The sequence below is a fragment of the Homalodisca vitripennis genome, chromosome 4 (genome assembly GCF_021130785.1).
Source record: "Homalodisca vitripennis isolate AUS2020 chromosome 4, UT_GWSS_2.1, whole genome shotgun sequence".
Taxonomy (NCBI): domain Eukaryota; kingdom Metazoa; phylum Arthropoda; class Insecta; order Hemiptera; family Cicadellidae; genus Homalodisca; species Homalodisca vitripennis.
The window spans coordinates 93586189-93730367 of NC_060210.1; the positions used below are offsets into that span (position 1 = coordinate 93586189).

The 144179-nt window shown below is 32.5% G+C and overlaps 4 protein-coding genes across 4 annotated transcripts; 3 read left to right on the forward strand and 1 right to left on the reverse strand.

The window, feature by feature from the left end:
• Positions 1-2844: 2844 nt before the first annotated feature.
• LOC124359774 (V-type proton ATPase subunit B) lies at positions 2845-27672 on the forward strand. The gene is made up of 10 exons (XM_046812795.1): positions 2845-2995; positions 11516-11670; positions 15135-15306; positions 16834-16973; positions 17905-18051; positions 18155-18485; positions 21302-21489; positions 21604-21733; positions 26855-27010; positions 27101-27672. The coding sequence occupies exons 1-9, from the start codon at positions 2905-2907 to the stop codon at positions 27001-27003; spliced, it is 1503 nt and encodes a 500-aa protein (XP_046668751.1). The 5' UTR covers positions 2845-2904; the 3' UTR covers positions 27004-27010; positions 27101-27672.
• Positions 27673-34314: 6642 nt separating this feature from the next.
• Positions 34315-109184, forward strand: LOC124359775 (4-hydroxybutyrate coenzyme A transferase). The gene is made up of 9 exons (XM_046812796.1): positions 34315-34816; positions 73941-74093; positions 78899-79047; positions 98852-98942; positions 101131-101325; positions 102162-102377; positions 104969-105106; positions 106734-106865; positions 108343-109184. The coding sequence occupies exons 1-9, from the start codon at positions 34615-34617 to the stop codon at positions 108525-108527; spliced, it is 1461 nt and encodes a 486-aa protein (XP_046668752.1). The 5' UTR covers positions 34315-34614; the 3' UTR covers positions 108528-109184.
• Positions 109185-124993: 15809 nt separating this feature from the next.
• On the reverse strand, positions 124994-137470 carry LOC124359776 (P protein-like). Its single transcript, XM_046812797.1, has 5 exons — positions 137414-137470; positions 135695-135925; positions 133293-133551; positions 128123-128216; positions 124994-125292 (listed from the first exon to the last, which is right to left on the reverse strand). Exons 1-5 carry the CDS (start codon positions 137453-137455, stop codon positions 125214-125216), a joined length of 705 nt encoding a protein of 234 aa, XP_046668753.1. The 5' UTR covers positions 137456-137470; the 3' UTR covers positions 124994-125213.
• Positions 137471-137887: 417 nt separating this feature from the next.
• On the forward strand, positions 137888-143618 carry LOC124359777 (4-hydroxybutyrate coenzyme A transferase-like). Its single transcript, XM_046812798.1, has 4 exons — positions 137888-137908; positions 140457-140594; positions 141172-141303; positions 142777-143618. The coding sequence occupies exons 2-4, from the start codon at positions 140459-140461 to the stop codon at positions 142959-142961; spliced, it is 453 nt and encodes a 150-aa protein (XP_046668754.1). The 5' UTR covers positions 137888-137908; positions 140457-140458; the 3' UTR covers positions 142962-143618.
• Positions 143619-144179: the final 561 nt, after the last annotated feature.

Sequence of the window (144179 nt, forward strand, 5' to 3'; positions counted from 1 at the left end):
GTTAGTGAAATACTTAAAATTAAAATGTTTGTCTTTTCTAGCAACATAAACAGAAAATAAGTGGGTCTAAAAAAAGTAGAGAAGAGTAGGGACTGATAGGATTTGCGTAAATATCTACAACATTAACACTTGCTTAATTCACTTGATTCTCACACTCTACTAATTCTTCTTTAATTCAAATGCTAGCTCAATGAATCCTAGGGATAGTTTTTCAGCCAGTCAACATATTAACCTGAAACTATTCAAGTAGCATTCTATTTTCTATGACGAACAGATCTACCAAGTGAAGTTACAACGAGAAGAAACTTTTGGTGGCTCTACCTTAGACTTCCAATACAGTGCACTAAATTACTAATTATTTCAATACATGGTTAGCTGCATATCAAGGAAACCATTCACACAGGTACTCCCACTTATCATTCTGTCAAAATGAATACGATATATCATTTTTTATTAAACAATCACAGATCTTAAGGTTTACCCCTAAAGTCTCATCGTCACTTTTCACTATATGCTAAAGACCTTCTTAGTAAGTATATTTGGCCAATATTAGTAAATATGCTTAACTCTTTTCCAATGTAATATCTATTGACACTATTTTTCATCTCCCACCTGACCCCCTCCCTTATACGGGGATGGTGGATCGGTCCACTTTTTCCTATACGTGCACATCACCGCAACGTCACCGTGTTCTCTCTTTATTCATAAATTAAAATAATAATCAACATCCTGATTTCTGTTTTTATCGTACTAGTATTTCCTCTTCAGTCTTATGGAAAGCTCTATTTCATATACACCTTATTTATAAGTCACCCTCTCATCTTAATACTTAGTTCGTTGAAACTTATTTTATGAATTAACTAAGTCTAAAACAAAATACTCTTTTCCCTCTCATTAAACGTTTGTCAACTTTTTCACTTTGATATAAAAATAAATTTCACCCATACAAAAAACCAATAAGTGCTTGTTGCTTCTTTAATCTATACAAAATATTTACTTAATAAGCTTAGTGTCTACTTTCGGCTCTTGTAATCTTTTTCCTGCCTAAGTTATTCCCGGTGCTCTAGTAGCGTTTGCATTGTTGTCCTAATCAAGACAATATATACACATATTGGTCTGAAAAGTCTGTTTAGAAAAAAAAGCTACTACTTTCGGCCAATATAATCTTCTTCCATTATAAGTTATTTCCAATACCACAGTAGTCCTTTGAAAACTATACCTTTGTTACTCCAAAAGGGACCCTTCGAAACTGGTAGAGCTGCTCACATGCCTCAAAGCTGTGTAAGCATGTTCGTATTCTTTAATTTGCTACTGGTGACAGGCACTCTGGAAATAATGGAGCTGAATGTACTATACAGTACTTAGAAACCCAATTTACAATAACCTCCACTCATGGCAGTGAATTTGCGCCTAGCACAGTCAAATGGTTTTTAGTTTGTACATAGTCAATACATAATCGTTTCTTTCTTCTCTCTCCACTAACAACAAGCACCTGGACTCACCAAGGTGAAGACCTCTGTTCAAATAACTCTAGAAAGGAGCCACTCCGTTTATCTTTGTATGACCTTCAAATAATCCTCAGATTAACGACGTGATTGAACCGCAATCGGATTAAAGTCTGTAGTTAAATTTTCAAGTAAAAATATCGGTAGTACTTTGGTCAAAGAAAGGTTGCAGACTTCCAATGGAGATCTGCCACCTCCAAAAGGTACTTCAGCACTATCCTGTTCTTTGAAAATGTCATCCCCTTAGACCATATAGGCACAAAGTCCATCTAGCACAAGTAACTTAACTCTAGTATAAACCAGCCCCTGAATAGCTAAGTTAACGATAAAATACTTTGTAGATGTTGGTTCATAGGAAGTAAATGTTATTGCAATACTAAACTGTGGGGTTTTAATACTACTAGTTACAATACCATCAATTTTTTTTACTAGTAAGCATTATTTGAGGAAAGTTTTGAAGGACTAGGTTTTTTAGAAATCAAATTATATTTTCCAAATCCATACACTTTACTAAAATGCTCTTTTTTGTCACACAACCTATAGGTAGCTTCAAAATCAGCACATTTCTTTCAGGAATGACGTTTCTTTGAACCACAAAAGTAACATTGGTAAGACTCACCTGAGAGAAAAGCATCCATTACTAAAAATATGTTTTAGTTACAACAAGCTCACTGTTAAAATCACGCACGCAGTTGTAGTTCATATGTAATGTAAATACTCCATAAAACCGGTATAACTAATTATTCTAAATTCCAAATTGTTAAAAGGGGTTTCAATGCTAGTACACGTCACACTCATAGAAACGGGGCTCTCATAAATGAAATACCCATGAACTCTATGCCTATATTTTACGTCACTTTTCACTATTATGCCAAAGACCTTCTTAATATTTGACCAATATTAGTAAATAGGGTTAACTCTTTTACAATGTAATGAAAAGAGTTAACTATACAACGGTACATCAACTAATCAGAACCCTACAGAAAAATATTAAGTCTATATTTTGCAGAATGACTTCACAAAACAGCCCCGAAAAGGTGCTATCAATCTCGTATGATTTAGAAATTATTTATACACGTATAATATAAATAATTATAAATAACGAATCCCATTATTTCTTGTTTATGTGTAAATGTTACATCCGTATTGATTTTATTTTTTAACTTAAAACCATGACAATTTTAATAAATAAATGTGTATTCATGACTCTGAGAATATATATGTTTAAAAGTACTCTGTATGCACATGTTTCTATACAGTTTTATACATAAAGTACTCGTTTAGGTGTTGGCTATATATTTAATCGCAGCAGAATAGTTAGATAAAGTGGTGTCACGTGAACTCACGTGAATTGTCAGCTGCTTCTTCTGGGTGTTCTGCCGTTCTGCGAGCTGTGAAGATGTCGTACAAGGGTGGAATTGGTGCTAAACAAGCTCTAAAAGAGCATGTTTTAGTAGTTTCAAGAGATTTCATCTCTCAGCCCCGCTTAAGTAAGTATAATCAACGTATTCAAGTATCAGACGTTTTTATTTTGAGCTCCAGTTTTGCTTAACTTAGTTGTGGGTGGGTCGCCCTATTCCTTCACTATCAGTTTATAATATTTTGTTTTATCCGTCTGTATTCATAATAATTAGTTTACTGGAAAAGTAATGAGTATCAATTAGAGTACAGAAATTACTAAGTTAGACTAATTTTTGACTGATACTAATGTTTCTAAATAAAAAAAGCCTGCAGGGTGGTACAGCTTCTTGAAATTTCTATAGCAAGCCTCTAATATGTCATTTCTACCTCAGTTATCGAGAATAAAACCAGGCTTTGAAACGGATTAAGAATGTATCACAAATATGTACTGTTCAGGTCTGGCATAATAAAGAGTTGGCAGATAAACTAAACCCATTCTACCTAAGTCTAGAACAGTTCCATTTTCCTTGTTTTGTAAGCTACTGTTAAAATTTAATAAAGTATTTTTTCTATTAAAAAAACGCATCTTTATTTTCGTCATTAATGTAGGTGCTATATATATTAATGTAAGAACACAAAAAATGTACATAACAACCCATTGACTGCCCTTAATATTTTTCTTTATCGCCGTCTTTCTCAGTTTTGCAACCTTTTTTTCTAAAATCTGTAAAAAATAGTTTTTTGCTGCAAACCTAACTGTAGGCCTATTTGGTATCAATTTGTTCACAATGAACAGTATAATACAATTATAATAAGTAACTAGAGTAAATATTTTAATTTGAAATTTTTATGGTATCCTAAGTTGAGGAACTTTTTCGTTTTTTGCATGTAGAAAAGGGGGAGGAGTGTCCCTGAAAAATATAGTTTAGTGTATAAATTTCAAATTCCAAGATAGCCTAAGGGCCACAATTTAGTATATTTTTGTACTACTATTTGGGTAAATAAAATAGTTTTAGCGCAAAAACTGAAAGTAGTAGGCTACGAGAAACGTGGGTTTTGGAAAAAAACACATAAATTTGTAAAATTGTTATAAACTGTACACATACATATTCGGTATTAATTTATTTACAATAAACGATAAAATACTATAATAATAAATATTGTGAGAAAACCTAAGGTTTTTTACTTATTATGGTTAGTAGAAACCAAAACTTTTCTAATACGTTTCTAAAAAAGGGATGATTACCAGTTAAAAACAGTTATTCTAATAATGTTTTGGGGTTTTGTAAAATATTATAATAACCTGAAAGTCATAAATTTGGTATAGTTTTACATAGCCTATATGGTTACTACTAGTACCAACGTAACTTTACAAGCGCTTAAGTGATCTGAGCTTGAATTTGGCTACTATCTTGAGGAATGTGTTTCCTTCTTCACCAGCAAGCCCGCACTGATGGCCAGAAGCATTTTTGATTGGTACTTTCCCAATCTTACCTCACGTCCTAAATCGTATAACGTGATCTGACATCGGAGAAGTTGCACAATCTGCGACGTGATCTGAGGTTTGGAAAATAACGATCAGAAACGCCCCTGGCCATCTGTGCAGACTTTGGTGGCACCTTCGGCACTACCCCGCATTTCTGGTGAAATAGAAAAACACCCCTAGAGATAGGCTAGTATCCACATTCAAACTTAGATCACGTGGGTGCTTTTTGAGATTATGTGTAACTTTTTATATTTATAATAAGTACATGTGTATAGTCTAATAACAAATAGTTGATAAAGATTTTGTAGGACCCAATAATTGTGTTGTATACTCAAATTTGAGTTAGCCATGATTAATTGTGAATATCAGACAGAAAATACATCCCACAAGCTGTGAAATCAGCAAAAGTACCAATTAGAAGAACGATTGCTAAGTACACTGAAGGAATGGTGGTGGAAGCCTGGAGAGATACCAGAACAGTTACATATATATCAACAGAGCATGAAAACAACTTTGGTAGCATGGTAAACAAAAGAGGTCAGGAAAAAGAGAAACCAATTCCAATAATCAAGTACAATGCCTTTATGAAAGGAGTTGATCGTTCTGATCAAATGCAGTCATGTTACCCGCTAGAAAGGAAAACTATGCGATGGTACAAGAAAATGTTCATCCATATCCTGCAAATGATCATGGTAAACTCCCATTACCTATATACTGAAGAAAATGCAAATCAGAGAAGGAAATTGCCATTGCTCAATTTCACTGAGTCCATTGTTAACTCTTTACTACCAGATGTGCCAAATCCTGCAAGGGAATTGTTCGACTTATGGTGCACAGTATCTCTAAAATTGCAAAAAAGAAACCTAAATCAATCAAAATCACACAAAAGAGATGCCGACAGTGTTACAGTCAAGGTAGAACAAAGTAGGTCATCTATGAATGTTCAACCTGTCCTGATCAACCAGGACTTTGTGCCGAGTGTTTCGACCGATTTCATCAAGGAAACTATGTGCTAACAGGACATTTGGGTGGCTGGTAGGGATGTATATATATTTGTAAATACCTATTTATGCATATATTTCAGCTGTCTCACAATATTTCTAGACATAAGAAACAAAATGTGTTTTTCGCGCAAATGATAGTGACAAATCAGGTGCTATGTACGTGTGAGGTCCCGGGATCTCAAGTTTTATAAATGACCTAAATGAACTTTTCCAGGCTACAATTGAATATATTTTACCTTTCTGACAATAATTCTATACATAAGAAACAAAATGTGTTTCCTTTGCGCAAGTGAAAGTAATAAGTCGGGTGCTGTGTGCGCATGAGGTCCCGGGACCTCAAGTTTTCAAAATGGCCAAAATAAATTTTTCCAAGCTACAATCGCCAAAATACCATCCCTAGTCTACAAGAAAACATCTAATGGTAATTTTAAACCAAAAATATATTTTAGCATATTGGGTACGTACTGTAGTAGGCTGAAATTCAGCAGTGAACATGTTAAACCGTAACCAAGCGAACAAGTATGGGGTTTTCCGATAGGTATTTCCTGAAGGCATACCCACTCTAAAAAAATAATATGGTAGGCCTATCAAGATTTAAAATAAGTAACTTCTTTTAACTTTACTAATGTTCTTATGGTACTGTATCATACGGAGGCCACTTTGTCCACTACTTGTTATTATGCGATATAAGTAGGTTTAGATTAGGTTATAATAAATATGTTACTAGTAGTACCAAGGTTAGGTTCAAGTTTATCCTTACGAGTGCTCACGTAATCTGAGCTTGTATTAGGGATCAATCGTGAGGCATGTTTTTTTTTGCCAGAAATGTGGGATGATTGCCTTCAGCGTTTGTACTGATGGCCAGGGGCACTTCCCATAGGTACTTTCCTCAGATCACGTGAGCGCTCGTAAAGGTTAACTTTATTTTTTTCTATTTATAATATGTATTTACCTACTTATATCGCATAATAACAAGTAGTAGATAGAGATAGAGTGGCTCCCATATAATACCAAAATATCTTTTTTACTAATAAGCTAAACGCAGAGCTTACTATATTGTGTAAATATTTTTTGCCAAATTATTTTCAACGATTTTGAATTTCACGTGTTGAGTTAAGTACTTAAAATTGTTAAAGTTAAATAGTAAACGTAACTTGTTTGGTGTTAAAATATACTGTTTGTTTTTTGTTACAACCTTGTTTGCGGAAAAATAAGGAAATTTACACAATTGGGAAGCAAACACTGGGGTAAAGGCTTACCTCAAATATAACATTATAATTTCTAAAATGTGTAGTGACGACAAATTACATAAGACGACTTTCAATTTTACAGAGAACACTAAGAAGAAAAACAACTTACTTTTCACAGCTGAATAGTCATAGAGTATAAAATCAATGTAAATTCCTTGTCTTACCAGAATGTGCGAGAACCATGGACTTGTCACTTCAAATTGCATGTGGACGCATTTGTAGTGTATGTCATTTTTCTGTCCCATTTCATCTATCAAAGTTGCCCGTGAACATTTATGTATGTCAATATAAATGGTTCCATTATAATACATTCAAATTAATTTTACGGACAAATTACTGACAGCTTATGACATAAAAAACGATTCTTAACCCCCGAGAATACGTATAGTGCTGACAGACACACCCCAGGCATTTCTTGCATAGAATTCTGATGCCAATGATCAACACTATAGCATTTTGCACATATAATTTTCTTACTGACAGTCGTCAATTTAACTCTCGATGAGTTAAAGATTACATAATTTGTACACTTTGTTATATGACACTATACCAATCTATATATATAAAAAATGAATGTTTGTATGTTTGTCCTTTATGGAATCGTGAACTATTGGACCGATCATGATGAAAATTTGTACGTATATGTATTTTTCCACGGAGAAGGTTTATAAGCTATGCCCATCCCTTTCCCGATTCAGGATTCCGCCCCACTGGTTACAGAAATACCCATAAGAAATGCATTGCAGCAAACATATGTTAACGTCTTTTCAAATTTTTAATCAGCTGTTCTTTGTAAACATATATTACACTTATAGTTTTTAAAGCATAGAGTAAGCTTAAGAGAAACGACAAATTTTGTTTAAATAAACTGTTTTTGCAATCACTGTTAAACATAGACTTTACTATCCAGATAATACAATTCAAATTTGACGTAAAAATTCACCTTTAACTGCAATATTTATTTAATATAAACCATGCTCATGCTTGATCAGAAGAGTAATGCAGATATCATAATTACTATCTTACGTTGGCTACAAATATAAAGAATGTTATAAAATCAACCTTAGTTGTTTTTTTTGACAGAAGTATGGTTCTCAAAACTCCGTGTGTACATATTCTCTCGATCGAGACAACAAAGCAAGCTCAATCGTGGCATCGGAGATATAACTAATTTAATCTAAAATTTATTATAGTAAAAAAAAAATTTACTAAGTAATATAAGGACTTCGGTTCTTAAGATTTGCGTGCGAAGCCGTGGGTAACAGCTAGATAGAGGCAGGAATATGGTACATACCTTCATAATACGCCCAAGAGGCTCACGATGGAACGACTATCAATTATCTCAGCAATGTTTAGAATGTGATAGAAAAAGAATAAGTGAATATAGTGTACTGTTTTCAACGGGAAATTGCGTGCGAAGCCGCGGGCAACTTTTGCAAAAAATTATTGAAATGCGCAGCAAAGCGCGCCGGGCCCGCTAGTTTAGAATAAATAAGCTTTATTTATTAGCTCTTTATTGAAAAGTGATGTAAATTGAACAATTCTTAGCTATAGTAAGATACATTAAAAAAAGGGTTATAATCATCTTAGTCAATCGCCACTACAGCAACAAACCTTTCTTTATTGTCTGAAAAAGACTATTGCCAATTTGGAGTTAAAAACTTGATTTTGTTAATCTCTATATACTTTTTATTCTTGATTTGACATTTGCGATACACTATTGTACGTTGTCTATAGAAAAAAAAGAATTATTATTTTTATTATAGATTGAAAGCGATCTCAAGGTTTCTTAGCAACATTTTCCCTTTTTGCACTGGGAATTGTTAGCTTACCAAGCTACCAATAGATTACTAGCGAATAGGTTTCTTGGAATTAACCCTTAGCGAGCCACAAATAAATAACCAAAACTACTCCTAAGAGCCATACACCTTAAAAATAAAAAAATGCCCAGATACCAAAACCAATTTTCTTTTAATAATTCTTAAAACATAAGAGGTAAGAAAAACGACAAAATATTTTTTTTTCTCTTTATTGTTAATTTACAGCCAAGAAATGGTAAAATCATAATTTCACTGAAAAAATTTAATTTTGACATTCTATGTGCTCATATATAAAATTAACAATAGTTGAACACAATTGTTCTAATATTTTACAAAAAACAAGCATATAGTAATTTTTATTTAGAGAAAATATAAAGAATATAGTAAAAATGTATATATACAAATTAAATAAAAGCAATGAAACTACAAAAAATTTCAATTTTCCAAGTATAAAATAAAGAACACACTACATTTTACAATATTATAACATGAGAAAACTTATAAATGACACTTATTGAAAATGAGCTACATATATGTGATCCTTAGGCGTAGGTTTGTTGTGTGTGATACAGCTCAAAACACAGGTCAGGATGCAAGGCAGGCTTCAACGCGCACGTCTCGATAAAGCCCTACATCACGACAATAATACATAACTACGCTGTACATTGGTTAAAAATATTGATTAACATCAAAATTGAAAAGATAAATACGCGGATCGAAAATAGAAGGGCGAATAAACATCTACCTCACGGAAGGCTACAGGCAGACTGAGCGCGCGTCAATAGACGTCGTTGGCTCTGCGGGAGACTATGAACATCCGGCCGCCCGCCATTTTGTCGCTTGAAAAAGAGTCGTGACCTTCAAAATAGACACAAAAGGTTGTCCCTTGTTTAAATAAACCTTGTTTAACATTTTTTACTAATTTTGTTACCCAGAAAATTTTTTTTAAATAATATATATTTTTTTTAATTGATTTTGCGTCAGTGGACGTCGTTGGCTTTTAGCGCTAGTTTAGGCATGACGTCTAGTAACGTCATTGGCTCGGAAAGGGTTAACAGCGTGTGGACTGTCAATCAACCTGAAACAAATTGCACATGTGCACTGTTTCTCATTTATCACTTTTCATCTCCCAATGTCCTAATTATACGATTAAATTTATTTCTATTACAAAGCCAGCTAGCTTTTCAACTAGAAGCTTATTTCTTTCCTTAGCATTTATATTATCTATCTAAAGTACCACTGCAGCAATAACATCCTCGTCAGTAAAATTTGTAGCTAAACTACTTATCATAGTACAGAACAATTAGGCTAATTCCAAGACTAATTTTAACATCTAGGGTTGCCTAACTGGTTAAACAAGGTTGAAAGTTTCGAAAGATGCAGCATGTTCGAGATAGCATATTGACAAGTAAATTTGCATTGTATGTACTTGACTAATGTTCTACCCATTTGATTTAGGTCTTGACATATAAGATTAATATTACAGAATTAGATCTGAATAGTATTGGTAACAATGCATTGATGATTTATTAAGTTTCAACAGTTCTGAGACTGCCAGTCTACATATCTGTGCATCTCAAATTGATTTCTTACTTAGGATGTCACATAACACAGAAACTTCACTTGCCCTTTATGTGTCAGTAACATGTGGGCAGTCATATTAGTTGTGGTTAGATTATATTTGGCTTACAGTGTTCTATATTGATATAAACAAAACACCATACACTGTATCATTTAGATTGAAGGAAAAAATTAGTTTTCAGCACAACAAATACAAATCTAAACGCAACTAATAATTTTTAGAACTATAAATTTTGCCAGTTGAATTTTTGCTATGCTTATATTATTATTTGTGTTTAAAAATGAACAACTCCAAAATGTTTCTTTTCAAATTCTGAAGTTCTGGGAATACGTATATACAGTACCAGAATTTTAATTCTGATGGATTAATCTTTCATTGAGATTGAGTTTATTTCAAACGTATCATGTGAGACAAATACCATTGCTTTTTCATAATAATTTAGCTTATGTAAGCAATAATTTACACTGGATAATTTTTTAAGTAATAGTGTTATTATTGAGCTACATTAAATATTAGTAATATATTTCATTATCCTGTCTTCAGTTTCATGACAGGAACCGTTTTTACATGTTCCTTCAACTCAAATATTAAGGTGTTTTATTCATCTAAAATAAAGTGTGTTTATAGTTTTAAAGCTAATTTTTTTAAAATATTTATCAATTGTAAAAATTTAGTTAAATTGAAGAATACTGGTATTTTGTATTAAAAAATCTTAACTTTGCTATACTATCTCAATTTACATCGTGACGTATAAGGCACACTTGAGGTGAACATTTTTATGTTTCACTTGAGGTAGAGATATCATTATCTAATAGATTAGCAGTATGTACCAGCCATTGTGTATCAAACAAACATGTATTTTCTCAAACACTTGATAACAAGGGCATTAGGGCAACTGTTTAAGAAAACTTTTAATGGAAAATGTTGTGCTTTCCTTCGTGATAAGAAATGTTTTATTTCTCTTGACTGCAAGTAAATAATAAGATTTTGTTAGCAAAGTCGTTGATAGTAATTAAGTTTAAATCATATTTTGGAACATAACGCTCTTTTTATCAGATATTAATTTGAATTCTTTCTCGTGTATCATAAATATCCAACTCACCCTTGATAGCCTATGTCAAGTTGCATAGCCATCGCATAACCAACTACTACAAAGAGATGTGAAGTTTGTGTAATATACAAAAAAACCTCTCTCTCTCTCCCCCCCTCCCTCCCTCCGATAATAATCATAAAACACTATGGTCCACTTTGTATATTGAATAATGTACTATGATTGTTGTTGAAATTTAGAAAACAGCTCCTTTGTAATAAATAACTAATGTATGGTTTGAGCAGGAAGTCGCTTAATGTTCCGCTTAATAGTCCGTATAAGGTAAAAGATTCATTAAATCCTGTAAATAATTTAAAAACCACTAAAAAGTACATTAATCAGATTTCTCTTGTAAGAAAAGTAAAATCTTGTTACAGCATACAAGACAGTATCCGGTGTAAATGGTCCTCTGGTTATCCTTGATGAAGTCAAGTTCCCCAAGTTTGCTGAGATTGTACAACTCCGTCTCGCAGATGGAACCATCCGCTCTGGTCAGGTTCTGGAAGTCAGTGGCTCCAAGGCTGTTGTACAGGTTTGTGTAACATTTCACTATTGTATATCTTTGATAAGAAGTTCTCCGCTGCAAACAACCGCTCTGGACAGGTGCTAAGAAATCAATGGCTGCAAGGTAGTTGTACAGGTTTGTGTAACATTTCACTATTGTATATCTTTGATAAGAAGTTCTCCACTGCAAACAACCGCTCTGGACAGGTGCTAAGAAATCAATGGCTGCAAGGTAGTTGTACAGGTTTGTGTAACATTTCACTGTTGTAAACCTTTTTATAAGGTCAAGTTAAGTTTGGTGAAATTGTACAACTCTGTCTCGCAGATGGAACAGATTTGTGTAACTGTTGACTATTGTATATCTAAACACTTTATATCAATAGTTACATTCTTATTACATATGATTAATGTACAAATAAAATACTTATGTAACATATTCGAGTAAATTAACATAGTGAAATTAAAATTTGAATTTTTATGGAAATAACCAAATTTTAAACTGTACTAAAAGTAATTGGAGTTCCATGGAAAGTGATGTGTGATCTACTTACATCTGGGTTAATTATGATGTTATAAAAATACAAAATTATTATGATGAATAAAAAGTACAACAACAAATAACAAAGATTCATCATAATAGTATTTGCCTAAAAACTGTTATTAATATTCAATAGAGGATTTAAAGGTAATATTTAGTCTTTGATTCTACACTTTACTGAGTTGCAGTTGTTGCCATTTTGTTCTTAAATTTTTATATCAATTAAGGTATAGATAATAAAAATCAATCAATTACATTACTTTATGAAAAATAGTAATGTATCCGTCGATATCTGCATGTCAAATTTAGTTATTCCCAGTCCAATTGTTTGGTTACAATCAATTTGCTCATAAGGACAGACATTTTTCAAAATTTACATTTTAGATTGAGTAGCTCCAAATGTAACCCCACAACTTGTTTTTTGGCATATTCATGCCTAATGTCTCTTGTTGTTATCAAAGAATAGTGACTATTGTATTCACTCAAGCCCATTTACCATTTTACAGAACACTTGGTTATAAACTAGATGAAGAGATAATAGAGGAACAATAAAAACGACATTATGGCACAGTGTAGCTGAATGTGATCCAGCATTGAGATATTTGCCTGCAAGCCAAACTGTGTCAATACAAGCCAATCAATACACTTTAAATACAACCTTTTTGTTAAAACCGCTTGGCCGAAAATTCGCCTCTCTAAAGACATTTTCTATTATATTTGGTTTTTTCTTTGTTTTAAACATTTATTTATGTACTATGGTGAATTTAATTTAATATTGACTGTTACTATTTTCTTTCAACACTCTGAATATCTAATTAATATTTCTATAAATAACAAATTATGAATTTATAGAGAATTCATAATTCACAGGACCAATTATGTTTGACTTGTTCTTCACAGTTAATATTGCTACTTTTTTATCAGGTATTTCTAAAAACTGAAATTATAAAAGTATACGCCATTAAGTAATAAAAACAAATAGATATCTAAATCATGTTTTAAAAGAACAAGTATAGGACATATCTACTCAATGGCCTGTCACCACCTATACATTACAACTTGTAACAGTATAACTTGTAGTTCTTTCAAAAAACTAGAATAAATTGGTATAAACAAATATATTAAATATGCCAGTTTCCTATCCTATCCTATCACTTCCTATCCTACTATTGTATATAGAGTTAATGTGTTAATTGCACATTGTATATTTGGTCCACCTAGGCCAAAAAGTGTTTGGATTTTTGTACAATTTTTTTCGTAAAGTATTAAAGTTAAATCTATCTTGTGTAAATTACTGTGAAAATCTGAGATTAGCTTAATATGTAGCTAACCAATATCCTAATGGTTTGATATATAAGAGTATTATACTCAAGGATTGCTCTTTCTTTGGCCTGAGGCATTCCAGAAAAGAATCAAGCCCTCAAAAATTATATTTAATTGATTAATACAACTTAGTTTTGTTTACCATCCTTTCGGTTACAGCTTCATTTCAAGTATAAGAATTAATGTGTTACCCAAGATTCAAATCTATATATATAAAAATGAATGTTTGTATGTTTGTCCTTTATGGAATCGTGAACTATTGGACCGATCATGATGAAAATTTGTACGTATATGTATTTTTCCACGGAGAAGGTTTATAAGCTATGCCCATCCCTTTCCCGATTCAGGATTCCGCCCCACTGGTTACAGAAATACCCATAAGAAATGCATTGCAGCAAACATATGTTAACGTCTTTTCAAATTTTTAATCAGCTGTTCTTTGTAAACATATATTACACTTATAGTTTTAAAGCATAGAGTAAGCTTAAGAGAAACGACAAATTTTGTTTAAACTGTTTTTGCAATCACTGTTAAACATAGACTTTACTATCCAGATAATACAATTCAAATTTGACGTAAAAATTCACCTTTAACTGCAATATTTATTTAATATAAACCATGCTCATGCTTGATCAGAAGAGTAATGCAGATATCATAATTACTATCTTACGTTGGCTACAAATATAAAGAATGTTATAAAAATCAACCTTAGTTGTTTTTTTTGACAGAAGTATGGTTCTCAAAACTCCGTGTGTACATATTCTCTCGATCGAGACAACAAAGCAAGCTCAATCGTGGCATCGGAGATATAACTAATTTAATCTAAAATTTATTATAGTAAAAAAAAAAAATTGACTAAGTAATATAAGGACTTCGGTTCTTAAGATTTGCGTGCGAAGCCGTGGGTAACAGCTAGATAGAGGCAGGAATATGGTACATACCTTCATAATACACCCAAGAGGCTCACGATGGAACGACTATCAATTATCTCAGCAATGTTTAGAATGTGATAGAAAAAGAATAAGTGAATATAGTGTACTGTTTTCAACGGGAAATTGCGTGCGAAGCCGCGGGCAACTTTTGCAAAAAATTATTGAAATGCGCAGCAAAGCGCGCTGGGCCCGCTAGTAGCATATATTTTTCATTTATTATTTACAGTAATAGTAATTGAAAAATTAACCAGTAATTTTTTAACAAATCTTATAACAGAGAAGACACTAAGGAAGTTACAATATCCAAGGTTTGAATAAATCTTTGAAAATAGTAACTCTTCACCTTTTATAATTGAGAACCCCTCTGAGTTGGTAGATCACCGAATGAGAACGAAATATTCCATTGCTTATGCATTTTTCTCACAATTTGACCTACTTACGCTCCAGATTAGAAAAGTTAAGTCTGACTTTCATATCCAATCCCTAGGTTGAAATATGGATTTTCCCCCATCCAAATTAAAGAAATTATTTTATTTTGTATTGAAATTATGCAATTTATGGAGAGCAATTCTATAATTGTTTAACCCCTCAAAAGTCTTCTGTAATATCTCAAGATATTCATGTTAGATATTGTTATTTTTGTAAAAGAGAGCTTATTTCCAGATTTGTTGATAGTTAATTGTTTTTCTACAAACATAGGTGTTTGAGGGCACCTCTGGAATTGATGCCAAGAACACACTTTGCGAGTTCACTGGTGACATCCTGAGGACTCCAGTGTCTGAAGACATGTTGGGGCGTGTATTCAACGGCAGCGGCAAGCCCATTGACAAGGGACCTCCCATTCTTGCCGAAGACTACCTGGACATCCAAGGTCAGCCAATACTTTAAATCTTGTATTACAATATTAAACACAAAGTACGAAATTAATTTTTATTTTGACTATATCTCTATTTTAAATATATAATGAAGTCAGAGTTGAAAGTAAAACCTAATAAGTTTGAAAGTTATCATTTTTCACTAATTATTTTTATATAATATTTAGTATAATGCAATTTTAAATTAGATGAAAGTTTTTCATAAAAATGTCCAAATACCATTTGTATGGTGAAAATAGCTTGAAGTCTATTTTTTCTGGTTGCAACTGCCAATAATAAAATCCAAACTTGTCTTTAGTAATAAAGATAAACAAGATATAATGTAGCTAAACAAACATTTCATACCTGAAATAGTAACTCAGGAAAGAGAGTATCCAAAAGTAAAGTCTTATAAAAAATAGAAATCTCTTTTTAATCAAAATAAACAAAATATCTTAAAAACTGTTTTTTTATGTAAAACTTCAAAACAATTCCACTTCTCTGTACATTTTTACAATTTTTTTTGTAAATAGTGAAATGTATTTTTGAAAAAATTACATATTGACATTCTAACATTTTTTAGATATTTTCTGCTTTTATATATACTTTTATATTTTTAGACCTCCTTTACGTTGTAGAACGTAAATTATAGGTTTATATGTTAATATGTTTGTTACAAATCTTAAGAAGTGTTTTTACATGATGTAAAAGTTGATAAAAACACAAAATATTTTCAGAAAATGCTTCAAATGAAGTAAATTTATTATAATAAAAACTCATTGTCTAATAATAATTGTCTACGTTCACCTGTCATTTACTAGTTCACTCATAGTGCTCAATAAATAAAAAATCTGAAATAAACAGAATTTTAACTAGGCCTAGGACTAGGTATAACGATTTTTATATCACAAATTTAGCCTACAGACCTATGAATGTTACTAAATTATTGTGCAATAAATGAATCACAAATAAAACCATTGTTCATATTGTAGTTTATATTTGAAGCATGTGATCTCGTTGATAAAGAAATTCTGAACGCAGTAATATAGCTAAACTCATTCCTAACTAAATTTCCCACAGCAAAAGTATAGCCAAAAATCGGTGAAACATCCCGATTAATTTGATATAATATTTGTCCAACTGATTAATATTTGTCTTATTTTCGATAGCAAACGTTTGATTAAAAAATTACTGCAAAATCGACTAGTGACTAGTTGTTCAACATTGGAAAAAAATATTTAGTGATTAGTCACTAGTTGTCTTAACAGATGGAGGGTTAATACGGTCTCTCTGCCACAGAAGAACTCATAATAAATATTTTCTAATATAACCATTTAAATTTTTGTGATTTATAAAGAGTGGCAACATTGGCACAAACAAACTTGCTGCTCTAGAGTACTGCTACAATTTATTCAGTTAAAACTCAATTAACGTAGAAATTTGTGTAATAAAGTAGGAAAGTTTTTTGTTGTATGTTTGTAATAACGTTAATATACAATAAATATTTAAATGATATTTAAGTAGTTTATTCTTGTTTTACACAGGTCAGCCCATTAACCCCTGGTCTCGAATCTATCCTGAGGAAATGATCCAGACTGGTATTTCTGCCATAGACGTGATGAACTCCATTGCTAGAGGTCAGAAGATCCCCATCTTTTCGGCTGCTGGTCTGCCACACAATGAAGTAATCTTTTTCTTCAGTTTTATTAGGCCACTCCATATTAGTAGTTAAATGTATTGTGCAACTACGTATGTCAAGTTTCATTATCCTATTTAAAATGATTTGTCATCACAATTCTCAAGAAAAAAAGTGGTTTTAACATCTTAAGGCGTGCATCAAAACTTAAAAAAATAAATAGAATTGGTCTAAAAGAAGAAGGGTGTCATAACGTTTTATTATTGTGTTTTCATGAAAACATTGTCTTAAAGACTCACCAATCAGCAAATTAGTCTTCAAAATGGTTCAATCTCGTAGTGGCCAAGTTGCCTCGTAAGGCAAATTCTAGAGATGCACTCCAGTTAAAGTACCTGAATATCCCACCCAAAACTGACTGCTACTTCAGCAGGTGATAAGTACCTACTAAGATACAGGTAGTCATTTATGCATCTCCTGTCCCAAAGTGAAGGATGAAACAGGAATGTCCAAAGTAAATGCAATATTTGCCTGCACACTCAGAAGAGACCAATAAGCGGAATGACACCTTGTATGAGTGCTGCAACCTTTGGTGTTGCTCTTTGCATTCATCCTTGTTTTCAGGAATTTTACACAATGAAAACTTATTTAAAATTTAAGTCTTTAAAACCTGTAATTTCCTTGACTTATGTTTTAAAATGTAAATAAACACGTTTTGAGAGATTTGTAACTTTATTAATTTTTAACCATATGGTAATTTTTGGAAATGCATTCTTTACTCATTTTAAATGTGCAAATACGAATATCATACATGTCCATACTGCTGAAAGGGTTAATAACCGTTGGTGTAAACTAAAATTATGGATACAATTCTTGCTTAGAAATATGGGGAAAGCAGTAACTGAATGTAAGTTTTTTCTCGTATATAAGGAAAAATAATGAATTTTGATTGAAATAAAAACAAATTGTGTATTGTTGACAGATTGCCGCCCAAATCTGTAGACAGGCTGGGTTGGTAAAGCTGCCAGGTAAATCAGTCTTGGACGATCATGAGGACAACTTCGCCATCGTGTTTGCTGCTATGGGTGTCAACATGGAGACAGCCCGATTCTTCAAGCAAGATTTCGAGGCATGTACATAATTTGGACAAAATAATTTGATTTCACCATTACAGTTTATGTAGCTACTGTTTTAAAACTGTACATGAAAGTAACGTCAGTTTCATCTCTCAGGAAAATGGATCCATGGAGAACGTGTGCCTTTTCTTGAACTTGGCTAATGATCCAACCATCGAGCGTATCATCACACCTCGACTGGCCCTGACAGCCGCAGAGTTCTTGGCATATCAATGTGAGAAGCACGTGTTGGTCATCCTGACCGATATGAGCTCCTACGCTGAGGCTCTGCGAGAGGTATCAGCTGCCCGAGAGGAGGTGCCCGGCCGACGAGGATTCCCCGGTTACATGTACACTGACTTGGCCACCATCTACGAGCGTGCGGGACGAGTTGAGGGCAGGAACGGATCCATCACCCAGATCCCCATCCTAACTATGCCTAACGATGGTTTGTATCTTCTGTCAATACAATCATAATTAGTGATACTCAGTAGATTTGTAGTAGCAGAGATTGGCAAAGTGACTTAAATATGTATCATTTCATTATGAAGGGAATTTATAAAACTGTAACTTTTATGATAGCAATAATCTGATTTACAAGTTAAAGGTGTAGACTTTTAAAATCAAAACTAACTTGAGAGATGGTTGAAATTGAATTTTTTTTTTATTGTAATATGATTGGGTGAATCAGCTTTTTCTTCAAAAAGACTCAGAAAACTCAGAAAGAAATGGGCAGACATTTTTCCACTTTCCAAGTTTTAATTTTTGTTTTCCTAATGGGAAAGAGAAAAAATTACAAATGTTTACCACATTTACAGTTTTCACTTAAATACTTTTTAAGAGTCATTAATCCTCCTATTTGGCCATCGAATCATTTTGAGTTCGTCTAGATTAACACTGTAATGACAAGCAACTCATATTAAGTCGTTGTGTTATCTCCGTATCTATGATGTATTTAACCATCAAATGGGGTTTTAACTCTGGCAAATATCATATCTACACGTTGAAATGAAATGTCCAAAATAGGTAGGTATTGAAATTTCCGATAAACCTCATCACTTGACTTGGCAAGTTGTAAAGTAGTAGAATATTTAACGCCAGATGCAAAGTTGTGAGAAGAGTAAAAAAACTTTCTAAGTTCCAATTATCGTACTGAAGGTGTTTTTGTTTTTTATTAATATGAATACAAAGCTTAGATTGTTAACTATTTAAAAAAATTGATGGAATTTGCAAAAACTTTACCAGCATGATTATAACAAATTCTGTATCAAACTTTTTATGTTTTTGTTGTACCGTATTCTTTTAATTTTGTTTTTGTCAATATCTTTAAATTTACATTTACCACGAGGAATATAAATTTGGAGTTACTAACAAATTTATAACATTTGTTGTGTTTGCATGTAAAACAATATTTTACATCTACTTAACAGAAAACCATTGCATTTTTAGTAAATTAGCTACTTTTTTAAATATTCTAGTATAATAAATGTACATTATATATATATATATATATATATATATATATATATTTGCACATTGTAGTGGTTCATATTTTCGTATTGAGTAATCTACACTAGCTACTGATTAAGGAACTATGTCTGTCTAAATACAGTAACAATTCATTGAAATGGAGAACGGGTGTGCTCATCATTGGAACTTGTGTTTTTCATGATTTCTTGAGCTTTAGGGCTAAAAGGATTTTCAAATTGTATCAAGAATTAATAATTACCATTCATTTTATTGGTACTATTAGGCAGGTTATGATTATTTGTGTAGTGGTTGTTGACCATATTTTTGAACATTATTTAATAATAGACTATTTGATTTTGAAGACATTTAAAATTAATAATTTTAATACTTTTGAGAAGTTTTAATTTTTGTTACCAATACTACTTGCCACTTAACATATTGACATACTAACACATTAATGTGTCAGTATTAAGAACACCACTCATGATCATTGTGTACGAGGTGTGTCCTAAAAGTATCCGACCTTGACATCTGGCATGAACTGAAATTACTCAGCGGCAACGGCAATCTGGTCTCCTTCAAAGTACTACCTTATTCCAACGCTCCTCCCACTTCTGGAAACACTCCTTAAATTCATTTTGTGGAGTGGCTAACAGGACCTTCGTCGTATTTTGTTTTATTTGTTCAACATCGTCAAATCTTTTTCCTTTCAAAGGAATTTTTAATTTCGGAAATAGCCAGAAGTTACAAGGAGCTATTTCAGGACTGTATGGAGGCTGTCGTAGTTGGTTGATGTTGTGTTTGACCAAAAAACGCTGAATAAGATTTGAGGAATGAGCTGGCGCGTTGTCGTGGTGCAGGATCCAGTCACGGCTTGTCCACAATTCAGGTCGTTTCCTTCGCACTGCATCTCGTAGCCGCCTTAGGACCTCAAGCTAATACTCCTTATTCACTGTCTGGCCTCTTGGAGCATATTCGTGATGAACAACACCGTCCTGGTCAAAAAAAAAACTCTCAGCATTGTCTTGACATTGCTTCGACTTTGTCTTGCTTTTTTCGGCCGATTTGTGTATCGCCCATAGAGACGTCACCATAAACTTTCCGTATCATAGTAATCATCTCTGATGCTGAATGGCCAAGTTTTTGGCAAATTTAATGCAAATGCGCTGCTCAACACGTTCAGTCATATTGAAATGTGACGCACACACACGGCAGTACTGTACGGAACAGAGCGCTGTGACTCACTGAGTGACCGGATCGTATTCAATGCCTAATATGGGAAGGAGTAGGCTCGCCCCTCCCCTCCAATAACCGGTTCGAGCCAGTCGGTTACGCTGCAGCCGCCTACTGGTCGGCGGTCGGATACTTTTTGGACAGACCTCGTATACAACAACAATAAAGTTATTAATCCAAATGCATTACAAGAAGTTTTTTATTAAAACATTAGAGCCATTTCAAACAACTGAAAGTTTATCAAGGAACAATAATATACTTTTACCATTATTAGACTATAGTCATCTTTATTCTTTATTGCCGTCATTTACTTCCAGCATTCATATATTTGTCATAGTGATGATCTGCTCAAATGCAGCAAGCAAAAGCTGCCTGTATAGTGTGAATTGTTAAAAGGCATTTTGTGAACACATACAAATTTGTAACATAAGTATAGAGCAGAGGATTTAAAGTGTTTCTCTTTGAATAAAATTAAAAATAAGCTTAGCTGTGTTGTGTTGTGTTAAGATAAGTTGAATTGTATATAGCTAGATTGATTGTAACCTTAATTTCTGTCAACAGACATCACTCACCCTATTCCCGATCTGACTGGGTACATCACAGAGGGACAAATCTACGTTGACCGTCAGCTGCACAACAGGCAAATCTACCCACCCATCAATGTACTGCCCTCCCTCAGCCGTCTTATGAAGTCTGCTATCGGCGAGGGAATGACTCGCAAGGATCACTCTGACGTATCCAACCAACTGGTGAGCTTTTTTCTGATAATGAGCAATGTTTGAACTAAACGTAAATGTTTTCTGTGTACATTAAAATATAGCTTTAGTGGAATCTCAGTATTAACTCATGTTCTGTACATGCAGTATGCTTGCTACGCCATCGGTAAGGATGTACAAGCCATGAAGGCCGTCGTTGGTGAGGAAGCCTTGACACCTGATGATCTGCTGTACCTCGAATTCCTCACCAAATTTGAGAAGAACTTCATCTCTCAAGGTAAAATTTTTTTCTGTATTCTACTACATTACTTAAATTAGTATCATTTATGAGGTATGTCCACAAAGTAAATTCCGTTTGGTTATATAAAACAAATTTGTACAGATATAGATAAATATTTATAGTACAAAAATCTACAACTCTTCAACTACTTTTTTTCTACATAGCTTTGGAAATTTGTAAGCACATTTCCACACACACACAAGCACAAGCTTTTGTGTGTCTTCTTCCTAGAAGGTTGCAGACTGTGTTTTCAATCATATGGTAACATGTTCTTGCAGCTCATCATTGTCATTAAAGTGTTGATCACGAAGGAAATATTTCAGGTAGAAGAAGAGATGAAAGTCGCTAGAAGCGAGGGGCGGGTTGTACGGAGAATGGCCAAATAGGTGCCAGCCAAATTCCTGTAATGTGGGCAATGTAAGGTTGGGACTTATCGTAGAACAAACCAACACTTTTTGACAGTAATCCTTCTAGCTCGTTCTGTATTGCATAGCACAATTTATTAAGGGTCACGCAATAAACATCTACATTGATTTTTTTGCCTCTAGGTAAGAAATCAATCATCTAAATGCCTTTTATGTTCCAAAAACAGGCGCACAATACTTTTCGAGGTGACTAAGATTTGCTTAGTCTTAACCTTCCCTGGGGAAGTGTGCCTTTCTTTCGATTGATTGCTATTTAGTTTCAGGGGTGTCATGATACACCCAAGTTTCATCCTCCTTGACTATGAGAAAAAGAAAATGATTACCGTCTTCATCATATCGTGTCAAAAACTGAGGTGCACTGTCCATCTGTTGTTTTTTGTGTTATTCAGTAAGAATTTTGGGTACCCAACGTGAGCAAAGTTTTTGAAATTTCAGTTTTTCGGTAACAATCTCACGAATTAGTGGTTGTGAGAATTCCATAGCAAGAGTACTATGTAAACTTCCGGTTTTCGTTAAGTCTCTTCAATTGTGTGAACCAGTTCATCAGTAACAATCAAAGATAGCATCCACTTTGTTCTTCATCGCGCACTTTATCACGCCTTTCATTGAACAGTCTGACCCACCTTCTAATCATTGATGAAGATTTCAATTTAACATCTATTGACTGTATATGATAAATTGAAACTGCCAATAATCAGCAGTCATCTGTATAGTCTAAGGCAGGGGTGCCCAACCTTTTTTACCCAAGGGCCACATTGTAAAGCCTTTATGGCCAGGCGGGCCAACATCCCAGGGGATTTGGAACCCCAAACAAAACGTATTGCCCGGGGTTTGTTCCAGAAATCTTGTGCAAAATATGAGTTTTAAGGTTATTTGGCCCTTGTTTCCTGATTATTGTAATTTCTTATTATTTATTAGTTGTTAGGTAAAGGTTTATAATATGTTATGTTTTTAGGTTATTTTAGTAGAAATAAATATAAACCCAGACTTTTGGATGTTTGCTCTAATTCTGAGGGAACAATAAAAAAGTCACCAATAAATTAAATACATTGATTTTAATTAATCCTACTAGGATACTAGGACATACAAATTACGTGGCGAGTGGTGACCTTGAATTGGGTAGGGGTTACGTCGCCGCACCGCGCACTGTGCCGTGCTTTACGCCCGCTCTATTCGCCAGCCGGCAGCCACCACCGTAGTCAGTGAAATCTGTCTGCAACTACTTCTTTCAACACTCATACTCCACCAAATGAATAAGGCTCGTTCTACGTGAAATCGACTGGACTGCTTGGTTCTCAAAATTTGTATTTATTTAATATTTCAAATGCTTGTAAACAAATTTGGTTGTTTTGGCAACAAGGCGGGCCACATAAAACTGACTCGCGGGCCGGATTCGGCCCGCGGGCCGTAGGTTGGGCAGCCCTGGTCTAAGGTGCAAAGCGTTCTTGATTGGCCAAAGCTTAACCCTAGTTATGATCAATATCTCAAAAATTTAATTGTGTAAGCAATGTTTCGATGTAGTGTGAGCTAGAAGACTTTGATGTTATATAAGTATACTGTTTAATTTGACTACCGCCTCAATCCCGTTGGTTAAAACAGTACAATGAGAAGAAAGGTAAAGTAATCCCACATTGAAGCAAACTTACATTTTATGTACTTTGTATGGTATGCTACACGAATATATTAATAAAACAGATTATATTCAATTCAATTCAAAATATATGTGTTCCATCTTTGTATACAAAACATTGCTCAGGAATAGAGTCAAAAAATAGAGTCCTTACAACTCAATTACATAAAAAAAATTCAAATACAGTATAACTAAATACTAACAATACTAAATACTAAATAAAAACATATACAGTATTACGAAACTATCTAATCTTTATTTACATCAGCCTGAACATTGCTAAATTTGAATGAATAATAAGATAATCAAACCAGTATATATATTACATGATTTCACTAGGGATATTGTCTGTATCTGACCCATCACTAGATTAACTCTAAGACCTGCTCCACCATTTCCCTCAAATAATGTTCCATCACTGACACTTAGCCAACAATAAATCACTATTTTATCCATCAATATTTTAGAAAAGTTTATTTCCGATTACTGAAATCTAACCAAGCCTAAGTTTTTATTCCACGTTTCTCAAATAGTCATATATACATAACAAAACCATGATCCAAACAGTTATCATGTATAACAAAAGTAATAACGGTAAATACATATTTGGGTGTGAAAACTATCTACCAAGACGCAATTGTTACTTCAGAACTAAGGTAGTGCCGAAAATAATGTTTAGTACGTTAAAAACGATAAACTATGTAAAATAAATGTTACCCAGGTGATTTTCCAGTATCGTACTCGGAGCCTATAATTTATCAAACCCATTTAAATAAATATATGTTCCTTTATTTTAAAATACAGTATATTTATTTGCGTTATTGCAATGTCCAATAACACACTACACATTTAATACAACACTAAAACACTACTAAAATTTAAAATTATATGCCACTCGGCACAGATTTAAATGTAAACAATGCTGACAAGATGGCGTTCACAACAGACTACGTTTTTTTATGGTTGAAATAATCAACATGCTACGTCACAACTACAATAAATTATAAAGAGGAATAAAACCTTAAGTTTTCATTAGCATTTTCCTTCCCGAATCCATTGGTGCATGAATAAAATCGATACTCTACCAGGGTATATTGTAAAAAGTGATTGTGTGAGAGAATGTTTATCAACAAAATTTGGTTGATTAACAGTACAGAAATGTCCAAAGGTGACATAATTATGGTGATTAACACTACGAGGGTTAAATTGGGTATTTTAATTATGACTATTGTTAATTACTGAAGATCTAGTACGTTGCTTAGCATATTTTATACGTTCAAATATTTGCAAACTATGTACATCTGTAACTAATAGAAACCAGAACTAATTTATGGTTACTAGTTCTAACTATTGATAATAATAATAAATTCGTTTATTTGTCATAAAACATCATAAAATTATATGCCACTCGGCACAGATTTAAATGTAAACAATGCTGACAAGATGGCGTTCACAACAGACTACGTTTTTTTATGGTTGAAATAATCAACATGCTACGTCACAACTACAATAAATTATAAAGAGGAATAAAACCTTAAGTTTTCATTAGCATTTTCCTTCCCGAATCCATTGGTGCATGAATAAAATCGATACTCTACCAGGGTATATTGTAAAAAGTGATTGTGTGAGAGAATGTTTATCAACAAAATTTGGTTGATTAACAGTACAGAAATGTCCAAAGGTGACATAATTATGGTGATTAACACTACGAGGGTTAAATTGGGTATTTTAATTATGACTATTGTTAGTTACTGAAGATCTAGTACGTTGCTTAGCATATTTTATACATTCAAATATTTGCAAACTATGTACATCTGTAACTAATAGAAACCAGAACATTTATGGTTACTAGTTCTAACTATTGTAAAACATCATTACAGATTTAAATGTAAACAATGCTAGATGGCGTTCACAACAGACTACGTTTTTTTATGGTTGAAATAATCAACATGCTACGTCACAACTACAATAAATTATGAATAAAACCTTAAGTTTTCATTAGCATTTTCCTTCCCGAATCCATTGGTACATGAATTCGATACTCTACTATGTTTATCAACAAAATTTGGTTGATTAACAGTAAATGTACAAAGGTGACATAATTATGGTGATTAACACTACATGACTATTGTTAATTACTGAAGATCTAGTATAGCATATTTTATACGTTCAAATATGCAAACTATGTACATCTGTAACTAATAGAAACTAATTTATGGTTACTAGTTCTAACATTCGTTTATTTGTATGCCACTCGGCACAGATTTAAATGTAAACAATGCTGACAAGATGGCGTTCACAACAGACTACGTTTTTTTATGGTTGAAATAATCAACATGCTACGTCACAACTACAATAAATTATAAAGAGGAATAAAACCTTAAGTTTTCATTAGCATTTTCCTTCCCGAATCCATTGGTACATGAATAAAATCGATACTCTACCAGGGTATATTGTAAAAAGTGATTGTGTGAGAGAATGTTTATCAACAAAATTTGGTTGATTAACAGTACAGAAATGTCCAAAGGTGACATAATTATGGTGATTAACACTACGAGGGTTAAATTGGGTATTTTAATTATGACTATTGTTAATTACTGAAGATCTAGTACGTTGCTTAGCATATTTTATACGTTCAAATATTTGCAAACTATGTACATCTGTAACTAATAGAAACCAGAACTAATTTATGGTTACTAGTTCTAACTATTGATAATAATAATAAATTCGTTTATTTGTCATAAAACATGTTACATGCATTGACAAAGTCTAATTCAGTTACAGACTAAATAGCATTGTCTCTAAATAATATTTAATAAGTATAATACAAAAATATTATATATATAATAATATAAGACATTAATTGTCTAGTTGAGAATTATACTTATCATATCATGAACAATTATTAAAAGTCTATTTTGTTAATAATTGTTTAATAACAAACAATAGAAAGGTTGTCGTCTTGTCCCCCTCTCCAGTAAAATTTAGACCTGACTAGAATTTGATGTTGGTAAAACTGGTGAGTAATGAATGTATAAAAAACTTATCTGATGTGTGTAACAGGTAACTATGAGAACCGTACAGTATTCGAGTCACTGGACATCGGTTGGCAGCTGCTCCGTATCTTCCCCAAGGAGATGCTCAAGCGTATTCCTGCCACTACACTGGCAGAATTCTATCCCAGAGATTCCCGCCACACTCAGCCTAAGTAGATTAAAGGTATGTATGGGGTAATTTACATTACTTATTCTTACATTACTTCTTAACAAAGAAAAATGTATTATATTTTACTTTCATTTGATGTTACAGATATTCATGGTGCGCACACACGCTCAATGAAGCCACATTCCATCAAAAACTCTTAGTACTTTTGTGAATAGTACTTATCATTGGATCATGTATATATTATTTGAAAACATTGAAAATGTGTTAAACGCAGTCCCCTTGCTAGTGAATTGTCAGACTTTATGTGCTTAAAATCACTATTCTTTCAGATATAACTTTGCTTTGCATTAAAGTTACATTGATTGTTACTATTGTATTAAATAATTTTATTGTTAGTTTATTGAGTACGGATTATTTTATTTTTTTACTATACTATAAAAGGATTGTTAATGGAAATTAATATTTTATGAATTTTAATAGTGTTACTAGAAATGTTTTTCGGTAATACTTAATTTTTAAAGATTCCCTATTAAAATGACAATACAGAAAGAGAGTTTATGGGTTGAAACAATGTCAGTATTCTTGTGTCGTAGTTTTGGTGTCTGGGTAAAACAGTCCATTGTGTCATTGTATTTATAGCTTCCATTGTTTTAAGTTCATTGTACTCATGTATTTAAGACAAATATTGTATCATAAAATATAAAATGTTAAATGTTTGTTTGTTTTTCTTTACACCCCGCAGAATTACATTTGTGTAAGAAATTATATTTATAAATCGAGTTTGTGCATAATTAAATATTGTGGAACCTAACCCCCCACAAAACAGCAAAAATCAAAGAAAAAAACACCTCTACATGATATGAATGATTATAGATCAGTACATTATGTAGCAGCATTTATGATTGGATTTTGTTTCAGTTCTATTATTTCAAAATGTTGTGAAGGGGGAATTTGTTTAGTCTTTTGAAATCGTTTATTAATTTATGTATTAACTACTGTTTTATGTACCAAGGCATTGGTTCTGTATTCATTATTATATATTTTGTAATTCAGTATTATAACTGTAAATTGTTTCTGTTTTCATTCCATTTGGAAAATTAAGGTTTTTAAAATGATATAACTACTCCAGGTAGAGAACACAATCAAGATTTTGATAGATGAACACTCAGCAAACTGTAAACTATATGTTACCACTCACAGAACTCTGAAAAGTCTGTTGTGATTCTACCCCAAAATATATGTAATGTGGTATCCAAAGATATTCTTAACTTTTTTGTTTGTAAAATGAAAAATAAAATACAAGAATGTTTTAGATATAACTACAAACAATAAATATATTTGTAAACTAGAAGGTGTTTGGATGCATTAAGTATATTATGAAATTAAACATTAACAACCAAAATAAGGGCATTAACGTCTAACATTGTACAGCTGAATAGTAGAAAGTATTAAGTTTTATTAAATAAAATTATAAGTAAACTCATTTACTATCCGTCTATAAGACATTAAATAAAAAAATTTATGAACGTTATGACTACAAGCATTAGAAACTAGAAATCAGTACTGAATATGTAAAAGCATGAATTGATGATCTTTTTTTTAGTACATTCCCTTGGAACATTCATTTATGGTTTATTATTAATTATTACAGTTTATACATAGTTTTAAAACTTATAGAGGGGCTTAAGAAAGTTATTTACTTTAGTATAAAAACATACTTTATTTTATCGGAATAATTGAGAGAAATTAGTACATAATTTATTCTTCATGCATTATACAAATTAGAAGTAATTAATTAAAGAGAAATAATATTTAGCACAAGTAATATTTATTTTAAGAATGTTATATATCATTTATATAAACAAGTAAAGTTATATTATTGTGTATATAAAATTGCATGAAATAAAAAAATTAGGCTGTGTCAAAACAAAGAATCAGAATAGGTGCAAAGATATCCCACTACACATAACACATATGGTATGAAAAGAAGGGTTGATTGAATTTAAATTGGTTCATATTTTTTTATTACAGCGTCTAGTATCTGATGCTGTCTCTTACTTGACTCCTGGAATCTGGAGCCATGTTCGTATGAAGAGATCTAAAAAAGTCGGTGACAAAAAAGCCCAAAATGAACCTTTACATCGTTTTGATATGAATAAGTGAAGTGGCTGTCTCATTGTCTCATCTGGTGCACTAGGACGTTTCTGACACGATTTCTAAGCACAGTGGAGCAACCGAGTTTTAAAAAGCTAAAATCAACAATAAAAAAATACTTGTACTAGATAGCAGCTTGATCACAATGAAATTAATAAAGTAAACTCTGCATTACAGACCCATTTGGTAGCTCAGAAATGAGGTGGGTTAAGCACAGCTAACAGTTTTTGGGAGAGGATTGTTAGAAGCAATGAAAACCAATGAACGTATTAGTTATAGTCAGAATGTTTAGGAGATATAAGAACAACGTATTTTAGATCTAAACTGATGTAAAAAAACAACAAGAATAGTTTGTTTAGATTTGTGTGTGCACAAACTAACCATGTACCTTACAGACTGGTGTTGTTTCAACTGTAAACATCAGATTAAGCAATCTCCAAAACTGTTATGGTTATAAATGCAAGGACAACTTCAGACATAAGTAGTGAGTGATTGGCTGATCTAGCTGTGTTTTCTCATAATACTTTAGTATTAAAGATAAAATTTAGTACTGAAGTTTGTTGCCAATATTTTGCATATTATTTTCATAAGGATTGGTAAACTATCATTTTACTACCTTGTGGTACTTCACATTTGTTTGTGTAATTTTAAATGAAGTCAATTTCACTAGTATTATGTTTCTTTTTTTACTGTAGAATCAAATATAATATTAGAACACAGAATTTACGCATAATAGAAAACATGCTTTACAATGTCATTGTTATGTGACAATTTTCCATTATCTATATGGAATTGTAACAGACTTTTTATATAATCGACAGTTATCTTCACATGAATGTCAAAACATTTTAATGAGGTGCACAAATCAAATGTTTAAGCAGCACATTTAATTTCCTTGCATGGAACCTTAATATAAATGATTTTTGTATATATCAAACATGGGTTGTTTACATAATACTATAATTGAAGCAGCAATACATAGAATGGCAAGATTCCACGTAACAAAAAAATAAGTTCAAACAAACAATTTTCAGTTTTTATAATCGTGTACTGTGGCACAATAAACTCAGGAACTTTATTTCAATACCTTAAAAAATATAACTATAACTGTAATCCAGTACACAAAGCATGATGGATCATTTTGCTCCATAACAATTTCCTTCCACTTGCAGCTCATTAAGCTCAAAATTTCATTGCATTGTTTGTTTAGATACAACTGATAATCCTCAGAGATAAAGAGATTAAAAGACACCATTTTTAGCCAAATAGTCTGTCTTTACCTAATTGGACTACTGAGCTCATCAACTTTTTACTTATTCAATATCCTTCCATTTTGTCCCCCACCTAAGCCAGTGAGTCTAGCAATCAATTTCTTTTTGGAGAAAATTCCTCTGTAAATTTCAATAAAACCAGCTTATGTGTAAACAAGGAAAATATGCTCTTAGATCATATAATGCCATAAAAGATAATACTATAGTTGATAGCATACCCATTAATAGAATTATAACTCATATTTCAATTATTTATCAAAGATTGGCTTAATCAATTGAAAAGTGTAATATTACTTGAATAGTCTTCAAAAGAGACGTCTTATTTAGCTTGAATCTATTTTATTCTGTTAACAAATTATGGATAACACTCCCTATGGAACACATTTGATAATGCCTCCAGATTAGACTCTTGGCACTGTGTTAGTTCTAAATTGAAGATGTTTGATATGAGCACATGAATTGTGTGTAATGTATTAAAATTGTTTAATGATTTTAAGCATAACCCCATTATATGCCTTTGTGTTAAGGATATTCTCCCATGTGATTTTAAAGGATACAGCTATACACAGATACATTTAAATTGATTCAGAAGGCACAAATTATAGCAATTGAAGAGAGCTCTATTGATTTTCTCAAAAATATTAGCAAGAATTTCATCAATGTCACTGAAGCAGAGAAACCTAACAACAAATTTAACTGATAAAACACAATAAAGTTGTATTTTAAGATCATTATTATTGTATTTTAAGAGAATAATTGTTATTATCAATTACACTATGTATATATATATATATAATGTATATATATATATATATATATATATATATATATATATATATACATCCAAGTAGTTTAACTTATAAATAAAACACAAAATCCAGTGTTCATGTTTTAATTTTCGTGTTCCCAGAACCCTTCACTATGAATTAATAAAACATAGAAACAGAACCCAAACCAAGAATTTATTAAAACAACCAAAGAAATAATTTTAACAAACAAATACTATAAACAACATAATTTCAATCAGCTGTAGGTAGAATATTTGTAAATCTTACATAGAACTAAATATTTGTACAAGAATGAAAAGAGAATCGTCTTAGGTTCAACCTATCTGGTTGCCTTGATTTTTAAATTATTTGCTGTGCTATTTCAACATTTCTAAATTGATCAGATTAGTATTTTGATTGGGATTTGGCTCTAAATGGTAAATTCCTTTTAGGCCGAAGCAATTTTCTAATTTATTTTGATTGCGTATATATATATATATATAAAATAAAAATTATATGCGATTATATATATATATATATATATATATATATATATATATACATTATATATATGTCTGGATAGTCATGCACCATCATAGAACTCATTCATCTTGTCTATGAAGAAATGAAGTTTCATGCAAAATTTAAACTATAACAAATTTACTTATTGTGTTCTTTGTTGTCAACATGATTAAGACCAATGTAAAATTTTCACTAACGTTCAGCCAAGTTCTGTGGAGTGCATACTTGCCATGATTCGCTGTTGCCTATATAGAAATAATTCTTTATGAAAATTTCAAGTTCATCGGTCAGTAAATTCTTGAGATATCGCGGGGACAGAAAGAGGAAAATTAAATTTGTCCAGTCCCTTGAGTGATAAGCTTTGATGACATTCAGCCCATAATTAGCTTAGTTCCAAGGCCCTGATATAGACTAAAAATATATGTTCAAAAGGTTATATTTTACCTTATGTTTGTCATTTCTCTGAGGAATGTCCTGTGCTCCCTCCTTTACGTGGCAGGGAGCGATGGTTGTTTCATACTCAGGGACCAAAGATCAGACAACACTTATGGTGCCATGAGTGTAACTTACTCTCGGTATATTTACAGACAGACTACATATATTAACATTTTTTAAATCTGTAAACAATTGCTTTAACGTCCAAATCATTCATTAAAAGTGAATTGTGTGAATTTTTTATTCTCTTTGACGAAGTTATGATCAACAGACCTTTATTGACGTTTAACGGTGTCACGCTGTCACTTGCAAGCATGGAAGAAACAAATCGTCAATTGAGTCAAAACTATTCTAAATTCAAAGTGCCTTTAATCCACTCTAGACTTCTTTGTGTCTAGTAAATATGTTTTATTTTAGATTTTCAAAAACTGTATAAAAATGCTTATATCCCAAATTTAGACTTACTTTCAGGTCTAGATTCATTTCTTTATTCTGTTTGATATTCAAAGCAGATTCTGAATTCAAATAAGCATGGGACTATAAAACCACTTACTATTTTATCCAGACTGCCTTTTTCACTGATTTGAACGCTTTAATATAATTCTTCCACAGTTAAGTAACTATTGACAAATATTTCACTGTTGACAATATATTGGTTTTATCTTCAGGGCTTTGACTGGGAGGTAAATCTCATTAGCAACAAAATTCTGTTATTACCTATGTGTAGGTAACACGTTGCTCAAATGTGCAAGCAAGCATGCAATACTTCACATCACATCTACATGCTTCTTTTAATTGTTCTCAAATATTCTACCACTGTAAGCAAGATCTCTACATTGTTTTTCCTTGAAATATCCTGAAATGTGAAGAGAGTGTCCAATTTTCAGCCATAAGCAGTTCCTCCCCAATCTATTAATTATTAACCTTAAAAGGGACTCAAAAATGGAAAAGTAGGTTATTCTAACTGTATATGTGCCAGTTATATTCTTTATATTTTCAATTACATATAATTCTGTGCTATAATAAAGTTCATCTACATAGATGTTTCAAGATAGTTCCGTCATCAAGTTTAAGTCCTAGGAAATTAGGTTTATTTGCTAGTAAAACTTGAGGAACCGCAGGAGTTATTTCACTTCTTCCTCCAAAAATCAGCTGTTTACTTTTTAACACATTTACAGTAAAGTAATTTATATGGCAGTATTGGTATGAGATGTTCGGGGCTATAAAAGTGTTTATGCTGAGCTTTTCAGGTGAGGTATGTTTTTAGCATTAAAGTTGAGTCGTCATCATACATAAGCGTAATTTCTTATATAGCTTGGGAAGAATGTAAACAATACAAGACCTGAGACCGAACCTAAAGGTACATACCGCGTCATATATTATAGTTTTGATCTTACAGCCTTGGCAACTCCAGTGCCTGTTGTCCTCATTTTGGGTTCTGCCTTCCAGATAAGTACGAACACTCCTTTGTTTTTGTCCAGCACCTTGAAAGTCCAGTTTTTGCAGTATATGGTCATGGCCCAGGTAGTAAAATACCTTGTTGTGATTTAGGAAAACTGCTGTAGCAATGGTACCTGCTCTCTGTACCGTTTCCGTGTACAGTACTGATTGTACATTCAAAGATTAGATTTTTCAGTGTAAAGTCACAAGTTTCAATAAAATTCATAGTACATTTGAAGGATATGACTAAAATAACATTTTATTCTGTATAATGTTCATTGGTTAAGGCGTGCCCCAGTGTTATTCTATTTATTACAATTAATTCAGTGATAAACAGCCCATTGCAAGTTTTAAACCAAGGCTTTCTGTGAAATAATGTTTTATTTTCACATCTATTTGCCTTTAAAACTTAAAAATTAGTATAGATATACATTTTCAGTAATAATACTAAATTACTGTAATATGACAGTCATACGATAGTAATATTACCTTGGTTTTATTTCAAAAATATCAATTTCAAATACTGAAATATTACTGATTTCACAATATAGGGTTATCCTTATAATTATTTTGTAAAGGAAACAACCCCTTGATGAATAAGGAACATTGAGTATAGTACTATTCTTCCAAATACAGAAAAAGTCTCTGTTTCTCCCCTGCCGTTAGTCGGTCATGTGACTGTCAGCTGGTTTAATTTTTTCTGTTCCGTTCTGATTTTTCTGTCGGTAGGCTAATTTATGATCAAGATGGTCTTGGCTGTCATTTGCATTTGAACGTAGAATTTTTTCGACATTAGTTTCGTCTGCCGAGTGTCGTTGGCGTCGAGCTTCATTGGGTGGACTTGTGCAGTGGTGCTGTCGTGTTATCATTTGATTGGGATTGGCCTTCCTTGGTTCAATTGTTAATTGTTTGTAGTTTTTCGATTTGAAGTGCATACTTTCTATTTGGTTTATTTGTTAGAAAATTGATAGGTTGTTGGTACTTTAATTGAGTAGTATAGGTAAATCTAATTATCGTAATATTTTTAAGCAACATTTTATTCCACATTAACAAAATCATATATCTAATCATGGCTGCACCAGTCCAGAGGTTGTCTTCGCGGTTTAATAGTGTATTAAATAAAACAAACTGGGGAGCGGCCGCAATTTCGTCAACAAAATACAATAACAAGCCAAGAACTTATTTCACGTACAGTCCCGAAATAGCACAACCTCTTCAAAGAGAACCTAAGTGGACAACTGCAGAGGAAGCGGTAAAATGTATCAAGTCTGGTAAGTTAAAAAGTTTCATTAAAAGGTTCAATTATGATATTTCAACTGTAAATTTTCATTGTGACTGAAACACAACCAGCCTAGTAACGAGTTTGGATCCTTTCAAAGTGTTGTAGAATCCAAACACATTCCTTCCTCATGGGTGGGTAATCCTTTGGGTAGGGTATAAATTTCAAATAATGGGTGATTGGAGTCACGAAAATCTTTCAAAGCAATGTCGTGTAGTTGTATAAAACTGACTGCCATTTTTAATAATCAAATATTACTTATATAAAATTGAAATATTACATTACAGTACGTGTATTATTTGAAAGTGTTTACAGCTGTTGATATAGATTATTTAAGTTAATTGTTCAAAATAATTAATCAGTATCGATTGATTATATCGATGGTTGTGATTAAGTAATATCGTTTGCCAATTTCGATATAAAAAACCGGGTCCACTTATCATTCCATGTCAAATCACCTAATGGTCTGGACTGTGACCTGTCAGATTTTGATGATTTTTTGTATGTACCTACTAAGACTAGTTTTGGCATTTCATTTTGGAATGGAATTTCACATTTTCTGCCTTTTGGTTTTTGAGTGACAGGCTTTTTAAAAACCCATAAAAAGGCAGATTTTGGTCATGTCTCAGTATTTTCTAAACGCTCTATTTTAAAAACTACTGTATTAAAGCTAAAGAACTCAAATGTGTGACATTATTCTCCATTTGAAATGTTCTTTAATTTGGTATGTCACATGACTAATGTTTTGTATGTTTTAACTGTTTTTATCCTCCCAAAAACGGTTTTTGGAAAACCCACAATATGTCCCCTTCAATTTTTTAGAAAAATATATGTTATTTAGACTATAACTGACTACATATATGCCAAATTTCAGAATGGGACATAAAGGAGTTATTATTTTAAAACATTTTTTTGTTACTGGAGTACACACCGGTTTGGTGTGAGCAGCCATCACTAGGTAGTACATTTACTTTTTTAGGACCGGACCAAATTTTAGAATTTTAAGGGTGACCCTTTAAAAAAAAGTGACCTATCTAAAAAGACCAATTATGCAAAATTGGGACCTGTAAGCTTTTATAAAAAATCATAATCTTTACCTAAATATAAAGATATTGACAAGATCTTAGACTTGTTTTAATGGCGTATAACTTGGCAATCAGAAAGAAAATTATAATTGTCATGTCCAATTTATATACTCAATTTAGCTCTCCTCCCCCACCAAAAAAACTAAACAAATAATGTTTTTGTATGTTGTGTAGCATCAGAACTATAAATATTTTACTTGTGGGGAAACAACTGGATCTGTCTATAATATAATACTATAGTACAGTACAAAATTTCATTATTCAAATTTTGAAAAAAAAAGTAAATGAATTAAAAATAGGAAATGTTTTACCAGTACGCGTTTTCCTTATATCATGCTTATTTATGAAAATAAAGCTAACGTGCTGAAAAAATAATGAAGTTTACGGTAATTCTAAGCAATATATGGGTCATCCTCGATTTTTCTCATATTACAATATAATGTTCCAATAGTCAATTAGAAGAGGAAATGACTAGAATTTCTTGCCGGAAAGCAGTTATAGAGAGCAGGCAACCGCCAGACGGTCATATATTGCTTAGAGTTACCTATTAGTGATCAGGGGCACTGACGTGATCTGGGCTTCAAATTTGGAACTACTCGAGTTAATTTTTTTTTGTAAAAGAGCAAGCAGCGCGAAGCGCTGCGCAGCGGGCAGGCATCGTGCGTGATTTTATTAAAAATTTCTGATAAATTGTTATTACATATTACAATATAATGTAGGTAATGTATGTAAAACAATTTTAAACACATAATTACATGCTGGAAAGCAAAGTAAACCAATATAATCCGCCCAATACAAAATCTCCGTAAAAATTTGGTAAAGGAATCTGTGTCATTCCTTTGGCCTGAATCAATTCAGTATAGACGAAGATCACGCACGATGCTTGCCCGCTGCGCAGCGCTTCGCGCTGCTTGCTCTTTTAGAAAAAAAAATTAACTCGAGTAGTTCCAAATTTGAAGCCCAGATCACGTCAGTGCCCCTAATCACTAATAGGTAATTCTCGCGGTTGCCTGCTCCCTATAACTGCTTTCCAGCAAGAAATTCTAGTCATTTCCTTTTCTAATTGACTATTGGAACATTATATTGCAATATGAGTTGCCTGCTCCCTATAACTGCTTTCCGGCAAGAAATTCTAGTCATTTCCTTTTCTAATTGACTATTGGAACATTATATTGTAATATGAGAAAAAATCGAGGTTGACCCATACATTGCTTAGAATTACCAAGTTTACTTACTTTGCCTTACAGTTAAGATCAGTCTAAGAAACTGAATAGGTAAGACCAAACTTTTTTATTTCCTCCCTATCTTTATTAGATTTAGCTCCCTTATAGCAAAAACTGTATGTTCCAACGATGGTGGTGTTTCTTGTGGAAATTTTTGGCAAGGATTATATTTAGGGTGACCATGTTTGGGTAATTGTCCACCATATTAAAAAATGTAAGACTGTTTCAAATCTACTGTGGGAAAACATATTACTAAACCAAGGGATGTATTGTGAATTGTTTTTACTCCAGTATGACATGATTGTTGGTTTAATGGCCCAATATTTTCATGCAAATCAAAACTGTGGAAAAATTATGTGAGGCATTCTCAGACACATCCTCCAAGTCACTGTCATTAGAATTGGCTGCTTCATCAGTCATAATCACTAATTACTTGTCGGTTTACTGCACGTCTTCTTAGCCTAGGGTGATTTGTGTTTGAGGATAATCTAACCTTTTTTTCGCTATCTGATTTGTTTATGCTTAGTCTTAGGCTAGTCTGATTACCTTGGATACCAGATGTAGGTGGGATGTCAGGATCATAATCAGGGTCACTATCAGTGTCATCACCAAAAAGAACTAAAGTAATCAGCATTAGACACATCAGAGATCGATAATGCAAGCTCCCAATCTATTTCACTGATTCATTCAAGATTTTGGGATCCATAATAGTTGTATAAACATAAAAAAACTATTAAATCAATAGAGTTCGAAATTTATAAAAAGACAACTACCATAAAATCAATGTACAATCAAACGATTAGACCACAACCAAAACATAAACATAGACAAGCTGGTCTTTCATTATAAAATTTTGTACTGGATGATGAAATATCTTTGAAACCCGATCATTCCTCCTTTCTGGTCAAGATAATGTACATTCCACCTTCTCAGCACTGTTCCATCAATGTGTGTACAGAATACCCAAGTGGTAGTGAATTAAAAGACTTACTGTATAACGTATTTGATAATGAAGTAATAGTTGAAAATACTTACAAAATGTGGGTAACTGTAGATAGGTGATCAATGTAAACGGTAGTCAAAGGCACCAGTAATTTTATTGTTTTTATATATTTAGGCTTAAAATACACATACATTTATAACCAAGCAGCAAAAGAGACACTATAATTAAATAAACGAAAACTTAACAGAAGACCATTTATTCATTAATTGTGATTTGGCCAAAAATTATAACCTTCATCATATGAGATGAGATACAATCTTTTTTCTGGACAATCAGCCAAGCTACCCTTACCCCCCTTTAGTGTTTATTACAAATTCAAGGGAAATTTTAAAATCTTGTAAACAAATATGTTTATTAACGGTTTCTCTGGAACACAACATTGTTGCCTTTTACACTTCCCAGAAAAAATCTTTTAGAAATTTTGAAGCTGGCTGTGCCTTATCCTCTTAAAAAGATAACTTTTTCTCTGTTGTCAACACTACTCAGTACAAGAATAAAACAATTTTATAATCATGTTTGGATAAAAGTACTTTTTTCAAGTGGCAGTTATTTGCAACATCTTATTTCAGCCAGGATGAATTCCTTGAATGTATAATGTCAGTTTACCAAGTAACACCAACTGGTTTGGAATGTATCACTTCTGGTTTTATGACAGTAGCAAATGAAAATTCTTAGTGGCTGTGATATAGCCTATTGGACACAGTACCTTATGTAATGTACCAAATACATAACATACCAGTTTGGTATTGCTGCTCACACCAAACTGGTATGTACTCCAGTAGCAAAATATATATCTTTTAATAATCGCTTTATGTCCCATTCTGAAATTTGGCATATATGTAGTCAGTTATAATCTAAATAACACATATTTTTTCAAAATAATTAAAAGGGTATTTTGGGTTTTTCAAAAACCCTTTTTGGAGGAAAAAAAATTAAATATTCAAAAAACAGTCATGTGACATCAAATTACAGAATATTTCAAATGGAAAATAATGTCACACATTTGAGCTCTTCATCTGTATTTAGTGTTAAAGATATAGCGTTTAGAAAATACAGAGACATGACCAAAAACTGCACTTTGTGTGGGTTTTTAAAGCCTATCAATCACTCAAAAACCAAAATGCAAAAAATGAAAAATTTTACATTTTAACCAGTCTTGGTAGGTACAACTTCCATACAAAAAAATCATCAAAATTTGAGAGGTCAAGGTCCAAAATTATTTTTTTAGTGGTTGATTTGGAATGACCCTATAGTTATTTCAAATTATAGAATAGTTAAGCTCTATTCTTATAGCTAAAAAAGTAAATTTTAATCATTAATTATTACTGTCTATGTGTGTTTTTTAAATGTATCAAACAAAGCAGTGTAAAACTTACTAAAGCTTCTTACTATTTTGGAGGATAAACGTATCTGTTAGATAGTGACTGAAATAATACATGTTCATTGCCATTGTACTTGTATTATACCATTTGTAACATATAACAATGGTAAATGTCTGAAATCCTTCAAATAGAAATAATAAAATTTGGAAAGAGACACATTTTTTTTATCTCTTAAAAGAAACTAGTAGTTGAACAGGCTGATTGAGTTGCTTCCAGCCATGGCGATGAATGAAAAACATTCCTCGAGATAGAACTGAGCAGTAAAATATAAAATTTCAAAAGGCTTATTACTAATGCTTGAGAACTAAAAGTATTACAAACTCACCTAACTATAATATTCTACATAGCAGGGCAATAGCCACAATGGCTGGTAACCACTACCGTAGAAGTACACAAAGAATTGAAATTCATAGTACGAAACCAAGAAAACAAAACAATGTCTTTTCTGTTTATTATAGTAATAACTTAATTAAGTTGGTATAGTTCAAAGCGCACTCCGAACACTGCCACATTGAATATGCAGAAAACGTCACTTCACTACACACAAATGGAGAATAACAGTGATTATTTCTGTAAATAACTACACAACCAAATCTAACCAACTAGGAGAAGACATGTGCCGAGATGCCTAAAGAAGTTGTAAATTTTAAACATCACTGAAATAGCAATGGAAAAATGATGAATAAATCTTCACCATCAATGTAAAAAACTGTGGCCAAAATGAAAAAAAAAAAAACATAAAAAGTACAAAAATACTCTTATATTATCTTCAAATACAGTTGGTAGACCTAATTTTCTAGCTCAAATTTGTGTGTGAATGTTGACAACCCTGTTATCCTCTCCTCTTATACCTACCTCCTTAGCCTTTTATCCTCCCCTACCCAGAAACCCTGATTCCTAACAGTCCCCTAGGTGGGGATATAGCCTAATCTAAAATAAACACTAATAATATTTTTGTACACTATGTATGGTTGGTGACAACCTACAAATTGTTGAAATAAAAAGTATACTAGGCTATTTTAAGATATTGTTAAAAGTGGTTTTAGATCTCATTAGGTAATGTGGCTAAAGTAAACATTATCCCTGTATGAGTATATATAGTTATTTCATAAAATAAAAACCACTAGCAATAATACATATGTGTTCTAATCAAACTATAAATAGAGTACACTATAGCCTACTGTAATTGTTATGATGGATGCTTATTTTGCAACTAAAAACAACCTTAAGTAATAGGATTAATAGAAACGGTATTAGAACGTTCTACATTGCAACTTAAAAAATTGAAAATACAATTTTTACCTGTTTGTTGGTATTTTGCTTTAGTTTCACTTTAAAAAGCAATGAAAATCCAACTCAATATTTTTTCCACAGTAATTATTTCATAAACACAGTATATTTCGGAACCAATTCTGAAAAAGATTATAAAGACAACTTATAAACATTCTTGTGAGCGTTCTTTATGAAGTATTGCAAATTATTTAATTTATTAATACAAATACAGAACTTACATAAACATAACAAATATGTTTAAAAAGACAATTCAGTCTGTGCAATTAAAAACGGAGATTTATTAAAAATTGTAAACATTTTTACAAGTAGGCCTAAGCATTCTAAACATTTAACATGATTGAAGAGGGTAGCACTTAGTGTGAACTCTCTATATTTGCACACTGATGCCAGATATTTTTATGTAAAAGGATTTGTTGTGTTTAATTCAAATCCTGGTGCCCACTTCAAATAATGTCTAATGTCGCTTTAAATATATTTTGCAATTATTTTTTACAAAAATCTGGAAACCAGGACATAGGCATGGAAAGGTTTTTAATAGGATCATTTAACCTAACTGCAGATTGACTGGTCCTTATGCAATTTCTTACTTATACTAATTACTTAATGCTTTATAATTAAACCAACTTGCATAGATAAACCATAAAATCAACTAGGCTATATAAAAAGCAATTTAGTTCATAAATATTTTATTTCATTTATGTGTTCATTTAATGTAGAGTATCCACCATAGTATTTTATAAACATTAATAGGACCATATATCTCTAGTAATTAAATGAATACTGCTTTTATTAAAGAAGTGGAGTCTGGGCTGTCTCTCTATAACTCAATCTAATGTTTATTGTCTGTAATTTACTAACTAATCAATAACAATTTTCATGTCACAACGATAATGATCCAATTTCTAGGATTAATTAACAACAATAAATTGAGTACACTATAGTCTAATGTCAGTATGTTATTGATAGCAGAACGATGATAATAACACTTCTTCATTATTTTTATTACCTGTTTCCAAGAAAGAGAGACAAGACATAATCAGGTCCCTTAAACTAAAGACTTCTTCAGGTTATGATAAAATTTAATATCTAAATTGCTGAAATTATATTGGGAATACCTCATTGATCCACTTGTTCACTTAATTCTTTTGAAAGTGGAATCTTCCCAAATAGGTACATTAAAACTGTCTTTCATAAAACTCTTACATAAAAAAAGGAACAATGGATGTCCTTGACAACTTTATACCAATCTCTATTACATCAACATTTTCTTAAGTTTTTGAAAAGCAATTCCTATTAGGTTTTTGGCCTTTATTACTCAAAACAATGTTTTGTTCAAAAGTCAGTTTGAATTTGTTAAAGGTGGATCAACTATTATTGTGATGATCACACTTTTATGGATAAGTTGGTTAATGCTCTTGATAAAGGAAAAATCTGCTGTTTTGATGTATCTACGTGGGCATTTGATATGGCTTTGGAGAATAAAACATGTGATAAAACATGTACGGAATCTAATATGATCGTCCAGTGGCTTAGAGAAAATTCCACTAATATTATAAATTTATGCGAAAGTTTGAATGTTTGGATGTTTGGAGGTTTGTCCTCGAATCACGCTGAAACTGCTATACGGATTAAGTGCTGAAATTTGGAACAGGTATAGCTTTTGGCCTGAATTAACATTTAGAGTACTTTTTACCACCCATAAAACATTTATTTCACCAAATAAAGTCGAATTCAAATTGAAAAATTAGTTTGTTTACATTCGAATGTTATGATAAGAACGAAACGTAATAACGTTTCATAATTCAAATTAAACTGGCACTAAACAGCTGTTGACAGCTATAATTCGACAAACTTTCTGAAACATCTGTTTACATTTAAATTTAATCAATATACCGGAAGTACATAAGAAGTAGGTAGGACTTCCCCCTAGGTCGTAATAGGATTTTCAGTCCTAGCAAACTCAACTATGCCAACACGATTTTGACCAAAATATATTTCCGAGAACTATATAATCGAACGTATATAGTATTTTAATCGAGGCAATATGGCAAGCTTACCTGTGACATAGTAGGTAAGTGAGTTTAAATGGTCTTAAGTAGGCACTTTTTAACCGAAGTAGGCATCTCGGTCCTATGTAAGTATATATATTTTTTCCTCGTCAGAACAACAAGGCAAACTCTACTATGGTACTGGAAATATCTTAGACCTGAAAAATATGACAAGGACTGGAAATATACGCTTTTTGACTAAAGTAAGTTTCCGAGACCTATGTGATCCGAGATTTGTGTTTTCTTGATCGGGATTACAAGGCAGATTCAGCTGTGACGTTATGTATATAATTAATTAGAACCAGAAATGCTCCTACACGTGCCAAACATGATATAATAATTAAGTTAAACTCTGATAGTATTTACCATGAACTTAATAATATCTACCTGATGTATGCCTACTTACGTTTTAAAATGTTTTTAGGACTCCCATCATATTACATCATAATTGCTTTTTATAAGGACTTCAGTTCTAAAAATTGCGTGCGAAGCCGCAGGTAACAGCTAGTGGTAAATAAACCTATCTATCTTTGACCTGATAAAATATATTTTTCAAAATTGACATCTAATACATCCTATTAGCGAAAAAGTGAAATTTGTCTTATGACACTAGAAATAGAGACTTTGCAGTTATTCCTCAGAGTAGATTAAGTAAGACCCCTAGCGACCAATCTGTAACTACACCCAGGGTATACAATCACCTATTACCTCTAGTGCAGGTGTATGGCAGGAAAAGGTTTCTTAATAAATATTATTCATGGCTTTTGAACAACCCATTTTAGTCACTAGGGAATTTTTTCACGTAGAACATAATTTATTTTGATATTGCAATTTTGTTTATAGTTCCATCTACTGTATTTTTCAATTATGACATTTATTCATACTTTGACTCACATTTTAGTTGACCTAAGACTTGGCCTAAGTCAATGGTCCTTAATTTTATGGTAGTAAAATGATTTTGACTTTGACTATAAACACTGGTAAGACCAAATTACTAGATTTCACAATCATAGGAAAACGCTATGATGATCTTGGTGTTTGGGTTGATGACATGGGGATTGTTTCTGAACACAATGTTAAGTTCCTGGGTCTGTCTGTTGACAGGAATTTTAAGTTTTCCTCACAATAAACAATATAGCATGTAATATGTGTTCTTGAATTTTTGTGCACACTTCACAAACATTTCTGTCCTTCCTGCAGCATACTATGCTCAGATTTTCCCATACTTACGCTGTGGCAATCTGGGGATCAGAAAGAACTCATTCTTACTGTATTTTTATCTTATAAAAGAAGGCGTTGTGAAGTATTGCTGGAATTTGTCAATGAGAGCCTAGCAAACCTATTTTAAGACGTTTAAAATCCTAACTTTCCCTTACATTTATATATTTTACACAATTTTTTCAACAGAACCATAGCATTTTTAGTTTCTTATCCCACAATGTAAATACAGTCCTAGAAACAAAAATAAATTAATAAATATCCTTTTCAACACTAATCTTTTTTGAAAAATCACACTTATTATAATGCCATAGTATATTCAACACTACCTGAATTGTTAAGAACAGAGTTAGATTTAGATAGTTTGTAAAAGGAAGCTTTAGTTATTTTATTTTGTATGGGACTATTTCATGTACCGCGTTAGTTACCATCAAATTAAATATTATGTTTGAATGGTCATTTTGACACAAGCCAATGTATATATTTATGCTTCATAGCAATAAAGAATATTTTACTTTGACTTTGAAATATAAAAAAAGTAATGATTCATTGTATGTGTTCATTTAAATAACTTTTTAAAATTGAAGTAATGAGTGGTTATGTATTAATTTATATATCAACCGCTTTATTAGGTGTAAGAGCATTTTCACTTCCACGTTCTTGTTTTTGTAAACCAGCTAACATATATTATGTGCTCCTTATAAATATCAGCTGTAGTTATAAAAATCTAGGTGGTAATTATTTAGGAAATCGTTTAACATACATTTAAGTTATTTATGATTATGTTAATATGAATAGAAAATCACTGGATCGGCTGAAAATAAATCTATCAAACCATGACTGGAGAAGGGTTTACACTTTAGAGATAGTGGACGAATCCTACAATGTTTTTTTACACATCCTGACAATGAAACTTAACGCAGCATGTCCTGTGAAGAAAATTAAGCAAAGAAGAACAAACAGAGTGCAACAGTTCACAGACAAAATTGATACAGTTAAAACAAGACTATCTCAACTCTCTTCATAGGTATGAGCTAACTGGGTGGACAGAGGATAAAACCATCATGGCTGAGAGGAAGAAGTGTTATGACATCAACCTGAAGCAAGCTAAACAAGCAGAAGCAACCCAAAAAATTCTCCAATCGGACAAGTCTAAAGCAGTCTGGCAGATAATAAACCAGGAAAGAACAGCAAACCGAGGCAAAAAAGAAGCCCAGCCTATGAAACTTGTTACTGCAGGTAAAGTATTATACAAACCTAATGAAATTGCAGAGGAATGTAATAAATACTTTGCTAGTATAGCATTTAAAGCTAGGGGAGTCCCTCAGGGATCTGTACTCGGCCCTGTCTTGTTTATACTCTTGATCAATGACTTCCCTGACTCCGTAAAAGACTTGGTAGTTATGTTTGCAGATGACACAACCCTCCTGCTCCAAAGTGAAACCACCGAAGACCTCAGCATAAAAGCCTATATAGTTTTAAATATGACCTATGATTACTGCTCTTCAAATTACCTAGCTGCAAATCCATCCTAGGCGAAGCAGATTAACTTTGGAGGAAGGGGGGGGGACATGTTCCTGACATAAGTAATGAAGAGGAAACCAAGCTTCTGGGTCTAACCTTGGACGCTAAAAACCTTGAATCCACATATTGATAGCCTCTGCTAGAAGCTAAACATCGCCACCTATTTTATAAAAAGAATAAAAAGTGTAAGCAGTTGGGAAACGGCGAAAATCGCATACCATGCACTTATGGAAACTCACTTGAGGTACAGAGTCATTGTATGGGGCAGCACTTCAGCAGCAAACCTGAAGCGAGTGCTGAAAATACAAAAATCGGCTGTAAGATCTCTAGCCAATCTGGATTTTAAGGATAGCTGTAGACCAGCATTCAAACAGCAATATATATATATCAAAGAACTCATTCTACATATGAACAAGCTTGGACTTCCCAAGGTAACACAACCAAATTGTGATCCCGGAATGCGTCTCTGATACCGCCAGTCACATCAAACTGCCCTTCAAGAAACCTTCAACAATGGGAGCAAGACTTTACAATCAGCTCCCAGCTTCCTTCAAACAACTACCTGGAAAGGCAATGAAGAGGAAACTCGATTCATGGTTATTGGAACATCCTATATACACTGTTCAAGAATTCACCGACCAGATCAGCCAGACTTTACACTGAAACTCGGATCAACCATAAATGACAATCATGTATTATTATCATGTATCATGTTTATATTGTGACGCATAACTGTTCTCAATGTTCATGTTAATAAAGAGATTCTGATTATAATAATAATAATTCATTTAAGAATTATTTCTGGAATATCAATCAACCACAAGACAGCTATAATGAAAATGGTAAACAACAGTGGTACCAATAACTTATAAGACCAAATTACAAGATATTCCACAGCCAGAAACCAAGTTGCTTACAGTGTTACAATATGTGCTAGCTGGACTAATATAAAGAGAAATGTTTTGTGGTGTGAGAGCAAAGGTGTTTAACAGGTATTTCTCTACATGTTTCAGTTTCCATTGTTTGATGTTGCAAGATTTACAATTTATTGATGACGTTTAATAAAGAAATATGATCCCAGTTATTAGAGTATTTATTAAAATATGCTAGTATAAGCTATCGAAATATGAGTTATAATTTGTAAACTCTTATTTTTAGATTTACGTTATCTAAAAATAAACGTTTGTACGAGGGCAATCCAGAAAGTAGGTTACATTTTGATATGAACAAAAAACAAAGTAAAAGAAAAAAATAGTACTAAATACCTTTGAAAGTGGCACTAAATACTATTTTTCAACATAGTCACCAAACAAATTTAGATACTTATCATAGCGGTGAACTAGTTTGGAAATTCCAGTGTTATAAAATTCTGCCGCCTGAGACTTTTACCAGGTAGTCATACCCCCCAGCAGTTCATAAAGCGCTGTCACAAGCCAGGTTTTTATTGTTTGTAACAGGTGGTAATTGCTGGGTGCAAGGTCCGGACTGTAAGGCAGATGTGAAAACACCTCCCACTTAAAAGTATTCAGGACTTTTTGAGTCCAATTTGGCGTGTGTGATCAAGCATTGTCGTGCAAAAACAAAATTTTCAAACTTAACTTTCCTCTGTGCTTGTTTTGTACTGCTCTTCTTAACTTTTGCAAGGTTTCACTATACCTTGCAGAATTTATAGTTGTGCCACGTTCTAAGAAATCAACAAGAAGAACTCCTTTCCTTTCCCAAAAAACAGATGCCATAATCTTCTGTACCGACAATGTTTGCATCCATTTCCTTAGTTTTTGGGTGAGTGTGTGTGCCTCCACTCCATAGACTGTAATTTGGTTTCTCAATCCACATATTTTACCCAAGTCTCATCTCCTATAATGATTTGATCGAGCAGCAAGTCACCATCTTTTTTGTAAGTGTCCAAAAATGTCAATAAAGTAGACATACACTGATTTTTATGGATTTCTGTTAAGATTTTCGGTACTCATATTGCACCAAATTTATGGTAACCTAACTTCTGTGTAACATTTCCTTTAACAAACTTCTTGATATTTGAGAAAAACTAATTAAAAGTTCTGTTATTGTGAATCGGTGGTCTTCTTCAATCTTCTCATCAATTTTAGAGACAATTTCATTGGTCACACTGCTTGGCCGTCCACTTCGTTCGTCATTATGGACATTAGTTCGACCATTTTCAAACCTAATACACCACTGACACACTCCAGCATCAGTAATCATATTGTTACCATTAACTCCACAGAGTTGGTGATAAATCTGAATTGGTTTATTTTGCTTAGCCAACAAAAACCGTATTACCTACCGCACTTCACAACTCATGGAATTTTCAATTACGTCACACTTTTTAAACTGTTATTTGTAAAACAATAAGGAGCGACAGTAACTTCTCACTAGCACGGCTGGATATCCACTGAATGGAGAAACGCCCTGACATCTCAAAGTGGCGATAATCCCACCTCTAGTGGCTATAAAACGAAACGTAATCTACTTTCTGGATAGCCCTCATACAATGTGTACAAAATTGTATAAAATAATAATTTATGATATAAATTATAAAGCAGTTAGCAGTGAGAAGTTTTGGTAATACAAAATTTTCTAATTCGTCATTGTATTAAATTTATTACAGTTTTAGTTTAAAAGATTGTATTTTATGTTGTGAACTTATAACACTTTTTCACATTTTCTATAATTTAACAATACAGTAAGTTATCTATTAATAGATACACTACAATTTGGTATGTGTTTGAAGTGTGTTGCAAAGTTATGACTTTGTTTATATTGGCTTACAACACTCTGTGGAACTGATTAGTCCTGTCTGTTACAGCAATAGTTTGCATTGGCAATGTTTGCAGACGGTACCATAATGTGGTTGAGTTTTTGAAACCCAACGGTCACTGCACTTTAAATCAAGCCGTAGCATCATTAATTTATTTTGACTTTGTTAGAGATATATTCATCAAATATGTTTATTTATAGTTTCTTTAATTGCACAACAAAATTATACTATGAGAAGGAAATGTATGTGACAGTGTTTAAATACAACAATTAGTAATTTTTGTTTGTGATAGTAAAATTTCAAGTGGCTCTTGTATAATGCTAATGTTAATAAGCTACTGATTAAAATTAGTTGACACATTTACAAGCTCTATGTACGAGCAGACCAGCCACTCTTTGGAAATAGGCTGTTTGATAATTAAGAATTTCATTGTATAACTTACTGTCATAGCTTGAGAGATTTTGCTATATGAGATGTCACTACCATTAGTATGAGAAGCCAAGGACGCATCCAGAATACATATAAAATGGGAAGAATGAAATGGCCTCCTGATTCTTACTTTCTTATTAAAAGTGATGACAAGTGGCATCAGCTGCTGATTTCTCATTCCAGGATTCTCTGGACAGTTAAGAAGTCCTCAGTTACTTGGTTTTGACACTGCCATTTTTCCATTTGGTTCTTGTTTCAGTTTGACTTTTACTTTCAGTCCAGTTTTATTGTTATATAAATGAAACAGTGATCCAAGTTGCCGATTTCAAATGCCAGGGCCACTCAAAAGCTTAAGAAGTTCTGAGTTACTTAGTTATGAGACTGCATCTTTTCCTAACTTAGACTCTGTTTCACACCAATAAGATTTCCAGATATTCAGCTGGAGAACATAGACTCCATCAACCTCTCAAACTCGCTGTGCTACTTGTCATAACTCATCGTCTTAAGGCAGGTGTTAATCGTTGATGATTTCCAATTAATAGTGAAGAACATGGTATTGTACCAATAATTACAATCATACAACATATAATATATAAAATAAAATATAATATAATGTATGTATTATGCCAAATTAAAAAAGTTTTGATATATATCTCGATTTACTTTAATTACTTTTTTTAGCTATTTTTGAATCTTTGTGCAAAATCTACTACCATTTTATTTTCACCCTTTTTGTACAATTGCTTTATAATACTGGAAATTCAACCTATATACAACCTATTATATATTATTTTCAAGAAAATTCAAGGGATAATATACTTGTTAAGTATTTATACTATGTTTTTAGTTAGGAATTTGCAGAACTGTTATGTTTGTCTTTACTAGACACTAGTTCCTGTTCACAGCTAATAGTTCTCTCCAATCACTTGATTTGTCCCTAAAATTGAATGTATCTTCATCAGCCATATTACTAATAAGAAATAAAACAAACTAAAAATAAATCAAATACGCAAGCATCAAAACACAACAGCAGATGTAAATAATAAACATAAGCTGGCCAAACATGTCACAGATGACAGATATCAGTTGTTTGTTGCTCCTGCCTTGTGTAAGCGTATCTTTTAAAGTAGTTGTGATCGCTTAGACATTGACTGATCTCGTTAAAACAAGTACTGTTGGAATTGTAATGAAATTGCTCAAAGAGTTGGCATCTGGAACATTTTTTATAACTATACAGGTTTTTTTGTTATTTGAAAGAAAATAACATAATTATATTTTTTATTTTCCCCTCATGTATTGAAACTTATGTGCAAAATATGGTTTCCTTACTTTAAATAATTCTAGAGATATTAATTTTTTAGTACAAACTACAAAATGGCGGATATGGGCTAAATGACACATTTCTTGACAAGTATTTTTTCTTTGTCAGGCCTATTTTTACGACTGAGACTTCACATATCATCTCAATAATGTGCTCTTCTAGTCCCAGACTTTTTGTTTTATGAGCCAAACATAAGGTCCTGACATTGTCCTGAGGTTTAACTTGTTGGACAGATTAAACTGAGGGGTTGATGGGTAGAGATTATGATTGTCGATTTATAAGTTTTAATTTTTAATTTTCTGTGACATGAAAACTGGTTTTATATTCGAACAAAGGTTTGTTTTAGCTTTGCAAACTTGTAGGGAGACACTAAACTTATCCCTTGTCCCTTGAATAAGTTTTTGTATTGCTTCTCCTTAGTTTTGAAGGGGGGGGGGTGTTTTGTAATTGGTTGGGGTTCTCTGTCACTAGTTTCTTTGGCTCTGTTGACATAGGACAGTCGTAATTGAAAGTTCTACTTAGTTCTTGGACAGTAGCCAATATTTCAACTTGCTGGGACTTTTGGGACAGTTGGGTGAGCAATAATGTTGGGTGCCCAATATGTAGGGGTTATCATTATCCATTGTTTGAATTCCTGTGCTGACGTTATTGTTGCCCTTGAGTCAGTAATGTTGTCAGTCTGAGATGTAATATCATGTATATACTGTAATAACAGTTTATCATGTATCTTTGTTTGGTGATTGTAATAAGACGTGTAAAAAAAGAATATTTATACACTCTTATTAATTGTTTATTAAACAAGTAAGAAAAGCAGAAAAAATACTTGTCCTAAGAGTTTTTAGAGTATATTTGGAATAAAACTTAAACATTTTAAATAAATTAATATAGTTATTAAAAATACAATTTAATGACGAGATGGCAGATAAGGTTAGTTAAGTGTTCTCACTCACTTATTACACAATTTTTACCAACAACTACACCGAATTATAATGTAGTTATTAGACTTTTCTTTTATCACAACACTAAATAAACATTGTCAAATAAACACTAAATTTTTATAAAACAATCTTTTCTACTTTAATTTTGCTGTTACGTGCATATAGACACGAGAAATGTGGAGATATTGCACGCATTTTTTAGTGTTTTAGACTAACATAACCAACAACATGGAACAAGATTATACTATATTTTACTAGTTTAAAGTTACATTCCAAAGCAATCGTAAAATAATATCTAGTCATGTGTGTTTAGTAAGATGTTCTGTAGCATCCTATGTAAATTAGGAAGCCACTTTGCCTCATGGCAATCAAGTGAATACATAATTAATGTCAAGGTCACCTCTTGAGCTAATCTTCTGGATTTTTGTTTTTAAAAAGACTTGCAAATTCTAGTAAAGATTTAAACTTAAGTCTAATTCAAAATAAGAATTTTCATGTCAGAATTACTAACAAGTTATTTTTTTGTTATTTTCATATTCAAACATCAAGAATAATACTAAACAAACTACTTTTTATGTCTCAATAAATAATATTGAAAGAATATGAAGATAAAAAATTAACAAAAGTTTATTAAACATGCAAAGTATATTATGACAGCCTAAGAATAAATATTAAGTTATTTCGGTGTCATTTAGCTCATAAAGCAGATTCTATTTCAAGTAAAATTAAATTTAAATTGGCAACTTTTGTGACTTACAGCTGATTATATATAATGTGTGTGTGAGATTTACAGGTTACTCTAATATTTCCTGTATTACAACATGTGACCATCACACACACACACACACACACACACACACACACACACACACACACACACACACACAAAAATCAAAGGAGCTACGATTTTTTGAAATCCTCTGAAAACTCCGTTTTTTACAGTTTCCTATAACTCCGCGGTCTGTTCAAACTCAGTATAGCCAGATTTTAAAAACCGATTATCATATCAACAACGAGAAATTATCGTACTTTCATATAAAATAATCCTACCAAACACATTTAATGAAAAAGTATGTTATGTTCATATAATAAATTATGTTATAATTAACTTTTGGTTTCTTACTTGTATAAATTTGTCAAAAATCTTTCATGGTACGATAATAACTACCCATCGTGTATCTTACCGGCGCAAAAAAATCAATGAAATTATCGTACCTTTACGATAATTATCGTACCTCTGGCAACACTATCCATATTTGACAATTTGGTATTACTCCGCGCCTTCTCAAATAAAGAAGGAACGCCATTTTGAACTACTGTTGCCTCCACGTCTATTCTTAACCTCATAGTTCAGTAGTGGTAATGGCATACCTTTGTGTTGGATGTTCGGTATCTCACGTGGAAGCAATTCGTAAAGACGAGTATGGAGTTTTACGATGCCTGCCTGCTGCGCACTGCTTGCTCTTTTAGAAAAAAAAATTAACTCGAGCTTGCAAAAGTTGAATCCCAGATCACGTGATGCCCCTGCTCCTTAACGCAATAATGTCCTAAAGGCATCAATATAATGCAATAATATACTTTCCCCCCAGTTCATATGCACCTGTGATAATAATAATTGGCTATAAATGCCCAACCCATGAAAAAAAGTCCATTTCCATGGTCACGCTAATGTAAATAAATACCTCATAAATTCATATGCCAATACTCAATAATATAATATAAGCTTACTTCTGGCTGGTTATAAAATTCCTTATTAAAAAGAAACATTTCCCTTAAATGCTGAATGCTGATTCTTTCTCTAAACCAAAAATTACAGGCCAATTATTAATCAGTTTCGTACTTGTTATTATTTATGTTCAAGAATGGCCTAGTGTGTGTAATCTCTTAGTGTCATAGTGTAATCTCTGAAAAATCTTTTGTGAAATTCTTTTTCACCACATTTGTTATTTATTATAGGGGCTAAACGACACATTTCTTGATCTATATTTTTATAGGACACATTTTTCTTGAAATGATGACACTATCACCCATAGAAGTTTGTGACACTCTTTGTTAAAGTCCCTCCGGGCTACATCCCACTGGTCATTAAAGCAGTTAAAAATGCTATCTTTGTCTCTAAGCTGTGAAATATTGATTGAAAGAGTCTGTCAGATGTAATCAACTGTTGTGTGTAAACATTATTACGAGGGTAGGCTGAAAAGTAGTGCACACATGCTTGTAGAACGCTAACAAAAAGAAATAGCAAGATCGGGTAGAAAGTAAAGTAAAGTGCAATTCTTAAGATTCGTAATCATTCACTTATTTTTCAACATAGTCACCATTAAGACTTAACACATTTCTCCCAACATGTAACAAGGTTTTTTATTCTGTCGCTGAAAAATACTTCAGATTTTTCTCAAATTCAGGACGCAATAGCTGCTTTCACTACATTGTCTGAAGTGTAATGAGTACCCGACTTAACACATTTCTCCCAACATGTAACAAGGTTTTTTATTCTGTCGCTGAAAAATACTTCAGATTTTTCTCAAATTCAGGACGCAATAGCTGCTTTCACTACATTGTCTGAAGTGTAATGAGTACCCTTGAGATCTCTCTTGAGTAGAGTGATAAAATAAAAATTGCAGGGTGCTAGATTGGAGGAATAAGGAGGGTGTGGAATTGGTTCAAACTTCAATTTTCTCATTGCCTCTTCTGTTTCGTGTGAAGTGTACCGACGAGCATTGTCGATTTGCAAGATTATTGGCTTGAGCTGCCTCTAACACGACAAACTCGACTTCTGAGGTGTTTAAGAGTTTCTATGTATTGAGACTAAAAGTAGTCTCAATACAAGGCACCAGAATATTGTTCTCAATATGTAGGTGGCATTTTAGAGGTGGGTAAATACCATCGCGCCTTTTTTTCAGATAGTCTGTCACATAAACTCAATGAGCATTCCAAAACACAGTCAATAGGATTTTTCCCAAAATACAGATTTCTTGTTTGTGGATGGTTACATTTTTAAATTTTTCTTTGCAGGAGAACCCAAATGTCAATATTCAGTTCTTTGTCTTTTCTCTTCTGGATCATAATGGTGCACCCATGACTCGTCCCCCGTCACGATATTCAAAAGAAAGTCATCTTCTTTGTTATGGTATGCTGCAAAAGTTGCTGACAGCATTCCATTCAACACTGTTTGTTTTCGTCTGTTAAACGGCGTGGCACCCATCGTGGCTAGATTTTCCGGTATCCCAATAGTTGAATAATGAAACCAACACGTTCCTTAGATATTCCAACATGGTTTTGATACGCTGTTGGGTGATTTGCCGATTACTTTGAATCAAATCATCAATGATGATGCTAGTCGTCTTTGGCAGTGATTGAATGTCCACTGTGTATTCCATCAACAATTATGGCTTTTTCAGACTCACAACCACGAAATTTTATCACCCATCGATTGACAGTCGATCTATTAACAGCATTGTCACCGTAAACACTCTTTAAACAATGATAGATTTTTGTAGGCTTCACTTTTTCAGCAGTTAAAAATTCAATAACTGCACGTTGTTTACATCTAATTGGCATAGCATTTGAATCTGTCTGCATGGATATACTGCTAACAATACAATGAATTGGCGCAAGGTTTTAAAACTGCACGTGCATGTAGAGGAGGAATGGTACTTAAGAATGCCATCAGGCGCGGTTCTATAGCTCATTTCAATCGTGTTTTACAAGCATTTGTGCGTTACTTTTCAGCCTACCCTCGTATAAGACAGCACAACCATATTTTTAATAAGTTAACCATCATTTAACATGTTTTATGTTTATAGTGTGTAAATTCTCTAAGGATTAACGATTATTTTATGTACCGTTTTTAGATTTTAACGATTAGGTGTACTGATCTATCTTAGAAAATCTCATAAAATATAAGATGGTCAGAATTTGACTGCCTTTGAAGTAGTCAGGAAGAACTATGCTACATAAAATTTCACTGGATTGTTTTTTTTTTTTTAACTAATATACCAATTCCAGCTATAAATGTTCTAAAATATTTTTCTGTTTATCAAGAAACAAACACATAAATAAGGTCATTGTTAATCTACTTTTATCTATACACTTTTAGCAAATATTTAATACTAGAATAATATTTAATATAAAAGATAAAAGTATCTAAATTTTACTATATATTTAAAAACTGTTATATAACCTATCTTAGTTTTAGAAGTAGGCTTCTCAGAGATGTGTAAGTATATATGTTCTTGATCGGGAAACAAGGCAAAAACAACTATGTAACACAAAATAGTGATAAAAAAGTAAATTACAGTGGCTATAAATATACACTTTTTGATGTATATTATTTACCATGATTATTTCCTTGATCATGGTAACTAGGTAAGCTCAACATTGACATCAAAAACATGTCACTCGAATTAGAAGTGCTCATAAAGATGCAATACCTACGGAATTGTGTGCAAAGCCACAGGTAACTAACTGTTAGGGATAGTATAAGCCAAATTCTAGTAAACCAACTCCAGAGAAGAACACTGAAAAATAGATGAATATTATTTTGAAAGATTGGTTTTTACAGTTATGGCTACATTTAATTGTTTAAACAGTAAACCAGAGAGCTCTAGGGATAAAAAATGATCAATATGAAAATGTATTAAGGAGTATTGTGGTGATATTTTTATAAATGAAACAAAAAATTGAATGCAGTATTTGGGTACTCTACAGAATATAGAAGTATTGGTAGTCTGTGGCATTATTCAGAAATCAGTCATAGACTTGTAGTTGGTTTGAGTACGGGAATACTAGTTTTTACAAGTACATTAATAATTTAATACTGAATCAAAAAGTGCATTTTCTTCAATGAGTAACCAAAAACTAAAACTCAACTCAAATGAATGAACACACTAATAAAAGACTTAGTTATCTATATTAAATTAGTTTTTATAAATAGTAATACAACCTAGAAAATTGTAAATTAGTTGTATTTACTTTAATCAAAAACACAAACAAATATTTAATTCATTAACAAAAGGGGTAGTAACTGTTGATACTGGTTTTATGAATAATAATTATATGGTACAAAAGAGAATCAACAAAATTACTTGACAGCGGTAAAGGATTTATAGTTTTAATTATCTTAGATAATCAATTTGAATATCACTTAGGTTTAATTAATGAGTGTTCTCAAAAAAATATAAGGTTTTATCTTTAAGTTTTAATAATGTTTTCAAAATTTCCAATGTTACTATCATAAAACAAGGTTACCAGCAATATTTAAAATAGGCTAGATTTTTATTGTTTCAATGTACATTAAAAATATTTTCATCTGTCTTATAAGGTAAAACTGTAATATTATTGTGAGTTTTATTCTTGTTAAGTAATTTATCAGTAATTTATTGAAGTTTTTAACCTAGTGTTAAAGGTTAGTATACAAAGACGCAAAATAAACAAGATGCAAATTCCAAAGATTTCTCATTGGATGGAATGCCCCTTGATCTGGGAGTGGCAGCTAAATATAACTCCACATCATTCTATTTCTGAAAGAGTAAATACACCCAAATATAAAAATAGCATCTTTCATAATACTCCACTTTGTTTATAATAATACGATATTTTGTAAAATTAATTTTATTATAGCCATTATAAATAAAATAAAAATTATATCTCTAAAAATTAATTAAAGATTGGTGAAAATAAATTATTTAGTTACATTTATATAAATATTATTATTTGCTTTCTCAAATTACATAATGGAATAATATATAATATTAAGTTAAACTCAGATGTTAACTGTACACTAAACCTCTTACTTTCAAGTAGCTATGTGAAAAATATCATTATTTTTCATATAATGAGAAGTTTAATTACTAAACTATTGAGTTCTATAATGTTGTGGTTGACTTTGCGTCATGTCTACTTTGTGAAGATTTAATTTATAGGCAATTATTCTCATTAGTTTTTACTCTTTTTCTTATTCACTAAAGGTAATTTTTAGCCATAAAAAAGGACATGGTCAGACTGATTAGTTTACAAACATAGGGGACACTGAATTCAATAAAAATCTTCTCGCTATAAAGCTGTTGGTCACTTGTCTTTAGAGCATGTCTACTTCTGTACAGAAATCTCATTTTATTGCCATATACCTTATATTATAATTAATTTCTAACTTTTCTGACCAAGGACACAATATTGTAACTTAAGTTTCAATCAGGGATATAGCTTGCATATAATTTTTATTAATTTTAGAAGATGAATTAGTAAAAACTCAGTCATGAAGTGTGACTGAGCAATAGATAGAGAGCGAATGACAATGAAGCTTAAATAAATAGAAAAGAAAGGAATTGTAGTGGTGGGTATAAAATAAGTACTGAATCTTGAAATTGATTATGTTCTGTACATCGTACTGTGTTTTCAATGTAATAAAAGCAAGAATTTATTCACATTATATTCTGAAAATCTTTGACCTTATGTGAGTCTGTTTGTTCTGTTAGAAAAGTACAACCTCCATGGGGTTTTCCATAAAAAATATTCAAAATCAATAGTATATAATATACAAGAACAGTGACTAGGCTAATTTATTATGATTTAATATATATACAAGAAAATTGATTTAATAAATTATATATAAGAACAGTAACTAGGATAATTTATTATGATTACATATAATATGGTATATAAGAACACTAATTGGGATAATTTACTATGAAACTCATAATGCTCTTTACTAAGAATGGTGTTATAGGTTGAGCACATAAGTAATTGAAGAAGCAATATTTCAGAAAAACATTAGAATTGAATTTTGGGAGAGAGTAAAGTTAATACTTACACTAATCAAATCAAATCAACATTTATTCCTTTTAACAAATGCACACTTTAAAAAATACAAATTGAAATACAGGAATAATCCCTGCAAAGACTGTAGGTCTGTGAGCGGGGAGAGCTCAACGGAACAGTTGCACACATTAATCTAAAAATACAAAATCAAACATTTCTTACACATGGTACTTAATAATATACATTGTAGGTTTTTAATTTAAAAAAAGTTTAACTAGTATAATTATAGTCTAAAGTATATAATAACTTTATACAATTTAGAATAATTAGATTAACAAGTGTGGAGTATCCATCAGAATATGCGATGCTGGCATGTTACTAGTAATTATACTAAAAGAAACTAAAATTGTGTTAAAAATAAGGAGAACGCAACAGCCCCTCAGCAGCCTCCCAGCCAATGCGGTACAACCATCGACTCACCCTCTGTTTGTAGACAGCCACACTGTCACTCTCCATTTTTAATTCCTCTGGCAAGTTTCTAAAGATGATTTGAGCAAGATAAAAAAAGTTAATAAATTCTGAACCATGATTTAATATAGGGGTGATGAATCTGTAATTAGTCCTGTGCCTTGTTGTATAGCCATGCTGTATTTCTGATAAAATTTCAATCTTATTGATATTAATGTATAATAATACATTTTTTATATATAACAGCCTCACATTTAATACAATTGTATATAAATTAAATTTTTAGTTTGTACTGTTATCTACGCAAAGTATACACCAGCAATTGTTACGGTTGATAATAACACACATATCCTACATTTTGCTCTCGTTCATCTTCAGATTAGTTAAATTTCATAGGAGGGATCATCAACAAAACTCCCACTCAACTGAATGTTTTCACATTGAAAAATAAACTCCAGTGTACATGTAGTGACGGAGCAGTGTATGGTTACTGTTCACCACATTCTTGTAGCTGTTTAGAGTGCTTTACAGTGTACTTATCTCTGTGCTGCGTTAATTATTTTGTACTGTATCATATTCAACATTAAATGTCGTTTTGAGATAACTTTATCTCAATTTAAACCGATCTTTAAATTTTAGTGGCACTAATCATTTATGACTCTCCTTGAAAAAGCCAAATGTATTAGAATTAGTAAACTAAAATATTATAAAAATCTTTTGGTAATTTTTGGAATACATGTTTTAAGAAGGTGAAAATTGTCTCAAACTACCAAAGGATATTACGATTATGGATGGCATCTTATAGTGAGGGTATTTTATTCAGTTAAGTTTATTCATGGTAATGGAACATTTTTAAAAACACAAAACGTGAATAAACTATGTTTGGTGAAGATTAATATTATGAACTTATTTATGAGGAGGCACAACTAAGTAGTTTGTGTCTGCACAGCCAGTGGAGCATTTTATCAAAGTGAGTCAGTTCGTTTCTCACTGGAGACAGAAGATATCTTATGAAAATCAAAAACATTGTGTGTATCATTCATTTTCTAGCAACCAAAATTACTTAAGTCAAACATTGATACAATTCTTTGTGTAAGGTTTGTTATTTATGGTAAATGATTTGAAATGCTAATAAGATTTAGGATACTACATTTTCAGGATTGAAATTCACCCTTTTCTTCTGTTGTCAAAATGCAAATACATAAAGTTAAACATGAACAAAAACTTAAAACTAAAAAGTGAGGAATGAACTTGCCACACACTAAACAAATTGAACAACAATATTATGTTGTACATCTAAAAACCTGACCTGTTGTAACATGCTTTGAAAAACAAGGAAAGTTATGATTTTAAAATATGTGAATATGCATTAAAAATACATCATGAAATTGAATTAGAAGTAATTATTGTTCAATGAGGACAGTTGGAGGAAACAATAAGTAGAAGCTTATTTGTTGTTGGAATATCTAATGCTGTACATTAAGGTATTGTGGATCCAATTCACTTGGATATTATGACGAATTATAATATAAAACAATACAGAAGCAGTTTGGTTATAAAAGAAATATATAACAGAATTTTGCTGCCTTATCCACAACCTCCCCCATTACTCTAAAAATTAATAATATTCAAGGGAATACCAACACCGGCTAAGTATTATTTTTTTCAAAGATTCTCATTTGAGCCTATATTAACTAGAATTATATTTTTACAGTAGGCTTTGTAATTTTATTGAGGCTTATTTTTAATCCATCCAAACTCAGTATTCTTTTTTATTTTCTGTTATCTATTAAACCATATTGTGTTGTATTGTTGATTGATACTTTTTCAATATTGGTAATACAAGTCCCTAAATATTCACTGTTAGGCCATCTTGCTATCTTTTTAGTCTCTAGCTGATTCAATCAAATAGGAGACTAGGTTCACAGACAAGTGTAGCACTGTTGTCTGCTTGAGAAAGTTGAAGCCATAGATGTATTGCAAGAGCATTTTCAGACTATGAATTGTATGCAATTTTATAGTCGGATTGCACCAACATCTGAATCTTGGTTTCAAATTGTGTGAAAAGTACCTTTGACAGGTACTGAATTTTCAAGAGATTATAGTTTGTTACAGAAAATGCTGTCGCTTTTCATTATAACTGAAATTGATAATCCAATTCATTAGAAAAAAATTAAATTCATTAGATTTTAATTACATTGTTGGTTGATTTCAACACTTGGAAAACGTACGGAAGTGAAAATATAGTTGATGGAGGAAATAGTTCAAATTCAAATACAAATATTTTATTATGTTAGAGATGTAGCCTTGAAAAGTGTTTTATAAATATGTATAACACAAAATAAATAAACCTTTTAACACTTTTTTGTAAACTTTTATTTTTGTTACAATGTACATTTCGAAATCTGTGATTTCATCTTCAGGTACTCTTGATTTCGAAATGTACATTGTAACAAAAATAAAAGTTTACAAAAAAAGTGTTAAAAGGTTTATTTATATTGTGTTATAAATATTTTATTGTCATATTATTTACATAGACATTGACAAAGTCATAATGCAGCTCATTAGCCAAGTCAAAATACTTATAACTAATTAATTAAATTATTCCTTACTTAGATTAAAAGAATAAATAAATAAATATTACATATAGACAAATAATACAAAATGGAGTTAAAACAAATCCAGAATTCCAACAAAAAAATATGGCAAATTTAAACATTGTTAAAGAAAAGTAGCTGCATGATTGTATCAATGTTTGAAAATAACAAACCATTCAACTAACTAGTTACTTATACTAATATTCAATGACAAAGTGTTAACATGATAACAAATAAATAAAGTAATAAATAAATAATAGCATGCAATTGATAAATTAAATTTGAACAAATTGTAAAACAGAACAGTAATAAAAGAGACTATGGACTACAAACTAAATAACAACAACATTACCCTGAAATAATAAAAATATAATTTTCTACCGATGTTCAAACACTTGTTGTAGCGTGTGATCAATTTGTTTGTACCCTCTTCGTAGAAGGTTCCCGCCAACGAATGTAGTTATGACACCACAGCAGTTTTCACTTCATTATTGGTTTCAAAGCGTTGGCCGCTTAGCTTGCGCTTCATGTGCAGGAACAAGTGGTAGTCAGACGGTGCCATGTCCGGGCTGTAGGCTGTGATCGAACTGCTCCCAACAAAACTGTCAAACCGACGTTTGACTGTCACCAGCGATATGGGGCTGAGCATTGTCATGGAGCAACACAATTCTGTTACTAAGCATTTCTCTCCGTTTGTTTTGAATTTCCCGCCTTAGTTTTCACAATAACTTGCCATATTAAATAATGGTTTTACCTCATGGGAGAAAATCGATCAGCAAAACACCTTTCTGATACCAAAAGACAGTGCACATGATTTTTTGTGCAGACATTGTTGTCTTTAATTTTTGTTTCTTCGGCGATTGCGTGTGTCACCATTCCATTGACTGCTGTTTGGATTCCAATGTGACATGACGGACCCAAGTTTCATCACCTGTCACAATTTAGTTTTAAAAATCCTCACTATCATCACTGTACCGTGTGAGAAAAGTCAAAGCACTTCTGAGTCTCTTGGTTTTTGTGCACGTCAGTGAGCATTTTTGGAACTCATCTGGAACACAGCTTGCAATAACCTAAGAAGTCTGTATCAATTTCGTACAGAAGAGTGCGTGAAATCTGTTGGACATCGTCAGATAATGAAGCGACTGTTCTCTTGGATTTTTTCATCAACTGCCCTTACCAGATCATGTTTGACGAAAGAAGGGCGACCACTCCGATTCTCATAATGGGAAGTTGACATTGACGATAAAGTTCAGCCGGATTCACATTCCTTGCGTTCAAAAATCTAATTACAGAACGAATCTCACAATCAGTAGGAACACTAATTGTCTTAAACATTTTAAACGTTCAGATAAAACTCCAGCTCTTCTTATACAGTTCAATAGCTCAAAAGTTTAAATGAAAGTGTGAAAAACTTCAGTATCTTTGAAGAACACTCATCTAAGGCATGAGTGATATGCTAGTCAAGGTTATGAGAGCATTCCATTGCTTTGCAGCTTTATTAAGAATCCAAAGACCACTTTGGTGTCCTTATCTGTGTTGAATGTCAAATGATAAATTGTAAAAGGCTAAAAGGGTGTTATGTTTTTTGTACTCTAAAGATTATGACTGTATCACTCTATTGATTATTCTTGACCTTGATCTTGTATCAGAGCATATTCAGTTTTAATAGTTTGTCATGATTGACATTTTCCTGTCTAACATTTGTCTCAGAACACTTAAAAGTTTCTCAGTGAACACTAACTTATTGCAGAGTTTTTTTTCTACATTACATTAAAATTGATGTTAACTAACAATATTATTGCTGCTGTGGCAATGGCCATTTTTGTGCCAATAGCAAAATGGAAACCAAAGCAACAAGAATTTATCTATTAATTTTCTTGAAAATAATTACTCAACAGCTGGTTTCTGTTCAGAACTAGCTACAGACATTGCATTAGCTGTATTTCTCAATAAGGTACCAAGTTCCTCAGATAAGTCTTGGAGCACCAGTGGTACTTCTCTGATTTATTCAAGGCGTTAAGTTATAATTTGGTGATGACAATTTTTATTTAGAAACCACAACAAGGAATAAATTTGTGGAATTGAAATAATTTTAAACGTTTAAAAAATAAATAACATAACTTACAACAGTTTCACTCTAAACTAAAACATTTTAAACTGTACATAAGCAGAGATATTGTCTCTAATGTAAACACTATGCCTTTGGAAACACCACCTTACTCCACCTTACTTCATGTATAACCAGGATGTAATAAAGTAACACATAAGTGTTGTTTGTGTACACCCTACGTTTATTCTGATTACAGAATCAATAGTGAAATGTTTTTGGTACAATTGAAAAGAAGTATTTTCAGTGTAACATTTTCTAAAGGTTTTTACCCTCTGGTACATTTTAATGATCACAGTAAATAAAATAATGAAAAGTGTTTGTTTAAACTTTGTCTGAGCTTTATAACTAAAAAGTTTTATATTTTAATTGATTAGTATATCAATTAGTGATGTATTAGTCATCAGCGACTTTATTAAAAAGCTAAATTAGTCTCTATATCTGTCTGTTGATTAAAATATTATGATTGTAATAGATTATTTGTATGTTTTGTGAAGTATTGGAAATATAAATTTGTAATTTTATTGACGAATATTTTGTCTCTGTATTTCTATTTTACAATAATGACTTTATTTGATTCAGTAGTCGGGCAATCATTGTAAAAATAATTGTTTGGTAGAAAAAGTGCTTGATAACTTAATATACTACCTTTTTTTCAGAATTTTAAGATTCATTTCTATTACTGTAGCTTTTTCTGATATGAAATGTATATATCCATCACACAATTCATCAATTTTAAATTCTTGCACAGTAAAGTTGCATTATTTTTTAAATATCTAGTTTTTTAGTATGATTGCCAGACATGAGCTTTGTCCTTCCCCACCTACAGTAAGTGCATTTTTGTTTTTATTAAATATTTTGTTGCTAGTTTGAGAATGCATAGGAAATAATTAATATTCTAAAAATGCTGTTGATTTGATTTAATTTAATTTTGTTTTGAGGATTACAAATGGTTTTGTCTTTTATTTATAGACTCAAATTAAGTGTATGAAAAGACTAGATGTAATCCTAAACTGAAAAAGTAAAGAAAATTTTAATTGAATTTAATTAATTACACATCTTGAAACATCCATTGGTTGATAACCAATGGTTTATTACATTGGTTATCAACAAGGAAAGTTGACAACGTTAAATGTTGCTTAGTCTGGTGTAAACATGGCATTGCTGTAAAAATTATCACCATGACATAATACAATTTTACAGTGCTCCAATCACCACTTTGTGTTCTGGTGTATAGTAAAATATTAACACCAGCATGTAGTACAATATTACAGTATTGGCAATACCATCATAAAGTTTATTAAAGTACAAACTATTAAATAAATAACGTCTTTATTTGAAGCTATTTTCAACATTACATTGTTGTTTTTCAAAATAACTCGTCATACATTTTCAATCAAGGCACATACAAATCTATTTATCATCATCCAGAAATACAAAATTAAACTAATCAAACCGATAATACATTACATTAAACAGCTATTTAGGGGTGAAACACTCCTCCTCCAAAGCCAGTCTGAGATTGTTTTTAAACGAGGAATATCCATAAGCCTTAAGACTGTGAGGGACGCTGTTGTATATCTGGGGGCCGAAGTATCTAAATCCATTCCTCCCCATCTCCAGCCTGACCCTGGGCACCTCCAGCATGGCGTCCTGCCGAGTGTGACAGTCCCTAATCTCAGCCCGGGTCTGTAGCATCCCCCTGAGGTAAGAGGGCTTTCCCGTCAGCAACACCTTGTGAACAAGGCAAGCCACCTGAAGTTTGAAAATGCACTTTATCGGAAGGATCCTTGCTGTATGGCGATACTGGCTAACGTGATCAAATTTTCTCAGGCCGTACACAAATCTTACAGCAGAGTTCTGTAACCTATCAATCAGGACCTCAAGGGTCAATCTTCCCCCAAATACAGGAAGAGCATAAACAATAACTGGGAAAACCACAGCTTTGACAATCTTAAGTTTCACTTCCTCCTGGAGTAACCCCTTAAACCTAAACAATACTCTTAACCTATTCATTACACCACGATTGATATTTTGAACATGGTTCAAGAAGGTTAACTGCTTGTCAAAAGTAACGCCAAGGATTTTTACTGTGTCCGAAACCTGCAAAGGAACACCTCCCAAGGAAACTCCCAAGGGTCCATTACTAAGAAAGACTGCATTTGAAGAGGGGTAAAAATTAACAAGTGAACACTTTCTTGGATTCAATTGAAGCCCGTGATCGTCAGCCCAGAGCCTGACCCTCAACAAATCAGCATTAATCTGCTGCATTGCCAAGGAAGACTGTAATGGAGGATATGACAACACAAGCTGAGTGTCATCAGCGTAGGAGTAAAGGGAACAGAATGATAACCCAAGATTAAGATCCGCAGTATACAATAGAAACATAATAGGACCTAAGCAGCTACCCTGAGGAACCCCTGACTCCTTGAGAGCAATCCCTGAAAGACGATCATTCACCCTGGTTACCTGGGTTCTGTCGATAAGATAAGAGCGAAACCACATTGTTGAAACCTGATCGAAACCGTAGTAATGCAGCTTAGCCAAAAACATCAAAATTCACTGAATCGAATTAAACTGTTGTTAAAAAAAAAAACTGTTGTTCCTCTCAGCTCGTACGGCCACTCTGAGTGACCAGTATGAAATCTGTCAAACGCTCATAAGGCCATGGGAGTGGTCGTTACAATGTATCCATTTGTAAAAATGTATAATGATGTAAGTTCTTTTGAAATGTGCTAAGACCTGTAGGAAATGTCCTTCATGAAGTAAGTAAATAAGTTTGGTTACTTTCCCACCTTTTAAATCTGTTTTATTAGCTACAATTTCCTACACTTACATCAGTTGTTTTGATGTCAACAGAGTTATCTGTTTGTTTTCATTGTGTACTGTGCTAATCATTGTGTGAAAAGTTGTGTAAATGGATTAAGACTAAAATTTAATTCGGATGACATTAGAAATCAGATAAAAGCAGATTTAGTCCTAGGTTATGATAAAACAATATCAGGTAATGAAAATAGAAATCAGATTATGGAAATAGAAATCAGATCGTGAAATTAGGATTGACTAAAACTTTTATGAACAATACTTCCTATTGAGCTAGCTTTATTTTACATATCTTTATTTTAAATATCTTCACAGTGTTTAATAAAAACCGATTAAAAAATAATATGTGTTCATTGCATAACCATTTCAAGCATAAGTCAACAAAACAAATCTAAGTAGGTGATGGCGGCAGATCAATACAGGGTGATTCATAAAAGGAGTGCAATATTTCAGGACTTGATACAGGTCATCAAAACAAGGAAAAAACTCCATTGCACATGGGTCCGGAAACGTACCGTTTACTGTCTGTCTGTCTGTCTGTTTGTGTTTTTTGGGAAAAAAATTACTACTCAAAAACCACTTAAGATACAGAATTCAAACTTAACAGTTATGTTAACCTAGTGTTGATCCTTTTCAGTGAAAAAAATAAAAGAAAATATCTCATTGCATTTCAAAATGGCGGCCGTTCAAAATTTTCAAATTGTATTAGCTTTGAAACGGTTACTTCAACAACAAATTCACCAGGATAACTTTTTTTAGCGTATTTTATTACCAATTCAACAATTTTTGTTTCAAAAAGATTGAATAACAAATAACTGAGTTAAAGCACCAAACGTAAAAACAGGTTAAATCCATGCATTGCAAGTACATACAACAATGTAGTGGATTTTTACGAATAAACTTTTTAAGGTTCTTTATTAAAATAGTGAACAATTATTATAACCTGAAATTTAATATTTATTTTTTAAATTTCTTTTTAAGTTAAATTTAAAAAAAGTTCTTAAACCAATTGTGAATCCTGGTTTTTAAATCTTAAAAAAAATGTTTAATAGGGCTACGTTATGGTTGGGTATAGGGTTTTCTTACATGGCAATTGTGTGAAACAGCGTAATTAATACAATGTGTTTGAAAAATTTTATTGAACATGATATTTTTTATTAAGAAATCAATGATTACATTACTGTAAAACTTTTATAATTGTTGCTCAAAGTTGGCGTTCCTTGTAACTCGTTGCAGATTTCTGAAGCGTCATAAGCACGATTCTCTCACCCCTTCAAAAGGATTACTGTCTTGAATAACTGCAGCAGCCTCAACAACTCTAGCTACTAGATCCATTTCATTCTGTATGGGAGTGGTATACACTAATTGCTTCATGTGTCCCCACAAGTAAAAATCAATGGGTGTGAGGTCAGGTGACCGTGGAGGCCAAGGGACGGGACCTCCACGTCCAATCCAACGATCTCCATACACTTCATTCAAATGTTTGTCTAGCAATCAGGGAAAATTGGGGCCGGTGCTCCATCATGTTGGAACCATATTCTTTGTCTAGTTTCAATAGGAACATGTTCCAACAGCTCAGGTAAGATTTCCCTCAAAAAAACTTCATAAGTAGGTCCCTGACATCCCTGTAGGTCACGTTCAGTCTGTTTTGGTATAATGTGTGGCCCAATCAAATATCCGTCTACTATTCCAGCCCAGATATTGACAGGAAATTTTGTGCTGAAACTTACGTTGCACAATTTCATGAGGTTTCTCTTCAGCCCATAAATGGGCTGTTTCGGCTATTAAATATGCCATCTCGAGTAAATGACGCTTCGTCAGTAAAGAGAACATACCTTAAAAAATCGGGTTCATCAACTAATTTGTGAAGGAACCAACGGGAGCAGGTCTACCCTGAGAGGAAAATCTGCAGGTTCTAAGGCTTGTACTTTCTGATGTCTGTAAGGGCACAAACGTTCTTCATTTAAACACTTTCCACACAGAACTTTTGCATACATCCAAATTATGAGCAATAGCGCAAACACTGGTGGAGGGGTTTTCTTCTACAAATTAATAAAACCTCTTCTTCAAAATCAACAGTCCGTACGGATTTTTACCCGTTCTACAAACATTATTTTTCAAATGTCCAGTTTCCCTAAGACGAATATGAACGGCACTGAAGACGCTATGAACTGGGAGCAGCCTATCTGGAAAGCCGCTCTCTGTACAATCTGCTAGCTAATCTGGCATTGCCTCCAGCAAGTCCGTACACAAAGTGAATATCAGCATACTCTTCAAAAGTTCATATCGTACAAGAAACAAAGTAATAAAAGAAATTTAAATTTAACAGGAAAAACTAACAGGAATTACAAAGAAGAACAGAACATTCAAACAGTGACAATCACGTTCAAAACATAGATTTGCTCAACAATGTCTTGATAGTTTGTTTATTAGTTTTTCTTCATTTAAAACACCTGATTTGGTTGCTGATTGTTGGTCAGCTGTTTTCATGTAATATTATGCTATTGTTTTTTTAAGAGCATTGTGAATAGTTTGTTTCTTTTTTATTTGTGTGTGTGTAACACATTGATTACTGTAAATGGAACAAAAATGATAGTAATATTTTTTTTAGGTTATAATAATTGTTCAGTATTTTAATAAAGAACCTTAAAAAGTTTATTCATAAAAATCCACTACATTGTTGTATGTACTTTCAATGCATGGATTTAACCTGTTTTTAACGTTTGGTGCTTTAACTCAGTTATTTGTTATTCAATCTTTTTTGAAACAAAAATTGTTGAATTGGTAATATACGCTAAAAAAAGTTATCCTAGTGAATTTGTTGTTGAAGTAAAACCGTTTCAAAGCTAATACAATTTGAAAATTTTGAACGGCCGCCATTTTGAAATGCAATGAGATATTTTCTTTTATTTTTTTCACTGAAAAAGGACCAAGACTAGGTTAACATAACTGTTAAGTTTGAATTCTGTATCTTAAGTGGTTTTTGAGTAGTAATTTTTTTCCCAAAAAACACAAACAGACAGACAGACAGTAAACGGTACGTTTCCGGACCCATGTGCAATGGAGTTTTTTCCTTGTTTTGATGACCTGTATCAAGTCCTGAAATATTGCACACCTTTTATGAATCACCCTTTATAGTAGAGTAGTGGAGGACTGTTGACACAAGGAATCATACAAGCTGGCTATGAGTGTGCCATGGCTACTGTCAAGAGCACTAAGGGTTAAGAAATATTTGAAATAATGTACATGTTTTAAATGACTGTAAAAGTTGGAAATCTACATCACCTATTTAAACCTTTATATCAGCTAATAGTATCTATTTCTGTTGTAATGTAACTTATCTTTATAATTTCTCTCCCTTGATCTGTGATAAACATGATTAAAGTTCAATTAATCATAGTTAAACCGATTCATTCTGTGTAATGTATGCAAAGTATAAAAAATATTATCATTTTTATAATATTAGTATTAATTTTAATAAATACATTTTTAGTAATGGTGTAATTAGTCTACTTAATTATTTAACACTAAAGTATTATAACTTGCATCATAACGTTGAATCTAAAATCCTTATTTTAATTAATTAATTAGTACTTTTGTAAAAGTAATTCTGTAAAGAATACAGAGATGGCTTGGTTAAATATTCCTGTACTTTTGTTTTTTTAATTTTATCAGATCTGTTTCCAATATAACATTTTTTGGTATACGTTGTAAATACCTTATCACCTTACCATTCTGTAGTATTTTCTCCTTATAAAACTCAAGATTTTGTTTGTTAGTATTTCTGTTAAAAATGGGAATTATAAATATGTTTATTAGTTTGTAGTATTGGATTAACAAATTGCTTTACATAAATTATTATTTACCGTCAAAATACCAAGTTTAGAAAAATATGTTTCAAAGAGTTTGTAACCTTTAAAGGTTTCTTTACTCTCAATGTATCTAAATTGTTTATAGTTGTTGATCCATAAACACTAATTTCATAATCTAAATGCAAAAAGATAAATGAGGAATATATTATTTTAAATGTTCTGTACTTAAATTACTAATTTGTGCCATTTGTCACAAGGCGTATAGACCAGTAGGCGTTTTATTAGCAATGTGATCTACATTTTTATTCCAAGCCAATTTATTAATATTATTATAAGTTCAAAGATGTTGTATGTTCTACTTGTATAACTTTATCATTATATAAAAAATTGACAGGATTCAAATTGGATCTGAATTGACTTAAAAGAAATGTAATTGTATTTGGATCCTCATAAGTGGGCTTTGAAATGTTAAGGGAAGACTGATAATGTTAAGCAATTAAATAAGATTATTGAAAATTTAGAATTTAGAACCACCAACAAGGAGTTTCAAAATTTGTAAGCGTGTAATGCAGGAAACAATAGAAAGGTGAAGAAGTATTTTGGGTGACTGAAAACGTTTATTACTGGTATTAAAAATCCCTATGCTAATACAAACCTTTACACAGTCTCCCAAAGAAACCTGTAAGTATTGTATTTTATGAGACTAATAGAAAGACATACTATTTTTTGCAATTAATTGTAAAAGATAGTAAATGGAGACAATTTCATCCATGATTTCTATAGCAGGATAACTGTATTTATTGAGGAAACTCAAATCGATATGAAAATTCATCCCTGAATAACAACATTGTATTATATTCTTGCTGTGCTTACTACTGTATCATTTTTTATATTTTTATACCTAGATATTTACTACTGTGCTAATACTACATTGTCATCTAGCTGAATGCCTACTAATGAGTTAATTAATATATAATTATGAAATGAAATATGCCTTGATTTATAAGGTGGAGTTAGGGCTATTTAGCCCTCTCTACCACTCAACCTCAAATACAGTTATGATAGTTAATAAATAATGTTAAAACATTACAGTCACAATATAGATAATGGGTTTGGAATAGTACTTCACTGAATTATCTAGCTTAATGCCTACTAATGTGTTAATATATAATTATGTTAATTAATAAATAATATTAATACGTTAATAGACACAATATTGATAATGGGTTTGTAATAGTACTACACTGCGTCATCTAGCTGAATGCCTACTAATTTGTTAATGTATCATTATGTTAATTAATACATAATACTAATACGTTACAGACAATATTGATAATGGGTTTTGAAAAGTTGCTAATTTACTCGACATTTTTAAGAAAATCTATTATCTTGTGTGTTTTTTTCTTTGTGTTACCTTTTATTTTACACATTATAGCTATAATGTACATACAAAGAATCTTGTGCTTGAGTATTTGGCTAGTTTAGTCTTGATTGAATAACATACAGATACACAAAGTGGGACTAATGGTTTAATTAAATTACTAGATTTTAAGAAGAATGCAATAATTTGGGTAATAATAATAAATATTCATCTACAACAAATTTTTATTACCAATATAAAATAATGTGTGATGTGATAGTAATTTATAACAAGAATACAAACAATAAAATAAAAATTCTTTGTGATGACATACATCTTAGAATATAGGAAAGTTTTGTTTAAATAAGTATTCTTAGTATTATTTAGTGTAATATTATATTTCCTTAAAGCCCATTAACAAATTAAATTAACTGCCTTGATTCATTATACCTAACTTTACCTCTTAACTGAAATAATCATTGTTTGATTAAGGATAGAAGAAATAAGAAACATAATTAAAAATCACAGTCTGTGTAAGAAATATGGTCTATGATACAGGCTTGAGATTTACTTATAATAATTGTACTAAGTGTAAAAAATGTAAAATTGTGTTGTAGAAATTTAGAAAAATAAGTAAATATACATGTAATTGTTTCTACATAGCAGTAAAATCTGTATTTACGATGACATAGTTGCTACAAAAACATTTTCCTTAACTGAGAAAATAAACATGATTACTTAGTGATACCCGTTACCAAATAGTGGACTTCACACTTAGGTATCTTGGTAGCTGACGGAACTTTTATTTTTTCTTGTGTGTCATCAAATGACCTAGTTTACAACTCAACCACTTATATTTAATTCAAATTAGTGAATTTCTTTATATAACTATCAGACCTTTCGTGTCTTATTTTATCTTGTACTAATTATAAAAGTAATTATAATTTTAGAAATGTTCCTTCTAAGTATTGCTAATTAGAAAACAAATAATCTTAGAAATCTACTGGATTAGCATATTTATCTTTTTATAGTGACAGTAAGGTTGGCTGCCTTGACACACTTACTGAGGTCTCTGTGCTGTGCTTTAAATCTCTTGGCTACACAGTCACATTAGAATACCGGCTGCAAAGTTTTCAAGTGGAATAATCTCTAAATGTAAAAAAGTGTTTTTTCTGGGTTTCTGAGATACTACTGAAACATATTAATAAAATGTCAGTCTTACTAATTACTGAAAATATTTTGAGAAAGTTTGTTTTAAAATATGAGAGATTAGTACACAAGTCAAGTAAATAAACTCTACACCATACCCTGTGTTATGTAACAGGCTTTGCTGGGTTGTATGCAAAATTTCAGGTCAATAGCTCACTATTAGTCTACATGTGTCACATAGAAAATATCATTACATTGTTTACAAATTTATTTATTCTGCGATTTCATCAATACCATTTTGGCTACCCATAAGACCAGTGTTAGTTTCACAAATGCTCAACTAAATCCCATGGAGTGACATGTACCATCATTGAATTCGATGTTGCTTATATAGAAATTAAGCTCCATACAAATTTAAAGTCTATAGGTCAGTTCATTCTCGAGATTTTTAGATAGATGCGTAGAATTAAAATGTTTCATGTTCCTCAAGTGATAGACTTCGCTAATGCTCAGCCAATAAAGTGAACATGTTTAGAAATAATATGTAATTTTTACTTCAAATAATTTATTATACACAGCACAGTTTGTATCGTGCCCTGTCAGACATCTGAAAGTATAAATCAAGCCAGTTTATATTACAGTAGTGTAGCCACCCTGGAGTGGCATCATAGTCTGAACATTGTCCACTACATGAGTCACACATATGCTGACTCACCAACTGTATCTTGCAATCTGAATGTTGACAACACAGCAATTTATTGTTATTTTACAGTTTAATTATTATATATACTAGTATGAATGGTGTTATAATGTTTCTTTCCTGTACTAATCAATTAGCATTACCAGCAGTAGTATTAAGAGCATTAATCTTTATGTATGCATGCTAAATCCTGGAATTGACAAATTAATTACAGGTTAATTCATTATTTCAACTCTTCAATCTTTTCTTTTTAAAGTAAAATTATCCACTTCAAAGATCATGCCTTTATTTCATTATGCTTCATACTTCCTACATACCTTTTTGATGTACATGCACTTGCTTTTGAATTGTTATAGGTCAGCTGATATGATCTATACATAGCAAAACACTCATGCACAGTTAGTTGTTTAGTACTGTTTAATCAGTACATATTTTATAAATTTTTAAACATTATTTGTTGTACTTCTTAATATCTGACAATTTAATTCTGTAATAATGTAATGTGATAATGATGATTAAAATAATATTGTGCTGTATTCCATGTCTTGTAAAATTATTTTAATCAAAATTATATTGAAAAACCTTTTTGATATGAGGTTTAGACAGGCTAGGGGACTTTAATTTCTGAATTACATGCTTCAGTCTCATATGTCCACATTTACAGAAAAATTATTTTGTTTACCTCCATGGGAATTGACCTCTTGGAGTTTTTTGTTAGAGCATTGCAGCTTTATTCCTAGCTATAGGGAAAACTGTTAGTAACAAAAATTGGATAATGAAAGAACAGGAAGCCTAAAGACAAATTTAGTGGAAGGATAATAAAATTGACAAGAGGCCATACAAGTAACATAGATCCTGTTAACTTCTTTGGAATGTACAGAATGTAGCCTACAGCTATTGGTATCAATTTAGCAGTCATAATTATGCTCATAACTAATAAAACTTTTCTAGTCTTGACTAGTACTTTCATTGAATTATTCTTAAATTGTTTCAATAACATTAAAATTAACATGCTTACAAAAGTAACGTGTCATGTTATTGTGTGTGTGAAATAATTTAAAGCCGCTAATAATTAATTTGTCCGTCTTGTGTTCTCAGGAGACACTGTGTTCCTGAGTGGGGCTGCCGCCACCCCCATCCAGCTGGCCAAGGCAATGACAGACTACGGCAAGAGTGCAGGACTCAAGGGTGTCACAGTCTGTCACATGCACACTGAGGGTGATGCTCCCTACACAAACGAGGACTGTGCAGGTACCCAATGGCCTACAGTCAAAATAATTTTCATCAATCTACTTAACAATAAAGAGAATACTTAAGACAAAATTCAAATTATTTCCTGTAAAATGTTGAGTTAAATTTACCGACTAAGACTGATAAATTTCTGTGTCTGTCATGCTGCTTTTAGCTGTATGTCAAGTATATATTTATATTTTGTGTTTATAATAAAATGATAGTTAAATATGTTTTTTTATTGAAATATAAAACAGTCTATTGTGTTTAAGCCTATTAAAATTATTGACCAGTATATTTCAAGAAATTGTTGAGCTAGATGTAAACTTAATGATGGGATATTTTGCAAATTTTCCTCTTATCTGGAGAAAGTATTCATTTATCAAAAGTGACTTAATCATTATAAAATTAAGAATAATACTAAGCAATTCAAAATAAATCAGGTATACAGAGCAGTACTCTTGCCTGTACAGCAGACTGTAAATAGCAGGTGATTATAACAGGCTGTACATAGCAGGTGGCATATAACAGGCTGTACATAGCAGGCTGTATAAACTACATTACGCTACTCACTGTACACTGACACACTATGAATAATGAATCAAGCACTTTGTACAAATGTTTAAAACCAATGGAATCATATAAAATATAAAAGGTGGAACTTAGAAAAATTGAACACAAACAAGATTTTACAACCTAAGAAACTTAGATGAAACCATCCTGCATAGATACTTAGAACCAGACACATCCAGACAAGCTGTGAGATATTTCATAATATTTAACAGACAAACAGAATTAAAAAAAAAAAATTAAATCAACTCTCGAGAACATTTACAGTCTAAAAAACTAAAAACTGGCTCTAATACCAATAATATCTTTCATTCTGATGTCATATAGTCAAAAGACATGTTTTAAATGAAGAAATTTGAGAAAATATTGTGGATATTAAGATATATATTTTAGTGACTTTATCAACCTAGAGCAATGTTAGGGTTTTGTTAAAAGTTGTACACATATCAGTACAAAAATCTCATAATGAAAATAAATTATCTAGGTTAAAAAAATATAAATGTATTTAAATGTGTTTGCAATTAATTAACTAATACACATATAATAAGTAATGTGTGTATTTAACAAAGAGAGACATTGTACTAGAGATAATTAATTTTCTAGAGTGCTGTACATGAAGAATGTACTAAAAGAAACAGTTAAGTCCTGCATAAAACGTAATCACATGTCTTATCTCGAGGCCAGACTTGTTTGTCAAGTGATTATGAGAAAACATAACAAGCCAACTCTTGACAGAAGGCATACTGTTCATTATGAAATCAGATAATGAGAGCAAATACATATCAATTGTAGTAGAAACATTGTGGAGTCTAGCTACTGCTCTTATTTTGTTGACAATTGTTTAAAATTTTAAAATTTATATGTTTTGTTGGAATCCACTGAAATAGCTGAAATATTAAACGTTTGTAGAGCAAGATAGAAAATTTAAAGTTCTAAGTCCCTTTTTGTGTTTATTCTATTAATATCCTGAAACATAGTCTTGACTTGATGGATTACAGTAAAGTTTACCTTAAATATATATTTCTTTATTAAGTGCTTGATATACTAGTTATTATGTTTATTTTTCTCTTGAGGTGACTTGTTAGAACATGTAAACTACAGTATATACACAAGATGGTTTTATAGCTACAGTAGACTTGAGTAAATATTACTATAAATCATAGAATCATATGGAACTTTTGATTAAAAAAAATCAGACAATAAATGGAACAAACTGGATTAATCACTAAACGTTTATCTACATTTCAGTAATATAATTTTAAAAGAAACCCCTTTTCTTACTTTTTCTTAAGGTGATCTCAAAAACATATGCACTTTCATAACAGTTCATAGAACTTTTAAAAAGGATAAGAACAAGTTACGTCTTAAGTAACTTGTTAAATTGTTAACAATCAACTTGGAGTATAGATAGTATGGATACAATAAAACTAAGTAATCATGTTTTAATTTGTAAGTGAAATTTTCAAATTAATTAATTTTTATATAGGACACCAGACTATAAATAATATTGCAGATTTATATACATTTTAGTAAAACACAGTATTTAATCTGTTTGAAGGAAACAAATGTTTAGATTAGCAAAAACTATTTTACTTTGTATTCAAGGAGTATTTGTATTTGTATTTTACTTCAATATTACAAGATAATAATCCTCGTCAATAATTTATCAAAAATTTATATTTAGTTTTTAAATTTTATTTCATATGAATTATTAATAATATGTTTGACACAAACATTGAAAATGTTACAATAAAGGGATCTGAATTATATGAAGTGTTTCAACAGAATAACAGAATAGTAATGTGAATCATATTGGCCTTTTCCTCAATTATCAATGAGAGTTCTTCAAATTATCTCTGAGACAAGTAATTCATCTGAATTGGCTGCTTGATTTTAAATGATACGGTTACTAATTATTCTGTATAACTTCTGACATGTTCTTATAAGAACCACTATCAAATTATTTGTCTTAAATTTAGTGTACTATTTTGGATAAATTACTCGTACTGAAGTAATGGACTTTAAAAACTATTAATGCAAATTTTTTTCTTTGGCATATAGACTAATTGTATTTTTTTGTCATTAATACTTAAGTATTTAAATGTAATTTATTAAGTATACAAGGTGTGTTTTTTAAGTAAGATTTTTGTTGTAGACAATAATAGTTGATGCTCATACCGCAATGCGTCATGTACCGGCATACCTCGGGAACAACTGTGTTCAGTTTCAGCTCTGTAGCTAACCTGTACGGTTCTGCATTTTCTGTTCTGTGCTTTCAAAATGTCTAAGACTATTAACTCGCCTGCTACAAAAATTTATCAACAGATTTGCGAAGTGTACAGTGATACTGTGAATGAACGCAAAGTGCTTAAGTGGGTACAACAATTCAAAGATGGCCGTGACAACGTCCATGATGAGGACAGCTCCGGTCGCCCTTCTTTGGTTACAGACGATTTGGTGGCTTCAATTAAAGTGAGGATTCGTGAGAACAGGCGCTTCACAATAACAGGTCTCTCAAATGAATTTACTGACGTGTCGAGATCAGTGCTTTACAACATTATTTCTGAACATCTAAAGTTGAGCTCCCGTTGGGTCCCGAAACTTCTAACAGAGTAACACAAAAAACAAAGATTTGAGTGTACGATGAAGTTCTTGACTCGTTATCACGAAGAAGGTGAAGGCTTCTTTAGTCAAATCGTAACTGGAAGCATCGTAACATGGGTTTCGTATATCACGCCCGAATCGAAGCAACAGAGCATGGAGTGGAAACACACACACTCGCCTGTAAAGGTGAGGGCCAAACAGACCCTGTCCCAGCACAAAGTCAAGGCGTTGGTGTTTTGGGATAGACATGGTGTTTTATTGGTCGACGTCATGCAATGAGGAACTGCTATCAATGCAAAAGCATGCTGTCAAATCATACGCACAGTTGTTCTAAACAAAAGACGCGGCATGCTGAAAAAGGGAATTGTCCTTCTCCATGAGAATGCAATACCTTACACTGCACGTCAGACCCGCGATTTATTGGACAGTTTTTACTCTGAAGTTTTTGACCACCTACCCTACAATCCTGATCTTGCACCAAGCGATTATCATCTGTTCCTCTATATCAAACAACACCTCAGTGGCAACCATAACAATGATGACGACGATGTGAAAACGGCAGTGAACTCTGGGTTATCGGAGCAGACGACAAGTTTTTATGAAGAGGGTATTTTTAAATTGGTTGAGAGTTATGATAAGTGTTTGAACAAACTTGGCAACTATGTTGAAAAATAGAGTGAAATATGTACTTTCTGAAAAGAAATTTACTTGTTTACCTTTTGTTGTCCAAACGGACTTTACTTAAAAAACACACTCTTACTCCTATAATTGGGATTATATTTCAACAAAACTTGTAACAAATTAAAATTAACTATTAGTATAATTAAAGATTCCCTTAGTGTTATATTTTACCAGAATTAATGTTTGATCGATTTTCCTCAGGCATTAAAAATAACATTTTTCAATATTGTTAAGATAATGCAAATACTTAAAAACAAGCTTGTTGGAGATTGTCATTAACAGTTTTAACATGATTGTGTAGACAATAGGCAATTTTATATACATCAGTTATATGGAACAACTTTAAATGTGTTTGGTCACAATCTTCATAGTACATAACTTTATGATGATGCTAAGTTTTTAAACTTTTATTATTATGATTATATTTATGAAAGATGTTTAAAAAGGTAAATGAAGAAGTATATTATGAAAGTAAGTGTCTATTATTTGTAATTAATTAACATATATATTGTAGCAGAATGTGTATTTATGTTTCTTGATAGTCAGTTTAAAAATTGGTTGCTGTTTTACCAATGATATGTATAAAATGAAATTTTCCTGTTTCTTTATTTGTTACTCTACAAATGTGTTTTTAAACATAAAAATATTTAAACTAAGAAAATTAGTGAAACTAAGTGAAATGTGAGAAGTACTCATACAACAATACTTAGGATAAGGGTTTTGATCAATTCATTGAGCTATGATCAATAATCTTCTACACTTTTGCTTTCAGTCTTAGTTATGAATTAGAGAGTCCCCTTAACGAGTCTAAGACCAGCAGTATCAAAATTTTAACCATACTGTAGTGCTTCTTATTTTAACAAAAAATGTCATTAATATAAAGTGTCTAAACCTTTTGTTTTGTTTAATTGTATATTATGTATTCATGGATAGTGAGTTTATATTTAATAACATAAGGTATTTTGTGTTAGGTATCTTTCGTTCGATGTCTTTCTTCATGGCCGCTAATGTCAGGAAGGGTGTGGCTGAGGGCCGATCTGACGCCATTCCTATTTTCCTCTCGGAAATTCCATTGCTGTTCACCCGTAAGATTGTGAAACCTGATGTTGCCATGATCCAGGTAATGTTTACAACTGGACTGTTTTACACTTGCACTTATAAATTATGACAACACATCATTTCCTCTTAAGACTCGTGTATCCTTCCATGCTCCCTAACCCTTAGCTTTAAATCTGTAGTACTTCTAAAACTAAAATAAAATAGGTTGTGAAATAAAATATTTCAATTGAATTTTAATTCCTTATTTAGAGTATCATTTGGTGATTTTTTTGTAGCTTCATAAATTTTGTCATTGTTAAAGGCATTCATAATAAGGCCTCTTTTACATTTGTGTAATATTCTTAAGTTTTTATTACAACTGTTGATGCCATGGTTCTCATCAAACAGGTGTTCTGTAAACTTGGATAACTTTGTCAATAGTTTTGGTTTAGGAAGGTGTTCAGTAAATTGTTTGAGGGATGAACAACCAGATTGTCTAACGATTGTGTAAGATAACTCGTTATCTTACAGTCATTACATGACGATTTGTGAATGCCTGTATTATTTATGTTGACATAGTTTCTCTTATTTGGATTAACTTTAAAATGGCCCAATTATTGAATTCATTATACTGAATATTCAACATTAAAAACCATTACGATTTTTTGAATGTGTAAATAGGAAGAATATTGACATAACATTCTTAATATCCTTAAACATACAATAATTTAAATTTAAGTTCACATCTGGGTTTATTATTTTATTGTGTGATGTTCAATTTCTGAATCTGTAATTTTGCAATAATCTTGCTTATTATTCAGAACTATATCAGTTTACAAATTAGGGAAATAAGATTTTTGTTTAAGCCATCTTTTTATATTAAATTTTCATTTAAAAACTCTCGTGCTTTCTAAATTTAGAGATTTTGAAAATTAAGTTTCACTAATGCCCAGGTTTTGTGTAAATATAAATGGATAGAGCCATGACACTATTATCATGCAAAATCACAGTTCATTAAACATTGGCTGGGTGAAAACATGAGTGAGAGTAGGTGGACAGGCCTGTTGTAGAGATGGAAGTGAGGGAGCTATATGCAGCGGGATCAGGCATTGGCGTAGTGGACACACTTGGATCTGGTCCAACAAGCGTTCAAGGTTGGACTGATTGCACCTTGAAGTTGCACACACAAACTTTCCTTTCACTCTTCTGTCCATATGTGTGTTAAGAATTAACTTAACTAATTCACTTCAGTATTGTATCACATGGAGATGGAAAGAAAACATACTGTAATGTTTGGAGATGGAGAGATAACACACTCAGATTCAGATTCAGAAATTCTTTATTCATAAAACAAATGCACAGATTGTACAATGAATAGAGTCAATCATAGTTAATAAAAAAATTATCTACCATCAACTTATAAAATATTAACCAACATAAGCATTAGTACTAGGATCACTATTATAATTTTTAAGTATTTCATGTACAGTTGCTGGAATAAACATTCATTCATTATAAGTTATGGTAATAAATAGTTATCTTATACGTCATATAAACAGATACATACATACATAAATACATATACACAGACACATACATACGTAAATACATATAGACATGTTGAGCTAAACCAGTCAATTAGCCCTTTCCAAAAATTCTTGGAATGAATATATAGGTTTATTTAGTAAATATTCTTTAAGTTTAGTTTTGAATTTTTTTGTGTTGTAGTTAGTTTTCAACTCAATTGGTAAATGATTTAGAAACTTTTTCCCCATGTATGAGGTTTTCTTTTTATAAAATTCCAAGTGATGAGAATCATTAGATATATTGAACCATCTATTATATTGATGTTTTCTTTCTGTTAAGGCAAGACTGCAGAAGTGCACAACGTAATTTATAGTTTCAAATATGTATAGATTGTAGACAGTAAATATTTGGAGTTCCCTAAAAATATGCTTAACTGAATCTCTCCTCTTTAATCTCTTTATAATTCTTATAGCGTGCTTTTGTTTAACTAGAATTTTGTATAAATTATGTGATGTGGTAGCTCCATAAATAGCTATACCGTAAGCAATGTGGGAATTTATGAGAGCATAATAAACTGATTTTAGAGATTCTACACTGCAAACCTTAGCCAATCGTCTCAGTGCATATAGACCACTGGAAATTTTATTTAAAACATAGTCCACATGTTCATTCCAACTTAAGTTTTTATCTATAATCAATCCTAAAAATTTTGTGCTGCAAGCATTTAGAAATTGTTCTTCCTCAATGAAAATGTTGGGTTGAACCCTGTTTAGAGCTTGTTTTGTGGAAAAAGAGATAAAATTTGATTTGTTTGAGTTTAATAAAAGGGTTTTACTTATCAAGAAGTCTTTTATCATTGAGAGACCTATAAAAGCGGACATCTCAACACTTTCAACACTTTTTCCTGAGATAACCACATTTGTGTCATCAGCATATAAACAGACAGCAGAGCTTTCTCCAACCAATAAAGGCAACTGATTTATATAACAAAGAAAAAGAAGTGGACCTAATATTGATCCTTGTGGGACTCCATGCTTTACTGTTCTTAGTTTTGAATTGAATTTGTTTTTAAAACAATATCGAGTACTGTTTGAAACATGCTCTATTTCAACGTATTGCATCCTATTTTGAAGGTAAGAACTAAACCACGCAAGTTCCTTTCCCATAACACCCAAAATTTTAAGAGTACTTATTAATTTACAATGTGACACACTGTCAAATGCTCTGGTCAAGTCCAGAAATACTCCAATCACGTGTTCTCCCTTATCCACTGAATTGATTATTGAATCAATAAACTCAATACCAGCGGTAATTGTAGATCGTCCAGATCGAAAACCGTGTTGTTGACTGTTTAAGAAATTGTTAGATTCCAGATAATTTAAAAACTGGTTATAAACAACTTTTTCATATATTTTTGATAAAACTGGGAGGAGAGACACTAGCCTATAACAAGCAGGATCATTTGTATCTCCTTTTTAAAAAATAGGAATTACTTTAGCTATTTTTAGCTTATCTGGAAAAATTCCTGATATCAAAGAAGAATTAACCAAATGTATTAAGGGTTTTAATATTAGTGGACAAGACTGCTTTAGAACAATAATTGAAATTTCATCAAATCCTGACGAATATTTGTTTTCAAATGATGAAATTATGCTTTTTAAGTCAACTTCATTTACTGGTTTAAATTTAAAAGTAGTTGAAATTTGGTTTGAGTGCTGAAATCCAATATTGCTTTCATGGTTTGGGGAGGAAATGCTCGGAAGTATTAAGCTATCGACTGCTTCAACAAAAAAATTATTTAAAATATTAGCAACCAAGGTTGGGTCTGTCAATACCGTCCACTGCAAGTGATATGTTTGATATTGAAAGCTTCTGTTTACCGACTTCATAATTAATTAAATTCCAAGTAGTTTTAACTTTATTAGGCGCTTTAGAAATTTTACTATCATAATAACTCTTCTTTTGCAAGGCAATAGACTGGTTCAACTCTTTTTTCATATTTTTAATGGTTGATTTAATATTATTATTTTTAGTAATTCTAAATTCATGCTCTAATTTAACTATTTCTTTTCTCCTACATTTCAGCTCTTCAGATGCCCATTTATTACTTTCCATTAATTTCTTAGAGGTAAATACTTAAGGAAAGTTTACATCAAAGTAGTAACAAAACAAATTGCTAAAAACATCATATTTGTGAATTACAGATGCCTGGAAAACTTCACACCAGTTTAACTGAGACAATTGTCTTAAAAAAACATTATAATTATTAGCTGTGAATTTTCTAATTAATATTCTTAAAACAAGATTTTTTTGATTTGTTATTCCAAAAATTTCCAGCAACTGTGCATCATGATTAGACAATTGAGTTATAATTCCATATGTATTTAAATACTCTTTTTTATATTAGTTATGAAGTTATCTATTGCTGTTTGTGACTTATTTGAAGTTCTTGTTGGAAATTCTACAGTGTAAATCATATTATAAACCCTAAGAATATTAACAAACTGTTTATATATGGAACTATCCACATTTAGAACATTTATATTTAGATCACCAGTTATAATTACATTTTCATACTTGTTATTTAATATCTCCAATAATTCAAACTGTAATGACTCATTTCATACACCCATCTCACATTCATTTCAATACTTAGGCCTAATTTAATTTAGAAATTTATTAGTAATAATAATTAAGGAATAATTATTTATAAATTGTCTCAAATTTAACTACAAAACAATAATAAATACGAAATCAAAATTAATCAAAATCCACCTTATTACATATAAAACTCAAAAGTTATAAGTGAACTAAAGTCAGTGATACAGTGTGCAGGGATGATTGTTGAAGAGTGAAGAGAGCTCGTGCTGAATACTTCACTGAGCGTGTTATCACACTACAATCGATTACCCCACCAATAACCGAAGAAGAAATCGTCACCAATTTTATCGGAACAGTTTGAACAAATTATTCAGGACAGCCGGAGCGTTTCAAAACATTAACACCATTAAAGAGTTCGAAACGATTACTACAACGAGAAGACATCCGAGACGGCCCAAAACGGAACAAAATTAATTTCATCCCAAAATCACAATTTATCTGGTTATAAGCCAATACACAGAAACCTCACCAATCCCCAGTCACACCACATAATAACATTGAACAAAGAGCATATCAGCCAAGGAATCAATATCACGGGCAAAATCAACATTATAATGATCGAAACCAACATAACAAGAACTATTACCACCCATACAACAGTCGTAATGATAATGAATTCAAAAGTAAGACACAACCATACAAAGACCACTACCAAAATCGACAGAATACCCACTACTACCCAGGAAACGATAGACATTACCCCACCACAGAACAGGCACAAGTATGCACTATCGTGCCGGCAGGGAGAAAATGCTCGAAATCCACCTTCTAGTACCGGCAACGACCGCAGCGAAGATGTTCCAGCGGCGGGAAAACGGCTGCGCGCCTGTAGAACGGAACCGAGGAAACATCGCCACCAGAAATAAAATACGAAACTACAGGCGCTAGAAAATAACGACCTCGGATATTTAAATCAGAATTATTATTCAAACTATAACCCTAGTAGTGAATTTCAAGTTAAACAACATAATATGTGATAAAGATTTCCTTTTTGAGGAAAAAATAGAACATCCACTAATAACTAATCTATACAAATAAGATGTCCAGAAAATTAATATCAAAATTAATAATGTAGAAACTAATGCCTTAACTGATTCCGGATCATCTATTACTTGTTTGTCAGAGTCTTGGTTTATGGATAACCAACAATCATTAAAGCCATTTGAAGAACTGCCTCTAGCCAATACTACCATTAAAACTGCTATTGGAAACATTTCAAAACGAATCAACCGAGTCATATATGTACCTATCACGGTAGCTGACGAGACTACTCACATACAATTCCTTATAGTAGCGCATCTTGTCAAACCAGTGATTTTAGGAATGGATATGCTTAGTATTGTGGAAAGCAGAGCTAAACTTTAATAATAATACAATAAATATGAAAATAAACAATACAAATGTTATAATGAAGTTTGTAATGGCAATAAATGAAGGGCACTTATGTTGAAATCACCACTCAACAAGGCGTTATGCTTATGGAAGATTTTAATGACTCAATGTCAACATTTAATGAGTATGGCACTATAAAACAATGGGAAGATAACAAGATTAATAATGAGAATAATGATTACATTGATGCACAACACAATATAACATCCAAAGACCAAATGTCGGTGGAAGATATAATGAAAACTCTAATCCCTAATAACTACATAAATGAAGAACAAAAAACAATGTTTGATCAATCTACTATACCAATATAGGGACGTTTTTTCTCAGACAAACCCGGATGTTGCACTAAATATGAACACGAATTAAATATAGAAAATCCTAAAAATTTTAAATCATTAACCTATCCAGTACCTCAAGCGTACCAAGACGCTGTACAAGCTGAGATTCAACGCATGGAGAACCTTAACATAATCGAGAGAAGCAAAAGTACCTACGTAAATGCTATCATCCCAGTAATTAAAAAGTCTGGAGAAAATTCGATTGTGTTTAGATGCCCGCAAAGTAAAACGCAATAATTAAACCAGATTTCGAATGTAACCGCAGTGTTAGCGAAATTTCTGAGTAAATGTAGAAAGGAAACGCAAAATTCATAAGCAGTGTAGACTTAACGGCTTTCATATTGGCAAAATCCCACTTACTAAAAATTCGCGTCAATACACCGCATTCCAATTTAGAGGCAAGACCTACCAGTACAAAGTCACACCATTTGGAATTTCTACCTCCCAAGCTGCACTAGTAAGAGCTCTTGATAACGTGTTTGATGATGTGATAGAAGCTTTCACAGCAATTTTACGTTGATGACATATGTATCATTTCCCCCGATTTCAATACACATCTACAACACCTAGAATACATATTCAAAAAGCTAGCTGAAGCCAACATGACAATAAACTTTGAAAAATCTCAATTCTGTAAAGATTCTGTACCATTCCTAGGTTTTACTCTAACAAATGAAGGTCTTCGTATGGATAACAGTAAGATTGATCCAATTCTAAACTTCCCAACTCCCAGAAGTCGTACACAATTAAAAGCATTCCTCGGATTGTATCAATTAATTTCAATAAATTTATTCATAAATTTTCTGAAACAGTCCAGCCACTATTATGACTAACGTCAAAGAAGGTTAAATTTAAATTGGACTAGAGATGATGATACAACATTCAACAAAATTAAACAGCTGTTCATAAAAATTCAACACTCTAACACACCCAATCCATCCAAAGAATTCTACTTACAGACCGATGCGTCTGAATTTGCAATTGGCGGACATCTATCAAATAAAAGAAAATAACGAAAAAGCCGCAATTATGTTCATATCACGCACATTACAACCAGCAGAACAGCGTTTCACCACAACCGAAAAGGAATTATTGGCTATAATCCACTGCCTACAGAAGTGTCGATACATTGTTATGGGCGTTAAGTTAACAGTAATTACAGATAACCACGCCTTAACCTTTTTGAAAACCTGCCATTTGCTAAACAATAGATTAGCAAGATGGATATTGGGGCTATACAAGAGTACGACTTTAAAATAATCCATTGCAAAGGGACGGACAACATTACTGCTGACACTCTCAGTCGTATATCCCCACAACACATGTCAAGCGATGCAAAACAACCTCACTGAGTTATCTATTCATTACATCGAGAGAAATTCCCGACCAACATCTACAAGATCAACTCCGAAACTTACTCACTCCAACATCAAGACCCATAAACTACAACCACTTATAGAAATCTTACAGTCACCTATGGAAACAAATGGATTTCAAACAATTATATACTAATTATCGTTTATATGACAACACTTTACTACTAAATTTTAAGGGCAAATGGCTTATAGTCATCCCAGAATCAGTAATTAAACCACTAATACTAGAATGCCATCTCTACTAATCTACACTGCGGTGCAAAAAAAATGTTTCCTGTTACTGCGTGAAAATTTTATTTTCAAGAATATGCATCGAACAATCAGGCAACTGTTATCATCATGTGATAAATGTCAGCGCTGCAAAATCAACAACCATCCACTCAACAGTCAAGCCAAAGGAGTTAAATGCAGAGAGAAGAATGACCAGTTAGCAGTTGACATCATAGGTCCCTTACCGACTAGTGTAGGAAATACAAAATACATGTTAATTGTTATTGACATATTTACCAAATTCGTTTAAACTTTATCCACTGCAAAGAGCAACAACCAGAAGTATATTACATAAATTATTTCACCATCACTTTCCTAATTACGGTTTTCCTAAACGAATTCAATCAGATAACGGAACCCAATTTAAAAGTAACGAATGGATCAGGAAATTTGAATCCCACAGCATACAATTAATATACAGTCCAGTGTATCACCCCAGTTTTAATTTGGCAGAACGGCCAATTAGAGAAATAAAGCGTTGTCTCAGAACGTATTGTTCACAAATCATAAGAGATGGGTGAAATATGTACCTGTTATAAATGAATGTCTTAATGAAATTTACATGAATCAACTGGATTCACACCAAACGAACTACAGTTTGGAACAAGAAATATCAGATTTTGGGGAAAAATATGTATCAAACCCTCTAGCTGAAGAAGTACCAATCGAACTCAAACTACTGATTGCAAGGCGTAAACTTGAAGAAGAAGTAGGAAAGAAGAGATCTGATAAGATAAATGAAAAGAGAAAACCAGTTTCTCTCCAAATTAATGACAAAGTATTGGTAAAGTCCCGTCACCTTTCTAAAGCTATGGCTGGTGAAACATCAAAATTATTTTGAAGTGTACGAAGGACCATTCATAATTCAAGAAATCCTCGGGAAATCGGACCTACCAAATTTCTGATTTATCCAAAGAGCATGTATATGGACCTTATCATATATCCTCTTTGAAGCCATATAAAAACTCGGTCAACAACGCTACAGAAGATACTGAAGTTGACGCATTGGGACGTGTGCGTGAAATTAATACTATTTCCCCAAATAAACAGTGCAACTATACACCCAGTGACGTAGACACTTTTAATCAATACTATATAAACATTTTCCTATCAGGAGGGGATAATAATTTGTGAGTGGAAAAGTATACCCTATTCGGTACACAATTCATTTAATGTGTATTTCCAAAAATAAAACTATGTCCTTTGACATTGAGTAAATATTTGCCATTGATCTAATGTTTCTCTATTGTTTGTTTTATTGTATACTAAGAAACTTGTAACTTTGTTCGTTGGCTTAGCTTAAATACTACCTAACCCTAATGTTAATTTTGTTCTCTTTTTTCCCTATTGTTTGTTTGTTAATTAAATTTATTAAATAGTATGTAAGATCATCAATTAATTCACTCATTTAATGTGGTTCATCCTTCTCTTTAAGTATCACAAATCTATATGTATCATTTGCTATTCATTCGTCCATTGTATCGAAACCATGTTCATTTATTTCACATGATTTCTGAGGGGATATTGTAATGACTCATTTCATACGCCCATCTCACATTCATTTCAATACTTAGGCCTAATTTAATTTAGAAATTTGTTAGTAATAATAATTAAGGAATAATTATTTATAAAAATGTCTCAAATTTTAATGCAAACAATAATAAATACAAAATCAAAATTCACCTTATTACATATAAAATTCAAAAGTTATAAAGTGAACTAAAGTCAGTGATACAGTGTGCAGGGATGATTGTTGAAGAGTGAAGAGAGCAGATATTTGAAAGGTGGAGAGGAGAGAGGGATCTGGAAGAAGTGAAGCAAGATTATTATTTTTAAATAAAGAAACTGGTTACATTTATTCAGCAGTATTTGAAATGGTTACTTTATTAAATTCTTATTATCACTGAAGTACAAAGAAGCAGAAGACAGACATTGGGTGAGAAAATTCTTTTTAAGTTTAACAGTGATTCATTGGAAGAACATAAAACCCAGGAACATTCAATTTGGTTAATAATTCAAAATTAATATAATTAAAAATTTAACAAAATTATTTTCCAAAATTACAATATCTTTTATTAAAAAAAATACCCAATATTTCTATTTCATTAAGCCAGCACGACCACCCTGCCCTAAAATTTAAGAACTGTATTTAAAAATTTACCATTTATTATTGTATCCTCCATCTTGTTTCAAAATTCAAACTTGTTTGCCAATTAATTTATCATCATTAAAGTTCACATTTATATCATACTGAGTTATTTGTTATTTTCTAAACTATAATCAGAATACAAATTAAGTTTAACCATTTATTTAAAGTGTATAATAGTAATAGTATATTACAAAACTTAGCCAAAAAGGAGTCCTCATAACAATGTTTAGGGCTCCTGTAAACACAAGCAAGTGCGAATGAATAATTATCTATTTTAATCTCAGAAACACAACATTCAAATTCTTTTTCAATTAATAATGACTGGATTGCCGGTCATTTTGACTGGAATTTGACACTTTTTGAAGTCAAATTTCTGTGTACTAGAATGACAACACCACCTCCAGTGCTTAAGCATCTTGCAAAATGAGAGGACTTAAAGTAGTTTGGTATATTTAAAAGTATTAATTCAGCATCTGACATATTATGTTCTGTAAGTGCTATGATATCAGGTTTAATTTCATCTAAATTGCACTGAAGTATATCTAGACGTGATGGAAGGTGCTGAATATTCTGATGCAATATTGTTAGTTTAGAATTTTGTAATCGAAACTCATTGTTACTGTTTTTATTATTACAAGACTCTTTGGTAACCAGGTTAATATTTCTTTTTGATATTTCTTCTTTGATAATGATCTCTTATAATTGTTGAATGCAATCATCTTTGAAGATTTGCCTGTGTTTCTTTCATTAAAAAAGATTTATCTAAAGCTATTTCTGGTGAACCCCATCCCAAAAAAGGACTACTTAAAGGTGACTCATTTTTGGTTGGTGTCTGATCTAATTGCTTATTTAAAGAACTTAAACTATCCATAATTATATTACATTCCTCTTTGTTAGCACATATATGAGACACTGGAGAAAGAAGTGTCACTTCATTAAATGCCTTTGATTTCACACACTGCACTTCATCTGGGTTTCTGTACAGCTGCAAGGATGATGGCATAGGAGTTGTCAGAAGAAGGTCATCAGCAGAGATCATTTCAACATCAGCCTGGACTCCAGTTGTTGTAGCCATATCCAGAGCATCAGACAGTGGGTCTGTTTCAGTTCTCTCTCCCTGCTGGTAGATGTTAGAAAGAGAGTCTCTCAATTTCTTCACAAAGTTAGAATAAGACAGGCCACTTCTTAACCTCCGAGAGGCATGTTCATCATACGTTATGATGTCAGCTGAGGCCCCTGTTATTTTATGAAACTCAATAATCTTGATGACAAAGTGTTCAGGTGGAATTTCATCCCTCACACAACCGATGGGTGAACAAATGAGTTTTTTTAAACCCCTCTTCTTAAATTCTTGTATCAACTCTCTGAAAGCTAAATTGTAGTCATCTAGTTTGGGTTTGTAGAAATATTTTGATTTGGTAATCAAACCAAAAATTGTTGTACCCTTTGCAGTTTTTTGACATGTCAGATGGCTGTTAATACAATCATTGACTGAGGGCCTTCCAAATTTCTCTTTAAACATTCTTGCAATTCCAGCACTCATATTTCTCTCATCATTTAAATCTGCTGAGATACAATGAGAGAAACCCACACTTTCATCACATTGATACTCCTGAAACACTTTGTTAATATTCTCTTCAACGATCTTAATTGGTAAATCCAGCTCATCCGCCAAAGACACATCCGACAGTGTCAAAGTTACAGGAAGACCTGTCATTGTATTCTTGTTGTATATATTGGTGTTCTTCATGTCATACATTTCACTTAAAGAATCAATTATCATATAACTAAGTTTCTTTTTGCCTTTGTAATTAAGATGTAATCCTTGACGTATAAAATGAATTCTTCTAAAAGCATCCAAATCAATGAGATGAACTCGATCCATCCTTACCACGATCTCTCGTATGTAGTTATTAACCATTGCTATGTCATCATGTATTGAGTTGTTCTGAGGTACATCAAAGCGAGGAGGAATAGTGGTAATAAATATGGATCTTGACATACTTAAAGTTCGGAGTTTACTTTCCATTTCTTCATATATAAATCTAGGAGATCTTTTAATCATATTGTTTGTACCTGCTAACAATATGAGAGGGTGTTCATGAGATTTTGCAGCTTGATTGTACACTCGACAGATATCAGCACCAGGTGTTACCAATCCATCCATACTAATTTTTCCTCCACTGCATTTACCAACTATCTCTGGAAGTTCTCTTCCCTGGCTGTCTGCATAAAGTTCTACCTTTGCGTCTCTAATTTTTTTTCTGATTTGATTTTTGGGATTTGTCTTTGTGATTTCTCTCTTGTAGTTTATCATTCCTCTTTACCTCCAGTTTTCCAATTAAAGCATTCTTCACTTTAAGCTCATTATTTAAATCAGCAATTTTGTTCCTCAAGCTCTGAACATTTCCCTCCAAGTTTCTAATTTTTGTGTCCAAGCAATCTTTTTTTAACAATTGAAGATCATCCCTTTCCCTGCAAACCCCCAGCTTCCCCAAGCTTGCCCTCACCAGTGCTGTCAATTCATTTTTTGAAGACAAAGAGCTGTTAATATTAATCACAGTGTAAGCTAGGAGTGAACGTTTTGAAACAATATCAATTTTTTTAAGCTGTAACCTTTCAATGAATTTGACATCAAGTGGTTCTTTATTCAAAATACCCAACACAATTCCTTCCACAAAAAGCACTGAGTATATGGCACAGTCATAGCTATTTTTTTGCTGCACACCATTTATTACCAACAGTTTTGCACTATGTATGTTCATGTATCTTGAGAGTTTCCCCCATTACAGTCTTAGCATGATCAAGATTGTAGTTATGCATTGAATCATAGTAGTAGAAGGTATTAGTAATCTTGTGGTACATTAAAGTACTCCAATGTGAGCCACTGGCAGTGGTCAACACCTGAGCATCATTTATTGGCACAATGAGATAATCCTTGTCATTTACATTGAAATTATCAAGAAAATGATGATACTCATTTAGAACCTTAATACCCTGGCCAATGACCAGATTCAATATTATAAATGAATTATTAAGAGTGTTGAGGAAATCAAAATATTTATACAGGATGTCATCTGAGACCCATTTTACTCCCAACAGCTCATTTATTACGTGTAGAGATGTGTAGTCAATTTCAGTTTGGGTCATAACTGAGTCAGCAGAATTTCCACATTGTGTGACATTACATTGGCAGCTAAATGCTTGTATTGGCACTAGTATCAATACTACCACATGACAACACACTGTCTGACAAGTCATTTGTGTCATTTAGTTGCACTTCTTTTAATGCATTAATTTGTTTTGTGGAGAAATTAAAATTATTAATTTTTAAATTTAAGTTATTGACTTTTATGTACTGAGATAATTCCTTTTTTGTACAGAAAATTTCTCCTTTTGAAGATATAATGTAAACATCCATTTTACCTTTACTTATTCCACTCTTCCTCACTACTTCCTTTCTTATCCAACCGTTTGGCATTTTATTTATAGAAGTATTTTTTCCCATTTTTAATTTTTATTTATTTATTTATTTTATTTTATTTTCTTTTACTAACTGAAGGTAGTATAAATTATTTCCAGAGCAAAAAGAAAATATATAAATATTATTTCCTTATTAAAATATTTCCTCTTTTTAACAAAAAAGTTCAGCCATTAACAGTATTTGAACCATGGATCTCAACTATATAGACTGTCACTCAACCATATGAGCTATCAGTAGCTGATAAGGTGCCAGGATAGAGATAGTGTACTTCTCCTACACCTGTAAGAACAAGCTTAAAAATGCCAAATCAATCAACTCAGTTTTTACCATATTTGTTTAGTTGTATCTTAGATGAGAACAAGTAATCCAATGTATTAAACACTATGTCAATTAAACTCTATATTAAAATTTGTAACACAGTGCTTAAGAATTAATTGCATAAAACCACAAAAGTTAAATTAAAAACATGACTATGGTGGTAGGCCTATCTTCCACTTATTTGATTACCCATTCACTTCACAATCAAGTAAGATTTTGTAATGTTTGTGTATGTTACAACAATGATAATGTGGTATTAGCATTGATTTGTCTCCAAAATGTATTTATTTATATGTCACATAAATTTATTTATATGAATTAAAAATAGTATACTATAATTTAAAATAGTATACCATTGTAACAAATATAATTAAATAATTGACATAAAATGAGTTAAGGAAATAACTTGGAGAGTTATCCCTTAAGTGAAATGAAATTTTATTAAACACTGAAATAAAATACAGTTTTGTGCCACATTCTTTAAAACTGTAAAATATTATAAATAAATAACTTTATAAACTTATTCTTGCCATTCACCAATAGGTAAAAACAACATGACTATGATAGTGAAATATTTCTTACAATAAAATATTGTAAGGGTATCTATACTATACAAATGTACAAATTGTACACAGTTAGAGACAGATCATAAATCACAATGAACACCATCAGCTCAAACAACATTATAGACTTACATTTTATACAATATTCAATACATACAAAACAATACACTTAATTTATTTACATTAAAAACAATGATTTCAGTTATATAAATCATGCACATCTTTTCTAGTTCTAGCCTGTTTCTTTTTAAATTGAAACAATATGATTGACTGTTAAGAGTTAACATGGAATGGAATTACTGTATATATTTTAGAAGCAAAAATTAAAAGTAAGAAACATTGTTAAATTAGTTCTGAACAGTACATCAATAAACACATTGTGTTTCTCAAATTGTAACCTTTGTTGTTCTGAAAACACTAATAGTCATAGGCCTACTTCTGGTATCAAACCGTATTTATTTCTTTAAAAAGAACTTGCAAAACTATTTAGTAGTACAAAATCATTATTTTGCCATACACGCTTATATTTTCTTTGAATTATTATTAAATGTACAACATGTGACATAAAAGTAATAATTTAACACAAGCTACTGATTATGTAACATCTTAATAAGACTGCCCAACTCAATATTGAACCAAGAAGGTATGATACCCTGAAATTGTCACATTAATTAAGGGAAGATTGTGTAAAGTAAGACAGACTTATGAATAATGTGAAGTCCTCTGTTGAATTATTTATTATTGATATTCTATAAAAATTTACATTAATTATTTATTTATTTTGTTATCTAATAACAAATCTCAATTTATTTTAGCAAAAATGAAGCAGTTACATAAGTAATATTCGTAGGATTTTATTTATAGTAAAGAGCTTTATTACAGCACATTTCTTCCCTTATGCTGAATATCACATGTTTAGTTTTCTCACTTAAAAAATATTAGAATTTTTCCTTAAATACCAGAGTAGATCCATATCATGTTTCTTAGCATTCAATTGTAAATAATCATTCATAGCAGGGTCTGCAAAAACTGTCAATGAATCATGGAAGTTTCCTTCACATAAGTAATTTAAGTAGATAAAAATGGGATAGAACTTAAAATTGAACCTTGTGAAATGCCATAACTGAAAAACTAAAAGTCTGGAATTGTCATCTATCCTGACACTTATTTGTTGTCTTTCAAATAACTATAAAACCACATAAGTGGCAGAACCCTTACTTCAGTGTACTTTAAATGTCACAACTTATCAGTTGTAAACAAACATCATTAATTGCTCCTAAGTGGTTTTCTATTTGCATTATGACAGAAACGTGGATCAGCTGCTACCCTCACAATTATCTAGTCCTTTCCTTTATTAAATTCAAATAAAACCGTTTAAAAAATAACTATACATCTTATCATATGTTTAGTGTCATGAATAAAAAAATTAAGTACTGTATTAGTAATCACTAGTGGATGTAGCAAGGGTTATCAAATGAACTGTGACCACAAGCGATAAAGAGACACCCATTAAATATTGCACTTTTTCAAGGTTTATCAAAAGGTAGTTTTGATACTGTTTTAGTAATAAATTAACTTTATTTATATAATGTGTAGATTTATCTGGAATTTATTCAAATATACAGGGTGTTCACAAAAGGGTGTCACAAACTTCTGTAGGTAATAGTATTCATCATTTCAAGCAAAAAGGTCCTATAAATATAGATATAAAAATGTGTTGTTTAGCCTCTAGCCACCATTTAGTATTGTTTATAAAAAAATTAATATCTCTAGAACTATTTAAACTAAGGAAACAAAATCTGGCACATAGGTTTGATAGATAAGACAAAAATTGTGTTATTTTCTTTAATGATAAAAAAATGGCGTCTGTTGAAAATATTTAAAGTCAAATAACCGTATAGGTATAAAAAAATGTACTTGACACCAACAACTGTTAAATGAAATTGTTGAAGACAAAACGTTTAGTTAAGTATTGTTTTAATTATTAGTAGCTGTGTTTTAAAAGTTCATTATGTTCCAAGGTGAACAATAATGATCAAAAGAGCTTTGCTGGCCAAAACAGTATTTGAACCTAACCTATCTCTAGTCTAGACTCAAAGTTCAGCATATCAGACTCTGCAGTCACCAGCTCTCACGGTTAAACTGAGATTTCTGTTTTAAAAACAAGTTTAAGGTCAATTATTCAACCTAAACTCAATTATTTTTTATCACATAGTTGACTTTAAAAAATTATAACTATTAAATAAAAATATATAACTTTAATATTAATAAAGTTATATAAATGGAATAGCCTAATTTTATTTCAATAAACATTGAATCACGAAAAGTACTTGCTCCCTGGAATTGAAATTATATATAAAAGAGGTTTCATTTGAAATAGACTTATTACAATTTTCAACAAATTAAATCACTTTAGAAGTTTAACAAAATAATTCTATATTAATTTCAGTGATGAACTTTTTTACACAAAGAAATATCTTGTTAAAGTTTAGCAATTTTTATTTGGTTGGGTTAATTATTTATCCAAAGAATGTTAACATGTATAAGAAAGTTGTAACAGGATGTTTAACGTTCTTGAAAACAGGATACACAGATAAAAGTGTTTTCCTCAAAGAATTGCAGGTATCAAAGAGGTAATTGGGACATTAATAAAATCAGGCCCACAGAATAAGATTTCAAAATAAGGTTATGTTTTCTTACATAACGTGTATGAAAAATTACTGATGGGAATAAACTCTTTATGTATGAAAATTTCCATAAGTGATGTTTTTAAATTAGTTTTTAAAAGCATATTTAATTATAAAATAATATGACATTTCTTTAAGTCATAATTTGTATACGTAAAATATTTAGTGGTTTTTTCACACCTATTATGAAAATTGATACTTTAATGTCCTATAATCCTTATGGAGTAAACAGAATAACCTTTTTCTTATCGTAAGGAAAATAATTATTATCTAAAGCCCTGAAATTAATTTTTATTTAACCCTAGAACTGGCAGTTAAATTACTCTACATTGGTGGGCTTCTTTTTGGTGTTTTACAAAAATGTCCTTTAAACATTTTTTAAAATATAAAAACCAATCATGGCATATTATACAGTGCGCTTGAAAAGTCCTGGAACGGTTTAATAACTTTTGAATCATTTCTTGTAAAGCAGTGAGACTTGGTATTTCAATATTATTCATAAAAATAAAAATTTGTATGCGATTGTCAGGTTTTTATCTCATTAGGGGGACGGCCCACAAGAAGTCAGAAGAAAATCTTAAATTAGAGCATAGGTCGAGATGTACATAAAATTAAAGGTCTTTTATAGTAGAACACAATGCCGCAAACCGGACCTCAAAAAGTGAATGTTGTTAATGACATCCTGCTGTCATTTCAATATATATTCAGTGATTCATTGTTTATCTCATCAAATTTGACTGTAGAATATATTTAGACAGGAAATTTTATTTTTCTGTAGATGTCCACAGTTGATCTTGTGATGCAGTGTAAATTGGTTTTTAATACATGTTTTATCAACACTGACTAGTTGAAAGAATAACCCTGCTTATAATGAGGAGATATGGTGAATGTTTATGAAAGTTTGATCAAGTTGTACATTTATTAATTGACAGTTTCCTGGACAAACCACTGATATCAAAGTCTACAGTTTGTAGAACAGTCCAATGTTTCAAAGAAACTGACAGTGTAAATGACCTTAAAAGAAGTGTTTGATCTTAAATCTATTAAAAACGAAGAGAAATCCATAGACGTACAAGTATTACAAAGTTTTGTCGAAAAGCCACACACATCAACAAGATCTGCAGCAAATTTTCACGCTATAAGTCAATTTTCAGTGTTAGAAATTTTAAAACAAAAACCACTATCACCTTTATACGTTGAAATTGCTTCAGGAACTTTTGAAAGACAATTTTGAAGAGTCGAATTCTGTGAAACAATGATGGGTGGATGTGGACAGGAATTAAAATTCTTATCTAAGGTTCTATTTTCAGACTTTACATTTCACGGAGATGTAAGTAGGCATAACTGCTGTTATTGGAGCGATAACAAAGCCCCATTGGATGAGAAATAGACATACAAAAAGTGAACTTGTAGGCTAGGATAGTTGGACATCCCATTATAGGATCCTTTGTAATCAATGACAATTTAAATGGGGTTTCATATGAATTGATGTTGGGAGGTACAATTATACCGGCTTTACGTAATGTGTTGGGTCAAAGTTATAACACAGTATGGCATCAACAGGATGGTGCACCACCTCATTATGCACTACAAGTACATGAGCTGCTAGACAGAGAGTTTCCCAATCGTTGGGGCATAGGGGAACAATAGAGGGGCCACCTAGATCACCAGATTTAAACCCTTTAGATTTATTTTTATAAGGTTGTTTAAAACAAATAGTTTACATAACTAAGCCTGCCAACACACAAGAACTAATTTATCGCATAAATCAAGAAACTCAGTAAATACCTCCAGATATGTTAGAAAATGTTACTGGTTTCTATCACAGATTAGGATATTACCAACAGACACTTGCATTTTGTACACTTACTGTAACTGTAAGTTCTTGATTTTAAATTTCACTACAGTAAATTAATGTTATCTTTAAGAAATAGAATAGTATGTTGTTATACTAATTTGCATAATTCAAGAGAAACTTTAAAACACAGCCCTTTTGGAGGTCTGGTTTGCGGCATTGTATTCTACTGCTTTAATTTGATGTACATCTCGACCTATGCTCTAATTTAAGATTTTTTTTTACTCCTTGCGGGCCGTCCCACTGATGAGATAAAATCCTGAAAATTGCATAAAAATTATATTTTTATGAGTAATATGATATACTAAGTCTCATTGCTTTACAAGAAATGATTCGACAATAAATTATTAAACCGTTCCGGGACTTTACAAGCACACTGTTTATGGTTTTATTCATAAGTATTCGTAGTAAATGGATCTACACAATAAAATATTTTGTATGATTATTTTGCACCTAGTACCAAATATCAGAAAATATAGTTTATAAGAAAAAAAATTAATATATAAAACGTGGGACTACCCCTGCCAAACAAGTGTTGTGGTTGTTCAGTAATAAATTCAAGATAGGCAAATTGTTATAAATTTTATCTAGTTTATGGAAATATACAACATGATAAATGTTTGACGGGACTGAATGTTTATATTTCCAGAATATTGACATAGTATGACACTGTTAAGTAGCTCTCTCAGATCTGAGGATCTGTCAAATAAGTTTCCCTCAGCCATGGCTGTATTTTATTAATTGAAAAAGGGTTTTATTTAATTTTATAATATTAGTTTTGGCAGCAATCATTCATAGAAGTTCCTAGCACTTAGCAGGCAAACCTAAAATCCAAAAGCATCCTATTCATTGCTTATGAATTTACACAAAGATAACACTCACTACACAACACATGACAACAAGTTACTGTATAAATTACACTACTAACAATTACTTCAATTAAAGATAACTCATTTCAGTAGATTTAAAAACAATAACATACAACTAACAAAAATTTGTAAACTCAGAATTCGTCTTTTTATACAGAATGTAAACAGCTATCGTATAACAACGAAGATTAGTATTAGGAGTCATAGATTAAACGATCGGTAACGAAACCTGAACTAAAATAAAGAGCAAGAGCCCGAAAATGGAAGGGTGCCAACTCAAGAGCTAAAGGAAATTGAATATTGAATTAATCAAGTAGCGTATTAGTTGGGTTTATCCCAGTACCCTTCACCATTAAACTCTCATAACTGAGTGTCCTTGTGTTGTATGGTCCAGGTGTCTCCTCCAGATGAGCACGGATTTTGCAGCCTGGGCACCAGTGTCGACTGTGTACGAGCTGCATGCTCCAACTCTAAGATCATAATCGGTAAGTATCACCTCACAAGGAGACCAAACATTTTCAGATAGTCATTTATCATGAAACTATCTCCATTTGTGTATTTCTCTTTTAGCAGTGAATAACTTTTATAGATTCAGTTTTGGGGTAATTACAAACTTTGAAGTTTTGTTGAAAAAATACGTACAATAACCTGACTATAGCTAAGCTGATTTCTCAAATGATTTGTTAAACACAAAGGCATTGATGTATGCTTTGATCAAATGAATTGATTCAACATTGACGAGAAATTTATCCAAGGCAATGGATAGAGGTAATCATGAGTTATTACACTACTGGCTGCGAATTAAATCGGACACTTGTTTTGGCAACACATTTAAACAACAGAACCATCTTATTTTCCATTTCAAACATTTTTACAATTAATCAAAATGTGAGTGAGGTTCAAAAAGGTTCAAAGGCATTCTTCAATCTTCCTCCGGAGAGATGTCTTATTTCCTCTGGCAGTAGGTTATGCAGCGTCATGCCAATGTGAGAGGGTTTCTTCTCATATTGGGAGGTGGTGAGCTGGTGATGGTATATCTTGTACTATGTTGGGCGTTGTAGTCATGGAGATCTCTACCTTGTGTCAAAGATTGTCCAACAGCATACATTAGAACTTCTTTTATGTAGAGGTTTTCTACAGTCAAGATCTTCAGATGTTTCTCTACAACTTTTCCTGATGCCTAGCCCTGATAAGGCTCTGATAGCTCTCTTTTGCAACACCAATACTTCCGGGATATTACTTGCTGAGATTCCTCCCCACACCCCTAGTCCTTATCTGAGGTGTGTTTCAAACAGAGAATGATAAGCTACTTTTTCAGTAGTTGTATTACTTATTGATTTTATACAGTTTCATGTACAGTGAAGAGTTCAGTTTAGGAAGGAGATTGTCAATATGCTGTGACGAGGAAAAGGCTCTCATTAACAATGACTTCCAGTGATGAGAAAAGGCTCTCATCAACAATGACTTCCAGAAACTTTACTTGAAGCTTTCTGTCCACTTCAGGAATTGCTGATAGAGATCTTAATCTGTTAACCTCAGTAGCCCCATTTCTTACTTGATTTATCCCTACAATTTTCCTCTGATTTTCTAGATAGCTTTTGAACAACATTTTAGGTCTGCCTTTGATTTCCAACTTTTCTAACTTGTACAGTATGAGATCAAAAGCAATCCCAGGCAACCAAAAGCTTTGCTTAAGTATACGAAAAAGGTTATACAAGTTTCCCTTCTTCAAGGTTGTCAAGTACAAATCAGCAAAATTGATCAGGGCTGTAGTGGTAGATTTTCTTTTCATGAATCTGTGTTGCTTGTCTGTTATTAAGTTATAATGCTCACAGTGGTCCAAAAGTCTTTTTAGTATTATTTTCTCTAAAACTTTAGAAAAGGTTGTTATGATTGAAATTGTCTGTAATTATTCACTTTTGTGTTACTGCCATTTTTGTAGATTGGGATCATTTTTGTCAGTTGTTTAATGCTGAGGGAAATTGACCTTGACTGAGGGATTTGTTAATTATATTTGTGAGAGGTGTTATGATAGAATCACTGCAGTGCTTTAACAATTTTGTGGAGATGTCTGTTGCTGCTACTGCCATGTACATAACCATTTGAGTCCTCGTTAAAATATGCATCTATTGTTCCTAGTTTGTATTTATTTATTTTATTGTGTTTTTATTATTATACAAATTGTTAATATTTAAATAATTATGTAATAATTATAGTGACATAGTTATATTGTCTAAAATGTTAAATGTAATGCTCAGTTTCAGATACATTCAAACAATTAAGTTACGAGCCTTGATCTTCTAGTTAACAGTATTGAAGAAATGTAGATTATTTTAATGTGGTTTGTGTCTGTGTAGATTTTTTCGTTAAGTGATAACTATGTATGATCATGTAATGTCAAGGTGTTTGTGGTTACCAAAGTAACAAAGATCCCTCTGAAATTAAATTTCTAGTTTAATAATCATTTTGGAGCTATTAGGAGAAAACACTCATAGATTTTTACTGAAACATCAAATCAGAGTAAAACATTTGACATGTCCATAGCAAATTGTTTTAGAGGCCAATAACAGAAAATCTTATTTCAAATTGACATTAAAACAAGTTAGTTAAGATATCTTTACTTTACTTTAAAAGAAATGTTCAATACAGTCAGATTGACCTGTCCTGTTACAGCCCATGTAAACAAGTATATGCCTCGCACGTTTGGTGATGCAGCCATCCACTCGTCACACTTCGACTACGCAGTGCAGCATGATGTGCCTCTCCCCAACGGTCACCATACTGGCAAACCCCCTAGTGAGGCGGAGACTCAGATTGGGAAAAATATCGGAGAGAACCTTGTGGAGGACGGAGCTACGCTGCAGTTGGGTATAGTTAATGTTTAACTTATCTTTATATGAATTAAGTAGTTGTTAAATTCAGATATAAATCAGTTGCTGGCAGTATGACAGCTTAGTCAATTGGGTCCTTACATATCTAAGATACATCAGTCTAGTGGCAGTCCACTTATGTGGGGACTTGTACTTTGCTACTTGACATACCTGCTCTTGACATAGAGGTTTTGCTTTGGTGAACTTTACCATAGAAGTTTACCATTCACTAGATTAGCGAAAGAGGGCTTACGTTAAAATAATGGTGATTTTTTTGTATTAACAATATTTCAACCAATAATTTACCCACCAATGAATTAGTTTTATCACTTTTTTAGAAAAACTATTTTTAGCAGTACATTTATAGTGACTGCATCCCTTTATGTATTACTGTTTCTTTGAAAACTTACTTATAATTTATGTTTAAAATACAATGAATTACTATACTATTTGTCACATAACAATGTAAAGTCTAAAATCTGATAAAACTGGATAAAAAGGAATTTTTTAGTTGATCATTAACTCTTTTAACTCCAGATTTAAATCCAGACTATTTTATGGATTTCCAGTGTTGGATTTATAGTAAAGTAAAATTATCACCCTAGAGTCCAGAAGATTATTTTTGCTGCGGAAACACAGTGATATTTGATTTTATTAAAGTAGCCTATAAAACGAATTGAATTATAATGTTTACATCAAACATATTTCTATAAATTTGAATGAAAGAAACTTCTCAATAATATTGATTCAGTAGTCATGTAATGGAAAAAAAGTTACCGATTTAAAAATGATGAAATATTATTCTTCTGCGTTTTGACAGCACTATGTCTATAGGTATTGGAAGTATTCCTGACGCAGTGTTGGCGGCCCTGTCAAACCACAAAGACTTAGGCATCCACTCAGAGATGTTTGCTGGTGGAGTAATCGATCTAGTCAAGAAAGGTGCCATCACCAACAACAATAAAACTCTGCACAAGGGGAAGATAATTTCCAGTTTCCTAATTGGGCCCAAGGAGCTTTATGACTTTGTTGACAATAATCCTTTCATTGGTAAGTATGCTAGGAAAGATAAAAAATTGCATTATTGTATTTCCTTATTTGTCTAAAAATAATATGGGTACCTGGTAGAAGCAAGATGGCGCATGGTAAAGACATTGTGAAGTGTTCGTCCTATTAAAAGTATGGAAAAGCGTCTGATGTATTGGTAAAATGCTGTGGAAATTGTCCACAATGGTTTCATACCAATTGTGTTGGATCCTCGGAACAAGAATGTGATAATCTTAATAATTGAAAGTAAGTGAAGTGGGTCTGTCCGGACTGTGATTGTCATGAAAATAAACATTGTATGAAATGTGATCGTGTACTGCCACAAATAAAGATATTTTGCAGATCAAATGTTAGAAATTACTAAGAAACCGCTTTTACTGAGTCAATCAGTTAGAAACTTAACTAGTGATAATAATAAGTTAAAAGAAATAGTGATGAATCAACATTTCTTAATTACTAATTTGGTTTCTCCAAAGCCTAATAGTAGCGTAAGTTTTGCTGATGTTGTGACTGGAACTCACACTTCTAAGTTAAATGACATTGACCCGAATTTTAATTCTGAAACTGACTTCTGCTGTGATTCTCGTCCAGATTGCATACATTCGGATTACAGTCCTAGTGCTTTACATTAAGCATTACTTTTTATGTAAAAAATCAACCACTGAGATCAGGAAAGTCTTGATAAATGCTATGGGGACTCAGCACCTTCAATTTCAATGGTTAAGAAGTGGTTTATAGAGTTCTATTGTGGTCGTACCAGCACCAGTGATGCTGAACGTTAAGGTCACCCAAAAGAAATGATCACGTTGGAAATCGTTGATAAATCCATGGAATGATATTGGAAAATCCAAGAATGAAAGCGTGTGAGTTGGCTCATGCTTTAGGTGAATGGGTACATCACATTTTACACGAATATTTGGACATGGAAAACTCCATGTTAAAGTTATTTAACAAATTGCCTATTTCTAGTCATAATGTATAGATAAATTTAAGTATGTTGTAAATATCTGGTTGGTTAATAATCCCTTTTATATTGTCCAAGAGTACCTGAACAGACCTGTTTATATTTTACATTAGTGATCCACAGAGACTATGTCTTGTTAAAATTATATCCATATTTTAATCACTGTTACTCATTGTTGTTTTAAATGTCTTTAATATTTGAAGATATTGTGCGTCGTGGTCCAAGATATTTGTTACTATGCTCCCAGTAAGTAAATTCTTATTGCTTATATTCGTTATAAAATTATCAATAGCTGATTTGGATGTAAGTGTTACTCTTGTTGGGAAATCTATTTTATAATTCATAGTGTACATTTTTAGGATGGAGCAAAACTTACTGTATATATTATCCTGATTTAGTACATTAATATTCAAATCACCTGTTATAATAACATTATAAAACATATTAGAGAGTGCATCAATAAGAATCTCCAGCTTATCTAAAAATGTATGTACGTAACAGTAAGCAGGGGTTCGATATACACAGGCTAAGACAAAAGAATAGTCTGCTACTGAAAACTCTGTTACACAGCATTCAAATTCCTTCTCCATCAATAGCTCCCGCATGACAGGAATCAAGACAACTTTGCTTTTAATATATTTTTGAGCTAAAATTATTACTCTGCTCTGCCCCCTGATGTATTTGAGCGAGAAAAATGTGATCTTGATGTATTTGAGCGAGAAAAATGTGATCTTATTGTGTAATTCTCAATATTCAGGTACGTTACATCAACTTCCCTCATTTTATGCTCAGACAATGCCAAAATATCTAATCTAATTTCTTATAAATTAATTTGAAACTGATCTAAACAAGATGAGAGGTGCTGTATGTTTTTGTGCATAATCAAACTTTTTTTACTGTTATTGCCTGGAATAGTTTTCTTATTTATTATTTTAAAACGTGAGTAGTGGTCATTAGCTCCTGTCATTATATACATGTAGATGGCGTTGTGCTGCAATATTGACATTGTTAATACTTGTAAAAATTCTTATAACAATTGATTGATGATACGTTAAAATGAAAAACATTGATCAGGTAAAGATACATGATCAACATTTTTAAGGATTTTTGGTGTTTCGTAAAATTATGGGATCCACACTCAAAGTGTCAATTAAATATAAGCAGTTTGTATAGATTATTAGTGACATTATAGGTTGCCAAGTAATCAGCCCATGGTCTTTTTTTTCTTCCAGTGCAGTCTTGAGATATATCTTCCCAAATATTCTGCATTAGACATGTGTACAGATACTGTAAGTAAAAGTGAATCAGTAAAATTATAGTGTAATTGAATACATGCTTTCAATTTAACAAGTGACATTTAAATAATTTATGTCCTACTCCATTAATTCATAACATCTGTGAAATAAATATCCACAGTGTCAAAAGTGTTTGTGATATCCAGAAGAAATAAATCAATAGTTTTTCAGAATTTAATTTAATACAGTTTTGAAACAAATATCCTTTTCTATTTTTCTCCCAGTGCCTCTACCCCAGTAGTGTAAAGAAAGGGCAGCTCCATATATTTTGGAAGATATACCTCAAGGGTTTATTTTATATCATAAAATATTTAAATATGAATAATCTGTTATAGAGATGAAGGTGGTGGACTATACCAATAACCGGACCATCATCTCACAACACCCAAAGATGACAGCCATCAACTCTTGTATTGAAGTGGATCTTACAGGACAGGTTGTGTCAGATTCTATTGGAACCCGGATGTTCTCTGGTACGTTAACTCGTCAATTTGTATGTAACTGTATTTATATTTAAATAATACAAGAGTTCACTTTTAGCTTTTACGAGGATGATCAAATTGAAAAATGAACTAACTCCAATAAAGGGTAAAGTTATAAGAATAGGAAAGAATATTAGGTCACTATAGAATAGGCATGGACTTGATCTTTTTGTCGTGTACTTTAGTTTGATTTTACAAGCCACAAATATTATAGATGACTATTAACCCTTTCCGCTCGTATGTCGGACGTCGTCCGACATTGCTATTTTGCCGTTCCGCTCGTATGTCGGACGCCATCCGACATTGCAGTGACGTCATTTACATTATTTTTAGCCGGCCTACGATGTTTCCGATTAGTGCTGCGATCGCACGGCATTCTCAGGAACTAATAAATTACAGCTGAACTACGATTGGTCGGCTGCTGATTTATTTTGCTTTGTCATTGTAGTCACGTTTCCTAACCAATTTTCAGACGCGTTCGCATTAGTGACTCGATATGTCGTTACCAAGTACCTCTTTTCTTTCTGATTCAGAAGTTATTGCTGAATTACTTAATTAAGGCAAGGATAATCAAATAAACATACAAAAGCCAACAGTTATCTGTCAGTATAACAAATATATGGGTGGCTTGGACCAAGCAGACCACTATATTGCTTCCTACAAATTTCCCCGTAAATCTCTGAAGTAGTGGAGAAAGCTATTTTTCTGGATGTTGGAAGTGGGAATAGTAAATAGCTTTCTCTTGTTCAACACGAATAAACAAAACCATGGAGAAAAAACAATTCAACACAGGAATTTCAGAGAAATCCTTATCACTGAACTTGTAGGCCATGTCCGTAACCCTATGAGTTTGAAGCGGGGTCGTCCTTCATCAGTAGAAAAAGAAGAAAGGCTAAACAAACAACCTCACTTTCTTGCAGCTCATCCAACAAAAAAAACTAAAGACTGTGCTGTTTGTAGCAATAGAAAGGTGCCAGGAGGAAGAAAGGAAACACTTTACTACTGTAAAACCTGTTCAAAAAATCCTGGTCTTCATCCTGCAGAGTGTTTTGAACGATACCATACCATGCTAAAATATAAAACTTATTAGTGTAAATATCAAATTTTATATCTCTAAAATATAAATTAGAAATAAAATAAAATTATTATACAATATAATAATGTATATACTTTATTGACTTCCAGTTTGCTAAAAATTTTTTACTGAAAATATGCTAAAATAAATACGAGCTGAGGGGGCAGACTAGTGAAAAAAATCCGAGTGGAAAGGGTTAAGAAAAATATGTTTTAAAATCTTATACAGTGTGAAATTTATTAAGATTATTTACATACATACATGTCAAATTTCATAGTTTTAACGCTTTTACGGGTGGGATTTTTCACTGGTTTTAAACTCAGATTATTAGATTTTATTGATGATAGTGCATAGATAATACTTTTATCCAAAATCAGACACCAGGATTAAATGCTTAAGTAATAAAGGAACATGACAGGAACAGGATGTTGATATTGGTAATTCTAAAAGTAAATTATGTTTTGTTATAATAGCTTGATAAAAAAAATTAAATGTGTTTTAAATTATTTAAATGATGATTATTTGATTTGTGTATTTTCACAGGTTTTGGAGGTCAAGTAGATTTTATAAGGGGAGCTGCTGAAGGTTTTGATGGCAAAGGCAAACCCATCATTGCTTTGCAGTCCATTAACCCCAAAACAAAAGATACCAAGATTGTGCCCATTATTAAACCTGGTAATGTATTTTTTATGATTACGTGTCTATTTGGTTCAATAATTGTAATATGGAATAACCAATGCAATAATGGTTCATAACTTGTGAGATAAAAAAATGCATAAGTGAATTCTGTATATTTTGACCATTTTTTCAGTATACTTGCCAAGTTTCATTGTACTAATTCTCTGTACTGGAGTAAGTATTTTATGTGACTGAATTCATATTTAAATCAGTGGATATGCGTCTGCTGCAAAACTGCCATTTTAAAAACTAGTTATCAAAAATTCATTTTAAATATATTTTTTCTATTGATTTTAGACCATAATAATTAGTCACTTGCTTAATAAAAGTAAACAAAACATAAAGTAACGTATCTCACTGTTTCACTCCACAAAGCGTAACACACATTCAAGTTATGATTATTTAATTGATAATAAGATATTTCCTCTGTATGCCAATAAATGAACTACTTGTTTTGACATTGGTTCATAATTAAGATTTATTGACTTTTTTGTTATTAAAAAAAACCTACATGGTATTCTTTACCCATTTTTCTTCAATAACAAAGACCTGCATACAATTCAGGTAACAAGATCAAAATTAAATTTGAAATTTTTTATGATTGCACATTTTTTTTCATTCTTTAAATATAAACAAAAGAACCTTTGCATGGAAACTTATGCTTATACTGTTTATTGAAGCACAAGTATTCAAGAAGCTCATGAAATTAGAAATTTTAATCATAACTAAAATGGAATGTTTTATGTAATCATTATAAAATGATTGTTGTATTGTATATTTTGTTTATTGAATCTCATGTATTAAATTTCAGTATTTACTTATCATATTTATCAACTTAACGTTTTCAATACTGACTATTCAAATGAAGAATCATTGAGAAAATTGGAAAATTTAATAAATGAACATTAACAATATATGGATACAAAATTATACCAGGGACAATATGTAATGAAAATTATGAATCCTACAAAGTTGTAAGGAACAATAACATTTGCTTTGGAGGACAAGATATTATCATGGTTTTAATAATTATAGTTTAGGTGGAAGTTGTATTTTTAGCTTTTCTAACAAAGTCAATTTAATTTACTCTCTAAAACCAAGTGAAAGTTATTATTTGGGACATAGTTCCCATTTTACCAATAATGACAAAATATTTAGTAGTTATTGTTATATTTACAAAGTATTTCATTTGATCGAATATTATCTCCACACATAATTTAAACTATTTACAGAAGAAAAACACCACTGTGGACCAAGGAGATGTAGTCTTAAACATAAAAAACAAGTTATTGCATTTATACAGAAAATTAAATACAATTAGAGGAATGAATATTTCTATTAACAAAATTAAAACTGTATTAACTGTAAGAGTTTATGTTTAAATATTCATTTTGGAGTAGAAGATTATTTGACAGTAAACATATCTGTAACTGTTACATAAAAATCCATTTATAACTACTCTCTCCATTTTTAGGTGCGGGAGTAGTCACAACAAGGGGTCATGTCCACTATGTAGTGACAGAATTCGGAATTGCTCAGTTGTTTGGCAAGACTCTTCGTCAGCGAGCGTATGCACTCATACAGATTGCTCACCCTGACCACCGCCAGGCTCTGGAGAAGGCTGCTTTTGAGCGACTCAAGGTCATGCCAAGCCCTTGAACAGCTTAAACTCGTCACTCCCTCACAGATCTTATGCGCTTGCTCAGAGTTGCCACTATTCCAACTGTTACGCAAAATTCTTTAACACTACACTATTTTTCAGAATGCAATAAATTAGTTACTTCATGTGTTTTCTCATATATTCTTTTTTTATACAATTATGGAAATATTTTTTTGTGACAAATCAGTACAAAAACTTTAGAAAAAATATTAGTATAAAATATTATGTTTCTTTGTGGCATACTTTAGAAGTAAAGTCTATAAAGGTTCAAAGGTATCAATAGTTGCTATTTAAGTGCTATTTAGGGCAACTGTAGCATATAAACTCACGTGTACCACATTAAATCGAAGATGCTTCCAGCCTACAGCTGTATTTCTTTACAACCACGCTAGATACAATCAAAACCAACTGATCAAAGTGACTTGAAAATAGTTAATTTATTTTAGTTGAGTCAGTTTGGTACATGGATGATCAGCTAGTTATTATTATAGTGTGTAGACTGATAAATTTCACCCTGTAATAATTATATTGTAGACCTTACTGATATAAATGGATTGGTAAGATAGTTGGAGAGTGATTCCTGTCAGCAATGAAGCAATTTGTTAATCTTAAGTTATAATATTGTACTATGTAAAATACAATTTTTTATAAATCTGCATGATGTGATTTTATTGAATTATGACAACCTTATTCAAAGAGTTTTCTATAATGCCATAATTACATTTCTTTGGTAAACAGTAATAACTTTAATTAAAGGAATGTGAACATGTAATTAATAGAGACTTTTAACAAAAGATCAAGTGCTTGCTTATCTTAACCATCTTAGGACAAATGGGCTATTTATAGTCCACAAAGTTTGTTGTCTAAGCTGTGATGTAGGCTATTCATAGCCTGTAATGACTCATTTCATACGCCCATCTCACATTCATTTCAATACTTAGGCCTAATTTAATTTAGAAATTTGTTAGTAATAATAATTAAGGAATAATTATTTATAAATTGTCTCAAATTTTAATGCAAACAATAATAAATACAAAATCAAAATTAATCAAAATTCACCTTATTACATATAAAATTCAAAAGTTATAAAGTGAACTAAAGTCAGTGATACAGTGTGCAGGGATGATTGTTGAAGAGTGAAGAGAGAAGATATTTGAAAGGTGGAGAGGAGAGAGGGATCTGGAAGAAGTGAAGCAAGATTATTATTATAAAGAAACTGGTTACATTTATTCAGCAGTATTTGAAAGGTTACTTTATTAAATTCTTATTATCACTGAAGTACAAAGAAGCAGAAGACAGACATTGGGTGAGAAAATTCCTTTTAAGTTTAATAGTGATTCATTGGAAGAACATAAAACCCAGGAACATTCGATTTGGCTAATAATTCAAAATTAATATAATTAAAATTTAACAACAACTATTATTTTTCAAAATTACAATATCTTTTATAACAAAAAAATACCCAATATTTCTATTTCATTAAGCCAGCACAACCACCCTGCCCTAAAAATTAAGAATTATATTTAAAAATTTACCATTATTGTATCCTCCATCTTGTTTCAAAATTCAAACTTGTCCGTCAATTAATTTATCATCATTAAAGTTCACATTTATATCATACTGAGTTATTTGTTATTTCTAACTATAATCAGAATACAAATTAAGTTTAACCATTTATTTAAAGTAATAATAGTAGTAGGATATTACAAAATTGGCGTCCAACGTAGTGGTTTAATGAAATATTAATAATCTTTGATTTGAGACAGTTTTCTAGATCGTAAGAATAGCCTAGACATAAGTACTGTACGTAGTTGTCATTTATTCATATTGTCTGTCAATAGGCTATAAGTTATTTAATAACTCACTATATAAACATTTAATTAACAAGACATTAGTCCTGTAATATTATTCATATCTTTTATCGCAATTAATGTCCCGTGATTTTAATTTAAGATACCCTAAACGGTACCCATTTCCAACAGATAATATGGAAAATGACCAAGTGCTAAACGTAAACAAAGACGCCATTAATCCCGGTATCGAAGACGAAAGCGGACAGAGAGAAGAAGCAGAACAAACTCCCACAATTCCTCGCGCTAACCAAGTCAACATTCTCACAGCGGTCGACAACCAATCACGGATGAATGAAAACAGTACTACCAACACGTACGCGGTAAATTTCCCTGATTCCCTGCAGAGACGTGAATATGGAACTACTGCGCCTTCCACACTAAACGTTGTAGTTGAACATTCTCATTATACTCAATCAGTTGATGCCATTGGCAGTGACAGGTCAAATAAACAAACCGCTGACGAATCCCAATCGACAGCTCTTCATGCTATCATGAACGGTTTAACCCTTACCGCGCTATGCACTCAAATGCTAAATGTACCCAAAAAGCTACGAAACTTATGTAAAAAATACAAATTTTAAATTTTAAAAGCTATGTTTGGTTTTAGGTTCTGTAATGTTAAAATAAAACAAAAATTAATAAAATTCTAATTATAATGTTGTATTAGCAAAATTATATACATATTTGTAAATAAAAAAATCAAAATTTTACCTAAAAATTTTCTTTTGTATGATATGCTTCAAAACAGTCTTCTACATGAAGTGCTGGGGTTGATGTGCATGTTTTGCAGAAATATGGTGTGTCACGTCTATGTCCGTTCTGCATACAAATAACACACCTTCTCCTTTTTTCTGCCTTTGATGGGAAATGCCGCCCACTTAGCCGCTCGTGAAGGGGCCCAGCTGGCGCGCGCCGTCGTCTCTTCTCTCTCCGTAGACTTGCCTTCTCTGCCACAAGATCTTCAACAAGGCTCTCCCTGAATTCCTCATGTGACATTGGTCTTCGGCCGTGTGTAGTTTGTATACTCTTATACAACAAATAAGAGTTTACAATTGCTACTTCTAGTAGCCAGAAAAATATTTTCCTATACCACTTCTTTGTTTTGCGCATGAATTGGTAATTGGATATGAAGTGGTCACTTCTATCAACAGCACCCATGTGCTTTGTATAATCTAGGACGACATTAGGTTTTGGTATTGGAGGTTGATTGGGCCATTTACTTGGAACAATTGTCATATCGTGTTTGCTCCCTTTGCTCTTAGTGCTGAGCATGGTAACAACTCTCTTGTCCCTCCAACTCACAACTAAGGTGTCTCCTTTTCGGTACGAAAATAAATCACCTTTTTTCATTTTTTTATATTTTTCTTTGAGTCCACGTGGCATTCCAACCCTATGCGTCATTACAGTGCCCGTGAGATGGCAATGAGTTTTCAATAGCTCTGCGGCTAATTCCGGACTTGTATAGTAGCGGTCGGTATATACATGAAGACCGCGTTTGGGATTAGTTACATCTTTATAGATTACAGAATCACTGAGAACTTTCACAATTTGAGTGGTTTTCAATAGATTTGAACCAGAAATCAAGGTTTCTTTTCCAAAATATGGAATGAAATTATAAACATAACCGTTATCACAGTCTGAGACAACAAAAAGTTTCATTCCAAATTTTACAGGTTTCTGAGGGTTATAAACCTTGAAACTAATATTTCCCTTGAAGGAAACTGTGCTTTCATCAATAGCTACGGAATTAGTTGGATTATAAAACAATTGACACATTTTCTTTATATGATCAATAATAGGTCTCACAAGAAACCCTTTATCTCTTGGTAGTTGCGTTTCGTTGTGGTTAAAATGGATGTTCCAAAATATATTGAGAAACTCGTCCTTAGAAAACACATCGCTGAAAAATGGCATCCGCTTAACCCACTTAGTAGAGAAATAATTATTTATATTAGACATAGTTAAAAGGCCCATGTTGATGATAACTCCTAAGAAAGCTTTCAAATCTACTTCAGATATGTCTGTCCATTTTTGTAGGCGAGAATTTGGTGACAACAAACGTGTTTTTTTTGTATTAGCAAAATAGTTAGTCTCATCACAAATGTATTTTAACAAGTCATCATTAAAAAATAAAGCAAAATAGTCCATTGGTTTTGTCTTATGATCAAAGCTGGTGGGCAAGTTAGGCCCAGTATTTACACTATAAATCGGAATAGTAGTAGAAGGTCCTTGATCGAAATTGGTTACATCTATCCATTCATTATCATTTGTGGGAATAGGCCTATAGTTCCTCATGAAAGTTGACATACCTGGTAATCCGTCATTATTTTGATTACCGCCACTAGTACTTGGTAATCCTTCATTTGGAACACCACTTTCACTGTCTGTGTCACTGTTAGTTATATTGTGCAAAATCACATCGTCCATATCGAAATCTTCTGGTTCATTTGGATAAAAAGCACTCGAAAAGGATGTGTCCATTATCCCCTCAACAAAACTATCAAACTCCGGATCGTCTGGATTCGCCATATTTTCACAAAAGAAACACTAATACTAATAAAAACTAACTGATACTAAATAACCATTATTATAACACATAAACTACATCACACTACAAATAAACACTACTATAAAAATGTCTTTGTACACTAAAATAATATTGTAACTGAATAAAAATAGAAAACGAGTAAGCAACGATCCGTAGTTGAAAGCGAGATACAAGTGACTGACGGCTGGCAGTACACGCACGCAGACCCTGAGTCAACCGCGCTGCCTGGAGTGTCGCCGTGAAGCTCCAGACACAAAAACAATAAATAATATTTTGTCTGTCGACAAGGAACGGTCCGTGTCCACGTGTTGGGTTGCCCAGGCCATAAATCAACCTTCCCCTTCGTTCTAGCACGTTTGTTGTAAACAACACGTCATTTGTAGCCAATAAACTGAATGCACTCAGCATCTGAGTTCACAGCGTTTCAGTAACATGTGAACCTCACTCAGCGTTTGAGTGCATCGCGCGGTAAGGGTTAAAACAACTTAATGAAAATTTGATTAACACTAAATCTGAGTTAAACGAAAACCTAAACGCAAAAATAAACGAAATAAGTGATTGTATTTCTAAAACTAAAATCGAACTTAGCCATGAAATCAAATCTTGTAGGGAGACACTCGAGACACAAATTAATGAACTGCGGGATAATCAAACTGAATTGAACGCTATAAGGGACAATCAAGATCAATTCTGTGAAAAAATAGACCTGAAAATTAAAGAATCCACTGACAGCATTAGAGGAGAATTAAATCATAGTTTTGAAGAACATAAGGCATTTGTAAACCAACAGATGAATAACCAACAATCCAAGATATTAGAATCGGTACAAAACAAAAATCAAACTCTAGAAAATAAAACTGCTTTTGAAATAAAAAATGCTATAGACCAAGTACGACATGAAAACGCGGAAACAAATAAAATACAAATCAAAACCATCATAAATGAAATTCAACCACAAATCCAAAACAATCATGATAGAATAAACAATCTAGCCGAGTGTATTAATAAATATGAATGTGAATTAGAAAATATAAAATCTAAATCTCAAATTGAGACGAAACCATGTGGACCATTGCAAGTCATTTGTACCGGAGGAGATTCTGTAGACAGACAAGTGCCAAAATTCAACGGACGTTCTACCAGTCCAATGGAATTTTTACAAAAAATTAGAAGGTATTACGAAAAAAATATAGGTCGTGTGCAACTCACACACACATCTAACACTGAACATCTCATTGACATATTAGAAAGTAGTCTCGAAGGTCACGCGTCACCTTCCTTTTTCCTTTTTGATGAAAAAATAGAACATCCACTAATAAATAATCCTATACAAATAAGATGTCCAGAAATTAACATCAGAATTAATAATGTAGAAACTAATGCCTTAATTGATTCCGGATCATTTTTACTTGTTTGTCAGAGTCTTGGTTTATGGATAACCAACAATCATTAAAGCCATTTGAAGAACTGCCCCTAGCCAATACTACCATTAAAACTGCTATTGGAAACATTTCAAAACGAATCAACAGAGTCATATATGTACCTGTCACAGTAGCTGACGAGACTACTCACGTATACAATTCCTTATAGTACCGCATCTTGTCAAACCAGTGATTTTAGGAATGGATATGCTAGTATTATGGAAAGCAGAGCTAAACTTTAATAATAATACAATAAATATGAAAATAAACAATACAAATGTTATAATGAAGTTTGTAATGGCAATAAATGAAGGGCACTTGTGTGAAATCACCACTCAACAAGGCGTTATGCTTAGGGAAGATTTTAAGGACTCAATGTCAACATTTAATGAGTTTGGCACTATAAAACAATGGGAAGATAACAAGATTAATAATGAGAATAATGATTACATTGATGCACAACACAATATATCATCGAAAGTTAATATGTCGGTGGAAGATATAATGAAAACTCTAAGCCCTAATAACTACATAAATGAAGAACAAAAACAATGTTTGATCAATCTACTATACCGATATAGGGACGTTTTCTCAGACAAACCCGGATTTTGCACTAAATATGAACACGAATTAAATATAGAAAATCCTAAAAAATTTAAATCATTAACCTATCCAGTACCTCAAGCATACCAAGACGCTGTACAAGTTGAGATTCAACGCATGGAGAACCTTAACATAATCGAGAGAAGCAAAAGTACCTACGTAAATGCTATCATCCCAGTAATTAAAAAGTCTGGAGAAATTCTATTGTGTTTAGATGCCCGCAAAGTAAACGCGATAATTAAACCAGATTTCGAATGTAACCGCAGTGTTAGCGAAATTCTGAGTAAATGTAGAAACGCAAAATTTATAAGCAGTGTAGACTTAACGGCTTCATATTGGCAAATCCCACTTACTAAAAATTCGCGTCAATACACCGCATTCCAATTTAGAGGCAAGACCTACCAGTACAAAGTCACACCATTTGGAATTTCTACCTCCCAAGCTGCACTAGTAAAAGCTCTTGATAACGTGTTTGATGATGAGATAGAAGCTTTCACAGCAATTTACGTTGATGACATATGTATCATTTCCCCCGATTTCAATACACATCTACAACACCTAGAATACATATTCAAAAAGCTAGCTGAAGCCAACATGACAATAAATTTTGAAAAATCTCAATTCTGTAAAGATTCTGTACCATTCCTAGGTTTTACTCTAACAAATGAAGGTCTTTGTTTGGATAACAGTAAGATTGATCCAATTCTAAATTTCCCAACCCCCAGAAGTCGTACACAATTAAAAGCATTCCTCGGATGTATTAATTATTACAATAAATTTATTCATAAATTCTCTGAAACAGTCCAGCAACTATTACGGCTAACGTCAAAGAAGGTTAAATTTCATTGGACTAGAGATGATGATACAACATTCAACAAAATTAAACAGCTGTTCATAAAAACTAACACTCTAACACACCCCTGATCCATCCAAAGAATTCTACTTACAGACCGATGCGTCTGAATTTGCAATTGGCGGACATCTATATCAAATAAAAGAAAATAACGAAAAAGCTGCAATTATGTTCATATCACGCACATTACAACCAGCAGAACAGCGTTTCACCACAACCGAAAAGGAATTATTGGCTATAATCCACTGCCTACAGAAGTGTCGATACATTGTTATGAGCGTTAAGTTAACAGTAATAACAGATAACCACGCCTTAACCTTTTTGAAAACCTGCCGTTTGCTAAACAATAGATTAGCAAGATGGATATTGGCTATACAAGAGTACGACTTTAAAATAATCCATTGCAAAGGGACGGACAACATTACTGCTGACACTCTCAGTCGTATATCCCCACAACACATGTCAAGCGATGCAAACAACCTCACTGAGTTATCTATTCATTACATCGAGAGAATTCCCGACCAACATCTACAAGATCAACTCCGAAACTTACCTCAGCTTCAACATCAAGACCCTAAACTACAACCACTTATAGAAATCTTACAGTCACCTATGGAAACAAATGAATTTCAACAATTATATACTAATTATCGTTTATATGACAACACTTTACTACAAAAATTTAAGGGCAAATGGCTTATAGTCATCCCAGAACCAGTAATTAAACCACTAATACTAGAATGCCATCTCTACTATCTACACTGCGGTGCAAAAAAATGTTTTCTGTTACTGTGTGAAAATTTTATTTTCAAGAATATGCATCGAACAATCAGGCAACTGTTATCATCATGTGATAAATGTCAGCGCTGCAAAATCAACAACCATCCACTCAACAGTCAAGCCAAAGGAGTTAAATGCAGAGAGAAGAATGACCAGTTAGCAGTTGACATCATAGGTCCCTTACCAACTAGTGTAGGAAATACAAAATACATGTTAATTGTTATTGACATATTTACCAAATTCGTTAAACTTTATCCACTGCAAAGAGCAACAACTAGAAGTATATTACATAAATTATTTCACCATCACTTTCCTAATTACGGTTTTCCTAAACGAATTCAATCAGATAACGGAACCCAATTTAAAAGTAACGAATGGATCAGGAAATTTGAATCCCACAGCATACAATTAATATACAGTCCAGTGTATCACCCCAGTTTTAATTTGGCAGAACGGCCAATTAGAGAAATAAAGCACTGTCTCAGAACATATTGTTCACAGAATCATAAGAGATGGGTGAAATATGTACCTGTTATAAATGAATGTCTTAATGATATTTACCATGAATCAACTGGATTCACACCAAACGAACTACAGTTTGGAACAAGAAATATCAGATTTTGGGAAAAATATGTATCAAACCCTCTAGCTGAAGAAGTACCAATCGAACACAAACTACTGATTGCAAGGCGTAAACTTGAAGAAAGTAGAAAGAAGAGATCTGATAAGATAAATGAAAAGAGAAAACCAGTTTCTCTCCAAATTAATGACAAAGTATTGGTAAAGTCCCGTCACCTTTCTAAAGCTATAGCTGGTGAAACATCAAAATTATTTGAAGTGTACGAAGGACCATTCATAATTCAAGAAATCCTCGGGAAATCGACCTACCAAATTTCTGATTTATCCCAATAGCATGTATATGGACCTTATCATATATCCTCTTTGAAGCCATATAAAAACTCGGTTAACAACGCTTCAGAAGATACTGAAGTTGACGCGTTGGGACATGTGTGAAATTAATACTATTTCCCCACATAAACAGTGCAACTATACACCCAGTGACATAGACACTTTTAATCAATACTATATAAACATTTTCCTATCAGGAGGGGATAATAATTTGTTAGTGGAAAGTATACCGCTATTCGGTACACAATTCATTAAATGTGTATTTCCAAAAATAAAACTATGTCCTTTGACATTGAGTAAATATTTGCCATTGATCTAATGTTTCTCTATTGTTTGTTTATTGTATACTAAGAAACTTGTAACTTTGTTCGTTGGCTTAGCTTAAATACTACCTAACCCTAATGTTAATTTTGTTCTCTTTTTCCCTATTGTTTGTTTGTTAATTAAATTTATTAAATAGTATGTAAGATCATCAATTAATTCACTCATTTAATGTGGTTCATCCTTCTCTTTAAGTATCACAAATCTATATGTATCATTTGCTATTCATTCGTCATTGTATCGAAACCATGTTCATTTATTTCACATGATTTCTGAGGGGATATTGTAATGACTCATTTCATACGCCCATCTCACATTCATTTCAATACTTAGGCCTAATTTAATTTAGAAATTTGTTAGTAATAATAATTAAGGAATAATTATTTATAAAATGTCTCAAATTTTAATGCAAACAATAATAAATACAAAATCAAAATTCACCTTATTACATATAAAATTCAAAAGTTATAAAGTGAACTAAAGTCAGTGATACAGTGTGCAGGGATGATTGTTGAAGAGTGAAGAGAGCAGATATTTGAAAGGTGGAGAGGAGAGAGGGATCTGGAAGAAGTGAAGCAAGATTATTATTATAAAGAAACTGGTTACATTTATTCAGCAGTATTTGAAAGGTTACTTTATTAAATTCTTATTATCACTGAAGTACAAAGAAGCAGAAGACAGACATTGGGTGAGAAAATTCCTTTTAAGTTTAATAGTGATTCATTGGAAGAACATAAAACCCAGGAACATTCGATTTGGCTAATAATTCAAAATTAATATAATTAAAATTTAACAACAACTATTTATTTTTCAAAATTACAATATCTTTTATAAAAAAAAAATACCCAATATTTCTATTTCATTAAGCCAGCACGACCACCCTGCCCTAAAAATTAAGAATTGTATTTAAAAATTTACCATTATTGTATCCTCCATCTTGTTTCAAAATTCAAACTTGTATGTCAATTAATTTATCATCATTAAAGTTCACATTTATATCATACTGAGTTATTTGTTATTTCTAACTATAATCAGAATACAAATTAAGTTTAACCATTTATTTAAAGTAATAATAGTAGTAGGATATTACAAGCCGCACTAGTCTTGCTATAAAAGACAAGCGGGATGTACGTAGACCGCTTTTTGTTTTAGTGTTTATGAGTTATGAAACATCGTAAAATCATGATTTTTTTAATTTTAACATCCTATGACCTTTTTACAAATATTATGCACTTATATTGTAGTGAATGTCATCTATACCATTTTCAAATTATGTAACAGCTGTCACATAACATCACTTCAGCTGAGCCATTAAAAAAGAAACCAAGAAAAAGATGGAGTAAACCTCACCCAGAAACCTGGAAAGTCAACGTAAATAAATCCAATAGAAAACTAGGCCTACCCTACAAAGCCAAAAAAGGAAAAAGTATGCCACCTAAAATCCCTAAGCCCGTTGATTGCTCACAATGTTTTCCAATGTACGTCCAAGTTCAGCGAAAATATCCGTAAGGAAATTTGTGCAGAATTTAGCATTGAGTTCATTCGAGCAACAAAAAAATTTTAATTTGTCCCTTGTTACAAAATTTGTAAGTTAGTTGAAAGAAAAAGAAAACGAGATGATGACTCTAAAAAACCTGGCAAAATGTTCAGCTATCTCTATTTCTTTGTGAAAGAGGGTGAAAAAGTAGGGTATGTAAACAGTTTTTTTTTAAACCCTTTCAATTAGTAACGCTCCTCTGAAAACAGCATTTTCTATGCAATCTGAATTAACTGGTAATTTTAAAGGCTCTGATAACAGAGGTCGTAAAGACCCTCCGAACAAGACTTCTCAAGATTGGATTAATAAAATCAAAGCTCATATTGAAACTTTCACTACAATGGAGAGCCATTATTGTCGCAAAGACACCGAGAAAAAGTACCTTGATTCATTGCTTTCCATAAGTAAGATGTATGAACTTTTCAGTGAACGGTACAAAGATGAAGAAAACGTGCCAAAAGAGAATGTGTACAGAAAAGTGTTTTGTACAGAGTACAACCTTAGTTTTTTTCATTGTTCTAAAGACAGGTGTCTCAAATGTCTGAACTATGAGAGTGCTACTGACGATGAAAAGAAACTGCTCCAAGCTTCGTATGACGAATACATTATCAGGAAAAATGAAGCGAACGACAGCAAAGATTATGACAAAAAAAGAGCAACTGAAGATCCAGCTTTTGTTACTGCGAGTTTTGACTTGCAAAAGGTTCTACAAATTCCTGTTTCAAATGCTGGTCCTGTGTACTATAGTAGAAAACTGTGTGTATACAACCTAACAGTGTATGAAGCAGCACCACCTAACAAAGCCTATTTTTTTTGTTGGAGTGAAAATAACGGTAAGAGAGGTAGTTGTGAGATCGGAACTTGTCTTCTACAGTGGTTCAAAACATTACCTGCACATGTTAAGGAAGTTTCTCTGTATTCTGATACATGTGGAGGTCAAAATAGGAATCAGTTTGTAGCAGCTCTATTTTTATACGTAGTAAAATATTTCCAATTTGATGTTATTGAGCACAAGTTTTTAGAGAAGGGCACACGAAAATGGAAGTGGACTCAATGCACAGTGCAATATAGCATGCACAACAAAATGTTTCTATAATGTGTATGAGAGATTGGTTAACAGTTTTTGCTATGGCCAGATCTAACAGGCATACTCACAAAAGGAAGAAGCCAACAAAAGACGGGTATTTAACAAAAGAACTTCAGTTTAGCGACTTTATTGATTTAAAAGATCTAGCAAAAAACACTATTGAAAATAGAATAAGAATAAGAATAAGAATAAGAATCATTTATTCCATTGATCTGTTTACAGAAATAGGACAAGTCATTTTAAAATTTACATACATTGTTAAAGCTAAAAATTACATTAACACAAAAGTGTTGTAAAAAGTTCACATGAAATTTAAGTAAAGTAGCAATAAAATAAAAGTAATTATAGTTAGTTATAAACTAAAACCTAACATTAATATGGCAATTCATGAATTCCTCAATGCTGTAAAAAAGGATTTTTCACTAGCCAATCATATAACTTTTTTTTTAAATATTTTAAAGGAAACAAGTCTCGCATCATCAGGCAGCTTATTAAAAAATTTTATAAAATTTAATTTAAACGAGCTTTTAGTTTTAGCTAGTCTGTGAGGCAATATATCAATCTTATTCCTTCCCCTAGTGTTGTATTGATGGATCTCCTGTCTTGTATGAAAAAGATTCAAATTAGATTTTGTATACAATAAAACTTGAAAAATATAAAGATTTACTATTGTGGGAATTTGAAATTGTACAAAAAGAGGTTTGCAGTGTTCAAGTGGGTTGGCTCCTCCAATATTACGAACAGCCTTTTTCTGTAGCACAAGAATGTCAATGACATGTGAAGAATGACCCCATACAAGTAGACCATACAATATGTGCGACTGAAAAAGCCCAAAATATGCCAATCTTAAATACTCTGGACTAACAAAACTTTTGAGTTTCCAAAGTAAGTAATTTACTCTAGAGATTTTGTTACAGACAGTATCTATATGAGTTGACCAGTTTAATTTTGAGTCTACATTAATTCCTAGGAGCTTGACCGATACCAAATTGATTTCCTGTTTGAGGCTTAAAGTAATACACTGTGTTTTATCCAAATTGCATGCTAGCTTATTTGCTGCAAACCATTCATAAGCCCTTTTCTCAGATTGTTGGGTAATTTGTGCCAAACAGTCTAAATTATGATGACTAGAAAGTAAGGTGGTATCATCAGCGTAAAATCACTGAATGAGTATTGAGGTTTTTAGGAAGATCATTAATATAAACAATAAAGAAAAAAGGCCCAAGAATAGAAACCCTGTGGAACACCAGTTTCCACGGTTTTCATTTGAGAGCATTTATTCCTGACACATACATATTGCAATCTATTGGAAAGATATGACTTAATAAGTCTTAAAGCACAATCACTAACACCGTAAAATGGCAAGCTTATCAAGAAGAACATCAACAAGGACACTGTCAAATGCTTTACTGAGGTCACATAAAACTAATGAAGAGGAATCCTTTTTTTCAAAAAGCCTCTAGGGTATGATCAATTATGTTTAATACAGCCGAAGTTGTAGATCTTCCCTGGCGGAAGCCATATTGACTATTTGAAATTAAATTATGAAACTCAAAATAGCCATTCAGCTGGTTGTACATAATTGATTCAAACATTTTAGAAAATATAGGGACAATTGAGATTGGACGATAGTTATGTACACAATTTTTGTCACCTTTCTTAAACACTGGAGTAACTTTTTGACACCTTTAGTAAAGGTGAAAAAAAACCTCATTCATGCAGTTTATTTAAAAATTATCGCTAGGGGTTCACTTATAAATTCAATAGTACTTTTAATAATGAAATTCGACAACCAATAATAGTCCATAGCTTTTGAATTTGAGAATTTTTGACACAGCCTTTATAACATCCTCGGCTGTAACTGTTAGCCAAACAAATGAATTTTGATCAATCATTCGTTCTCCCAGAAAGTAATCAGGACTATGGTGACTGGGGGGAATTCCTTCACTAAGCTCTTTAATTGAGTTTATGAAATACTGGTTGAATTCCTCAGGATCCAAATTTACATCTTGACTGTGTGTAGGTGAGTGTTCATTACTAATCACCTTCCAAGCAGCCCTGCATTGGTTAGGAGCTTTACTAATATACTGCTCAACTGCAACTTTTTTTGCTAGTGTTAATTCATTCCTATACCTTCTTTTATGTTGAATATATACATTATAAGCTGCCTGAGTTTGCTCTGACCCCCTTAAATTCAAAAACTTTTGTAAATTGTGAATAATGCAAGCATTTCATTTCTTGTTTTGGCTAGTTCCGGTGTATACCACTTGACAAGTTTAGTGTTATTAGACCGTGATTTATTTGAGGTTTTTACTAAGGGTGAGCAATAGTGCCATAAGTCAACAAATTTTTTTTAAAAAACTATTAAAAAGTGTTTTAATGTCAATTTTATTTTGTTTAAAATCATCTATCATGTCCCAATTTTCTTTCTTTAAATAATAAATAAACTGATCCAGACTTTCATCACTGTGCCTTCTAATAAAACCATTACTAGCTTGCAACATGTTTTGATTGTTCTGTAAGTGCTTTGTGGAAAACATTTTAAAAAAAAGGGGTACATGGTCTGCAAGACAATGTTCACCCAAGTGTAGTAGTAAATAGCTTTTTATTAAAAATTAACAATAATATTGTCAATGCAGGAATTAAAAACGTGTAGGTTGATTATTTGTAATAAAAAGATTAAATGATCTGAGAATGTTACTAAAATTTAGAAAAAATCCAAATTACCATTATCACTATTACCCATTAAAATGAATTACCCACTAGAACTACTGACTCAAATGGAAAAACTATAAACTGGCTGAAAATAAAATGTTTACGGTATGAAAAGGCGAAACCTGCAACTGTGCTATTCAGTTATAACTGTAAGGGGGACAGTTATAAAGAACTACACGTGGTGGAAAACAAACCAGGACGACCAGTAAAGCAGTGCGATCTTAAGAATCTCTATTCTGGACAGCTTTCTATCTCAGAAGCAAAGAAGAAGGACTTGCTGAAGTTATGTAAGTCAAATGTCTTTCCTACAGAGCACCATTCTTGGATACAAAAGTTAAAGACATCTGGACCCAAGAACACTGTGGACAAAATTCCAGAGCCAACCACCGAGGAGTACTTTTTTGAGGAAGATCAAGAAAATTCTTATGCCTAAGATGTATACAGTCTACCTACTACGCCATACCTGTTAATTGTCAGCAAATAGTAAACTTTTATTTATACAACTAGGTGTTTTTATTTTGTCTAAAATAAAATTTAACTTAATCAGCTCCGTTGTCATTCTTGAGTAATGTGCTTAAAACCCCATTTTCGTAGTGGTAAAACAACCCAAGTCACGTAAACTATTTTTCTTATTTTTTTTAAGCAGGTAAACAAAATAATATTTTGGTTAAAAACTAAATTACTTAAGGTAGTTTTAGTTTGACTACTAGTTGCTTTGTTCCTTTTCTCATTAAACATCAACAGTGATTTTACAGGGAAATTCTAATGTTTGCTTTCGGTCTACTGAAAAATTTAAAAACTAGGACTTGGGTGATTTTACCAGGAACCCATCAATATAACATTTTGTACTCTTATAGAAAATAAAATAAGAAACTGAGAAATTGTTTCCATGGTAAAATCTTATTCCTATAGTAAACTAATGGTAAACAAAAGAATAGGAAGTACAAATTTTTAAATTTTCTACTCTATAAATTATTATTAAATAATGGTATTATTATATAAGTATTATACTTATAATGACGTATTTATAAAAGTTTGCTTTTTCCTATTTTAACTTTTGTCATCAATATACCATTCTGTATAAAAAGTAGTCACTTCAAAAGTATGTACTAGAAAAAAATTTAAATTTTCATCATCCTAAAAGGGTTAACATTCCCACAGAGAGTAAGCTGTCTTACAGCATGTGGTTTTAACATTTAAATTATTGAATAAGTAATGTTATATTACAACCAAAATATTATAATGAAAAGGAATGCCTAGTAAATGTATAGAGTAGTACATTAACATGTTGAGTACTGATGATCCCCTATAGTGATTCCACCCAGCCTAGTGTATTACTCGTAGCCCATAGTTGCCCTACTTATATTAGATATTTTACCTTTATGTAGTGCATTTGATTTAGGATTGGTTTTAAAATGTTTTGAAGAACAAAAAGGCATCACTGGTGGATACCCATGAGCAGATTATAATAAAATAATTCTGCAAGATGCCCATATTCACAGCTGATTTATTCTTGGAACTCAGATGTTTTATGCCATCCAGCTGTTGCAAATGAGCAGGAAACCGTAGGTAAATAGTGTGAGTCATACCTATCTCTTGCTTTTTCCTCTTGGGTACATCATAGAAACACGCAGCCAGATCATAAATTTTCTTCATTTAAAAATGTGTTGGTCTCATTTTAAAAGAGTGCTTTTACAAAGGGTGTACGTTATACCTTTGGGTTATCAGCAATTACTTGGAATCACCGGTGATACCCATGGGACTGAACGACAAACTTGTCAAATACACACACGGGACTCAACATGTTAATAAATGTTTTGGCAATGAAAAGAAAGCTATTGAAATAAGTATATTTTAATTTAATTATTAACATAATTAAAAATATGTAAAATCAACATTGATAACAACAGCTATAATAAAACAATAATTAAATTTAAAACTGTATCTTTTACATTACCATAATGTTTATGCTGAAGTTTTATCACAGTCCTAGAATTGCTCTTTTAACAATTTTGTTCAATGCTCCAAAAATGTGTACTTTTAAATATAAATGAAAGTTTATCCCAGCCAAACGTATACAATCATGAGGTAGACTGTGGCAATCGTCATGCTCCAAATCATCACAGGAAAACCAATCCTAGAAACATTCAAATTCTATTTTAGTGATTGATATGTATAATAAATCCATTATATATGACTAGAATTAATGTGTATAATTTTATAGAGTGCAAAAATATCCTAAATTTCAAATTAAATACAAATAGCATTGTTTCAAAATGAAAATATTTCAAAAAATCATTGGTTATTACAATTTGTAGGATTTACCATCAGTAAGAACAAGACATGTCATGTTACAGAGGGTCATGTGGAGGATCTGTGCATGTGAAAAGATCCTTTTGTGATTATTTGCAGATCTAGTAAGGTATTTCCGATAAGGGGAGTTGCTGAAGAAGGGAACCGACCAGTCTATATCATGCCACTATCAGGTAGCAGACCATTTTTTTTTTTATTATCTATATGTTGCCTCTGATTTTAAAGGTGTTTAGTTTACACTCCTGATAGGAACCACACTGCAAAAGGAGTTTGTGCAGCTGCTACAGCTTCTTCAAACAAGGCTTAATTATTTCAGATAAGTGCCACTCAAGACCAATGGAGGATTCGAATCCATCCAATGGTCGGGCTTGGATAAACGCGTTACGCGTCCTGCATGAAGTAGCCCTGCTTTTGACAAAGCCCTAGGGTCCAGGCTAGTGACCTGATTGTGCACTCTGTGCAGAGGTTGCCCCCCTAGTGGTATCTGAATCATACCACACATATGCTTTTGCATGACTTGGGACCAATTCCACGATGTGAAGTGAACTGTGCCTAAGGGATGCATTGCACAGGGGTTGTGTGTCACAAACAGAGCTCTTGGGTGTTGGGCGCCCCCTTCTCGGAGGAGGAGGCTTTGGAGCTGCAAGGGTGCATCCTTGACGAGGGTTTATCAGTAGAGGGTGTGTGTAGTTTAAAAGGTTTATTCCTGAAAGAGGAGCTCTAGTTGGATGAGACTAGGGACTGGCTCCGAGGTTGAGGGTCAGTGGCTCTGAGGGGGATAGGTGTAGTCTTTGGGGATTATAGAGACCTCATTAGATCTGTCAAGGTTTTCCTCAGGATCGATGGGTCTGTGGCCAGGAAGGACTCTGCAATCATCTTCAAGGCCATTGCCAAAGAAAATACTGGGATTTCCATTACTGACTGGAAGGTTGTCAGAGATATCCACAAGGGAGGTTCAGGACAATGGGTTGGTAGATGAGCAGTCTGCAATGACTCTTAAAGTGAGGAACTGGAGGGTGTTCATTAGTGTAGGGTAGGTCCATCTGAGGAAACAAGGTGTGGTGGCTGATCATGGGGATCAAGGTCCTTCAGGTCAATCTGCAGGACAATAAAGTGGCTTCAGCTGTGTTCTGCAGGTGCTTTCTGGCGGAAGATTTTCACGTGGCTCAGATACAGAAACCCTGGATTTGTAAGGGTAAAATTGAGCTTTCCATGACAGGAATCAAAATTCTTAGCACCCATGTTAATAATGCTAGAGCTTGTATTGTTGTAACACAAGTCAGGGTGATTGGGACTGAGACTAGATGAACCCTGTTGATTAAATCTTCATATCTCCTGTATGATGATGTGAATTCCATGCCCTCCAGGGAGATGGCTGCCTTGGTAGACCATGTTGGGAGGAGCGGCTTGAAGTTGGTAATAGGCTGTGATGCTAATTCACACAATGAGATGTGGAGCACCACTAACACAACAGCACATTTAAGTCACTTCTGAGTATACTGAGTGTCTTAAAAGTTCCCCTCCCCCTCGTATTAACTTTCTTATGAATAGAGATGGAGTCATTTACTTCGGGGGATGTTTATATATTTTTTTTATGTTTGAACTTTGTTTAAATCTTAAGTCTTAGATTATAGTATAATTATTTATAATTAATCGAAAAAAACAACAAAGAATTTTGCAAAATAATATAATAAATTGCATACAACTAACCTTAGTTCAAACACGAAATTTATGGAAAAAAAACATTGGAATAGAAGTGTTGTTTTAATAGTTGAAAACAAAACTGATACACCATATGGACTTTATTTTAGTAACTATACTTAATAAAATGACAAGAAATCAATTTTTGTGAGCAATCTGATGTATGCACTCAATTTGATGTATGTAATACCTAGAATCTCAAAACTGGAAGCCTTATATAAATTAATTTTATGTGAATGTGAGCCCATGCTTTGTTCCTTGTAATTTCTGAAGAGTAATTGGTCAGATTTCAATTAAATTTGCATGTAGTTTGAATTAAAATATTATGAGATTTTGTTCTGACGTTTGAAATTTATTTTTATAATACATTTTTATACAATAATTGTTATTTGTTTAAAAATAATTATCCCAAACATTAAAGAACCATCATTTGTCCATTTGTTAAAAAAAAACCATCATAACCTACCGTTGATAAGGTGACTCCTCCTCATGCATAGACATGTGTCATCCATAAGTGTGAAACAATTGAAATAATTTACATAAACTAAATATAGAGTAGGAACCCAGAATTAGGTAGAAAGACCCCTTTTTTAAACTCTAGACTTTCCCTCATTGATGCTTTTTCTTAACTTTATTACTTTTTCTAACTTTACTAATTTTATACTGTTTATTTTTACTCCTTCTACAATGTTTAAAGCTATGCTTTTATGTAGAGTTAGTTATGTATTATTGGAAACAAGTAAATTTGAAGTTGTGTGCCATAATTTGGATAACTTGAAGTTCAAGTATTCTACTCTAATTGGGAAAGTAGCACACATAAATTTAGTAAACTTTGAAATATTACACTATGTTTTATATGTTCTCGCTATAATACAAAAACCAAAATTTCCCACATCACAATTAAATTGCATCATTTCTACTGTACACCTAAAGTTTATAATTAGTTTACATACTTCGAAAAGGCCGTAAAAGTGAAACCATAGCCGTGCCTTTCAGCTACACAGGCACACACCAAATTTGAGGAAGCGGCAATCAGAGTTCCATTTCCTGAAAACAATGGAGGGCAAAGTGTATTAATTGTATAAACTAATTTGTGAGTTACAACACTATCAATATGTATGAATTTCTATTTTCTAGTAGGAAATAATTAACTAGGTTATAAATTCTTCTCAAGCAGCTAAATAAGTATAGTTATATTTTTAAAAATTTGTACTTATATTTGTTGTACTACTATTATAGGAGATGGCAAAAAACAATGTAATAAGAAATGAATTGCATTACATGGAGCACCATACATAATGCAGAGTATGAGCTATTGGCATTGTTAGGGATTACAAGGTGTATAGTGGTTTTTGTCGTGACAACGTCTTAAATTAGGTTGCGGCTCGGAGTCACTCATGAAAAAGTGTAACGCCCGGTAACGTTACGATGCCCGTCCAGTGGGTCCGCCGCACGGGATCCGCACGGGATAAAGCAGATAACTATGTTTATTCGTGAAAATGTGGAGTGCTTAGATTCGTCATTTACAACAACTACAACAATAAAGGTAAATAATTGTACACTGATATTTCATTATCGTAAACTATGATTGATTAATTAATTGTTAGATTGACACAAAAGTTGAGAAACTGAGTTTATAGGTTATGTCATACTATTGACAAATGTTGATAGTGTTAAGTAAATTATTAGTTTAAATCACTCTGCAATCAATCGTAATTCAGTCGATTGAGAAGAAACAGAGCGTATTGCTAGTCAAACATTTAAAATAACAAATTATAACCTCTAACCTGTCATAACAGTGCGACCAAACAAACGAACTAAACCGACCAATCACCACGCGCGGAGTTAGAATTTAACTGTGTTTAGCAAGAATTTCAAATTCCAATTTTATTAAATGTTTTATTCAACTTTACCATTTACAATAACAAATTTTAATTAATTTCAAATTATGTACAATGTTTTAGTAAACAAAATATATTTCTATAGTTAAAATTTGTGCAATTCTTATTTTCATTCAATTCCTTGTTCCTATTGTGCAATTTAATAATATTCATATCAATAAATATTCTACCGAGAAAAAGACATTGTCACGTAAAATCTTCGCCCGTAAAACCGACTTTACAGGCAACCATAATTTTTTTTTACAATAAAATCTTTTAAGTTCCTTCTTAACCCTTTGGGTAGCACAGTGATGATCCGCCACCAACCGGAGTTCGTGCAGTGGCGTTCTTCGACACTATGTATTTCCGCCATTATAAGATATGGTACTGTCTTTTTTCAATGTTATATAATGTCAACAGTTTATCCAACACTGTCTAATGTTTATTTTATACTCTATGACTGTTGAAATCAACTTCAGTTGTGAATAAATAGTTTTTATGCTTCTTAGTATTATTTGTTTTGGTCAATGCCAGTGAATTGTTCCAGCTGATGTTTATTTACTTTTTGTGACCATAATTCATTTACATTTTTTTAGGAATAATTATTTTAGTTAGATCAGTGATTTGTGAGTACAAAGTATAAGTTTAGTTTTTCAGCAACTTCTATCAATTATTTCCCCATCAATTCCAAGCTTTAGCTTTAGCTTCCACCAATTTAGCTTTTTCTACAATTTAATTTTCCTGTTTTGATGTTTTATTTATAACTTCCCATATGATCTTGGATTTATTGTTGCCATGAGCTGTGACGCCATTTCGTCTTCTCAAAAGTTTCTAACCTGTCAAACATTTGCAGCTTGACGAATCTGCTGACGGTCTAACTTCTGCGATTGTCGGCTCCTTCGATCTCAGCTGCCCGATTATAAACAAAAACAGATCTAAGGTAGCCTGGTGGAGCTCTGAATTGGCCTCTTTGAGGAAGAGGGTCAGGGCTCTATTCAGGAGAGCCAAAACTTGGGGTACTTGGGACACCTACCACGAGGCTCTTGCACTGTACAACCGCAAGGTTCGTACGGCTAAGAGGTTAGCCTGGAAGAAGCTCTGCACCGATATTGACAGTGTGCAGGGCAGTGCAAGGCTGCAAAAGCTATTGGCAAAGAATCCCATCTCGCCGCTTGGTAGTCTCAAGGACGATCAAGGTGTTTACATTACTGAGCCGGAAGGAGTTCTGAAAGTCATGATGGGAACACACTTCCCGGACTGTATTGTTCATGAGGGTGAACAACCACCCGAAAGTGAGGGGAGACATGCGGGTCGCGCCACTCATTCGCAGTGGAGTCTGGCGCACCGTATTGTTACCTTCAGTAGGATTGAGTGGGCTATTAACTCATTCAGTCCTTACAAGGCTCCTGGGGGCGACGGGGTGAGACCGGTTTGCTTGCAGCGGGGATTGGACATTCTCCTTCCACAGCTGTGCAGACTGTTCAGAGCCTCCGTGGCTCTCAGGTACATCCCACTACCCTGGAGAGTGTCCAGAGTGGTGTTCATACCGAAGCAGGGGAGGGCGGGCATGGATCGGCCGAAGTCTTTCAGGCCGATATGCCTGTCCTCCTTCCTTCTCAAAACCATGGAGAAAATGGTTGCCAGGTTTGTTTGGGAGGGAGCTCTTCTGGAGCGACCTTTGCATCCTAACCAGAATGCCTACACTCCAGGAAAGTCATGCGACTCGGCCCTGCATCAATTGGTATGCAGGATTGAGAAGACGCTGGCGGCAAAAGAGGTAGCCATAGGAGTCTTTTTAGACATTGAAGATGCCTTTGATAATACAGCCACTCAGGCGATTATCAATGCGGTCTCGGGACGTGGCGTTGATGGTCAGGTGTGTGACTGGATAGGGGCCTTGCTCACGGACAGGGTTGTTGTTTCAACCCTCATGGGAGCAAGTGTTAGTGCAAAGGCTACGAGGGGCTGTCCGCAGGGCGGCGTTCTCTCTCCTCTTCTGTGGAACCTGGTTGTGGATGACCTGCTGAATTCTTTGAATAGCAGCGGTGTCTTTGCACAAGGGTACGCAGATGATATTGTGATTCTTGTGAGTGGCAAGTTCAACACAACAATCACGGAATTGACCAATGCTGCTCTGAACATGGTGGGAAACTGGTGTGATAAGGTTGGCCTCACCGTCAACCCCACTAAGGCTGCCGTGGTTGCCTTTACCAGGAGGCGACAGATGGAGGGCATTGGTCCTTTTCTATTTAAAGGCTCACCCGTTGAGCTGAAGCCTGAGGTCAAGTACCTGGGCGTGATCCTAGATAGGGTTCTAAACTGGGGACCTCATCTAGAAAGGGTCATTGCCAGGGGTAAGTGGTCTCTAATGCAATGCAGACGTGTGATAGGTGGGCCCTGGGGACTGAAGCCGAGGCTCTTGTACTGGCTTTATGTTTCCGTGGTCAGACCTGCACTAATGTACGGAGCTGTCGTATGGTGGCCAAAAATGGAAGCCAAAACGGTGGTAACACGTTTGGCAGGTATCCAAAGTGATAGAAAGGCCCTGTGATAGAAAGGCCCCCTGCCTCGCTATCACAGGGGCCTTTCCTAGTGCGCCAGGCGCGGCTCTGGACTGTTGTCTTAATCTCGCCCCCCTGGACATTGTCATTCGAGCTATGGCCAGGAAGAGTGCCTACTGTCTGCAGCAGACGGGATTCTGGTCGGGCTGCAGCGGTGGGCACTGCAGAATTAGCACTCTGATACAGGAGGATGTTTTGCATATGATCTCTGATCAGATGCCACAAAAGTTTTCCTTTGACAAACCCTTTAGGATTATTTTGCCCTCAAGGGATGATTGGTCAGAGGGGAAGCAACCTCTTCCACCAGCGGAGCTCGAATGGTACACAGACGGCTCTAAAACAAAAAGCGGCACAGGTGCTGGAATTCTGGGAGTGAGACCATGTAGGGAGCTGGTGGTTCCTATGGGTCCGTATCCGACAGTCTTTCAAGCGGAGGTCGCAGCCATTATGGAATGTGCTCGTGAGAATCTTCGTCTGCGATATAGGGGCAAGACGATTAACATTTTCACGGACAGTCAGGCAGCGCTGATGGCGCTGGATTCTTGCGCAATCAAATCCAAACTGGTTTGGGATTGCTATCAGACCGTTTCCTCCCTTGCCAGAATCAACAATGTAACCGTTTGTTGGGTTCCTGGTCATAAGGGGATTTCTGGGAACGAAAGAGCTGATGCCCTGGCCAACCAGGGCTCAGCAACAATTATGACGGGCCCTCAACCATTCTGCGGTGTTCCAAGGTGTGAATCCTCTAGGGTTGTCTCGAAATGGATTCGCGCGGAGCATGGGAGAAGGTGGAGGTTGCATCCGGGTTTGAGAGTGAGTAGAATGGTATTACAGTCACCTTCCTCCAAGGTGGCCTCGGATCTTCTCTTATTAAACAGATCAATGTCTTCCAAGGTCATTGGTCTCATTACGGGGCATGGTCACCTGAAGAAGCATCTACACAGAGTTGGTATCCTTCAGGAGGATCCGCTCTGTGGAAGGTGTAATGAGCAGGAGGAGACTGCTGAGCACCTGCTCTTTGATTGCCCAGCAATAGCAAGAGAGCGGTATGCCATCTTTGGTAGCTTGAACAGGGGTGGCGAGTTTTCCCAGGAGGACTTGATAGGTTGTTTTCGGCGGTTTGTTGAACTGCTGAAGTTGTAGACTGGTAGTCCTCATGGTGTTTTCGGGGTGCGCAAAAGGCCCTTGAGGCTTAAGTGCATGGCAGTAGGCCGCCCCAAGGAAGAAAAAAAAAAAAAAACCTGTCAAAAATCACCACCGGCACAAAAAAGAGCACTCTTCCATTCATTAATTTTTAGGTTATTAATTACTCTTCTATCACAAGAGAGATTAAAAAAAAACATACCCACATAAGATATTTTGTTGTAATGAAAAGTCAAAAACAACACTTTTAACACCACTTTGGATTAGCTATAAATAGACAAAATTTTGAAAATATTTACAAAAAAAATTAAAAAAACATACCAACACATACTCTATATTTGTGTGCGTTTTCATGTTATAGTTTGTTGGTAGGATAACTTACTATAATTAAAAGAAAATAATAGTTACACTACACACATAATTACATAAATTAATTCTTTCTCAGATGTTTCATTTAATATTACTTGACCCTAATGCTTTTTTTGTGATTAGAAATGTGAAACACGTCTGATTAAAAATAGATATGAATTGAGAATGACCTCCGAGGCAAGAGCCAATGGCTAGGGCCCACACCAGAGGCTGCAGGGGCAGGTCCAGCTCCTGCTTCTGGCTGAGTCCGACGACAATGCGCACCATCATCGTAGTTAATGGGATGTTGTCCAGGATGGAGGAAGCAATGCCAGACACCCACAGGATCATCAAGATAGAAAAGGCAAGCCGGTAAGGAGGTGATACTCCTGCGATAACACTTTCTGTGCAATTACCAATAAAGGCAATCAGGCCCAACTTCGAGAGTCCCTAAGCACAGTGAGAGTTATGTGTTAGAAGATTTAACATTGGTTTATAAATTATTATGCTAGACATAAGTTTGATCAATGTTTTTTAAAAATCACAAAAAGCTAAGGTACTCTAAAACACACCCTCCTATGTATGGTCATGCACAGTCAGATGTGATTTTTAGTTTTAGAATGTAAATATTAAAAAAGTAGGAGTACACTATACCAAATGTCACGTAACAGGTATAAGGGGTTGCTTGCAAAATTTCTGAACTTTAGCTCATTTCATTCTCGAGATGTTGTCTGGACAGACAGACAGACAATCATGAAGAGAAGAAATATTTACACCTCCTGGTAAACAAAAGAGAAATTTCATGCAAAAATTTAAGTCTACAGATAAAATCTTTCTCGAGTTATCTTACTAAATGATATATTCACATTTTTGTTTATTAAATTGTGTTTCATTGAAGTGTTTAAATAATGAAGGTCTGAAGCTGAATTCCAAATCACCAAAAGATGTATAAGTTGAGATAATTAAGCTACATAATGTTAATATGACACATATTAAAATCTCGTATGATTGTTCTAAGTTTGTTAAAAATGTAATTATTCTGCTATTTTTTTGTTAGTTACCCATAAGACTAATGTAAAAATATTTACTAATGCTCATCCAAGTCCCATGGAGTGGCATGCACCATAATTGAACTCGGTGTTTGTTTTCGAGATATCATGTAGACAGACAGACAGAAATAAAATTTGTCTGTCCCCTCAAGTGATATACTTCACAAATGCTCAACCAAAGATGTCACCTAGTTCTAATGTTGCCATTGTTATATGCTTGGACCATTACATGCATAGCATATATACCAGGCCATGTAGCTTTAGTAATTACCTATGACCTTACAATATTTTCTTTGTTTAAAGTTTATTATTGATGGTGAATGACCTGAAAGGATAACAAGTTTTCGATCATTTGCCGTAGTTAATATTTGTTTTGTAATCGTTTAATTTTTGCAACATTAATAATGGAAAATTGTTGGCCTTTCATTGCTGTTATATTTGAAAAAACTATATTTAATTCAGTCTTATTATTGTTTTGAGACAACTAGTATTTTTACACGTTTTGCCACCTTAACATACAAGTTGAATATTTATGAAGCTTGACAAATTAGTTGAAACCGGTAGCAATGCACACGAATTCGTACTGAATAAACCAATACAATGAAGTATCGAAGGACTAGACAGAATGTAACGAAAGAGTTATTGAAGAGCCAGATTGATCGACTGACCTTCTAACTTTTGATTCCAAAATCAAAAGGTCAAGTTCTTCCTTGTACCAAGTCTCTAAGACTTTATCCAAAGTTATTGCACATTCGGACGAACAACATGATTATTGCACATGATTTTAAGATGATTCTGTTGGATCCTAAGTAACTGATACATGATTAGCATATGCTTTTTAAATAGCATACCAAATAAATAGCACTCCTGAGATTAGTAATGGGACACTGTTAGATATTCTTATCTCCTTTTTTATTTGAAGGGGATCCTTTCTATGCGATTTTACTAACTCATGTATACTACATAATGTTTGGGCGAAATAGTCCAAAACCATTTATTTGTAAATTTACATTGACTTCCCTGGGAAATCATTATCTCTCAGTTACAGAGCCACAGCCTCTATAGCTATGGTGAAGGTTCTGATCCACTCTAGAATAATTAGATTATAAGCTTAATAGATGTTTCTAGGCCTGCAAGTTTGAAAGTAAAATACTTAATAATCCGTAATTAAAAAATAACTGAAAACTTCTATGAAACATTTCATAATATTTTATGAAATAGCTCCATTACAGTTGAACTTAAACACTTTTAGATCAGTTGGGAGGTGTCCTTATGTCCATATCTTTCTTAGTGAGGTCACATGTGTAATATGATGAAGCACTAAGATAATTTTAAGACAGAAAGGCATCTTACTATAATTATTATGAAATATTGTAATAAATTGTGAGTTTATAAAAAAAAAATTGCAATACTTCATTTTTAGTATCTGTTGAAAAATAAAATAAAGTTAACAATGTTTTCACTGTTTCAAAATACGTAAATCCTCAATGTACATTTAGGTAAAGGGTATTGCTTTTTGTCACTTCTGTATATTACTTGGTTACCTCCATTAGAATGAACAGAGAGGTGAAGAAGATGAGAGTGCTCCACTCCACTCTGGCCAGAGTGTCTACGATGTCGTCTCTGTCAAGTAGCAACAGCAATATAGCCCCAAGCAGTGCAATGCTGCCCATGGACATGTTCAGATCCAGTGCCGACTGCATCAGGAACATCAAAAACACAAAGACAAGGCAGAATGTTGACTTGATCAACAGCTGCTTGTCTCGGATCGGAAACTGAAACAGAATGAGTCCCAACAATCAGGATTTAGTGGCCAAACTAGGATACTGACTGTCTTGATGTTCTATTACAACTTTTCATTTTGCCTGGAGCAAAACATGTCAGCCACAGCATAATGTAATGATCTGAAGGAGAAAATAGGTGAATTTGTATACTAAAAATAAGCTAGGGAAATAAATCTACTCTTCCTGCAGACAACAGTTCCATAGTCAGCCTGAATTTGGACCAAAGAGTAAAGCGTTAATCACGACTATTTGATCTAAAAAGAGACTGTATACAAACTTTTAAGTTTCCTAATTTTAAAGTCAACAATGTTTATTTGTTCGGAAACTAAGTAACTATGGATTGAAGACTCGAAAACACTACTCCAGATCACTAGGAATATAATACTCATTGATTTTGAGGTAATATCAAAACATATCTAGCAAAGGAAAGCTTTGTGTTAAAGAAGCAAAGGGAGTTGATAATGAGTGTGTGAAGTTTGTAGGTCCACATTGATTCTAAATAAGTAGAATCAAACTTTAAAAAACTTTGTTGGAAAATTTCCCAGAGAGGATATAAAGACAGCAGGGGAATTTTCTCATGACTGTCTTACTCAGTTACTTAGGTCACTGTTTTGGGTCATAACTATACGAAATATTTAAACTAAGAAACTATACTTCTGAATATTTCTAATGCTATCTAAAACTTCATCACAAAACACCAATCATGTAAGAAAATTATTATAAGATAAAATCTCACAGCTTTAAAACATTGTTACCTCATTAAGTGCCTGCAGCCAGCAGTAATTGAGCCTTGTATAGTTTTATAACCAGTATAGTTTTTATTGCCTCAAGTACACCATACACATGCAGTGGAGGCAAATGTTCAATTCTTTACTGTTTAAAACAATATACTATTACAAGTTATATTCAAATTCTACCAGATGTGTTCTTTATGTTCATCTGATACATCAGAACAAACAGTAGATTTCCCCTTTTATTGGACACCTCATCTATAATATTTTTCATTCTCTAATTTTATGAGAAAAAAAGAGGATTGATGACATATTGACAACAAAAATTAAAGAAGCCACGCTAAATAATCACAGACTTACATTTTGCAAGGAACAGGAAAATAATTTATGTTGTGCTGAATATAAACTGACTATGATGAACAGTTAATTGCTTGTACTGATAATTACAATTCAGTTACAAGCAATTGCATACTTGGCTCTTGGAATGTGAAGCTTATGTCTACAGAGATACAAAAAAGTCGACGACAAAGAAGTTAAAAACAAACTCATTACATTATTTTGATATCACCTACTAAAGAGTCTATGTTTGTCTTTTAAACAAGCTTTATATATGTAGACTACAAAGACGTAACCATTTCCTCCTACATGTGAAGGTTGCATCACTAATATTTTTCAATTATGTTGTTAGCTGTATAACAAGTATTTTACAATTAATATTAAAAAATAAAACCTAATTTATGAGCTTTACCTTTCTTGATAATTCTTCTATATCTTCTTTGTAAGTGTCCATTACAGTGCTGAAAAGAAAAATAAGATTTAATTCTAACTTAGGTTTGCAAAACTTATTTTATAAGAAGGATTTTAACAGATCAGTCTAGATAAATCCGTATCTTAAATACAAAATGTATACTATACCTGTAGATGAGCCGCTTTGAAAGCGACCTGTTAAGTGAACATTGCGGGGGGGGGGAGAGTGAGAGAGAGATATAGAAAGGGAGAAGAAGCACGGACTCACTTCCTCCTCCAAATTCCATACCAACCACTCATTAGTCGCCACTTTACCACCCATAGGGTATGTGTTACATAACAGCTGTTTTACAAACCCAGTAATAATAACAACCCCCCCCCCACCCCCCCCCCCCCCCACCCCCCCCCCCCCCCACCCCCCCCCCCCCCCACCCCCCCCCCCCCCCACCCCCCCCCCCCCCCACCCCCCCCCCAGTTGACAATAATCCTTTCATTGGTAAGTATGCTAGGAAAGATAAAAAATTGCATTATTGTATTTCCTTATTTGTCTAAAAATAATATGGGTACCTGGTAGAAGCAAGATGGCGCATGGTAAAGACATTGTGAAATGTTCGTCCTATTAAAAGTATGGAAAAGCGTCTGATGTATTGGTAAAATGCTGTGGAAATTGTCCACAATGGTTTCATACCAATTGTGTTGGATCCTCGGAACAAGAATGTGATAATCTTAATAATTGCAAGTAAGTGAAGTGGGTCTGTCCGGACTGTGATTGTCATGAAAATAAACATTGTATGAAATGTGATCGTGTACTGCCACAAATAAAGATATTTTGCAGATCAAATGTTAGAAATTACTAAGAAACCGCTTTTACTGAGTCAATCAGTTAGAAACTTAACTAGTGATAATAATAAGTTAAAAGAAATAGTGATGAATCAACATTTCTTAATTACTAATTTGGTTTCTCCAAAGCCTAATAGTAGCGTAAGTTTTGCTGATGTTGTGACTGGAACTCACACTTCTAAGTTAAATGACATTGACCCGAATTTTAATTCTGAAACTGACTTCTGCTGTGATTCTCGTCCAGATTGCATACATTCGGATTACAGTCCTAGTGCTTTACATTAAGCATTACTTTTTATGTAAAAAATCAACCACTGAGATCAGGAAAGTCTTGATAAATGCTATGGGGACTCAGCACCTTCAATTTCAATGGTTAAGAAGTGGTTTATATAGTTCTATTGTGGTCGTACCAGCACCAGTGATGCTGAACGTTAAGGTCACCCAAAAGAAATGATCACGTTGGAAATCGTCGATAAATCCATGGAATGATATTGGAAAATCCAAGAATGAAAGCGTGTGAGTTGGCTCATGCTTTAGGTGAATGGGTACATCACATTTTACACGAATATTTGGACATGGAAAACTCCATGTTAAAGTTATTTAACAAATTGCCTATTTCTAGTCATAATGTATAGATAAATTTAAGTATGTTGTAAATATCTGGTTGGTTAATAATCCCTTTTATATTGTCCAAGAGTACCTGAACAGACCTGTTTATATTTTACATTAGTGATCCACAGAGACTATGTCTTGTTAAAATTATATCCATATTTTAATCACTGTTACTCATTGTTGTTTTAAATGTCTTTAATATTTGAAGATATTGTGCGTCGTGGTCCAAGATATTTGTTACTATGCTCCCAGTAAGTAAATTCTTATTGCTTATATTCGTTATAAAATTATCAATAGCTGATTTGGATGTAAGTGTTACTCTTGTTGGGAAATCTGTTTTATAATTCATAGTGTACATTTTTAGGATGGAGCAAAACTTACTGTATATATTATCCTGATTTAGTACATTAATATTCAAATCACCTGTTATAATAACATTATCAAACATATTAGAGAGTGCATCAATAAGAATCTCCAGCTTATCTAAAAATGTATGTACGTAACAGTAAGCAGGGGTTCGATATACACAGGCTAAGACAAAAGAATAGTCTGCTACTGAAAACTCTGTTACACAGCATTCAAATTCCTTCTCCATCAATAGCTCCCGCATGACAAGAATCAAGACAACTTTGCTTTTAATATATTTTTGAGCTAAAATTATTACTCTGCTCTGCCCCCTGATGTATTTGAGCGAGAAAAATGTGATCTTATTGTGTAATTCTCAATATTCAGGTACGTTACATCAACTTCCCTCATTTTATGCTCAGACAATGCCAAAATATCTAATCTAATTTCTTATAAATTAATTTGAAACTGATCTAAACAAGATGAGAGGTGCTGTATGTTTTTGTGCATAATTAAACTGTTTTTACTGTTATTGCCTGGAATAGTTTTCTTATTTATTATTTTAAAATGTGAGTAGTGGTCATTATATACATGTAGATGGCGTTGTGCTGCAATATTGACATTGTTAATACTTGTAAAAATTCTTAAAACAATTGATTGATGATACGTTAAAATGAAAAACATTGATCAGGTAAAGATACATGATCAACATTTTTCAGGATTTTTGGTGTTTCGTAAAATTATGGGATCCACACTCAAAGTGTCAATTAAATATAAGCAGTTTGTATAGATTATTAGTGACATTATAGGTTGCCAAGTAATCAGCCCATGGTCTTTTTTTTCTTCCAGTGCAGTCTTGAGATATATCTTCCCAAATATTCTGCATTAGACATGTGTACAGATACTGTAAGTAAAAGTGAATCAGTAAAATTATAGTGTAATTGAATACATGCTTTCAATTTAACAAGTGACATTTAAATAATTTATGTCCTACTCCATTAATTCATAACATCTGTGAAATAAATATCCACAGTGTCAAAAGTGTTTGTGATATCCAGAAGAAATAAATCAATAGTTTTTCAGAATGTAATTTAATACAGTTTTGAAACAAATATCCTTTTCTATTTTTCTCCCAGTGCCTCTATCCCAGTAGTGTAAAGAAAGGGCAGCTCCATATATTTTGGAAGATATACCTCAAGGGTTTATTTTATATCATAAAATATTTAAATATGAATAATCTGTTATAGAGATGAAGGTGGTGGACTATACCAATAACCGGACCATCATCTCACGACACCCAAAGATGACAGCCATCAACTCTTGTATTGAAGTGGATCTTACAGGACAGGTTGTGTCAGATTCTATTGGAACCCGGATGTTCTCTGGTACGTTAACTCGTCAATTTGTATGTAACTGTATTTATATTTAAATAATACAAGAGTTCACTTTTAGCTTTTACAAGGATGATCAAATTGAAAAATGAACTAACTCCAATAAAGGGTAAAGTTATAAGAATAGGAAAGAATATTAGGTCACTATAGAATAGGCATGGACTTGATCTTTTTGTCGTGTACTTTAGTTTGATTTTACAAGCCACAAATATTATAGATGACTATTAAGAAAAATATGTTTTAAAATCTTATACAGTGTGAAATTTATTAAGATTATTTACATACAAACATGTCAAATTTCATAGTTTTAACGCTTTTACGGGTGGGATTTTTCACTGGTTTTAAACTCAGATTATTAGATTTTATTGATAATAGTGCATAGATAATACTTTTATCCAAAATCAGACACCAGGATTAAATGCTTAAGTAATAAAGGAACATGACAGGAACAGGATGTTGATATTGGTAATTCTAAAAGTAAATTATGTTTTGTTATAATAGCTTGATAAAAAAAATTAAATGTGTTTTAAATTATTTAAATGATGATTATTTGATTTGTGTATTTTCACAGGTTTTGGAGGTCAAGTAGATTTTATAAGGGGAGCTGCTGAAGGTTTTGATGGCAAAGGCAAACCCATCATTGCTTTGCAGTCCATTAACCCCAAAACAAAAGATACCAAGATTGTGCCCATTATTAAACCTGGTAATGTATTTTTTATGATTACGTGTCTATTTGGTTCAATAATTGTAATATGGAATAACCAATGCAATAATGGTTCATAACTTGTGAGATAAAAAATGCATAAGTGGATTCTGTATATTTTGACCATTTTTTCAGTATACTTGCCAAGTTTCATTGTACTAATTCTCTGTACTGGAGTAAGTATTTTATGTGACTGAATTCATATTTAAATCAGTGGATATGCGTCTGCTGCAAAACTGCCATTTTAAAAACTAGTTATCAAAAATTCATTTTAAATATATTTTTTCTATTGATTTTAGACCATAATAATTAGTCACTTGCTTAATAAAAGTAAACAAAACATAAAGTAACGTATCTCACTGTTTCACTCCACAAAGCGTAACACACATTCAAGTTATGATTATTTAATTGATAATAAGATATTTCCTCTGTATGCCAATAAATGAACTACTTGTTTTGACATTGGTTCATAATTAAGATTTATTGACTTTTTTGTTATTAAAAAAAACCTACATGGTATTCTTTACCCATTTTTCTTCAATAACAAAGACCTGCATACAATTCAGGTAACAAGATCAAAATTAAATTTGAAATTTTTTATGATTGCACATATTTTTTCATTCTTTAAATATAAACAAAAGAACCTTTGCATGGAAACTTATGCTTATACTGTTTATTGAAGCACAAGTATTCAAGAAGCTCATGAAATTAGAAATTTTAATCATAACTAAAATGGAATGTTTTATGTAATCATTATAAAATGATTGTTGTATTGTATATTTTGTTTATTGAATCTCATGTATTAAATTTCAGTATTTACTTATCATATTTATCAACTTAACGTTTTCAATACTGACTATTCAAATGAAGAATCATTGAGAAAATTGGAAAATTTAATAAATGACATTAACAATATATGGATACAAAATTATACCAGGGACAATATGTAATGAAAATTATGAATCCTACAAAGTTGTAAGGAACAATAACATTTGCTTTGGAGGACAAGATATTATCATGGTTTTAATAATTATAGTTTAGGTGGAAGTTGTATTTTTAGCTTTTCTAACAAAGTCAATTTAATTTACTCTCTAAAACCAAGTGAAAGTTATAATTTGGGACATAGTTCCCATTTTATCAATAATGACAAAATATTTAGTAGTTATTGTTATATTTACAAAGTATTTCATTTGATCGAATATTATCTCCACACATAATTTAAACTATTTACAGAAGAAAAACACCACTGTGGACCAAGGAGATGTAGTCTTAAACATAAAAAACAAGTTATTGCATATACAGAAAATTAAATACAATTAGAGGAATGAATATTTCTATTAACAAAATTAAAACTGTATTAACTGTAAGAGTTTATGTTTAAATATTCATTTTGGAGTAGAAGATTGTTTGTCAGTAAACATATCTGTAACTGTTACATAAAAATCCATTTATAACTATTGTCTCCATTTTTAGGTGCGGGAGTAGTCACAACAAGGGGTCATGTCCACTATGTAGTGACAGAATTCGGAATCGCTCAGTTGTTTGGCAAGACTCTTCGTCAGCGAGCGTATGCACTCATACAGATTGCTCACCCTGACCACCGCCAGGCTCTGGAGAAGGCTGCTTTTGAGCGACTCAAGGTTATGCCAAGCCCTTGAACAGCTTAAACTCGTCACTCCCTCACAGATCTTATGCGCTTGCTCAGAGTTGCCACTATTCCAACTGTTACGCAAAATTCTTTAACACTACACTATTTTTCAGAATGCAATAAATTAGTTACTTCATGTGTTTTCTCATATATTCTTTTTTTATACAATTATGGAAATATTTTTTTGTGACAAATCAGTACAAAAACTTTAGAAAAAATATTAGTATAAAATATTATGTTTCTTTGTGGCATACTTTAGAAGTAAAGTCTATAAAGATTCAAAGGTATCAATAGTTGCTATTTAAGTGCTATTTAGGGCAACTGTAGCATATAAACTCACGTGTACCACATTAAATCGAAGATGCTTCCAGCCTACAGCTGTATTTCTTTACAACCACGCTAGATACAATCAAAACCAACTGATCAAAGTGACTTGAAAATAGTTAATTTATTTTAGTTGAGTCAGTTTGTTACATGGATGATCAGCTAGTTATTATTATAGTGTGTAGACTGATAAATTTCACCCTGTAATAATTATATTGTAGACCTTACTGATATAAATGGATTGGTAAGATAGTTGGAGAGTGATTCCTGTCAGCAATGAAGCAATTTGTTAATCTTAAGTTATAATATTGTACTATGTAAAATACAATTTTTTATAAATCTGCATGATGTGATTTTATTGAATTATGACAACCTTATTCAAAGAGTTTTCTATAATGCCATAATTACATTTCTTTGGTAAACAGTAATAACTTTAATTAAAGGAATGTGAACATGTAATTAATAGAGACTTTTAACAAAAGATCAAGTGCTTGCTTATCTTAACCATCTTAGGACAAGTGGGCTATTTATAGTCCACAAAGTTTGTTGTCTAAGCTGTGATGTAGGCTATTCATAGCCTGTAATGACTCATTTCATACGCCCATCTCACATTCATTTCAATACTTAGGCCTAATTTAATTTAGAAATTTGTTAGTAATAATAATTAAGGAATAATTATTTATAAATTGTCTCAAATTTTAATGCAAACAATAATAAATACAAAATCAAAATTAATCAAAATTCACCTTATTACATATAAAATTCAAAAGTTATAAAGTTAACTAAAGTCAGTGATACAGTGTGCAGGGATGATTGTTGAAGAGTGAAGAGAGAAGATATTTGAAAGGTGGAGAGGAGAGAGGGATCTGGAAGAAGTGAAGCAAGATTATTATCATAAAGAAAC

What these genes read in the sequence shown, in the direction of transcription:
- LOC124359774 (XM_046812795.1), top strand. Translation starts at nt 2,905, where the DNA reads ATGTCGTACAAGGGTGGAATTGGTGCTAAACAAGCTCTAAAAGAGCAT. An exon ending in CATCTCTCAGCCCCGCTTAA is followed by an intron (nt 2,996 to 11,515) that starts GTAAGTATAATC and finishes ATCTTGTTACAG; the next exon opens with CATACAAGACAGTATCCGGT. An exon ending in CTGACGTATCCAACCAACTG is followed by an intron (nt 21,490 to 21,603) that starts GTGAGCTTTTTT and finishes CTGTACATGCAG; the next exon opens with TATGCTTGCTACGCCATCGG.
- LOC124359775 (XM_046812796.1), top strand. Translation starts at nt 34,615, where the DNA reads ATGGCTGCACCAGTCCAGAGGTTGTCTTCGCGGTTTAATAGTGTATTA. An exon ending in CTGATGTTGCCATGATCCAG is followed by an intron (nt 79,048 to 98,851) that starts GTAATGTTTACA and finishes TGTATGGTCCAG; the next exon opens with GTGTCTCCTCCAGATGAGCA. An exon ending in CAACTCTAAGATCATAATCG is followed by an intron (nt 98,943 to 101,130) that starts GTAAGTATCACC and finishes GTCCTGTTACAG; the next exon opens with CCCATGTAAACAAGTATATG.
- LOC124359776 (XM_046812797.1), bottom strand. Translation starts at nt 137,455, where the DNA reads ATGGACACTTACAAAGAAGATATAGAAGAATTATCAAGAAAG. An exon ending in TAGAAGAATTATCAAGAAAG is followed by an intron (nt 135,926 to 137,413) that starts GTAAAGCTCATA and finishes ATTCTGTTTCAG; the next exon opens with TTTCCGATCCGAGACAAGCA. An exon ending in ACTTTTACGGCCTTTTCGAA is followed by an intron (nt 125,293 to 128,122) that starts GTATGTAAACTA and finishes GAATGTTTCTAG; the next exon opens with GATTGGTTTTCCTGTGATGA.
- LOC124359777 (XM_046812798.1), top strand. Translation starts at nt 140,459, where the DNA reads ATGAAGGTGGTGGACTATACCAATAACCGGACCATCATCTCACGACAC. An exon ending in TGGAACCCGGATGTTCTCTG is followed by an intron (nt 140,595 to 141,171) that starts GTACGTTAACTC and finishes GTATTTTCACAG; the next exon opens with GTTTTGGAGGTCAAGTAGAT. An exon ending in TGTGCCCATTATTAAACCTG is followed by an intron (nt 141,304 to 142,776) that starts GTAATGTATTTT and finishes CTCCATTTTTAG; the next exon opens with GTGCGGGAGTAGTCACAACA.